The sequence below is a fragment of the Conger conger genome, chromosome 16 (assembly GCF_963514075.1).
Source record: "Conger conger chromosome 16, fConCon1.1, whole genome shotgun sequence".
Taxonomy (NCBI): domain Eukaryota; kingdom Metazoa; phylum Chordata; class Actinopteri; order Anguilliformes; family Congridae; genus Conger; species Conger conger.
This window is the reverse complement of record NC_083775.1, coordinates 18,212,379-18,330,812: the sequence shown is the minus strand read 5'-3', so window position 1 is coordinate 18,330,812 and position 118,434 is coordinate 18,212,379. Positions and strand designations below refer to the sequence as shown.

General features: G+C 44.1%; 3 protein-coding genes across 4 annotated transcripts; all 3 read right to left on the bottom strand.

Annotated features, from left to right (window-relative positions):
• Positions 1-3,366: 3,366 nt before the first annotated feature.
• Positions 3,367-6,041, bottom strand: LOC133115114 (peripheral myelin protein 22-like). Its single transcript, XM_061224854.1, has 4 exons — positions 5,895-6,041; positions 5,618-5,711; positions 4,798-4,938; positions 3,367-4,475 (listed from the first exon to the last, which is right to left on the bottom strand). The coding sequence occupies exons 1-4, from the start codon at positions 5,970-5,972 to the stop codon at positions 4,315-4,317; spliced, it is 474 nt and encodes a 157-aa protein (XP_061080838.1). The 5' UTR covers positions 5,973-6,041; the 3' UTR covers positions 3,367-4,314.
• Positions 6,042-8,002: 1,961 nt separating this feature from the next.
• Positions 8,003-17,969, bottom strand: LOC133114708 (cdc42 effector protein 4-like). The gene is made up of 2 exons (XM_061224287.1): positions 17,666-17,969; positions 8,003-10,504 (listed from the first exon to the last, which is right to left on the bottom strand). Exon 2 carries the CDS (start codon positions 10,342-10,344, stop codon positions 9,190-9,192), a length of 1,155 nt encoding a protein of 384 aa, XP_061080271.1. The 5' UTR covers positions 10,345-10,504; positions 17,666-17,969; the 3' UTR covers positions 8,003-9,189.
• Positions 17,970-22,002: 4,033 nt separating this feature from the next.
• LOC133114467 (protein sidekick-2-like) lies at positions 22,003-98,862 on the bottom strand. Of its 2 annotated transcripts, none has more exons than XM_061223890.1 (45): positions 98,608-98,862; positions 59,919-60,078; positions 58,411-58,517; positions 57,964-58,111; positions 57,740-57,873; positions 56,878-56,989; positions 55,140-55,330; positions 54,851-54,934; positions 53,535-53,729; positions 52,260-52,376; positions 51,998-52,165; positions 51,722-51,824; positions 51,393-51,569; positions 51,013-51,149; positions 50,610-50,757; positions 49,337-49,477; positions 48,917-49,098; positions 46,610-46,725; positions 46,091-46,286; positions 45,607-45,705; positions 44,741-44,932; positions 43,861-43,982; positions 43,502-43,611; positions 42,302-42,452; positions 41,787-42,024; positions 40,979-41,094; positions 39,900-40,089; positions 39,526-39,624; positions 38,724-38,918; positions 37,991-38,192; positions 37,488-37,591; positions 36,702-36,772; positions 36,293-36,428; positions 35,516-35,572; positions 35,076-35,177; positions 34,280-34,395; positions 33,965-34,151; positions 33,398-33,535; positions 33,103-33,264; positions 32,605-32,730; positions 31,860-32,024; positions 31,414-31,554; positions 31,001-31,166; positions 28,049-28,175; positions 22,003-24,090 (listed from the first exon to the last, which is right to left on the bottom strand). In XM_061223890.1, the coding sequence occupies exons 1-45, from the start codon at positions 98,741-98,743 to the stop codon at positions 23,674-23,676; spliced, it is 6,681 nt and encodes a 2,226-aa protein (XP_061079874.1). In that variant the 5' UTR covers positions 98,744-98,862; the 3' UTR covers positions 22,003-23,673. The 2 variants fall into 2 exon arrangements, with proteins under 2 accessions (XP_061079874.1, XP_061079876.1); XM_061223892.1 differs by having other exon boundaries at positions 36,714-36,772.
• Positions 98,863-118,434: the final 19,572 nt, after the last annotated feature.

The following is a 118,434-nucleotide window of genomic DNA, read 5'->3' as shown; positions in this document are numbered from 1 at the left end:
ATCAAAAACGAAAAACAGTTCATTTAATTTCTTCTTGGTTTGAAACATTACAAAATTACGTAGACTTCAAGCTTCAAGTGAGAATATTAATAGAGTTAAATGCCAGCCATTACAATTTACCAGTGTGATTCCGTAGCCAGTCCTATCTGTGGTTGAAAGAAAAACTTAAATGTATACCTGTCTGACACAACTCCCCCGCAGTTTTCAAATGAATTTATTGGCTCGCGGTAGTGAAATGTAGCCTATTCCCACACATTCCCATAGGCTACTGTCGGTAAGCTGTCCCAGGTCTTTACGCAGGGTTCAGCGAAAGTTCTACATCGGCTCTGCGACGCCTGAGAAACCTGTGCGATGCAAATCAGTATAGCTCCAAATAGTGACATGGGTGGTATGCAGTTTCTGTACCAATTTTCCTATAGGCTAAGCAAGGTCTGATGGAGGTAGGAGAGGGGCGTGAACGAAGAGAGGAAAGTTTGCTTAAGAGCGTTCTCTGCTACAGAGGGGGCTGCATCACAGAACAGTTCTGAACATACACAAATCTAGTTTACTGCAACTATCACGAGTAGGCTATTGTTACATTTCATATCATTCCTATTTACATTTCATATTCATCCTATTCTGTGGATGCAATCCAGCTCATTCCAAATGTCTACATTTAAGACAAGAAGTAACCTGAAGCCGTATCGTGGCCCTGCACAGTTTCGCTTTTGAATGGCAGTGACCATGTTTTTCTCCGTACCAGACAGGAAACCTAGAACATGGCAGTTTTTGGTGGATTTACAGTGATTGACTGACTTGAGAAAAAAAGCAATGGCAAACGTAATTGCCAAATGAAACGGCAAAAGTCTTTCGGCTATCGGCAGGCTGATGATAGGCAATAGGGAACATTGCTATCCAAAGGGAACCATCATAAAATTACCGTGGGCTTATGAAATTTGGCATGTTAATTCCTGTAGGTTTTGAAAATGCAAAGTCACGTCGCGCATTACCTTTCCTTTTTTTAATAATAATAATAATAATAATAATAATATTCATAATAATAATAATAATATTATTATTATTATTATATGAATAATAATTATTTTTATTTTATTATTATTAATATTGTTATTTACAAATCCTGTGACTGTAAGAAGCAAAAAATAAGAAACAATTGTTCAAATCAAATTGACTTTGCTTTTTAATCAGAAATTTGTCAGACACGGTACATAGTTACGTAAACAGGAAAATGTTAATTTGTGAAATTGAAGTGTTATGTCATTATGCACACATACGATACTTCAAATTACAATTTATTTTGTGAGTGCCTGTAGTAAGCGCATTTGGAGCACCGTTTCTGTTACATGCCATCCATAACCGTTTGTAAGGTTCTACAAAGAACTAGTACGCATCATTACGGTTAATCAGCACGAGGCGTCGCTAAATCTCCTACCGCTGAGATTCCATGTATTCCCATGGGAGCTGCTCAACGGCGCATGAAGCCAGTTCACAGAGGCTGCCATGTTTGACTTGGCTTTTTGGCAGCAGTGCATCACGCACTTTTTTTTTGGCACCTGAGCAAGCGCACTGAATTAAAAAATATTCCTGTGAAGACATTTTCAGAATTTAAAGGTACTTCTTTTGGGTGTTATTTTGCTCCGGAGGATTAATAAGATAAATAATAATGAAATAATTCCCCCTAGGGCCTTTCAATGCACTTGTCCCTGCTTATGGGTATACACTCTTTTGCACGTTGCTCTGGCCAAATGCCTATAATGTAATGTAATGTAATGTAATAAACTTCAATATCTGCTTGGCACTGGAGTTTGCCATCTTCTGGGGCAACTGCCACACTAGCACACACACACAACAGCAGCAGGTTCCAGAAAAAAGAAAAATTAAACAAAAAGGAAAAATGTGCAATTCCTAATCAAAACATTCTGATTCAAAGGATCTCAACTGTTTAACGGGGTACAGCCCACGCTCCTCAAAATAAGACTTACCTGTAGCCTCTAATGATTTTCTCTTTCATGCAGCCTTGATAAACACATATTACATATACGTAAATTATGTTTAATAAAGTGTGTCTTTCTAATGCCACTTGTTTGCTGAATAATTGCAATTCAGACTGTCCCCTTTAATTTGAAGGCATGTACATCCATATTGAGTGATGCATGTAGGAATCACATCCCTTTAGTTCCATTTTAGGGGACCAAAAGTATTTGGACAGTTGGCTTCTCAGCTAGCATCTGAATAGTCAGGTGTATTCAATCGCTTCCTTAGTGCAGGTATGAGAAAGTTTCAGCATCTAGACTTTGGAGCCTGTTATTGGTCACCCATAAAAAATAATAATGGAAAATACAGGAAAGAAATTGCAAAAAGAAAAATAGCAAAATAACAAAGAGCATCCCGACGGAACACACTAAATACCTGGAGTCACTAAAGTCAAAGTCAGGGTGGGCGAACAGGGTCAGGCACGAGTCATACACTGGGGCAAAAAAAAAAAAAAGGCAAGACAAGTCAAACAAAAATACAGTCAAAAGTCAATAAAGCAATCAATAATCATCAAGTCACACATGCAAGGGTCCGCAGACCTAGTCTACCGAGAACAATACAACAACTGGAAAGGTCTTTTCAAAGAAAAGAACGAATACGAATACAAATGCATACAAACTTGTAATTGTGACTGGAGGTTGTTCATAGGCCAGGACTAATTGTCTTCTGATGAGTCCGTAGAATACATTTTGTCCCACCAGTTTCAGACCTGTGGTCACACCTCTGCAGTGGACAAAACAAAGAAACACAACAGTGTTCCAATACGGAACGAGGCAGGGCTCTGGGGGATATGTTGTGGGGTGAATTATGTAGTCATCAGTACCCCTCAGTTGTCTAAATTTCAGTCATGTGGTCTGCATAGAATAGCTTCCTGCACTTTCCTCGCACTGTTGTGCAATACTGTTGTGCAATATTTACCCTACAGATACACAGTCATCCGTCATTTTCCGAGAAAGTGAGCAGATATCTGCAGTATTTTTATTTACCTCCTCTAGTTTCAGCAAGCTTGTTTCACATTAATCTAGGACCGAGCATAATCTGATCCGAGTGTCCACCCACCCTTTGTCAGCCGTGATCTTCTGCAAATAACTGGGAGTTGCAGTTCTGGCAACCTACCCAATCAGTAATTGGGAAAACATTTCCCTGCATTTGCCAGGCTATGATGTCATTGTAACTATAAGTATGAGGATATGAGGGTTTGGACACAAAGCATAGGCCTAATGCAGCTTCGCAAGAAAGTGTTCCCAAGCAACATGCAATGATTGCATAACATTTGGGTACTTCACAATTTTGGGGACACAATTTTAAATTTGTAAAACAATTCACATGTGGTTATAGTGCAGATTCTCTGCAGCTTTATGAAATTGTATTTTTATACACTTGGGTTTCACCATCTAGAAATTACAGCACTTTATATTACAGCACTTTCTAACATTATACAGGTGGTCATAATGTTTGGGACAACTGTAGGTTTCACATAACTTCCATTCGACATGCCATCAACATGATGTGGTGTAAAGTTGCAGGAATGTTATGATATTACAGAATCAAAAATGGCAGACGTCTCCTAACCAATACATACTGCTTTAAAAGTTAGCAATGGTTATTGCTGGTTTTCATATCCTGGCATATCATGCTCAGTAGAAGGGCAATTATATTTGACAACACATTTTTTGTTCTCCTAAGAATTGGTTTTCAAGGCCAGCTGGGCCTAGTGAGAGTGTTGGGAGAGGTTCAAATGATTTCAAATGTTCATGTCTCCCCCAACTTGTGTTCAATCCGAGTACAGGAGGTTAAAGAATGGTTAAAGCTGCTCAAAAAAGAACAGTCACATGAAAGTGAACTGCACCCTGGCATGTTGATGAGGCAAAATGAAAGTTGCAAGTTAGGATAAAAAAGATTAATATATCACTGTCAAGCCATGATGCTATGTCACATACAAACAAACATGCTTAGGCTTGTTCATATTTGAAGAAAACAACCCTAGCTCCATTTTGCTCTATAGGCCTACACAGGCTAAAACACTGCAAACCTTTCTTCTTTTATGAGAGGCGCAGAAAGCCATGCTATTTCACTACAAATACGACTTTTAAAAAGATACTTCATGTATAGAATGTGTATTTATATGGTTCCAACAAACAAAGTTATAAAAATAATACAATAAAAGGTATGTACAGGCATGTGAAAGGTGCCATTATAAATCCCTTTTTTACCATATGGTGGGCCCAATATACACCTCCACACGAAAGGCTATTTGATTGCACTGGCAGTATACTGGTCTCATTCAACCTTTCTCAAGATCATGTACACCAATCCGCTTAGCAGGGCCAGGGGGAATGCCATCCAGGCCAGTATGTAGGAGAAACCAAACCCCTCCCTCTCCTGGACCCAGTCTGAGCTCTGCACTGTGTAGACTGCAGCTGCACTCATGACCAATAGACCTGTAGATGGAAGGAGAGAGGGAGGGAGAGAGAGTGAAACAAAAGGACAGAAGTGAAGGAGGGAGAGGAGAAATGGAAATGGGTGGTGGGGGAGAGAATTAGAACAAAACAGGGAAATATAGAGGGAATAAGAGAAATGAAGAGAGCCAGTTGGAGAGGGAGAGCCACATTATTTTATGGAGAGAGTAAAGCTAACTCTCTTAAGACAGTGTTACAGTTACAGTTACTCAAGATACATTTACATTTGGAAAATGAGTAAGCATCAGATGCCCGGCATAAAGACTTGATGGCATTGAGTGCAGGGGTCAGTAGTTGGACTCACTGGCAAGTATCTGGAAGATTCCGGTGAGGAAGAAACGGCCACCCTTCTGCAAGGTGAAGAGCTGGCAGAGGAAGAAGAGGAAAGCCAGGACACTGTACAGGACAGAGAGGACCATCAGTCCCTGGACCAGCTGGATCCACACTAAGGAGGAGAAAAGGGGAGGGTGAGAATTGGGGGGGGGGGGGGGGGGGGGATTCAGACATCAAATCAGTCATTTCCAGTGCATAGCGTCGTTGGTCAGAAGTAAAGGTAGAAACCACTTTCATGTCAAGTTAGTCCCTTGTGAGTGGCAGTCCACTAAGCGGGCACACCTCTGATTGGTTAGAATTGAAATCACTAATATGTTGAAACCATTTTGCTCAACAATGGATCAAAACCAAATCCTAGCCTACTTTATTGGACAATGTTAGTGGGCAATATAATAGACTGTAAAATCTCTTCAGTTTGTTACATAAATATGTTCTTCAGCATTTACCTCAGTTTGTTATATAAAATATAAATATTACAAAATACTAGCATCATAGCACAGGGCCTTTAAAATTAACTCATTAAGTACAAAATTGGGCAGTTGAAGTATAAACGTGCCAATTTCTCTACAAGATGGATAACTGATATCTTGATCGGAGCAGCTTTCTTTCAATACTTTGCTTCTAGGCGAGTCTGGGTTAACTGCATGCACAGAGTGCTAGCACGTAGGCATGTACAGACACACACACATGCACATATCTAACAGCACTCCATTACGCAAAATTTGTGCACAAACATTATATTTGGATGTAAAGGGTTCATAAAAGTTGAATGGCCAGTCATGAATACATACCTCCTGTTGGAGTGGGTTTACAGTGATACCCTCCATTGGACGCAAAGCATTTCGACCACAGATCTGAATTGCTGATCTCTCCCACAGTCCAAGCCTGCCTTACCAAACAAAATACTCAGATGATAGGCGACTAAAACATACACACAATCTTGTCTTTACAAAAGCATTACAAATTTCAGTAAATTTTAATCATTGTGTTTACATTTTTCTTTTCGTGGATTTATTAAAAGCATATGCTACGTAGCAGACCACGGTTTGCGTAAATAATTGTACTCACATTAACAGTAGTTGAAACAAAAAGAAGAATCACGACAATAACGTGGACGATAAGTATTGTCAATGTTCGGAGAAGCATTTTAAAGTAGATTTAAAAAGTCCGAAACTATAAAGACGAGTCAGCAACCATGAAGTCACTCCCGTTAGATCAAGGGTGTGTCTTTATTTAAACAGCGGTAGTACTTTATCTCGACAATAGGCGGCACCCTTTATCTGTACAAGGAGAATTGACCAAATTAGTTTTTCCTTTTGGGAGATTCACAAAATAGTTCCCCTTATTATGTGACGGGATGGGGCTCATATTTCTCTTTCGTCATATGTTTATAATAATATAGAATGTAAAGACGAAGATCACATATTTGCGAATATTTTGCCATTATATTGCCAAAAATAGTTAACTCAGAATTATTCTACATACATACCAGTACCTCATAGTGGTGTGGGATGTCGTAGGCTTACAGTTCATTGCATTCCATGTTATTTGATTGCTGCTTTTATCCAAAGCGACTTACAGTTGGTTAGACTTAGCAACCCTGGAGCAACGTGGGGTTAAGGGCCTTGCCCATCTTTTGTGTCTATGACATCGTTGCCCTCATGGGCCACAATTGGGATTTTATCTCCCACTTGATGCTAGTCTTTAAGTAGAGTAGAGGCTGAAGCTCAGAGCCTTACTGATGCCTCGCCAACAGGGACTACCCAGTGGATAGTGCATGTGGTCTCTCAAGCATATGAGGACAAGGATTGCCCATTGCCCTGGTGAAGGGTCATTCCACATGGAGTATTTTCCACATCAGGGGCCATCTTCAACGAGGTCCCACTGGGTGACACGGGCTCCGGTTACCTGGCCATCACCATGCAGGTTCTCCAGATGCTACAAGCTCAAACACTGCTGCTCCACATCCTGCCGGTCTCATCTCCTGGCTTCCCAAGGTGTGTGCCACTTCCTCTGCCTACCAGACCATGTTGGCATGAGTCATCCAGTAATTAGACTGCCTCTGGCAGTCTGGAGGAATGAAATAGAACGCAAGTCACGGACATAACGATGCTTTGATGAATTTGGGATGACTGCCAGAGTTCTGTTACTCTTTTCTACATCATTATATAATATACAGTGATATGTAGGATGCATATGTATTCTTGCTGCATTTGTGGAGCACACAGTGCAGAAACCATCTCAAGGTAAGGGAATTAGTGAATAAAACAAAAGCGGCATACAGATTGCATAAGTCACTTTGTTTTGGGTCACCCTGCCGTCAGTACAGGTGCCCCCTGTGCAGGTATCAGCAACAAGGAGCAGGGTAACACGGCGACTGGCTCCTTGAGGAGAACAGGGAAGAATATATATCAGCTCCAATAAAACTAAGTGAGGGAGGGTGGTTCCTAATTAGCACAGGAGACAAAGATACCTAGACACGCAACTTCTGGAATAGCCAAGAAAAAAGAATTGTATATTATTTCATTTAAATATTTTGCTGTATTAATGCTGTATGTGCACAAAGGTTAAAATAAGAATTACAACAGCAGCATTCCAAAGTACAGAAGTCACCTTTTATTGTTACAGAATTAATGTCTGTTAGACACAAATGGGCATATCTGGGGACAGGTACCGCAGTTCACGTAAGTCATACAGATGGACCCACTGACCTCTTATACATTTATCCATTATACTACCCGGATGCACAAGTAAAAAAAAATGCCTTATCCATAGACCAAAATGGGTATGCAGTGCCTTTTCTAGGCATTAAGAGTTCAATCCTCCCTCCACTGTGTTAGTACACATTGAATGAAAAATGATGGAAGAACTTAAATGCTCTTAAGCACACTTATTTACAAAAGGTCTGGCTGTGGAAACCAACATAAACCATGGTATGGGTCTTGTGACTATGAGTTTGAAAACCCCAGCTTTAACATTTTCTTCTCAAAGAAAGTCCAATACAGCTTCAAAGGCACAAACATTTTAGTGTCCTTATGCATCAGAGTAGAACAATGCCATTTCAGTAGTGGGAAGCATAGTGCCTGGACCCTCAACACCTGGGCCGTGATCCTCACTTCCCTACTCAGGAACTTCTCTTTACAAAGAATACAGAAACCTAAAGGACACAGCTGTGCACCACTCCACACCTGTAGGTGGCGCACATTCCCCAACCACTGCCATTTACACAGTCCATCTGGCTCTTTTCTAATCAGAACAATAACCGTTTCTGCACCTCCAGTTCCTTGATAGCCACAAATACGCCAGTGTCACTGAACCTGGAGTAAATCCACAGCGTTGAGAAAATGATGAAAGTATACTGGCGAGCTTTGGTGTGAAGGTAACCACAGAATGACATCCTGTAGTTTTGGCACACAGAAGCACACCTTCCTCTCTGACAACAAAAAAATAAAAATAAAAAGAAGTATTTGGACTCGCAGCTTTTGTTTATCTGAAACCGCTGGCACACTTCCTCTACTGTCTGACACATATGCAGATCCTGCTGAGGGCCTGCTGTGTTCGCAGGCAATTACAGGCACGGTCCATTCATTTCTATAAAGTGACCACCACCGCAGTCACCTAAGCTCTTCTGTGACTGCCTCAAGTCTGGTTCGGGCAGAGCAGGGTCCCAAAAAACCCACAGTTCTGAAGCAGCAACCCGTACTCCTGAGTGAATGAGACATGAGTGGAACTGTGATGAACCTTTATTACTGCTGTCAATGTACCAGTGAGTATGCAATAATTATTTATTTCTGACGTTATTGTACCAATGTGTATGTAATAACCTTTTATTACTGCTGTTAATGGACCAATGTGTATGTAATTAGACTTTATGACTGCTCTTAATGTACCGATGTGTATGTAATAACCCTTTAATACTGATGTTAATGCACCAATGTGTATTTAATGAGTCTATATGACTACTGTTAATGTACCAATGTGCAGTTAATAACCCTTTATTACTGCTCTCAATGCACTCGTGTATGTAACAAAGAGTCTTTATTCCAACTGTAAGTGTTAACTATCACACATGCCTGCCCTCAATGGAGACATACTGAAATTCTTCAATTCTAAATGTAGCAGAACTGGATCAGAATTCAGACCCAAGGCTTCCATGGTATAAATTAAGAGAAACTCCTGTTCACTTGTGTCTCCAGAAGGAGCAGCTGTTCCTGGAAACGGTACACTGCCAATTAGCAGACTTAGCCTGTTAGCGCTTCTTCTCTTTATCTCTCTTGCACTTATCTCTCTCACACTCCCTCCCTCCCTCTCTCACACTCTCTGTCAGTCTTAGTCATTTATGTTTTTGTTTTTTTTGGTCTTTTTACACTCTGATTTCATCATCTTCCTCCTCCATGAAAGAGAAGCTCTCTTCCTCCCCCCGTGAGGGGCTAAACTCGGTGCAGTCTGTTTCTCCTCCTTGCAGCTGGTTGGGAGGCATCTCCTCCAGGGGGCTGGAAGCTGAGCTGGAAAGGGAGCAGGAGTCCAGCTGGTGGTTCTCTGGGTCTTTGGGCTCGGTCACTGGGGCACAAGGGTGTTTGATGGGGTTCTCCATCGTCTCAGTGATGGGAGGCTGGACAGTGGGCTCCTGTGAGTCTCCTTCTTCCTCCTCCGCCTTCTCCTCTTTCTGCTCCTCCTTCTTGTCCTCCTCCTGGTCTCCCTCATCCTGGGCGTCGAGTGGTGTGGCCGTCCCTCCCTCCTCGCAGTCAAGGTTGTCGCCCTCTTTCTCCATCACGTCCAGGATATCCCCCAGCATGGAGGGCCCCAGGTCCACGCAGAAGGACATGACGGACTCGGTGCGCCTCATGGCCCCAGCCCGAGGGGCCGAGGAGACGGGCAGGTCCGTCAGCTCCCCGAAACTCCGCTCCGCCTGCTCCAGGTCCACGGCCCCATTAACGGGCTTGCCATCCGTCTCAGATGGCTGCTTCATGGGGCTGGAGGAGAGACTTTTATGCAGCCCTCCCCCACCATCCCGCCCTGCCTCCCTGTCCCCATCATTGAGGTGCGGCAGGGACAGGGCGTTCTTCACAAGGGCGGGGGAGCCCGGGAGGGGCGCCAGCGTGTTCGCGCACCGGTCCACTCGCGTGACCGACTGGGAGCGCTTGCTGCTGCGGAAGGTTCTGGACAGCAGGCTCGGTCTGGGGGAGCGGGGCATGCAGTCGCCGGCACGCGGGGGCTCCCCGGAGTGGCTGCTCAGGAAGGACGTGTCTCCAAACGTGTCCCCCCCCCGGCCCACGTGCATGGTGTGGCGGAAGTCCCCCAGCGGGGCGCTGATCATCTCGGTGGTTAGGTCGAGCCGCGAGCGGCGCTTGGACTGGGACGATCCGGACACCAGCTGCTTCAGAATGGGCATCTCGTACGGTCCAAAAATGTCCCCCAAACAAGAAGTGCGAGAGGAGATATGCAGAGCTCCTTTACCCTTTAAAGCTTTTAGACAGGACAGGAAGTGGAAGTTTCTCAGAATGTAAGGGCATCCCATAAAAAAAGAGAAATATTCACTCCTGTTTTAGCTTTTAAAGGCTTCAGAAGGGACAGGAAGTGTCAGCGCGCAAGTTTATCCAGGTCTCTCAGTGTCACGCCCACCACAGTCCTCCGCTACAGTAACCCTGGTGTCTGGTTCCTGCCATCTTCTGGTCAAGCTGAGGAAGAAATAAAGATGAGATTTTGAATTACAAAAGGAAAATTGGACACTGCTGCCACAAATCAGTGTAGTGATGAATGAGGTTCAGTTAGTTAACTATTAGACAGAAACCTGTGCATCATGGTGAAATATTTTTTTCTGTTACTGTGACAACTTGTGGAAGTAAAGTGGGTTGGATAATGCTCCTTATGTAACCAATCAGCAGTAAGATGGGTAATCAGGTTGGTTGGTGACCGTATTGCAAGTCACTTAGGACAATTGACCAGGACGGTGGTGTTAACGACCATATTTTTTCAAATAGTGTCATGTGGAAAAAACTACCAAAAATATAACATTTGATTGCTGTCATTCCCGTTCCAAAGAAAGAAAGTGGAATCATGAAAAGAATTGTTGCCAATAAATCCAGGTAAAAATCACTATGGCAACCAGATGACCGTTCATGACACAGATTCAGAATAAGAAACCTTCTCCCTCAGCACAGCAAACCTGAAGACTGTAGGACTCCCACTGTGTGCTTGTAGGAGTCGTTTGAGGGGGAAATAATGCATGTTCCAGCTGCTGTGAAATTTAAAAAATTACGCAAAAATGACCCATGTTTTAGATGCCTATGTGATTGTGTGTGTAAGAGACATGACCGTAATCCTGTCCCAGGGTTCACCTCTTCTCCCCTGTCTCTCTCGTCCCTCCCCCCGTGGCTGAGTCTGCACTTCCTCTCTCTGGCATCACCTGTTCATGTCGCCATGGCAACCTCAGCTGAAGGCAGTCTTGAGGTTTGTGCACACCGCTTCCTGTCTTAGGCTTAGAGCACAGCGGCACGGCAGACTGACTCAAGCTCCACAGACAGGACTAGAACTACTAGTGCTCCCAGGAACACTGCTAAAGACAGGAACAGGAAAAAGAGAAAAAATAATCCTGGCAAGTTTACAAACTCTAATGAGCTACTAAGAAGTGTTCAGTTTTATCTAGTGGCTGCTTATTTGGAGGTTGAAGGGACCATAAAGTTGTGTTTTTCACTGACACATTAATCAAGTGTCAGACAAGTATCAGACAATCCATCATAGGGCTGAGGGTCATCTGGTAATGTGCCCCTCATCACCCTCTGTTTCCTGCCCCTAATTCCCGCCAAAACATAACACCACCCCCTCCGTGAATTACTACTGAAATAGTTTCCATGGTGAGCATCTGGGCCCCCGTTTCCTGCTGAACAGTATGAGGAAAATGACCCAGACAAACGGCCTTGTGAAAATGTTGTGAATCAAGCCATGTACCCAGTGTCGAGGACCCGGCCCTAGGCCCCCCTGATGAGAGATTGACAGGGGATGGGTTAGGAAGGAATGCATTGTTAACCCCTCGCACACGCCATCGAGGTGGTAGTAAGCACGCCCGTAAGAGGAAAAATATGTGGTTCAGTGATAATGAGCACCAGGCTGCAAAAAAGAACCCTACACAGCTGAAAAATACTAAAGACATGTTTCTGTGAGTTATGCCTCTCATACACATACAAACACATGCACACACACACACACACACACACACACACACATACCGCTGCGGCCCCATGAGAGCAGCTGGAGGGCGGAGCTGTGATGGATGTGATGATGAGGGGGACGTGGGCTGGATCCAACAGGAAGGGCAGGGAGCATATGAGCCACTCTGCCCCCAGACCAGTGGAAACCACCTCCTGCTCTCTCACACGTACACACAAACATAAACACACACACACACACACAAAATGGACACATAAAGGCACATATAAACACACACCCACACATCCTTTACTCACACTGCCCATCAATACTGAAATGCTCACTGAGTTACAAAGTATGATAAAATACTGATGAGGCAAGATTTTTTCATAGTTCCTTACAGGAACAATGTCGAGACATTCATTCTCTCAAAAACTACAGGTTGTCTGAAGTGGGCAAGGAGAAGGTGAGGCTCACATATCAGCAGCCAGTTACATGCTGAGCTGGAGATGTCAGCAGTGTGGTATGACCCACAGCATTCTAGGAAGGGCCACAGATAAAGCTGTAAACAGGGCACTGCCCAAATGTCAAAAGTGCTTGTGGGTTTGTCAGACTCACACAATGAGAAGGCCTGCCAGACACAATGCAGCCAAAAAGACTCTTACTGCCAGGGTTAGGTGAGGGTGAGCCTTTTGTTGCAATTCTTAACCACCTTCTCTAAAATACATTGAAATAGGAATTGCTCAATATCAAATGTTAAAGGAAATATCTGATGGCAAATTTAAGAGGGTAGAATAGGAATTTTTGGGGGTGTCATTCTTTGGATAGAACATTCAACAAGTATTGCACAGTTATTAAGCGGACACGAAAACCAAGCCACCCTGTTTCCTGTCACCCTGTGACGTCTTCTAGTCCTTTTCTCTAAAGCAGGCAACGGTTACAGTTAGGAAAAGGTCTAGGTTTAGATTGAGGATTTGAATCAAGCCAAGCCTTGGGTTGTTTTCCGAGACTAGAATTATACCCACGCATTAGAATTAGGATTATATTAAGGCACAACATTGGTCCGAGGTTAGGATTAGGTTTAGGGCTAAGGTTTAGCATGAGAATTAGGCCTAGGTTGGCTGAGGTTCAAAGTCAAAATTATGGTTGGTAGTTTGGCTGTGAATCTAAGGACAAGATAGCTCTGCCTTTGTAGGCAAGTTTGTTAGTCTACATGCAGACCGTTTCCCCCAGGCCCAGAGCCGAGGGGTATGTCAGATATTAGGCCTTTCCAAAACCTGGCCGGTATCAGCGTTTGGACCATAAAGGAGATCAGACTGAGGCCAGCTGGGCTTTCAAGGAGATACTGAGAGGAATGGCACACTAGACTAGAGCAATCCCAGATGCACAGGTCATACCACACAGCTCAGGTCAGGCAGTGGAAAAAAGCAGATGTCGCTGGGGTACAAACCCAGCTCTCTAACCATTATAAAATCCTGCCAAACCATTTGACTTGTGTCACCAGTACACTACACAGACTCGCATGGTCTCTCATACATATTGTCTTACACAAACCCAAAGACACTGCATGACCATGCACATACATACATGGACATGCACACACACACAAGCACACACTCACGTTGAACCATAACGAAGAGCGCAGAAGCAAAGCTCCTTCTCAGGAATTGGGAGGTTTTACAGCTGCCCTTGGGTGTTCCACAGGGCCCCACTCTTGGACACTTGACCTCTCAAAAATCCCTCCATGTTTTTACAACCAATTTATTATCAAAAGGCCTCTGAGTCAGGAGAAAGACATGCAAGGACCTCCCAAACGGTCTCAGGTCTTGGGCAGGTGTCAACGTTTTCCCAGTGAACACAGAGGAATGTAATTTGTGTTTGTGCCAAATGTTAGAGATGAGGGAAAAAAAAATGTTGGAAATGCAAAAACTACCAACTTAAAAGTGATACCCATTAAAATACCCATTTTGAGTGACAATGTTGTAAAAATCAGCATTTCTCTGAACTCATATCACAGCTTTCAGCTTTTTTGCGTCACGGGTGGACGAACCTGTAATTAGCAAGCCGTCTTCACGCATGTACTTTTAAGCGGTACTGCTGCACTGTGACCATCACGCACAACACTGACTTCACAATGCATACAGTTCAAGGGAGGCAGGACTTCAGCACCTTGCTGCGGGCAGCAAAGACGACCTGATCAGGGCTGAGAGAAACAGAACGGCGGTTGCAGTAACATTGGTAGTAGAAAAGCGGGTTCGGTGTCCGACTGCTCATTGCTGAGAGGTTGTTCAGCTTCATGGTTCCACGTCTCAGAGTTGAGGGGCTTCTCACCATGGCAACATCCTCAGACCGCTCTAAGCTGTGCGGTACTTTATTCCGGATTCAGCATTTTCCATGTCAATGTAACAGACAAACAGATCTCTTAAGAATTTCATAAGAAATTATGACAGCAACCTTCGAGCCCATTGACAGTTCTGATCGAGGCCGTGAACATCCTTCGCCAAGAGCTGCAGGTCTCTCTGTGCTGCACTCCAGCTGGATACTCTGCCAGAACTTGTTCAGTCACGTAAAAAAACAGGTCCTCAGAGCTCTGGCCTACCCTTCCTCTTCAGCCCCCTCGCTGTCCGCAGCGACTGGGGAGATGCAGAGAAAACAAACAGTTTACACTGGAATGTCCTGGAATGTGGGGGTGGTTGGGGTGATGGATGTGCACATGCACACACGCACGCACATGCATCCACACACACACACACACACAGACACATACAGACACACGAGACAATAATGCTGTTGCATTCCTGATCACACAGAGAGGTCAGCACACTAATGCTACACTTTAACTGAATGGGAGAGAGACAGATAAATAAAATACACTTTACTTCATTTCATTATTTATTTTTTTCAGGCCAATTCTTTTTTTCCTGCATTATTATTATTATTATTATTACTATTAAATAGTCACTCACTGTGGACATTACCACACTGTTTACATTGTTGTTGTTAACACAATTTTGTTTCTATACTAGGTTGTTGCTATTCATGCTGTGTGTACGCTTTGGCAATGTAAATTCATATATTCCATGCCAATAAAGCATTTTGACAGAGACTGCTAATGCTAATATCCATGGAACACAGTGAAACAGAGGTCCAGAGACCCAAGGAGACTCCACAGCCACACACAGCATGGGATGCTGTAATTGAGGGTTTCATTTTTGTGATCTATAATAAAGGTCAGGCCTCTCTCCTCTCTTTCACATTCTGCCTCCCTAAAGGCCCAGGGAGAAACCTGCAGGCTCAAGCAATTCTTCAAAATCTACAAAATCAGACAGCAGCTTGATTGGAAACCAGTAAATGCCTGCGATACTAAAACTAGAGTAGTAGCAAGGCTGGTACATTTGGGTGCTGTCGTCTTAACACAAATATAAGAGAAGTCCTGAGACACACACACACACACACAAACACACACACACTCACTCTTATCGGTGACAAAGGAATCTCACAGAAAGTGCAAACTAAAGTTTGCAGGCTGCAGCTAGAGACATACGACAGTGGGTCACACTGTGTCAATCCAATTTCAATATTACATGAAACTCACTGCTGAGCCAGGAAGAGGAGGGAGATGGGGGAAGTCCCACGTCTCTTCTACATGTCTGAGTCCTTTCAGTCAGCCTCAGTGTAAAATGAACTCTTTAATAAAGAAGGGATCAGATCAGTCTCGTCTCATTGCCATTAACCCTGAGGAGTCACCATTTCCCTCACCCTAGGGGCTTCCGAATCAAATGGCCTGGTCAAAGGTCAAAGGTCAATCCCCTGCCTTGAAAGCGAAGATGTAAAATATGACAAAATACTCAGGAGGAAACTCTAAATTCCAGATTATGCGTTTGGAATGCGAGTCACTACAAAATGCGTATGTTTGTGTGTGCATGAGATAAAGATGAGAAGGATTCTGTGTCTGTGAACGTGTTTTCATGTGACTGTTGACAAGCTTGTATGTGTGCATGCCCATGCTGGAATGTAACAATGTGTGTGGCACATCTAAGAATGAGACCGTGTGTGTGTGTGTGTGTGTGTGTGTGTGTGTGTGTTTGTGTGTGTATGAGCAAGAGGTCTTTGCACACATGCCTGTACAGACTGTGCAAACTCTTTGCCTGGACCCTGTTAATGTTCAGCTCAGCAAGCAAGCAAAGAATAAAATGGCACCCCACAATCTTTGTATTTTCCTCAATCCACAGCAGTTTCAGTGCCATCTGTCCTGTGAACAAGGTCAGACACTTCCCCTTTGCATCCAGCTGGCTCTCAAATCACAGTTGAATTAAAGTTCACAGGGTTGCTATTCAAAACTGATCAACAGGCATCACCGGGCAGATTTCCCCTTGACTTTGTTGGTTACAACCTAAGTAGTATTGAAGTATTCCAGACAGCAAAATAACTGCCAAATAACTGCAAAATCTTAGGCAAGAAAAAAAAAGTCTAGTCTAAAACTGACATGGAGGCTGATATAGCTTGCACAAGGCACTTCACAACTCGTGGGCAGGTCAATACCACGCCTTGGGCTTCCTGCATCTGCAGGGATGAATTACACGGAGCTTCTTTCTTCTTCTTTTTTCTTTTACTGAGCATTTGCCTCTGCCTATCCCAAAGGTTAGATTCCACCTCGCTTCAAATGGCTAAAAGCATCCAACAGCAAATAATGGAGACTTCCTATCGAGAACTGTGAGCTACAAATTTGCGCGTTCTGGTGCTCGCTACTTAGACAGACGGTCAGACCAAGAAACTCGAGATGACAGAAGGGGACTCGATACACAGCAAAACACCGACTCCATCGCTATAAGAACAGTGGTAAATTAAAGTCAAAACGAAAACAACGGACCTTGTTTGTGTGTGCGAAGAGCATTGAAAAATCTTTTCCAGTTTTATCAAAAGCATGAAAATCAAAACTGCAACGTCATCATTAGTTAACAACACATGTAAGCAATAGCAATAACGGTTTAAGCAGCAGAAATGTCAGCAGTACACATAATTTACAGCTTTTTCATACCAACTCAATTGAACATGGTTCCACACCTGCTACAGGTGCTGTGTGGGTAGCCTGCAACGGGAGTTAACATAGACACTTCATCACGCCAATGAGAAAATACACTCACATAATCAGTTTTTAAAAAGCTAGCCTAGACGGAAACTTGCTGGAAATTGTGTCGCCATGGCCGCAGTGCATTATTTTGTAAGAACCATGGTGACATTTCCACCGAAAATATGATAAAACTACCGAACACTGATGCCCACTGATGCATCTCTTTTGCTGTCGCGGTATTAACAAAGCACACCCGAGATAGATACGCTACTCATTTTCAATGGAACTATATAGGCTTCGGCTACACAACCAAACAGAACACAGATGCATTCGAGCGTTAAGGACTAGGTTGCGCAAAATAGTTGACACTGATCACAGTTGAATAAAAGTGTTTCATTTTTTTAATGGAGTAGAGCGCTGTGCCACCACGTCCCATGTTCAGACGCAACCTGCAACATATAAACGGCAAAATGCGGAGAAAAATACAATCAGATTCTATTCGTTTCTAAACTTCTGTGAAATGCGCCTAAACAAGAAACAAACAGAACAACGATTTTATGAGATCTGAAATGATCTGTGTGGTGTGCGGTGAAGTCACAACAGCAAGCCATTAATAACTTACTCAGATCTGTTCCTGCCGGTCACGTTCTTCTAAACTTGGTAGATTTAGTCGGCGAGCTGTGATAACGATGAACAATGATTGTGTTCCAGGGAAAGCATTCGAGTTCAACAATCCTTTTGGTAACTTATGTTGGTTCCACCTATTAGCCTATATGGTCCAAACAGTAGAATGGTTTCATAGTGTATCCAACGACTAAGGAGTCCGGTTCTGTGACTTGGAGTTTGACATCACTGTCGGCTACTGTGTTGCAGTACACTGGCGCACTAAGTGCTCCTGTCAACCGGCTCCCCACTAACATCTCTGAGGAACCCTCCTCGCCGGTTAAAGCAACAGAACACATTATTACGGATGGCTCAGTGTTTCAGGAAGATAAGGAACCGGAATACATTTCAAAATACATACGTACAGATTTGGCAGTTTCATATATTTAGAAATGTATTTCTAATGCAATTACCAGACAATGCATTATCACATTATATTATTTTAAATGAATTTAAAAATGCAATGCAAATGCATTTGAATGCATTTCACAATACATTTTACATGCATTTGCTTGACAATTTGAAATACATCTGGGAGACTATTTAGAAATGTGTTAATGGATAAATCAATGTACAGTACATCATACATTTGTATATTATATAAATTATATAATTATATAATTTATTCATTATATAAATACGGCCAGTTTGTACATATTTTGACATGCATTTTAAATGCATTTCTTTTCCGTATGGGAGGTCAAGAACAAGAAAAAGAAATTGCAACAACTCACTGCAGAATGACCTTGACGGATGAATAGTCAACATTGCTGCCCATTAATTCGACAACATCCATGTTACAGCTTACATATATGTTGGAGTATAAATATTTTTCATAAAGTACTGTATCTAAGCACTAGCTATGCCAGGATATTAGGGATCATGCTGAATAATAATAATAATAATAATAATAATAATAATAATAATAATAATAATAAATAAAATAAATTTTAAAAAAATAAAAAAATAAAAAAATAATAATATTATTATTATTAATAATAATGTAGGGCGGCCTGTAGTGTAATGGCTAAGGTGCATGAATGGGGGTTCGAATCCCGGCGTAGCCACAATAAGTTCCACACAGCCGTTGGGCCCTTGAGCAAGGCCCTTAAGCCTGCATTGCTCCAGGGGAGGATTGTATCCCGCTTAGTCTACTCAACTGTACGTCGCTCTGGATCTGCCAAATGCCAATAATGTAATGCAATGTAATAAATACAATGACAATTCCCTCAACTAGGAGCCACGCTGGCGTGTTTAGCCCTATACATGCCGAATGCAAGTAAATTACACAGATAAGGAAATATAAATGTTGAAATGGAAGTTGTGGAACTACCACTATCAGTCAGTGATTAGGAAATTAGGAACTTTCCTCCTCTAGACAGATCCAGATGGAGCAAGATGGATCTTGTACATTACAGATCACTGCTGCCATTCATCAGGAATAGTCGCTCCCATTTAACGCCTCCTGATTAATAGGAGTTTACACCTCATGCTAAATAGCGTATTGAAGGCTGCTAATAAACATTCAAAACCCAAGGCCTTGCAATTTACACTCCCAAAGGCCACTAGCATGTCAAACCATTGAATTCAGATAGGACAGTTAACATGAATAGAAACAGGAAGGTTAGAAGCAACCAGAGGATGAAAGAACAGGTCTGTCAATATCCAGTAGAGTACAGTCTTCCCGAATCTATCCCACGATTTTCTCCCTGTTGCAGTTGAGGAGTTGTCCTGACATATCATTTCCATTTGAAAACTCGCATAGGTAAGCAGGTGCTGGGTCTTGACTTGCATCTTGACCGAAGTGAAAGGGAGACCTATGGCAACAAGGAAAACAAAACAGACCCTCTTTCTGAGTACACACACTCTGACATCATCAGGGCTGAAGATAAAGAGAGGTGACAGTGGGCCATTTTAAATGCTATGTGGCTCACTGCTACCCTCAGGGCACATATCCTTTCTCTGTTTCTCCTGGAGAGACTATAAATCACACGCAATGCCTTTTAATGCTCGAACTAGCCCAAGCACACATCTGGCTTTTCAACCACTATTATAGCAGACTTCCTTTCAGTGAGTGGCAGCCAGTGTCATACATAATGCAGCACCAATTGAACGGTAGGGGACTACACATCCAGAACGTGCACTCCTGTGAGATCAAAACAGCAGTGTTGTGGGGTCGGGCCTAGCATGGAGGGACAAAGGACCAGCGTGAAAGAAGCATGTCTAATCCTGGGTGCTACTTTTTCTTCCTTTTTGGGGGGGTATTTGGCACCCCAAGGTTTGTCCCGAATGGCTGTCTGAACCAGTCTTCACCAATTTCAGGATGCAGTCTTGGCTGTTTTGACCACTGAGCCAATCAGAGAGCAGGAGGGTGTTAATGTAGAACAGAAGGCATAAGCATTGATCTTAACATCATCTCTGCAAACAAATGGCAAAAGAAACATGATCTTTTCAAATGTAAGGTTTTCTGGCCTTGCACTGAGATGGTATACACATGACGACACTTGAATTTCAAATGACAGCTTAAGTCTTTACCCGTTCCACTTTTTTCCTGCTGAAAGTAGTGATATTCATTTAAGGGGCAATCACTTTTTCCACAGGGGTGATATAGGTGTTTGATCACTTTTTTCATGAAATAAATGCAACTATTTAGAAAATGTGTGTTGGGTTTACTCCAGTTATCTTTGTCTACTGTTACATCTTGTCTAGATCACCAAAACCATTCAAGTGTGACAATATGCAATAATAGAGGAAATCAGGAAGGGGCCACATATGTTTTCATGGCTCTACATGTAGCACACGATGGGATGCAGGAAAAGACTGTTAGGATTGTGTACTCTGGCTGTGAGGAATGCTAATTACCCCCCCAGGAACTACCCATTTGGACTATCCCCAGGGCATCGGGGTCGGTATGTAGAGGACTTGGCACACCTCTCCCAGTCTTCGGTGATTCCTCCCCCCAGGCAGGAACGAGAAATACCGTATTTCTGTGGAACTGTCCTGAAAGAACTTTACTGAACTGGCTTTACTGAACCCCGCCCCAACCTCACAGTTCACCCCAAGTTTGGATCCGCCAGCCTTAAGTACTTTGAGGTTAATTTAAGTGGGTACAATCAGCTGCTACTCTGTGTAAAATAAGTGGAGTCAGCGAGAGCTTCAGCTCCCACACTTATGATATACATAGGGCAGCAGACACTCTTAGCCAGATAATTATCTACAGAGTACTTTATGTGGCTAGATTATATTTTCACAGCAGCACCCATAACCTTTGAGTTGTTCCCTAACAATTATGCTACACTGCCGTCCCATTTCAGTTAAAATTTCACCCAGAATTTGTATCACAGTAACAGAAAAGGCAGTACTTGTTATGAAGTGTTTGCCCTGGACTATACAAGTATAAAAAGTCCACTACCAAGGGTAATACTTCAGAGACTAAATCAACAAAAAAAAGCCAGTGGCAATACAAGGAATTCAACCACACTGAAGAGCACCAGGGAGCTAAAAACGCACTCAACCCGAAAACTGAACGTTAGCATGAAAAACACAAATAAAAATCAGATCAACGTTGTAGGAAATTACGTCAGGACTTTTGCAGAATGCAGATTGGTAAAATGGCGCAGATCTCGATTGCGGTTATGAAAACCTTCTTCTTTTTTTTTAAACTGTCTGGCATTTCCTGCGAGCAATACAGGCAGTGCTGCAGTCTTCTGTCACAGGAAACGGCGACACACCACATCAGCACCATGAAGGTTCAGCCTGATAGCATGGCATTCAGCATTAGAGCTTTGGAAAATAAAGGCATTTCTTTTTTAAATGTACCAGGATCCTATTCACTGATTTATAATATCATGTTTACCTTTTAAAAAAAAAAATTGAAATAGGACACTTCCCTATCAGATTCATTATCTGCTGTAAAGGGAAACCTATTTCAAACTCACCTTGTTCTAAACATATTTCAAGTCTCTTACCAGCCTTACATACAGAATCAGTACACCTGCTGGTGACAGAGCACTTAACGGAGAGAAGTACACGCCTCTAATTGGAGACGTAGGAGTCATGCGTTACTGCTTGCTGATTGGACAGCCATATCAGCGACTCAACTGTTGCGCATACCCCGTCTCATTTTAGAGAATGGATATCACCAAACCATCTTTTCAGGCCCAATAGCCAGCTGATATCAAGTGAACCCCCTTCTGTCAGCGCTGGGGGACCTGCGAGTGGAGGATCCCTGCCAGATGCCCCGATAAAACATGTGAAATATTAGCAAATTAAAACAAAAATGCAAATGCAACAATATTCTGATGGAGACTTTATGTTCCAGCCGTCATTCCAAGTTGCATTTCCCATCTGCTATGGAAACACAGAAGAGAAATAAAAGTGGAGTATGCTGCCCATGAGCCTTCACTGCCTCATGCTGATTCTGACACAAAATCCAACTAGATGCAGAAGTGGAACACAAACACTGTCTGTAATAACAAAAAGGAAAAATAAATGGGTTTAAACGTAACAATGAACAGTTAATTTACAGTTTCACATGTAATTGAGGAATAGGCTGATATGGAGGTGGCAAAAATTTAACCATTTCAAATCAGTCAGTAATAAATAATGGAGTAGTAATACATATGTACGCTCTCGCACCGTATATTGCATCTAACTTAATGTTGTTAAATTATCAATCAGTGGCTATTGGTTGCATTAAAACCTGTTTATATGTACTTGTGTGTGCCACTCTGCGTAAGTGAGTGTGCTAAACGCCTAAATGTGATGCAATGGAAAAGTAGTATCAAGCAAACTTAGCAGCACAATCCATCAATATATTTGCGCATTTTTGAAAAATATATTCCTCATTTTGGATAGTTTTCCATTTAACACATACAGCATTTTCATATGGGCCCCTGTCCAAATGGATTAAAGCAAGGGGGACAACAATGGCATTAAAACACTGGTTATTGTGTACTCAGCTGAATAAAAACACTGAAAAGCTCCACTCACACAGTTACAATGGGGGTGATTCACAAAACAGTGATGTTATCTGAACTTTGCCAGCCATAGTTTTGTAAGGGCACTAAATGTAATATGACTGGTTAATGATGCCAAGCTGTTCAATCAAGAGAGAACAATTCCGGGTTTATGTTTCATGAATTACCCTTTGATACTGCATCTCATCTTCACATAGCACTGTTTTCAAAACACTGTTACCATGACTGCACTGTTTACACCTGGTTAAAACATGGACTTCACGCCTAGGGGAAAGGTAGTGGCTGGGTTGGGGTGGGGAAACGGAGTCAAAGACGGAGTCAAGCGAAGGAATCACAACACCAGAGCCGGCTTTTGTCCACCAATGATGTCATCAACAAGAACGAAGCACATACGGCAGTCACCATTCATGCGACGGGCTGGGGTGATGTCACCCTGGTGTGACTGTCAAATTACATCACCGTGGTGTGGCCGGGAGGCGTCCTCATCATTGCGAAATCAAACTGACAGGAGCAGGGAGCATCGCTTCATCCTTATTTTCTGTGGCCTGTAACACTTCTGTCCACTTCTTGTCCACTGATGCCAGTCATTTTTAAATAACTCATCTTTAGAAGAGCGACATTCTTTCCAAGATTCTCAGATTTATCGATTCCCAGACGTACAGCTGACCTAAAGACATCTGGTAAAACTGCAGAAACGTTCAAACTGATGTTCAGAAAACACACACATGCACACGCACTCCTGCACACAAACACATATACACAAGCTTAAAAAGAAGGATCTGTTCACGTTCATGAAAAAATTGTGGAATTGTTATTTTCCATTAAACAGCCCGGTTAGAACGGAAAGAAAAAGCAAAATGGAAAAAGAGAAGAAACCAACAGAGACATTGACAAAACGATTCTAAAATTAAGAGTTGCTATGATTATAATTTTTTTGTTTGCTTTTTGTTTTTTTCCCCCCAACACGCTGCGCTGTAGTGCTTCCGCATCAAACAAAAGAGGAGAATCCGGTGACGGGGGTCTGTGCTCCTGGGCCCAGGCTGGTCGGTGGCCTGTAGGGGGTGTTGTGGTGGCTGGGAGAATTGGGCGACAGCAGGGCCGGGGTGGGAGTCCGGCTGCCTTTAGAGTTGAACAGGGTGCCCTGGGGCGGGGCCTGGGGCTGGGGCTGGGGGGAGCAGTTGGGCTGGGGCGGGGGGAACGGGGGCAGGGGCGGGAGGGGGGGCGGAGAGGAGCGGTGGTCCGCCCGCGCCGAATCGGCCTCGGCTTGGCCATAGGCCTGGGGCCGGGACAGGTTCCTCTGCTGCCGCCTCCAGGAATTGTAGTAGGTGGGGTCGCTGATGTAGTGGTTGACGAAGGAGTGCGTCTTACGCCGCTCCTCCTCCACTTCGTACTCGCTCTCGCTGCCCTGTGATTGGAAGGTGTGGAGGGGGGTGGTGGTGGACACAAAAAACAGTTGTGAGTGAAGTGAAGTTTCCCTCACTTAGACTCATTCCATTCAGGTGGACAGTATGAGGAGCATAAGAGACTCACTCCTCCCCTGATCTAACTATTAACTGTTGGCACCATCCTCAAAAAAAAGGGTATAATATTAGGGCCGTGAAAGAGATCAAATGGCCCCAAATCCACCCAGATCTAATGGCAACTGGCTTCCATGTTCGTGGAGATCGTGGAGCTGTGCAGACTATTGTGGCTCAGACAATAAGGGCTCCAGATGGTCTGCTGATTAATAAACATGCTTCAAGTAACTGGTAATGGCAGCTAGCTGCAGCTCACAATCATAAACTTTGTGATGGGTCCCTGGTTAATGTGAGAGAAACAGGCTTGCCAGACCCTGCTCCTACCAACCAGCAAAAATAGTCAGGGGCATCACCCAATATGCAACAGAGCTCACAGGAGACCACAAGTGTCTCCTACAGGGACATCCATCCATCCATCCATTATCTGAACCCGCTTATCCTGATCAGGGTCGCAGGGGGGCTGGAGCCTATCCCAGCATACATTGGGCGAAAGGCAGGAATACACCCTGGACAGGTCGCCAGTCTATCTCAGGGCACACACACCATTCACTCACACACTCATACCTACGGGCAATTTAGACTCTCCAATCAGCCTAACGTGCATGTCTTTGGACTGTGGGAGGAAACCGGAGTACCCGGAGGAAACCCACGCAGACACGGGGAGAACATGCAAACTCCGCACAGAGAGGCCCCGGCCGACGGGGATTCGAACCCAGGACCTCCTTGCTGTGAGGCGGCAGTGCTACCCACTGCACCATCCGTGCTGCCTCCTACAGGGAGAGTATACACAAAAAAGAAAGGCATGTAAAGACCTTGAACATCCATTAATATAAAAAAAGGATTGTTTGCCGTTTAGCTATTACACAAAAGGTATAATGCAAAGACACACAGTCTTTGTTTTCATTTTCTTAATGTAAATATCTATACCATCTCAATATCCATACATTCTCCCCTACCTGCAACTGCAATATAAATTAAATCCCATATTCATCCTAATGCTTAATGAACAATGAAGCAAAAACTTCATTTACTTCCTAGATTGTCATTAGCTTCTAATGCTGTAAGGTCTTGCATTACAAGGGAGAGTTACCTTCAAGGCAAACTGGCTTGCATCTCGCAGTAATGAGCTTCTCATTAGAACACATTGTGCAAAAAGTTTATTCTTTTTTCCTTAACAACCTGTATTCTGTACGTTTGTACACAGTTTTCATGATACACATTAGCCATAATAATGAGTACAGTGTGTTATGAAAAGAACGGTTAACACTGAAATCAGACAGCCTTTTGTATTCCTGGAATATTAGAAATATGAACCTGTAAATTATGCAATATTTGAAATAGCGATTTAAATTGAACAGAGAACGCTCATCCAAAGATCCTTTTTTTTTGATAGCTGAACCCCCTTCCCCCACAGCTGTACAAAGAAAGCCAGTGCCACCACAGACTCCACTTTCCTCTGTGTTCCCCTGATGCAATCATATACTGTATTTATTTCCCAGAATACGGGAGGAGGCACTTCAGAAATGTGGGGTTTTGATCAGTCAGCCTACATATGTGAAGTCAACGGGTCTACATTAGCCTAGCCAGCAGAGCTCCAAACATCAGCGAAGGATGGTTTTCAGCGACTCATTTCGAGAGACAGTTCCTCCCACTCCCCCGGTCACATGACAGGACGTGGCCCATTTTTACACTAAAACCATGTTTCTTGATTGGGGGGGGGGGGGGGGTTGTTGGGCTATTTTTCACCATTAGTCTCAACATATTGAAGTATAGAAACCACAACGCTTCTGCACTCTTTGGAACTGACTCGTGAGGTTTCACAGCCGTTAGCCATTCAGCTTCAGCTCCACCACAGCACCTGCATTAAACATGGGGCACTCTGAATTTCCACAGTCTGGGTGCTACAGGGAGCTCAGTACACGGCTGTTGAAATAATTTGCACCATGTCAGAGGAGACATTGTTGTTTTCTGGCATTTGCTATTGCAACTCCTCCCCTTTATTATGAAAGTGTCTTTGAGCCAAATCCACAACTAGGTAGCTGTGGCCAACCATTTCCTATCATATGTAACACTGAGAGAAGGTTTCTTAACATTGTGTGAGGTAAATGTTTTGCTAATATTCTTTGAATTGTGTACCCCTTGCAAATATAATATCAGGTACATTGTATTATTATTAACACTACACTGTATACAATTATTAATACTACTACTACTACTACTAAGGGAAGAGACTATGCAATATCCCTGGTCATTCTTTACATCAAAGTGAGGAATAAAATCCTCTTGAACTTTGCTAAAAGCAGTCTGTTTTAGAAAAGGTTATGGGCCGAACAATCATCTGCCATCTATTCAGGATGAACCAAATACAGGACCTCAAATGTAGCAGAGCAGTGGTAAAATAGTGGATCTGGGCTGTCCCATACCTTTATTAAAAATGTAGTAATGTTTTCTCTCAGTTTTGAACGCCCTATTGTTTTTGTGCATTCCTGCTTAATGCTGAAACAATCTTCTTTCAATTAGGGTTGGCAGACCTGCACATGCATTCACCTTCTAGATGCTAAATGCTACGTCGCTGATTCTTTTCACAGCGCAGTCCACCAGCTGAACTCAGACAGACACCGAGCGGTCCTTAACAAGACAAGCTACCCATAAGCCCACCACGATTATGAATGCATTATTTGTAGTTGTTTGATATTGTAACTGTATGGCTTGTCACTGTGCTTAAATGTAGCTGATCTGAATCTGCATTCTTTCTTAAGTAGGTTCAACTCTGCCTGACCCTGGTCGGTTATATTCTATCAAAGACATTCTACACATTCCATCAAAGGAAGCAGCACAATTCCAGAGGTAAACAAGGTCTTGAATATGCGTGTGTGTGTCTGCGCGTGTGTGTGTCTGCGTGTAAATGCAGTTACATTCATTAATTCATTCATTATCCTAATGCAGTTACATGGGTGTAGGAAAGTGTGTATATGTGCTCCTTTGTGCGTGCAAGCAAGCATGCAACCCATTTCCTGAGGAATTTGTCCCCTGTCATTATTCTGCAGTGATGTACCCCCGAGTAGACAGCTACTGCTCAAGTATCCAGCTGTGTAAATATGTAATATGCAAAAATGTCAACAGTAGAAATCACTATGGTTATGGATGTCTGTTGAGAATGTAAATAATCACAGTTTGATGCATCTCGAGCAGACATGTAGCTCACTGAAGCAGTTTATTATTACCAGCAGCACCCGTGACAATCTCCTAATGGTTTCGGGGGCCTAGAATTCACAAGTAGCTGCACTGCATTTTATTTATTTTTAAAAGAAAGAAAAAAAACAGCCAAAAGAATAAAAAAAAATTCAGGAACAGTAAATCAGGGCTCCCTGACAATAGCCAAAGGAAAATAATGACCAGCTTTCATGATGTTTTCTCTGCCATCCATCTCTTTAACAAGCAAACCCAGCCCGTGCACAAGTGACCTTCATAAAACAGCACAACTTACAGATGTCAATAACGGCAGGAAGGACAATGTCCGGAAAGGCCAAGGTGGCATAGTGGAGGGTGTGTGAGGGGGTTTGGGGGTTAGGGGTTTGGACACTCCTGTGACAGATGGGGGGAAGTAAAAAGACGATGATGCCAATAGGGTCATTCAATAAGCGAGAGAGTGAGATAATCATCGTTGACGCCTCTTCAAGTCCAGGAGCCGTCTGTCACATTGATTAAATAGTGCCGGGACAACGCCGCTCCCCCCTCCCCCCCTTGCATTGATGTGAAGGGCACCCTTTCATCTTGAACAGCCATTTTAACGGTCCGTGGTATATCGGTCGTGTTTGTTTTCTTTTTCAGGTCGCGTGGCTGTACCTGTGAATCTGACATCTCAGAGGGCTTCTCAGTCAGGCTGCTGCTGTCTGCTCGGAGGTCGTTGTACTTGGTGCTGACGTCCTCGTCAGAGTAGTGCAGACAGCCAGGGGTAGGCCGAGGGGGGGATCTAGAGGGAGGGAGAGAGAGAGAGAGAGAGAGAGAGAGAGAGAGACATCAATGAGCTGGCAAACAATAAATAACTGGAGAGCAAACACTGGGAACAAAAGAACAGATGTCTTTTCTCTGGGGTGCAGACTAGGACAAGGCGGTTCTTAGGAATCGTGTGCTCTTCAGTATCTGTACCATTATACAATATAGCCAGTGTGCAGCCCCATGTCTCATCACATAGACTTAATACAGGTCATATTTGTGTTTTGTCCTGATGACCTGGTTCTGCTACAGAAAGAACAGGGACAGCATTACAGCTCAGATCCGCTGGCAAAATACTGTCAGATCTAGGCTCTGGAATTTAAGATGAAAAGCACACCACGTGGATATTTAAAAAAAAGTTTTTATCTTAGGGCGAGTACTGCCAACACAACGCATTATCCCAATGTTAATGAAAAATGTAGCTTGACATAAAGCTAAAACTTGGGAAGGAATGAACAAACAGAATACAGGAAATCTTATTAACGTGAGGGAAAAAAATCTAATTCTGTGAGTTACCTGTGGAAACCCTTCGGCTTCAGGAAAAATGAACCAGAAATAAATGCAGAATTATGTCAGTGCAATCTTACAGTCACACAGCAAAGTACAATTCTTAACAATATCTGCCCATAGTTAGCATCCACTGGCCAGTATTGTAAATAAAACTATCATGCTCTTAATCAAAAGACAGCTTCTTTTGTTCCTCTTTTCTGATATCTTTCCCAATTTTTAACTGCCAATTCCTGCTGCTGCATTACCAACCGCCCCTGCACACCTACAGCCAAACCTTTAATTCACTTTCTCATGAGCTAGAACAGCAGACTGTAAATGAATGTACCCAAAGAAATATAAAACATTACATCTGTACATAAGAAAAGCATATTGCTAAATGTGTATATGAAATATACCGCCTGTATATTACTACAGTAGTCTTGACTGAAGTGAATGGACTGTGATAGGCGAACATCACGACTCACGCATCAGCTGAGTAACGCAATACCTGACATATGTAGTATATGCAATCATACACATGAAGAGTCTGGCATGCATCTCTGTGTGAGAGGAACAGCAGAAAGGGAGACTGCGAGGACAACCACTAAATTACAGCGGTTTCTCGAGCAGGGCCCCCGACAGTGGACCCATGACCTGAAGTGACCCCGAGAGAGAAGAGGACAAAGAGCAAAGATGGCATTGGCTCTCCCGTCTTGTCCTTCAGGACTCCTGAGGGAGGATTGAGGGTCTCCAGCACGTTACTGCCCGTCACCACGGCAACATCTTCACCAGATTTCAGGCACCTCGGCTGTGAATGACTGCAATGTGTCTATCAGGGAGGGGAGATGTCTGTTCTCTCTATTGTGCTCAGGCAAAGAAACGCAAGTACACACGCCACAAATTATTATTAAACTGTCCAGAATACACAGCGCAGTCAACAGACCCGAGGAAAGGTTAACACACAGACCCCAAAGGCGAGGATTTCTGTATCTGTGTATTGTGAGATGGGGGATGTGTGGGGGGATGGTTGGGGCCAGTGTTTTGGGGGTGATAAAGTGCCTGTTTAAAAATTGAGAGGAAGCTCAGATGGGAAAGGGGGTTGGAGGACATGCGGGAGAAAGGGGGGCAGGGGGGGGGGGGGGTGCTTAATTTCAAATTGTCTCATTCCCATCTACCAAGCTTCACTATCACAGAGTGGAGAATGAATAATTCAGTGCCGTCCCAGACTGGTCCAAATCCCACCCCCCTCCAGTGAGTGGGGGCCCATCAACACCCATCCCAGCCCACCTCCACGCCCCCAGCCCCCCCACCACCCACCAAACCCCTCCCACTGCAAGAGCTCATTAACAGGATTGCATCTGACCCAGAACACAGCCATTCTAAGTCAGGAAGAGTCAGCCCCTTTGATCCCAAACCAGGCCTCCACAGCCGGGCCCCAGAAATGTAATCAGCCCCCCTCCCTCGAACACACTCCACCCAGTCCCAAATGCCTCTGCCTCAGCTCTGTCCCACAGGAAGCCCACCCGAAAAGCACTGCCCACCTAACGACCCCATTGGAGGGGGGAGGGAGTTTGGGAAGCACACTCTCCAGATCATTGACCTCAGTACAGTGTTTTACTTTGTGGTTCACCTGCCAACACTCACTACGTCAAAGGAACAAGGTTTTTCTGGACCAGAGAGTTTATTACGCCCAGGAAGCACTTTTGGGTATTTATTAGACTTATTAACTTTTGTGTGTTCAGAGATGGTGTTCTGCATACCACTTTTGTAATGTGTGGTTATTTGCGTTACTGTCACCTTCCGGTCAGCTTTGACGGCCATTCTCCTCTGACCTCTCTCATTAACAAGGTGTTTCTGTCTGAACAGACTGTTCATTTATACACTCATACAAGCTGACTGGTTCTCATCTGAAGATATACCACTTTGAACTTGAGAGCCCTTATCAACCTAATTGATCAGACACACCCAAAGGACCCTGTATCCTTCATAGATTCTCTGTAGCAACCAGATGATCAACTCCTTTGTTCCTGCACAGATTCTCTATAGCAGGGCAATCCAATCGTAACGAGAAGGGCAGATACAAGTAAAGCCTTTTTTCTCTCACCCAGCATAAAAACACCTCATCAACTAACAGTCTTCAATCAATACATTGACGAGTTGACAGCAGCCTGTAATCTTACTGCAATTCCAAAAGTATGTACATTTTGGAAGGGAACAGAAGCGGTTCAGCTTCAGTCTCAGTGGAGATTCACCTTCTGACGCAAATAAGAACAATAGAGCGGCCATGACACCTCTCACACACTGAAGTCTTACCTCGTGTAGACTCCGTTCTTGCGGCAGAAGGAGTTCTTGGCAGACAACCGGCGGTTGCTGAGCTCCAGGGCAGGAAAGCGGCCCTCATCCAGGCTGGCCATGGCCCCGTGGGTGAGGGGGACAGCATTGCAGGATGAGGGGTTTGCCGGCCGGAGATAGGAGGACACTGTGGGGGGTTAGATCAGACTGACTTCATAAAGTCTCTCTCCTACTACTTCTGTAAATTTTTGTGCCTCTTCTACTTCCACAGCTACAGAGACTATGGCGTGTTCTACTCCTACTGACATGATTGTTTATCTATTGCTACAGATGGTTCTTCAACTGCTATTGTTCCAACCTAGAGCGACAGCTGCCTTGGCTTCCAAAAACTATATTTACACCACACTCCACACCACTGATGCCCCCTTGCCCACCTGGGTCTGATTTCTTGGTGTACTTCTTGTTCTGTCCACGAATTATGAGAATGAAGACCAGGAGGAGGATAAAGATGAGCCCCACCAATGCAGTCACCACCAAAAATGACCACTCTTCATAGAAGGGAGCCACCCTCTGGGCTGGGGGTGTCAAGGCATTACACACAGTAGTGAGGAAGTGAAATGCAATCTTCACACCACAGAATGCTCAGTTCTGCCAAGTGAAATCATCCAACCATCATTAAGGTTCATTCATTTCTCACTCACTATTTCAAGTTTGGCTTCAATCAGCCATACTTACACAAAAAAAAAAGCAAAAAAAAAAAGCATTATCACAAAGTCTTCAAATGCCCTTTGGACTGGTCAGTAATAATAAGTGTATAGGAGTTATTAAGAGCAAAGGAGAAAAACTAACGTTGGGACCTGAATGTGTAGCTTTAACTAACCAGAGATGGAAGGTGATGGCATACTGGGGGAACCGTAGCCATATTCATTGACTCCAATGACCCGGAAATCATAGCTGACCCCTTCCTTCAGGGTATTCATGTCAAGTCTGTATGATGTCACTTCCTTTGGGATGTTCTTGACAAGGATGTCCCACAGTCCCTCATCTGAGATAGATAGATGGTGAAGGAGAAGCTTACATGAGAAAAAGAGAGAAATCGCACAAATATGCTACTACGATGATCCACTAGGAACACAAACCTAATGAAATAAATATTAGTATTTAATCCACTTCCCATTGACATTCACACCAGTCAAATTCCACTGCACAGATAACAAACACTACCAGTTATTGCAGATTTTTTTATCATGATAAAGAGGACAATTTATTTTGATATTTAAGCATACAGTATAAGCCAGGGTACAATTTAATAAGGGGTGGGTCATGTACTCAGAGTGTTTGGGTACCCCGGGTCCTGGTACTGGTTTCCCCAGTCTGAGACAGATAGTATAGCCCAGGCATGTTAAACTCCAGTCCTGGAGGGCCACAGTGTCGGCTGGTATTTGTGCTTTCCTTTCAATCTGCAGCCAATTAAGGCCTTGAGAACAAGGTGTGTGGACTTGTTAGCCAATGAAAGACTTTGAAATGTATCTCTCGTGCTGAAACACACCAAAAACCAGCAGACACTGCGGCCCTCCAGGACTGGAGTTTGACACCCCTGGTATAGCCCATGCTTTCTGGCTGACCTGAAGGCCTTGCCTCGATGACATAGTGGGTGATGGGGGCCCGTCCGGGATCCCCATTGGACCAGTGGAGGGTGATGGCTGTGCTGGAGCGGGATATGAAGGGCTCCCCTGGAGGGCCAGGGGCTCCTGGGGGAGGAGGGATAAACACCTTATGTCACAACAGTCTAAATACACACCGCACTCAACACCCCACAACAATCACTACAGCACACACACATCATCATCAATATAACCAGGAAGATTGAGCACAAAATAAGTCAGACCTGGCCAAGCTTGGACAAGGGCAATAAGACAATCAGCAGAATCACAAAATAGCTAAACATAAATACTACAACAAACAACAAAAACATAGAAAAAAGAAGAAAATATACAAGATAATAAAGTAGCGGATAAAGGTTGTAAACTAAAGTATGTGCAGCATTCAATGCTACAGGCAGTAGGACAAACAATAGTCATTCAGTCAGGACCTAAATACAGAAAGATGTTTGTGGAGCAGACCTTCTCCAGGCCCTGTGGTGATGTTGGCCTCAACACGGGGTCCGTAGGTAAAGGTTTTGGCCCGGATGCGGAAGTTGTACGTGACTCCTTCCACCAAGTCCTTGATTTTCATCCAGCGTGGGGCACTGCCTTTCACATCAACTGTCACAATCTTACTGACACCTGAAGCGGAACGACCATAGGAGAATGACAATCACACACACATACACACACACACACAAGGTGGCATTCACAAGTTGAACATGAGGACAGATTCAGTGGACAGTCAGCCTTCAGAAACAGCACAAAAGCCTACCATCCACAGGCGTGCATGGCTCATAGATGAGGCGGTACCCCTCGATCATGCCGTTGGGGTGCATGGGCTCCCCCCATGATACGTTGACGGAGGTGGTGGTGAGCTCACGGAAGTGGATGAAGCTGGGAGAGCTGGGTGCTGAAGCAGGGGCAGAACACAGGGGCCGGGGTTCAGAGGCGACTACCCATTACCTAGACTGTGCTATACCTTCCTGTGCTTTCTGGACTGCGCAACACCTAGTGCTAATGGCTGTGGCTAACGGCTAATGGCTGTGCTAAGCTGGACTGTGCTGGAGTGTGCTATACCTTCCTGTGCTTTTCTGGACTGTGCTATACCTTCCTGTGCCTTTCTGGACTGTGCTATACCTTCCTGTGCTTTTCTGGACTGTGCTATACCTTGTTGTGCTAACCAGGACTGTGCTATATCTGGGTGTGCCATGCCATATCTACCCCTTAACTGGACTGTGGTATGCCTGAGTGCTATATCAACCCAGTGTACCCAGTGCTTTATGTCTTTTTAATGGAACTGGCTCCATCCTGTTTGCCTTCCCCGTTCTCCCTGCCCCACCTGCTTGCTGGGTGCGCCCCCTGGTGGGCGGGCTATGGGGCCCATCGCCCGCAGCATTGAAGGCAGCCACACTGATCATGTAGGTGGTGTAGCCGGTAAGATTCTTCAGTTTTGCTCCACTCTCAGGCAGGAAGAGTGTCTGTTGACGCTCCGTCTCATTCTGGAGCTGGAACTCCCAGAAGTATATCTATGGGCAACAGGGAGGGGGGGGGGTGGAGGTCAAAGGGCAAAAAATAGGTAAAGCACTCGGACACCACCCCCCCCCCCCCCCCCCCCACCATTACAACAAAATGGACACCCTCCTCCAAAATTCACCTTATACCCCTGAATGTCCCCATTCTGAGCTTCCAACGGTGGGGGATCCCATGTGACGTCCAGCTGGGTGGCAGTGGCTGATTGGATGGCCACGTTTTGGGGTGGGGCTGTGGGGACTGGAAGAAAGAAAAGGACAAAACGTGCAAAAACGTACAATAATTTTGACATTTTCACAACAAGTTTCTGAATGAAATGAGAAGTGAAGGCAGATAAATAAGTTGATGAAAACATTCTGCTTCCATTCTGGATTGACAGGGAATTAATGTAGGCAACATAAATTACTGCTAAATGGTAAATGGTTGGCATTTATATAGCACCTTTATCCAAAGCGCTGTACAATTGATGCTTCTCATTCACCCATTCATACACACACACCAACGGCGATTGGCTGCCATGCAAGGCACCGACCAGCTCGTCAGGAGCAAATGGGGGTTAGGTGTCTTGCTCAGGGACACTTCGACACAGCCCAGGTGGGGGATCGAACCGGCAACCCTCCGACTGCCAGAAGACTACTCTTACTGCCTGAGCCATGGGGGACTCAGGGAGTAAGTTACTAAATGGTAAGATACATTTCAGATGATTTCCTGTTGGAGAAATTATACTAGTGGATGCTGTGGTAACATTTCTCGGTAAAAGCAATGTATTCATTTGTGCCATCATACATGCAACACTAGACAAAGTGATCAATCTCTTACACAAGGAATTAGAAGAAGACATAATATAGATGGTCTGGTATTTGTAGTCAATTCTATATGACAGAGAGGGATGGGACTACAAAAGGCCAGACAGCCCTCACCTGCCTCCCCCACAAACACTTCCTGGGGTGTGCTGGTTGGTCCCTCTCCCACCGCATTGTAAATGCTCACACGGATCTCATAGCGCTTGTGTTTGCTAAGGTCTGAAGAGTACAAGACAACATTACCCACAGTTCACATTGAGACATCAAAACTGGGGCATGATGTCACATTTGATACAGGACAAAATGGATGAACTCAAGTAACAAGCCACATCATTTCAATTATCAAGTAGTTTAGAGAGGATAGACAGTAGGACTGGCATGTACCGGTTCAAGTTGCAGGTTGTTCAAAGTGACAATAATGAAGCGTCTCAAGGCCTAACATCAAAATGGCAAAATTTCCTAGTGCTAGTGCACAAACTTGAAATCTTCAAGACCATGACATTGAATTAGAACTGAATTAGAATGAGTGAGAAAGAGAGAGGGAGAGAGATACTTACTGTCCAGCTGGTACTGGGTAAGTGAGGTCTGGTTTAGGTTGCGCATGCTGTATGGAGCTGGATGAAGTGGCGTTAGGCCGGGCCAGGTGGGGTCAGGTCAGGAGGCATTGGGGGTTTAAGATGCAGCCATTACAGAGCGAGCAGGGAAGAAGAAAAGGATAATACACTGATGTTAGTGAATTTAGGCACACTGCAGTTGGATGTTAAAGGTGTAGCTAAATTATAAAAATATAAAAAGACAGGGAACCTGGTCAAATATATATTTTTGTGTTCTGCCAAGAGAGTGTGGTGGACAGATAATAGGTGAGTGTTTGCCAGTATTAGGTTGCTTACAGGGGAGTGTTTGGCAGTATTTGGGTGCTTACAGGTGAGTGTTTGGCAGTATTAGGTTGCTTACAGGTGAGTGTTTGGCAGTATTCGGGTGCTTACAGGTGAGTGTTTGGCAGTGTTAGGATGCTTACAGGGGAGTGTTTGGCAGTATTTGGGTGCTTACAGGTGAGTGTTTGGCAGTATTAGGATGCTTACAGGGGAGTGTTTGGCAGTATTTGGGTGCTTACAGGTGAGTGTTTGGCAGTATTTGGGTGCTTACAGGTGAGTGTTTGGCAGTATTCGGGTGCTTACAGGGGAGTGTTTGGCAGTATTAGGGTGCTTACAGATGAGTGTTTGGCAGTGTTAGGATGCTTACAGGGGAGTGTTTGGCAGTATCTGGGTGCTTACAGGTGAGTGTTTGGCAGTGCTAGGGTGCTTATAGGTGAGAGTTTAACAGGGTTTACTTACAGGTGAGCTCGGCCCAGCTGACAGAGGGGCTGCTGATGGTTTGGATGGTGAAACTGTGCGGGCGATCGTAGTGGAGCTCTCGGTAACGCACCCGGAACCCCAACAGAACACCATTTATCCTCTCCTCAGGGGGGGGCTGGGGGGGCAGGAAACCGTCATCAGATAAACTCCTTATGATTGCCTAACCTCTCCCACAGCATGTCCCAATGCTGCATGCTGCTCAATCGTGTTCTTTATTTTTCATCACAGTGCGGATATGAGAATACTTTATCCGATGGATGTGCAAATGTCTTCAGTACACTCAGTTTGAGGCAGGGAGGGGTGGCAATTCTGTCATGAGACCGACCATGCTGGTTTCGATCAGTGAAATTTCCCACAGTCCCACAGGAGTGTCCCTCCCGCCACTTGCCTGCCAGCGTACCAGAACCGATGTCATGGTGTGTGGCGTGACAGAGAGGATTGTGGGAGCTTCATCAGGCACTGAAAGGGGGAAAGAGAGAGGGAGAGACTGAGCCCGTAGCCATGGAAATGCTAATCTATAAATGCATGGTGTCAATCAACCAGGCTGACCACCATTAAGATCACATAATGTCAAAACACACAAAAACACTAGCCGCTGAAAAGTAGGGTAAACATGGTAATTAGCGGAATGTGTGGTGGAATTTTCTAAATCTTTTCATGCCTGTGTTAAGTATGGCAAAAATGGCAGTCATTTTGATTGGTTGAAAAGGTATAAGGTCAAGAGTGTCATATGGTTTTATGGTTGCCATGGCACTCTTGGGACTGAAAAGGCTAAATTTTCCATTAACATATGAAGCAAGATAAGCACTGACAGTCTTCACGCTAAACATAAAAAAATAAAAAACATTTAACACAATGAAGAGGGCTGTTGCTGAAACATCTGTGCATCTCATGCTTACATTCATGTAATATATTTACAGTTAATGAATATTCTAGAGAGTGCTGACTGTTTGCTGTCTTTGTTTTTCAATCACATTATATCTGATTTGTTGGCAAGTCAAAGCATGCACGTCATAAAACACCATTGGCTGCAGTTCAGTTTAGCATAATGCTCAGATTATCTGATTAACTGTAGCAATGGTGCTGATGAGAAGAGGAGGAATGAGCCACAGATGACAGAAACAGATGAGAAGGCCCACACAGGTGAAATGGGGGTCAGGTTAGAGATCTGTACCATCCTGCAGGGTGGTGACGGCCTCACTCTGGTCGCTGTACTCGCTGTCCCCGATGTCGTTGGTGGCCTTCACTCTGAACTGGTATGAAGTGAAGGGCTTGAGTCTGCAGCAGGAGAGGGCCTTGTTAACCATCAAATAACCTTATCGAGGGCTGCTTTGTTTAAAATAACAACCATGACAACCAACGACTCGAGTGAGCTACCATAATCCATTCCATTACATTACATTTCATTAATGGCATTTGGCAGAAGCTCTTATCCAGAGCGACGTTCAGTTGATTAGACTAAGCAGGAGACAATCGCCCATGGAGCAATGCAGGGTTAAGGGCCTTGCTCAAGGGCCCAACGGCTGTGCGGATCTTATTGTGGCTACACTGGGGATCGAACCGCTGCGGGTCCAAGTCATGTACCGTAACCACTATGCTACATCTCCCTCACCCCCCACTCTACACTGATATCTCCTGAACTCCTACCCCACCCTGAGTCAGCCGCAGGCCCCTCACCGGTCCACGATGTAGGAGGTAGACTCGTGGCTGACTGAGGCTGAATGAACTGTCCAGTTGCCGTCCGGCAGCTCTCTGGCCTGGACGGTGTAATGGCGCACCGGCGAGAGGCCGTCGCTGCCCGGTTCCCATGACAACAGCACGCTACGGGCCTGGACTTCCTCCTGCGGCACCAGCGGGCGGCTGGTGGGCTGTGGGCGGGCTGACCGGAGGAAGCACAAAGACCTTTTTAGCTTCTAGAGCTTCATACTCTGAGAACCAGAGCGGTCTTCTGCACCTGTCTGGGGTGGTGGATATTTAATCAAGTTTTGTTTTGCATCATTCCATGACTGCCTATTGATTTAGAGCACCATCAGAAACAGTACTGAACTTTGCTTAGCTTATTAATCACAGACATGAATGATGGCAGAAATCACATGGCGAGAAATTACAAACTGAATAGTATTTATTCGAGATTGGTTTCAGTCTATAGACCACATAGACCTTTTGGTCATCCAGTTTGAGATATAGACCCTGAAATCGAGTCCTGTGCTTCTAACAGTCGAGCGCTGATGTGCTTGAGTAGACATAACCTTTTGTATTCTTGTTTGCTCAGGCTAGTCATTACAATGGGGCAAAGGGCTTCCTACTTCAACTGTAGTTTTGCTTGCATGATTAGTGTTGGTTCTCGAGGTTTGTCCCTTGCGTTCTCTGTTCTTTCCGTGTCATACGTGGGTTGCGCCTGCGTCCTCACCCCTCTTCTGCGTGGTGATCACCAGAGCCTCGGCGGCCTCTCCCCAGCCCTTGTGCGTCTGGGCCGTGACGCGGAACACGTAGACCCGCTCCGGGGCCAGCCCGCTCACCACGTACCGCCGGGCCCTGGGGCTCAGCAGCTCCACCACGGCCGCGTTGCTGTTGGTGGAATTCAGCCGGTACGCGACCTGATAGGCTGGACGACAAGACACGGTTAGGGAAATGCAATGTTATTGGCTGTCACCCGAGAAGCACTTGGTTGGCATAGGTTAAAACCTTCCTCATATTATCAATGGAAATGGATGGGGTATGAGGGTACGAGTGATAACAAAGAAAATCGGCTGGAGAAATCCAGATGGCACAGGGTAGGAGTAATAGCAAAGGAGGAGAGAAAGAGAAGGAGAGATGGTAAGAGGTAGAGCTAAAACAAGGTGGAGAGATACCAAGGTTGCAGGGCATGGAGTAGGAGCATTGTCCTAACATACAGCATGTTCAAATATTGAATCTAAATAAAAAAATAATTTGAGTAGCTTATTTTTTCATGTTAATTTCGCAAACTTGCCCCAAACCCTCCCACGACCCACAGTTTGAGTCCCAGTGGAACAGAGACTACATGGGGTGGAACGTGGAAGAGAGTGTGTTTGGGGTAGAACGTGGAAGAGAGTGTGTTTGGGGTGGAAGAGAGTGTGTTTGGGGTGGAACATGGAAGAGAGTGTGCTTGGGGTGGAAGAGAGTGTGTTTGGGGTGGAAGAGAGTGTGTTTGGGGTGGAACATGGAACAGGGACTGTGGGGTGGGACCTCACCCCGGATGATTCCGTTGGGCTGCGCGGGAGGTTGCCAGGTGAGGCACACAGAGGAGGTCCGTACCTCGGGGAACAGAATCCCCACCGGGGGACCCGGCACTAAGGGGCATAACAGGGATTATCAGTGGAACAGGATACAGCATGTTATATCCCAATAACTTCAGAACTGGTTGCAGTAAGCTAGACAGGTTAGGAATAAATGATACACTGACAAATACATTTTTTTGAGAATGAATTTTTCGGTTTTCCACTCTAGTGAGAAGGGCGCCAGGATGGCAATAAAGAAGATGGCTGACATCGCCGGTGTACTCAGAGTCTTGGCCCAAAGCAGCAGAGGTGCAGCCTCATGGGACTGGGCCAGAATGCAGGCCTACCATCATCCAGGGTCCTCTCCAGGATGGGGGGAGAGCTGGGGAGCCCGTCCCCGATGCGGGTGAAGGCCAGGACCTGGATCTGGTACAGAATGTACTTCCCCAATCCCGTAAGCTGGGCGCTGTGAGTGGCGTTCCCCTCCACTGTCCAGAACTGCAGGGAAGAGTCTGCCTCTCTGTCCTTATACAACACCTGCCAGGGGCGGGGAGGAGGCAGAAAGACAGGGACAGAGATACAGACAGAGGAAGGGAGAAAGAAGAGTGAGATGGAGAAAGAGGGAGAGGAAGAGCGGTCGAGAGTCCAAGCCAGAGATATACAACGTCGTCATCTATGAGTTTCTTACTTTGGTGGCACAAGTTCTCTTGTTATGAAAAGTAAGTATATCTGAACTGATGCAGACAAAGGGGAGAGAGATAAATCAGAAAAGAGAATGTGACAGAGGAGGGAAACCAAGGATGGGGAGGTTCTGTCAGTGAAGAAGGACACACGCTGTGTGTGTGCATGCGTGCGCCTGCGTGTGTGCACTCGCGTGCGAGACCCAGATCTCTGTAACACTGCACTGTGACAATGCCCTTTATAAAAAGCACTATACACTGAACTGAAATTGAATTGAACTGAAACAAGATCAACCACAAGCACAATGCACAGTAGCTAAATTTAATCCGCTTTGCATTAAATATCCACGGAGTTACTATATACTGTTGTGGTTTGTGTTAGCCTCATTATTTGCAGTGGGTTTGTTGTTAAGGTCTCGCAAGTCGCCTTCAACAAAAGCCTCTCTCCACTGAATGCAATGCAATGTACACGAGACACACTAAAGACTGCAAGTTAATGCAGTACGCAGTGAGTTTGGCTCCCTATGGCTCAACTAACTTAAATTTACTGGCAAGCAGCCACCCATCCATTAAGCAAACTACAAGAGTTTATTACAAGTTCATCAGAGAGAAGCTACGATAAAAACCAAGAAGCAAGTTTAAATATTACTGTTGTTTGTTAACACTACGACTATTAAAATGAGGCATGCCACAGTAATATCTCAGGCTGTTGCAGGTAGGTAAAAGGCAGGCTGCTGTATCTGTACCTTGTATCCCAGGATGAGCCCGTTGCGGTCTGGTTCAGGGACCTCGGACCAGCGCACCAGGATGCTGCTGGAGGTGGCCGCAAAGGCGGAGACATTGGTGGGGCCGCAGGAAGGAACTATTGGAGGAGACGGAGGAGTAGCGTTAGAACATTTGTGATGCTTTCGTGTTGCAAAAAATACGCAAGAGAGGGTGAGACAGTTCTGGGGCAAATAGAAAATATCTCCTAAACAAAACTGAAAGATGTGACTGGGGAAGAAGCAATCATTACTACAGTACATCACTACATTACAATCGCTTTGAAGACGGTCGTAACCAGAGCAAACTACACAAGAATACAAAAGTTAGACATGACCGAGGAGGCAGTGTGTAAGTGTGAAGTTAGCTGAACAAACCAGTAATAAGTATTGTAAACAAAAGCAAATATCGCAACACAGCTAAGCTATGTTTTCACAGCGATACTGATAACATCACTATCCCAACTACAGTATTAGTGATCTCAATCGTTATGACCTGAATCAGTTATCCGTTGTCATGCATGTGCATGTGGAAGTGAAAATGCTTGCATATGGACATACGTACATGGTTGTGTGCGTATGTGCGCCATCATACATATGTGCACATTTTGTATGTGCTTTGCATATGTATGCCTGCGTGTGTGTGTGTCTGTGTGTGTGTGTGTGTGTGTGCGCGTGTGCGTGTGTGTGTGTGTGTGTGTGTGTGGGTGTGTGTGCGCGTGTGTGTGTCTGTGTCTGTGTCTGTGCCCTCGCCTGTGTGTGTGTGTGTGTGTGTGTGTGTGTAATGGCTCACCAGACTCTCTGGTCCTTCCCTGGATGGGCTGGCTCCAGGGCCCAGCTCCGATGCCGTTGAGCGCCTGAATGCTGACCTGGTACTGGGTCCACTCCTCCAGGTCCTCAATGGTGAACTCCCTCTCCAGGCGGTCAGGGATGACGTGGTACAGCAGCCTGTCCGGAGGCCTGACCTGGCTGTACTGAACCCGGTACCCCACCAGCTCTGGAGTCCCGTTGTATTCCCACTCCGGGAGAGGCTACCCCACAGAGAACACAACTGAATGCACAACTCTCACATTGTGCGCATACAAACACACACACACATACACACGCAAAGAGACACACAGGCATGCACAGTATATAAACAAACAAATGAACACACACACAAACGCAGACACATACGCGCACACACACACAAACATATGCACCAAAGAATGTACACACACAAGTACAGTATGGCAACAAAAACAACAATTCAGAATTATGCATACACTAAGGGAGACACAAAATGAGAGTTATGCACAAGGTTCGCACCAGCCATCGCAGCCACAGGCTGGTCTCGCTAGCTGTGCGCAAGGTCACGTTGCTGGGGGCGATGTCAGGAGGAGCCTGCAGGGTCTGGATCTTACGGGATGGCTGGCTGGGGGGGCTGGTGTCCACGATGTTCACCTGACGCATTCGAAACCTGGACACAGAGAAACCTCAGATATGGGCACTCGTAGAAGGTATAGAAGTACAGTAGAGGTAAGCTGTAAAATGTAAAGAGTACATGGCATAGGGACCTGTAGAACTAATAAGGCTATAGTATGGGTATGTGTAGAGGTCATAGGGCAGATGTATGGGTATGTGTAGAAGGCAAAGGGCTATAGTACGTGTACTTGGATAAGTAAAAGGGGTTTAGTAGGGACACCTGTACAAGGTATAGAGGTATTGTATGGGAACCTGTAGAAGGCAGAGAGTTATCTCATGGGTACTTCAGGAAGGTGTATAGTGCCTTCCATAATGTTTGGGCAAAGACCCATTATGTTTTGATTTGACACAATTTTAGATTTGGAATCACACAATTAACATGTGGTTATAGTGCACATTCACAGATTTTATTAAAGGGTATTTTCATACATTTTTGTTTCACCATGTAGAAATTACAGTGGTATTTATACATAGGCCCCCCCATTTTAGGGAACCATAACATTTGGGATATGTCTTCACAGGTGTTTTTGCTCGGGTGTGTTTGATTGCCTTAACGCAGGTATAAGGGAGCTCTCAGCACATCATCTTTTCTCTTGTCTTTCGATCACCTTTGGAATCTATTATTGTGGTTTATAAACATGAGGACCAAAATTGTGCCAATGAAAGTCAAAGAAGTCATTATGAGAAATAAAATAACCATTTTATTTTTGTTTCTATGCTGTCATTTCTACATGGCGAAACCAAAATCTATAAAAATGCTCTTTATGAAAATCTGACAATGTGCACTTTAACCACATGTGATTTTTAAAATTTGTATTAGAAATCTCAAATTGTTCAGTACAGAGGCAAATATATAAATGATGGGTCGTCGTCCCAAACATTAGGGAGGGCACTATAGGAGTATTGTACGGGAACCTGACTAAGTTACAGGGTTATGTTATGGGTGCTTCAGATATGCATAAGAGTATCGTATGAGAACCTCTAGGAAGGTATAAGGGTATGGTATGAGTATGTTAGGAAGGTATAGAGGTATCAAAAGGGTACCTATAGAAGGTATAGGGGTTGAGGTCAGGCACCACGAGAGACCGGGCATCAGGTTCATTAGGCAGCTGGTGGACGGTCAGCCACTCCTCGTTCTCTCCCACTACGCCAATCTGACACCACACAGACAGACATGGCACTATTCAGAGTAATGAAGAGGCCACACACTGCATGACCACTTTTTTGTCATTTTGCTTTTTGATAAGCAAACTTTGAGAGCAATCATCGAGCTCTATGCACTATACGCTCCTCATGACTCAACTAAACAGGATTAATTTAAACAAAACAAATACATTCAGTTTATAATCCCTGTGTGCCGAACACAAAATGTTTAGCCATTTATGAGAATCCCATACGCTCACCTGGGCCTCCACTTGCCAGCAGGAGATGGAGGTTTTGCCATCGTAGCCGGGTTTGAACTGCAGGGTGACGGAGCGGGGACTGATGTTGGAGATGGCCATGTTGGTGGGGGGGCCAGGAATCTCTGTGGGGGGAGGGGGTTGGATAAAACAAGGCCTGGATTTACTGCCCAGGGGAAAGAAACGTTCCTAAACCAAGTTGTAAGGAGTGACTGGGGGAGGGGCCTGAATGGTGACTGGAGCTCTGCAGGACCAGCATTGCAGACTGCTGATGTAATGTGATGTCAACAGTACAGTGTTACAGTAGTGCTCCAATAACTGTGATTCAGTAGTGCTGCCATCTGGTGACAGTCAAGTGTACTGCAACATATCAGTCAAAGGCCCCAAGAACTGGCCTCATTGTTCCCTGTTGGGGAAGGGAGACCAAGAAGCCACGACTTTGTTTTTGAAGCCAACCTCCTGTTTTTGTTGAGATGTTGCTCACTAGTGCCAGTGCAGTTGGCTCCAGTATAGGTCTTTCCAACCACCAGCTTCAGTGTAAGTCAATGGTACCAGAACGGTCAAAAAAATTAGTGTCACTTGGACAATATTTGAATATTTTGTGGACCAACAAGGTTTGCATAAATGCCTTGGCACTGCGCATCATTCACCGGGGTCAGTATCTCCGGTGCTAAGTCATGGCTCCGGACAGTGAAGGGCACTGTACCTGGACCCAGCTGGACTTCATGACCATGTCTCCGGTTTCAATTTCTACAAAATGGCTGCAGGAGCACAGCATTTCCACAGTTTCAAAACGCCTTTCGCCTTTTCAAGGAAAGTCCATGGGTGACGTCACAGTCAGTTTGTGCATGTTTTTTCTACAGCCCAAGTGAGAGAGACTGACCTGGGGGGACCCCAGAGGAGATGGTGGAGGAGGACAGCAGGCCCTGGCCTTTGGAGGTCATCCCAGCCACCTGGATGGTGTAGGTGGTGAGGGCAGTCAGGCCGGTGACCCGGTACTCCTGGGTCACATTGGGCAAGTAGTGCGTGACCCGGGTGCTGGTGCGGTTGTACTCTTCCCAGGAGATGCGATACCCTGTAGATGGGAGCAGTCATACACAGGCAGGGCTTTGGAGGGAGCAGAGGGCCGAAGAATGGTTTGTTTGAACATCAGTTCACTATCCAAGCGATTAGACTTCTAAATGGTACAACTTTAAATGACACATTACTTTAAAATAAAAAGTTATCTTGCTTTAAAATGATTTTTTTAACAGTTTCAAAATAATAAAAAAGGGAAAAGGCCCTGTGCAAAGTTTGGGAACCCTGTCAGTTAGCCAGTCGAAACCAAAAATATTTCTTTTTATGAAAGGAATTGTCTGAAAACTATGGTGGCCATTCCAAAACCTTCACCCGTCTTTCCTGGAGGTACTACATGGTTGATTTTGAGGTATGCTCTGTATACAGGAACGTTTACAGGAATCCATGACAAAACAGCCGCTGCTGTTGGATACATTAGAAGGCATGGAGTTACTCCAGAATAAAAAGTTCAGCCCTGGAATAATACTCACCTAACTCATTGAAGTCATCTGAGTAAATCACCTGGGTCTGTGCCCTGAATAAATCCAAAAGGGTTCCAAAACTTTTGCACAGGGCCCTTTTTTTCATAAATCATAAACAGTAAAAAAAGAAATGCACCATTTAAAGTTCAGGTTTGCTTTTGACATTTAAACCAGCGGGGCCTTGCAGCCCACTATATGTGTGTCTGTGTACCTGTGAGAACACCATTCTTGTCTGAAGGCTCTCTCCAGCTCACTTTCAGAGACGTGTCCAGAATCTCTGTGAAGCTCAAATGGCCCACAGCACCAGGAGCTGGAAACACAATAGCCAATCATATGGCATGATCTACCATAGATATTGCCTGCAACAACCTCAGAATGAAGCCCAGATATTCCATTGTCTTTAATACAAGTGACCATGGATATCGCATCAACCAGAAACTGTTATATACAGCCAGCATACATAAATCAATGACTGGTAACACTACACCCCTACATACAGAGAAGAGCCCTTTCACAAAGAATTAAAAAGTTCTTTCCTGCGATGAGACAATGTGCACTGAGACACACTGTGGGAATTATGGACTATTGGACTATTATGGAATAATGGCTATTGAATACCAAGTTCTATTGATAACCACATAGCCAAAACATTCTGAAGCTTTTTAAAAAACCTGTTTTTAAAGAGACGGACTCACTGTCCTCGTGCGTGCGCAGCCGCTGCAGTGGACTGCGTGGTCCGTCGCCGGGCGTGGTGAAGCACAGCACGGAGGTGAAGTACTCCGTGAACTTCCTCAGTCCTGTGAGGGAACCGACGTGGACGCTGTCCTGGAAGTTGGGCCTCACTGTCACCACTTTAACCTCCTCCTCCTGACCTGGTTCCCATGCCAACAGCTAAATGATTAGGGAAGGTAGATTTGAGCCAGGATTTAAGAAAGATGTTTATCCTCAGCTTTATAACCCGTAATTAATACGGATTTCTCAATTTCCACAACTAATAGTTCACATCAAAGACACTTGACCATACAAGGTGGATCACTCACAGATATCTGTGCTCAGTATACAAATTTTAGAAAAATATGCCGATATTCAACAGGACATTCATAAGGAAGTGACACAGGACACAGCATAACAACTTGGGCGCTACTGCAAGATTGCGGAAGTAGAAGACAGTTCTTCATCCCAGCACTAGAGGGCAGTGTGGTGCTGTAGCTCACCTTGTATCCCTGGTTGATGCCATTGACGAACTGGGGGCTGGGGGCGCTCCAGGACATGCGGATGGTGGTGGAGTTGACCACCTCGGCCCGCACGTTGCCAGGAGGGATTGTGGGTACTGTGGCAGTGCGGAAACGGCAAAAAGAGGAGGGAGCCTCAGTCACCAGTTACTGAGCGAGCGCTGCTCCCTGCATACCTCCCTGTGAGGTCATATCAACAGGTCTCTGTATTTTCTAGCTTAGCCTTTATGTTTAGTTTGGGTCAAACTGACCCACTTAAAACCTTTTAGTAAAAGAAGAATTACATTTTTGAAAGATGCACAGAGCAGTCCGTAAGTATTTAAACAGTGACACATTTTGTCGTTTTCACTCTGTACATATGTTTATGTGCACTTGTAGGTTAAAGTGCACTTTCATCGTCAATCTGAGGGATTTTACACCGATATTGGATGAAACCGTGTATAATTTACAGGCTTTTGATACATAGTCCCCCCCAATTTAAGGGAACCAAAAGTCATTTGAAAAATTAGCACAAACTGAAATAACATCATTATATTCAAAATTTCATTGCATGTCCTTTGCAATCAATGACTGACTGAAGTCTACGACACATTGATATCACCGGATGCTGGGTATCTTCCCTGGTGATGCTCTGCCAGACCTGTACTGCAGCCCTCTTCAGCTCCTGCTTGTTCAGGAGACTATTTGCCTTCAGTCTGGTCTTCAGAAAGTGAGATGCATGCTCAATTGGATTGAGTTCAAGTGACTGACTCGGCCAGTCAAGAACATTCTACTTCTTGGCCCAAAAAACTCCTTGGTTGCTTTGGATCATTGCACTGCTGCAGGATTAATAAAATATAATATAACATTTATATACAGTTTTATGGCATTTTGCTGACACTTATCCAAAGTGACTTTTATCCAAGCAGTTTTGATGCTTTGCTCGGATTTGAGCAGACAAGATGTTTCTGTATACTTCGGCATTCATTCTGCCCAAGCCATAACACTATACTTCTCTTGATGGTCAAGTCAAGTCATGTTTATTTATGAAGCACATTTAAAATGACTACTGTCAACCAAAGTGCTGTATAATTTCTAATTACTGTATATCTGTTGGACAATCACAAAGGGATTTTTCTTCACCATTCTGTGGCCTAACATGGTCATTTGCATTGCTGAGCCCACCATTCTGCTCTTGCTTCTTAATGTACCAATCAGAGCAGCCAAATGTCCAATTACTTTTGGTCGCATAAAATTGGGAGGACTGTATTTAAAAACACTGAAATCACTGTTCACCCAATATGGCTGGAAAAATCCTGCACATTAACCAAAACAACAAAAATGTGTCCTTGTCCAAATACTTACGAACTGCACTGTATTTCAGTACCCAAACCAGTGGCTATCATTTTGTATTTCTGTAGTTCATCAACTGTATGTCTTTTTGCCTTAATGGTTTCTTTGAATATCATTAGATAAAGATGAAAATAATTGAATGTCAGTTCAGAACAATAAATATCAACCATCTACTTCATGAAAACCTTGTTTCATTTAAAAATATCGAAGATAAACTTGATTTATGTCCCAAATGCTGTCATTATAGTCGATTTATATAAACACATCTTTATCACACACAAAAATGATGCTTTTAATGGTTAAACGTGACCTAGCAGAGGTAAATGGCAACCATTAACCATATTGTAAATACTATTTGGAATTTAGATAAATATAATATATATGTCAAGTATTTTATGATTGTATTTATTTTAAATCTGAATAATGTTGAGGAAACATTTGAAACAGGTAAACAATTTCACCAGTGCTAACAAGTAAACAGAGCACAAGCGTTATAAAGAAATAAAGAGAAATAAAGGAATGGGTCTACAACGTGGTGTTCCTGAGTTAGACATGCTTACAGTATGTAAGCAATGTCCAACTGGCCAGACTGATGTTTTTTGGATGAGATTCTTAATCTCTTGACTGGGCACAGCAGGTCCTTTGCAGTACTGACTGTGGAAAAATCAGATCATTTTGTACAGACCAAGGTATCAGCAGTTGGGGTGGGAGCTGCTCGGCCGCAGTTCTGACCATTACAGGAGCCACTTGTTTGCAGTACTGTGCACAACAGAAGTTGCTCAATCACAGTACTGACCACAACAGGAGCTGCTCAAAAGCAGTACTGGCCAACAGGAAGCTCTCAGTCACACCACTGACAATGAAAGCAGCCGTACATTACTGGCTACGACAGGAGCAGCTTACTCACAGCAGTGACCGTGAAATGAGCGGGCAGCACTGACCGTTTCCCAGCCTTACCTCCCTGCAGTGTCCACTCGGTCACCTTGTGGCTGAAGGTGCCCAGGCCAGCCCCGTTGTAGGCCGCCACCTCGATCTCGTAGCTGGTCCAGATGATCAGGTCCTCCAGCAGCAGGTTGGTCTGGTCCGGATTAGTGATGTTCCTGAACTGGTATCCTACCGGGAGCCCCGCCAGGCAGTAACTGACAACGGAGAGGAGGAGAGCAGGACAGATAGATGGAGAAGAGGGAGAATAAGAAGGAGAGAGAGGAGGTGAAGGGGAGGTAGAGGAGAGAGAGAACAGGAAGATAGAGGAGAGGAAGGAGAGATGGAGGAGAGGGAGAAAAGGAAGACAGTAGGGTGAGAAAGATATTGATGCATGCAGTTTCAGATTGGACGTGTGTGTGTGGTCTGGTGTGCTGTTGGGGGGAAATCACTCACCGGACGACGTAGCCCTGCAGGGGGCCGTTCTGGTGGGCTTCGGGCGGGGGCTGCCACTGGATCATGATGGACTGGTTAGTGCGCGCACTCGCGATTACAGTCTGAGGGGGGGCACTGGGGGGCTCCTCTGGGAGGGACAGTCTGTAGGGGGAGCGGGAAAGAGGAGTGAGCCACCGTCACACTGCCTGTCTGTCCGTCAATTGGTCGGGGAAGTAAGAGAAACACAGGGGCCAGAACACTCTCGCAAATGCTTCGGATAAAAGTGCTGTATAATTGCCAACCATTTACAATTTAATTTTTAATTTAATGTAATTTTTCTTAGCGCAGTTGTCAGCAATACTAAAATCTGACTCACTGAAGAGAGGAGAGAAGACAGCATTCCCAACATATGTCCCTATGTCACATGTATCCAACCATATTACCCTTGTTAGTTGGCACACACATGAAAATGTCCGCTAAACAGAATAAAATAACGGACAGCTGCAGCCCTGTTCCCGCTCCTCCCCTGGTTCACACCACACGTTGACAATCCTGGAGCTACAGATATCATCAACATGCCTCTCTAAACTGTTGACTATTTTTCGCCTCATTTGGACTTCCTACTTCTCCAGTTAATATGCTACCCAACTGTAACCTGTCAAACCAATTTAATTTGTTATAATGCATTGCTTAACACATTTCTATTATATCTATCAATCATTACAGCTTCCTAGCCATTTCTCATTAGTCAGGTGTATTATAAGTGTATATAAGAAACCTTTCAGTATCTAGTCTTGATTGTTGGCTTTTGATTGCCTTTGGAGTCTGGTATAGGCATTTGTCAACATGAGGATAATAGCTGCACCAATGACAGTCAAGGAAGCAATTATGAGGCTGAGAAATAATAAAGTCAGTTAGAGACAAATGTTCCAAATCAACGGTTTGGAACATCATTAACAAGAATGAGAGCACAGGTGAGCTCAGCAATCACAATGACAAAGCCAAGGAAGACCACTACCACTACATAATCTATAATTATAGTTATAATGAAAAAAACCCTAAACAAGAAGCAGGTGTTGATGGGTTAGTGACTACTCTCCTCAGAAGACTTTACAAACAGATCTACAGAGGCTACACTGCAAGATGCCAACCACTCTTTAGCTGCATAAAAAGGATGGCCAGGTTGAGTCGTACCAAAAAGAGTTCTGGAGTAAGAGCAAAGAACTACGTAGAGACTGCACTGTAAATTAAAGGACAGACAGTAAAACAGCTGTAGTCACTGCTGGTGTCTCACCGGTTGGTCTCCTTGCTGAACGGCCCTTTACCCACATCGTTGACGGCGCAGAGGCGGAACTGGTAGGACCGAGCTGGGATGAGGCCGCTGACCGTCACACTGCTAGCCTCGGGTTCGATGCTGGCTAGGAGCGCGGTCCATGGAGCATCTGGGTGTGATGGACAGGTGGACAGACAGGCAGTACACACAGACATTATTAAATGGCAGGAGGAGGGGTCATTCCAAGCCTTCTCTGCTATATCCTAAACTAAGGACTTCCATGATGCACTTCCCATGTCATTCTCAGGATTCCACCTACCATATTCCTAGACCGTCACATTTTTTCTCATTCGTTCTCAATAGCCCTCTCTGGCTCTCACAGAACAGCACAGTTCCAGAATTCCTCATCCAGGAGCAGACTCACTGTTCTCAGACACTTCTAGGATGTAGCGGATCAGAGGGCTGTTCCCATCGAAAGGCTCCGCCCACGTCAGGTTAATGGCTCTCTTCTCTGACTGGCTGAGCCGGGCCACAGGGTTCTCTGGGGCGTGAGGGAGCTGCCTGTGGGAGAGAGATGGAAGAGGGGAGAAAAAGAGATTGAGAGAGAGGGAAGGAGAGAGAGGCAATGAGACAGAAAGGAAAAGAAAGGTATGGAATGCCAAAAAAGTAGAGGGGGGGCGGCTGGGGATTGGTAGAGGGAGGTTTTGGATAAAAGCGTTCACTGGAGACCCAATCCCAGTGGAATGGCACAGACACTGGCGCGTTGCGCACACACAGGGGCAGAGGAAGCTCGAGGCTGTGAACCTGACTCGGATGTTGGCGCTGTGCGAGTCGTTGCCCCCCACCGAGGTCACCCTGCAGGTGTAGGTCCCGATGTCACCTGACCAGGTCTGAGAGATGTGCAGCGTGCCGTCAGTCTCCAGACGCATCCTGGGAGTGGAGCCCACGTTGAGGACGGCGCCCCCTTTCTCCCACACGTAGCTTAAAGCAGAGGCGCAAGCAAGGTCAAAGACTTGTATAACACTACATTTTATAACAGTGCATACGACTTATCCTCACTACAGTTCACAGGTGACACACACGCACACACAAGCACGCACATGCACTTCTAGGTAGATTAGGCTTTCCCACACCTGACGGTGACACTGGGGTCATGGGTCACTCCGCAGGTCATGACGGCTTTAGTCCCTTTGATGACACTCTGGTTCTGAGGTGGGCTGGTGATGCGGGTTCGAGCTGGATGTCATAGACACGAGAGCGTGCACAAGAGAGAGAGTGAGAGAGTGAATGTGAGAGTGAGAGTGAGAGAGAGAGAGAGAGGTTAAGAGGGGAGAGAGAGGGTGGGGTGTCAACACAGCCTGAACACGGAGGGGGGGAGGTCTACAGGCAGCTGGGGGTCACGGCCTTACCCCACACCACCAGCCGGGCTGTGGCCTCGTCGATGCCGCGGGAGTTGCTGGCCGTGCAGGTGTAGGTGCCGGCGTCCCACATGTGGGAGGGGTTTATGAGCAGGCTGCCGGACTCCAGCAGGGTGAAGCGGGGGAGCTGGACAGAGCCGCTGGCCAGAATCCGCTCGCCTGAGGGGGCAGGGGGAAAGGGGGGGGATTAGGCAGGAGAAAAGCTCAGTAGCCATGGACACGCGTTCAGGGGGCGAAGTCAGGTGCCACTTGCCTTTCTGCCAGGTGATGGCAGGGCGGGGGGCGCCCGTTGTGTCACAGCGGAGGATGACGGACAGCCCATCAATCACCGCACTGTCGGCGGGCCCGGCCGTGATGTGGGGGGCGATGCCTGAGGAGACGCGTCCAACAGGTGAGAGAAACACAAGCAGGGATACACACACATATACACACGCACACACACACGTGCGTAAGCATGGACACACACACACACGCACGCACACACGCAAGCATGGATACACACACACACACGCAAGCATGGACACACACACACACACACATGCAAGCATGGATACACACACATACACACACGCACACACACACACAAGCAAGGATAAACACACAAGCATGGATGCATACAGTACTGTGCAAAAGTCTTAGGCACATAAGCATTCTGTAAAGCAAACATTCTTTCAAAAATAATTAAATCAACATTTAAATCCAAGAAATGTACTATAAATAGCAGCGAACAGTTAAAAACTCAATGAAATCAAACCTTTAAAAATGCATCAATTCTGCATCAACTGTCCAGCAGGTTTTTTATAGAATAGCAGCTGGTAGGTTGTACCAAACATATTGGAGGACTTGTTCAGTCTTTGACTGTCTCACTTGCTTTTAGCTCTCCAGATAATCCCAGAGCCAAGATCAAGTTTTTGTCCGAAAATGGATCTATTACTTAATATGTTACTTTATTTAACAAAATGCTTTCACTGTAACATTTACTTTTTTGGAAATTGAATGTTTGAAAATGTCAAAGTTGCTCTTTTCTATTGACACTAATGCAGAAAATGAAAAAATAAATTGTAAAAGACTTTCTGCCAATTTATATTTAAAAAATCTAGGGTGCACAGTACTGTACATACACACACAAGCATGGATACACACAGACACACATACACACACACACACACACACACACAGACACACAGACAAACAGACACAGGCATGGATACACTCACCCATCTACACACACGCACACATACACACGCACGCACGCATACGTGCACCTATGCACACACAAATTCATGCTTGCACGCACGCACAAACACTCCCACACATGCACATTTTCCTTCTGTTTTTCTCTGCTATGTGATAAAAAATGCATCTGCTAAAAGCATTCCCCAGACCAAATACTAAACTGTCACTGAATTAAGAGGGAGAGAGAGAGAGAGACAGATCAATGGAGAGAGACAATGCAAGGTGGAGAGATGGACCATATGAGACAGACAAAAGAGAGGTAGAGAGGGAGTGACAGGGAAGGTAGGCGTACTGGTCACAGCAATGTAGACGCTGGTCTGGACCTCTCCGGCCAGGTTGCGGGCGAAACACTGGAACATTCCGGTGTCGTCGGGCAGGAGGCCGTTGATATGCAGGCTGCCCCCCACCAGCACCCTGTACCGGGGCGTCCTGACTGGGCTGATTGGCACAGCATCCTTATACCACACTATGTCAGGCTGCGGGACTCCTGCGGGCACAGGCAGGGGAGGGAGAGCAGTACTGTACCCATCCATCCTGCAAACCCACGGATGCATTATACACGCATTTTACATAACCTATACGTACACTATACACCACATACACCATACACACACTGTACAATCACTATACATGCACTTTACATGACCTATACATACACTTCACACCACATACACCATACACACACTGTACAATCACTATACATGCACTTTACATAACCTATACATACTATATACACACACACAACACATACATAAAGCACATACACCAATGACACATTTCTTCAAATTTTAAAGCGATTTTATTTTGATTTTTTTTACAGTTAGTTTCCAAATAAAAAAAGGAAAAAGCTTGGAAACCCTGTCAGTTAGTACTTTGTAACTCCTGCTCGGGCAGCTATAACAGCTTGTAAATGCTTCCTGTAGCCAGCTAAGCATCTTTAAATTGTTCCCCATTCTTCCTGGCAGAAAACCTCTAGCTCAGAAATATTCTTCGGCCTCCTTGAATGTATGGCATGTTTGAGATCTCTCCACAGATTTTCAATAATATTAAGTCTGGGGACTGTGGCTTTGGATCATTGTCTTGCTGGAATACCCAACCTCTCTTCAACCCAACCCTCTTTGGTCAGTCCAAAGCACATTGTTCCAAAAGGCTTCAGGCTTCTTTTTCGTTTTTCTTTTGCATACTTCAGAGGCTTAATTTTGTGTAGAGGTCATTCTTTCTGGAAACTCCATTTTGAGTTCAGCTTTGCTTTCAATCACATACAGATTCATTGAAACAGACATTGAAACCAGGGGGCCCCAAAGTGTAGACACACTATTCACTGATTATACACAAACAATACACCATATATGCACTATACAAACAATATACACACACACTATACACACAATACATTATACACAGAAAACATTCATGCATAGATTATGCACACATACAGACTCACAGACACACAAACACATGCACAATCAGACTCACAGACACACAAACACATGCACAATCAGACTCACAGACACACAAATACATGCACAATTAGACTCACACAGACACAGACACAGACACACAGACACACAGACACACACACACACACACACACACACAGACACAGACCTTTGGCCTGGCAGGGGATATCCACCACCTTCTCCATCTCAGCGGTGATGCGTTTCTCCGGCTCCTTCACAAAATGGGGGGGCTCTGGAGAAGCAGAAGGGATGAACGCATATCAGAGGCTGAAACTATCGCAGTATTTTAAAACGGGGAACAAAAAATATCGCTAGGAATGCTAGGGAATGGGGCGGGGCAGGTGGTGTGGGACAGTGCAGTGAGTGCAGGCACAGGTGACGGAGCAGTGGGGTGAAGGTAAGTTTAAGGGGAGACGCATGGGCAGGTGGGCAGGTACCAAGCACGTGCAGGTAAGCCCCGGCCCTGATGGACGGCACTCTGCTGCTGAGAAGCCCTGCCTCGCACTCATAGAACCCACTGTCCCCGACGGTCGGAGAGACCATGGTCAGCCTGCGGTTAAAGTCGCTCAGACCGCTGCTGACCACAACGCCGTTCTTCCGCCAGACTATACTGAGCTTTGTAAGTGGTCTGAACAGAGAGAGAGAAAGAGAAAGAGAGAGAAAGAGAGAGAGAGGGAGGGAGAGAGAGAGGTTAAGAGGGAAATTAGACAGAAACAGGGAAAAAGGAAGGTCAGTCAAAAGGTGTCACCAAAACACCTCATTCATACCTAACACTCAAATCAAAGTTTCTATCTTATATCCTCGATGTCCTAAGAGATACTCTGTGCTATTTATGGTATTATTTGTAGGGATATATTGCAAGTATTTGCAGTAGCACTACCATTTCCAGCGACAATATTCGCTATTGTCTTCTTTTAGATTGTAAAACGTTTAGCTGCTGTGCATCTGACATTTATATCACGCCTTTGGCAGAAAATCATCCGATTAGACTTACGCAGCGTACTTTTTTTAAAACATACAATCTATTTACACAGCGGGATAGTTGACCGAAGCGGTTCAGGTTAAGCACCTGGCCCAAGGGCACGGCGGCAGCAACTCCCCAACCGGGAATGCAGCACACATTACGCTACACTGCTGCCACGCGCATCAGTGTGCATTGGCCTCTGTCTGCCGCAACCACGCTTTGGGAACACAAACACGCTGCTGTCATCTTTGTGAAACAAGCTGAGGAGACAGAGAGGAGCAAGTCTCTCGCAAGACCGAGCGGCTTCCTTTCCTTCAAGAGGAAAAGAAACACATCAGTTTTATTTCCAGAACATTCCACTTAGAGCCGAGCCTCCTTGACAGACATTTCCCACCGGAAACCAACAAGATGAAGAAGCTAAATATTTGCACATGCATTCGGCATTTATTGACTTGATTTATTTACTTTATACATGGCAAGACTAACAAGAATTAGTCCTTCATGCCCTCTTATGGAAAAAGCTTAAACTCCCAGAAGGTTCAATGATCTAACATTTACATGCATTGATTTGGCAAACACTTTTCTCCAAAGGCCTTGGAACACAATTACGGGAAATGATACCAAGTGAAAATAACCAGGACGAATACAGGCACAAGAGTAACCGGCAACATTGCAAATAAGAAAGCTGATCAGACTCAACCAATGCAGGTGCAAGCATGGTGAAATATGACAAGTGAAATTGAGAAGATATAATGTACTTTATCGAACCCTGTGGGGTAATTTGACCTCTGCATTTGACACATCCGAGTTACTTTGGAGCAGTGGGCAGCTACAGTGCAGCGTCACGGACCAGTAACTCTAGTATGAGGCCAGTGTCTCGGTCAAGGGCAATGGCAGGAGTAGACCTAACCTGACATGCATGTGTTTCGGTGCAGGGGCAAGACGGAGTACCCAAACTCCACTCTGCCAGACGGGACCCAGAACCGCCTTCTTGCGAGGCAACAGTGCCAATCACTGTGCCACTGTGACACCCTAATTGGATATTGAAAATAAAAAATGTTCAATATATTTCAATCAATGTCAAACACCAGAATGGGCTTCCCACACCATGATAATTATCACTAATCTGAGGGAGACTCAAGTCCAGGCAATAGGTGTAAGATGTAACGTAATACGTATACTGTACTGGAGGGGGTGAGGGGGGCACTCACCTGGCATTAGCCACACACTCCATCACAGCCCCTGACGCCCCTATCACCACACTGCTGTTCCTTGGGGGGATGAGGATTTTGGGGGCGATGGGGTCAGCAGGACCCTCCACTTCTGTGAGAGTGAAAAAAGAGAAAGAGGCAGATGGAGTAGTGAGAGACAGCACAGTCATCCTCACCACTGACACACAGAGTTACCAGAGAGCTATAAAGAGGGAGCCTTCTATAGTCATTTACGTGGTGGTACTTGTGGTGGGTCTTACATGGCACTCATTTTACCTTAAGTGTGACATAATGCATAATAATTCTTGCTATAAACTTGCCTTTATAACTCCTTATAGTACATATGACCTATGTGTCTTCATGCTCGTTAATGCATTTTTGCGTAGTTGCCATTTGCCACTGCATTTGTGTATACAAATGTATTTGTGTGAACAGTAACAGGGTATTGCTGCGTGTGTGCGGTATTTGTGTGAACAGTAACAGGGTATTGCTGCGTGTGTGCGGTATTTGTGTGAACAGTAACAGGGTATTGCTGCGTGTGTGCGGTATTTGTGGGAACAGTAACAGGGTATCACTGCGTGTGTTATGCGGTATTTGTGTGAACAGTAACAGGGTATTGCTGCATGTGTGCGGTATTTGTGGGAACAGTAACAGGGTATCGCTGCGTGTGTGCGGTATTTGTGTGAAGAGTAACAGGGTATCGCTGCGTGTGTGCGCTATTTGTGGGAACAGTAACAGGGTATTGCTGCATGTGTGCGGTATTTGTGTGAACAGTAATAAGATATTGTTGCGTGTGTGCGGTATTTGTGTGAACAGTAACAGGGTATCGCTGCGTGTGCGTGTGTGTTATCTTGAGACTCACTGTCCACAGACAGCGTGATGGGCTGGCTGGTTTTATTTTCCCCGTTCCTGTCGTTGACAGCTTGTGCGTAATAGCGTCCGCCGTCAGAAGCCTCAGAGGACAGTATGACCAGCGTGTTGTCCAGGGCGATGGCTCTGGGGCGATGCAAGAGGTCAAAGGTCACCGGAAAACTGGACATTTTGGAATGCCTATACCAAGTGCCTAAAGCACCTAAAGGTCCTTACATTTGACTGCTGGGAGGAATCTTTCGTCCATCCCGGAACCATGTGATCTGCGGCTGGGGGAAGCTGTGCATCCGTGGGGGGGCAATAACTGCCCCCTCACCCTGAGACACGACCTGCGAACGCTCCCCCTCCTCAAACCCCCCCATGTCTGAGAGAGAGAGGGGGAGACAGAGAGAGATTTAATGCATTAATGCATAGTGGCCTGGGTGAGAAAAATACAAAGCTGCACCAGCTAAGGCTACAGAAAGTGATACAGTACAAGTAGAGTGGAGAAAGAAGAGAAACACACTCACCCACCACAGCGCCCTCTCCTGTACTGGAGTGGAAACACACACAACCACAGCCACAGTCACACTTAACTACGGCGCCCTCTGCTGTACTGGAGTGGTAAAGTCCACCATCACAGCCACACCCACAGACAGATACCAGAGCTAGCGCAGTACTAACATGCCACCTGCACTTCTGTGCTTCGCTGCAAGAGGGAGCCTACGCGGTTTCTGACGATACAGCGATAGAAGCCGGCGTGCGATCGCTCCAGGGAGGGAATCAGGTACCTGAGAGGGGGACAAGGCAAGGGAAAGAAATCAAACACCTGCACTTATCCTCTTACAACCCCGCTGGGGTATAATGCCATAATGATTTCACCCAATCTATTTAAATCTTTTAATGACTGCTGTGCTTCACCCCACATTTAACCCATCTCTTACAGCTCGTCTACCACCGATCTCCACCATTTTGTTTCTGGCCTTCCCCAGTTTCCTTTTCCCTGGTGTCCATTTTAAGGCTATGTAGGGTACACTTGCCTGCGGCTCTCTTAGCATGTGACCAAGTCACCTGATTCTCTGGTTCTTAAATTCCATTACTACACCGTGGCAGCCTGTCTTCATATTCACGTCTGTTGCAACGAACCTGAGCAGCGGTTCGTTACCTAGGTGGGGCCTATGCGATACTTTGTGATTTTGACATTAATCATGATTGCATCATTAAAGATGTTCCTTCCCCCCAATATATTTGAGCATACCCACATTTTTTATATCATTATTTTTTCTACCTAAAGTTATTGGTTAAGTTACTTTATATATTTAACATACGCAGAAATACATTTCTCCTTTCTGATGAGCAAATGGCAATTCTGGATTAATGGTCCACTCAGAGAATATGTATGCGCAGTAGCTACTTGCCCATATTCAATTCAAATCACTGCTCCTCAAAAAAGAAGAAAGAGACTATGATTGAAAGGTACATACATAATAAGGAAAGGGTAGATGTAAATTCAGTCTTGATGCATTAAAAAAGAAATTACCTCAAATCACAAAGAGGAAGATAAAGAAGCCCATTCAGGCACAGGATGGAAGAGGGAGATAAAGAAAGAGCGAGTGAGATATAAAGAGATAGAGACCAATGTTTTTACTCACAAGTACTTTTTTATTATACATTAGTGCATCCGCTGAACAAGTGATAGCACAATCAAGCACAATGGAGAAAATAAAGCAGTGGTCTCAAGGTCGTCGGCACGGAGGGCTGCGTGTAGGTTTTAGACCATAAAAATGACACATTTCACAGTACATACATTATGTGCAAACCTGCAACCTAACATAGCAAATAACTGAACCAATTACATAATGAAGATCTGAGGCTGGAATAAAAAACAACATACACACGGCCCTCCATGGCACTGAGTTTGAGACCACTGGGATTAACCACATCAGGCCCATATGGCACAAGCGCAACTCCCGCGAAATCCCGAGTGACCGGACACCATTTTAACCAATCAAAACCACCGCTATACTACCGTATTGAGCACATATTAAAACCACACTAAATTCTCAACCAAAGCCAAAGCCCCTTGGGATTTGGGCAGAGCCACTTGATATTGGGCTTGGTACTGAAAGGGTTAAAGGGACAGGACCAGGTTTGGGCGGGGTCCGGTCCGCACCTGGCAGCGCGCCCCTCACCTGTACTCCAGGGAGAAGCGAGTCAGCTCCGCCCCGTTGCCAATCCACTTGAACTCCAGCGGCCAGCTGCCCTCGGCCATGCAAGTGAGCACCAGCCGGTTCCTCTCCAGGTGCACCTGCGTCCGCACCGGCTCCATCTTGAAGTAGGGGGGCACGTCATCTGTGACAGAGAGGGCCGTTAGATAGCCCCCCTGAGTGGGACAGGAGTACATCCTGGTCGAAACGAGCAAAGAGCCTGATATCCGTTATCTTCCAGGGTAGAGTAAGAGAGGTCAGGTCAGAGAGGAAAATACCCCCTAGTGCTTCCCAGGATGGGTGTGGCACTGTGAACAATCACGCGCACACACAGACGCACGCAGGCACAGTCTGCTGTTCACGTTCCTCTGACCTCACGGAGCGGAACAAGCACCCTCTTAGCACCCCGACAACACAAACTGATAACCATTAGGGAATGGCAACTGGAGCATTTAATGGCTCACGGAATTACTGCGAGAGTACGTCTTGTAAATGGTGTGTGGGCGCATGTGCGTACTGTGTATATGTGAACAAATATGTGTGCGTGTGTGTGTGTGTGTGTGTGTGTGTGTGTGTAAAAAAGACAAGTATGACAGATTATAAGGTACTAATAATTAGCATTTATAATTGCACAAAAACAAACACAAAAAATCATGAGAGGTGCATACAGGTTGGTGTGTTACATGCAACATACATGTGTGGTGGTGTGTTACACATGATGTACGTATGTGGGTGGTGTGTTCCACATGATGTACGTATGTGTGATGGTGTGTTCCACATGATGTACGTATGTGTGGTGGTGTGATGCACATGATGTACGTATGTGGGTGGTGTGTTACACATGATGCACGTATGTGGGTGGTGTGTTACACATGATGTACGTATGTGGGTGGTGTGAACATGAGTGGAGTTGTGAATGGGGTGCGTAAACGGGGCACTTGGAGTGTGAGCTGATGGAATTCATATGAACCCCCCAGGGTGGGTAATTTGGCTGTAGGTTGGCTTTTGGGTAGGCGATAATATGACCCCACAGGGAGAGAGATCCTGGGTCGGGCCATTAAATGTACCATTTTGCCTTAATGGCTGCAATAATAAAATCAATAAAAGTACATGAATAGGCGTCGTAGCTTACCCAACTAATGTAATGAGAAGCTGAACATTCAATTCAGTTGAGCAATGGAGCAAGAGTCCAGCGAACCTCCCCCAAACATGTATAGGTACCCTGTACTAGGCAAAATCATATAAACTCACCCGCAGTCACCAACTCTCACGAAACCCAGAGCTTTCTGATGATTTTATTTCTCAAGTGTTTCATGGATTATTTTTGTAACGTGCATCATGCTAACACATCACTGGGATGCTTACTTTTGTGTGGCCCCTGACCACATGGAACTTTCTGTACTTTTAAACAAATTCAAACAATTAGTTAATCTGATAAATCTCATAAACCCCATATCAAAAACCTCATTACCACTCCCCAAACTAAGCCCAAATCTTTGTCGCCGTGCTGGTGAGGATTTTGGAGTGCCCACTCAGAGAAAATGAGGACAAAAACACTCTGCCAAACACGTGTACTGTTCTCTTGCAGTGAGTTTAAAAGCTTGTTCCGCCCGTGGACATTGTCTCTCTTTATGTGCAATGCAGACCCACTGGTGGCAAGGAGACTTCCATAAAGTCCTGCACTCCGAGGTGCTGGGTAATCAGGAGTATATATTTTTTAAAATCCGATCCGTTGCACTTTACCTACAGTAACCCAAAGAGCTGGAAACAACAACCCGCTTGCAAAAAGGCACTAAAACTATTTTCCTCTGCTCTAGGAGAAGGACAAAAACATTTTACTTCAACTGTAGGAACTGTAAGATATGTTATGTGTAGATTATGGCCTTAGATAGAAGAACAGGATATTATATATTATGTTTCGAACAATGCTGCAGTCCGAACATCAAAGAGTTGTCACTGAAGAGACACCAGAATACAACTGGACAGTTGAAATCTACACTAATTATTTACTTTGTTCCTGTGGCACTGAAGGTGGAATACTCTGGCAAAGTCTGGCTTATCTGTTTCTCTCATTCTCTTTTCTGGTATTTGCAATTCAATGTCTCCAGTTTTGTAAATTCTAAGTACCAAGCTTACATTCAATAAAGAATGTATAATTTAAATTAATTATCCTATTTGTCGGCTTCTTAATTAATGCATTTATTCTTAAGATCCGATATAGAGTTTGTTTTTGACTTCTTGGTTCATTCCACCAGTTTACTGTAGACTGACCTATCCAAGAATTTGGCAATTTAATTGATAATTGTCATTAATTTAAAACACATAAAATATATTGTATATGCAGGTTAAGCGAGAGGTTCCAGCACGCAATAACGCTTGCCTTCAGTATTCAGAGCGCTGAACATCTTAACAAGGTTATTGTTTGTTGCAACCGCTGGATTAAAAAAATAACCTTACAATACTTAATCCTCACTTCCCTGACAGAAAAGACTGACGGAAATATACCTTACAGAAACTGACTGGTGAGTAGACTGGAGGAGACTGTACTCAACCGACATAAAAGACCTGCTTAACACAGGCTGACACCCCCACTTCACCTGCAATCTCTCTTTCTCTCTGAGCTCTTCTCTCCCTCTGGTTTCCCTTCTCTGCCACTGCCCAGCTTACAGCCACCAGGGAAAAGCAGTTATTTCCATATAGGCCACTAATTACATATCAGAGGGTAGATTACACAGAGTGAACACTAAACACAACCAACAGGAGATCTCATTAACCACCAATCACGGTTGGACACACTGATCACATGACGTAGAGAGAGTAAGGAAGAAAGACATCATTGAATTTAGACTGACCGTGCCAACTAATAACAATTTGGCAAAGGGAGATTATGAGTGCTTCCAGGAAAAACACTGTTAGTACCCTTTCATGTTTTGTGGACATATGCCTGTTCTGAAAATGTGGAAATGTGCCACTCACTGTATAAACTGCATGTGTGAAGTGGCATGGCAAGGGCGACAGACATGATGAAAGCTGAAACAGGAAATTACATGTTTGCAGTATTCCCCTAAGCACTCACTGAATGATTGAATGGCGGCTCTGGGTACTGTGGCTCAATGTCACAGGGCAAGAGGGAGAAAGAAGCAACAGAAATTGCTCACAGATGGAAACAAAAGTCAGATAGTCATCAAAATCTTCCTACAACAATCTTTAACGAACCTGCAGTGGCTGAATGGGATAAGCAGATGGACAGATAAACAGATAGACAGGCAGGCAGATAGACAGAGAGAGATGGACAGACAGATACAAAGGGGGGTGGGGGGTGGGGGGGGGGGGTTGGTTCTGTCATCCCACTCAGCATCACCAGCCCCGGACAGTGGCCACAGCCCAGAGCAACAGAGCACGATCAGCAGCCTGATTATTCAATTACTGGGAGCCGGCCGTCATCCATCACCTACGCCAGCTGAAGGCAATCAAAGACCTGGCTGGCTCTCCTACAAAAAGCGTCCCGCTCAACAGTCTCTTCCCACGCCAACAAGGCCAACACTTTTGCTTATATCTTTTCTTTTTCCTCAGGAGACAGACCGTGATCCTGGCACAGTAAACCTACCCCCGTCCCAGAACCCCATCACCTCCACCTTTCCATTCTGCAGTCAATAGAAAGGAAACGTTTCTCTCACACTGATCACCCAAATCCTCAACTGTGAGATTTCGCCACTATCACTAATGGTTCTTTTTCTCAACTTATCTCCACATTGAGGGCATCATTACAGCTACTGTCTCTCTGCCAACATTCAACCCCCTACATGAGATGGTCGAAGAAGATAAAGGGAGGTGAAACACCAAGAGTGCGTCCCAATACTGAAAAAATGCTTCCTCCTTTCCCCCACTCAACTCCGCCCTCCTACTTCCAGGAAGGAGAAGAGTGGAGGAAAGGAGGGAGAGGAGAGCAGTATTGGGACACAGAAAGTGTTTTTACACCTCCACCTGCTCTCTCTGCTCTGGTGCACTATGAAACCGTACCTATGCCAACAAATGTGACAAGTAAGGTGAGGTGTGAATGACCATTACGAACTAAACTTAAACTTGAGTGGAGCTGCCACGGCCTGCCACACGCCAACTCTTATCAACTCGTCGAAAGACCCAGTTCTCTTCATCAAAACTGCATGCTCGGTTCAAGCCACTGAGTCACTTACAGCAAGCAGCTCCACTCAAGCTGATGTTTGCTGTAAGTGGGGGGGAAGGCGGGGGGGGGGGTAGCTCATGAAGTCTTTCATAACACTTAACAAAAGTTTATGGAAAATATGGTGCGTAAAAACGGAGGGAAAACACAGGAAGAACCAATTCTCAAACCGCCACGCGCAGCATAGTTCGTGTTAATTACACAAACTCTGCCATCTGCCGTGATTGTTTACACTTGCCTGGATTGTTAGGGTCTAATTAGTTGACGCGGAAGGGAACAAAAAAATAATACTGAACCACGCGCTCTCAACAAATTGAAACCTGCATTCTAAGTTTGCAGCTCTGTTTTTTCTCTGCAGAGAAAATAAACACCCAGTAATAAGATTTAGCCCGTTAGCGTCTCAAATGAAAACAAGTATGCCATGCACTCCGGCACTGCATTGTACTGTTATTAACTGACTAAAGTTATAAATGGTATATTTGTACACAGAAGGCTGCGTGACATTTCCTTAAAAATGTTCAAGTGGTGCCATATTAACACATTTTGTGTCATTGGCCAATATCCAATCCACATTTCTTGCGCTTGGTTGTTAGTCAAGCTTGAGGATTCAGGCTAAAGGAAGACCCCAGCTGGGCTGAGTGGCCTGTTCTGCTCATCGCCATGTTCTTAACTGCCTTGTTCGTGCAGGGAGGCTTGTACGGTTTATGTTTTTTCACATAACTCATTTATACAGCTGGCTATTTACTGAGGCAATTTATGTTGAGTGCTCTGCTCGAGGGTATGAGCGTACAACTCCTTAATCGCTATCCTGCAGGCATCCTCTCAACTCTGCTTCCTCGACAAATTAGGATTACAGGAAACCAGTTTACCTCAGACTAATTTAGAGTAGTATTACATCGATTTGCACATTCTGAAAACAAAGTGCTATAATAATAATAAAACAAAAAAAACATGAGGTTTTTTTATAACTAATTTCCATCCCCGATTCTGGCATTTTGTATTTCCAGGCCTCACTGAACCGCCCCAGTAAATTCAGGGTACTGCAGGGAAAAGTGCTGTCATCAAAAGACCTTTCTTTCCACCATGTTCATGTTCAGTTCACCATGAGAACTAGGCACCGTGCGAGAGCCAAAGCAAAATCTGCACCGCTCGTTTCATGACTAAGTTTGTATTTCTAATTGCATCAAGGTTCACTGGGACATGGTCATACAGAAGGTGCTAGCCAGCTTGCATTTGCTGCTTTTGTTCTGTAGTGAAAGTCCTGTTTATGTCATGGTGGTTGCACAGTAAAAGGTGTACATTTTCGAGGCCAGTGCTTCCTCTGGAAAGCCTCTGCTGCATTTTGTGAATAATCACAGTCTGTGGGGTCCCCATTCATCGTGGCACATGGCAGCTTGCACCATGCGGCCATCGTGAGCTCGGCCTAGCACGCACAGCTCCAGGCACCTCTCAGATGACTCATTCTCTGGAAACGCATCCTTTTTCTCCCTCTCCTTCATTCCAGTACTCTCGCTTCTTACCCCCTCCTTCGCATCCTGTCAAAGGCTTGTCAAATAGCCGGGCATCGGAGCGGCGAAGAAAAGCAAACTATTAAAAAAACATGCAATTATGCCATACGCGCATCATTTATTTGTTCTGCGAGACCATCAGCAAATGTTTAACGATTCTCGGATCCGCTGGCGGAGTTTTAACGCAACACTTGGAATAAACCAATCAATTTCACAGTGATCTGCGCGAGACAGTGTGGTTCCACCTGCTGTGGCTAACTAAAGAAGCAGAGACTCCATTATAATGGCAACAGATTTTACACACGCACCTTATACCCGGCGGTTTCTCTTGGCGTCGGCACTTCTGTCTGCCTGCCGTTGAAGTGATTCCAACGGATACGTCGATGAAGCTCATAAATATTTATGAAGGGACATGAGCGGAGGATACGGTGGCTATGGCTGCTCTGCACGGTGACAGCACTGGAGGCTCATGTCTCAGACTGGAAACCCCTGCTGTTTGGAAGGCTAGAGGAGTCTGTGGTGACAACCTTTCTACATTACATCCCAATTATGTGGAAAAGAAGCGAATTCACACTTTAAAAACTGCCATTTAACTCTCAACCCTCCAAAAAAAAACAAAAAAACATGAATAAATAATACTATGTCGAAAGAGCACACATTCTACTCGCGTGTGGTGCTACAGGATAATGGAAATTTCGAAACTTCTGCCTGTGGGGCAGACTGCCAATTTCTTCCCAATCGCGGGCATGGTGGATGCAGGTACCAAATTACGGAAGACCACCGGACCTTTTGGGACAGGTGGGATGCCTGTACAGAAGGACAGCTCTGTTCCTTGCAAACTACACAACATTGGGACCAACAGGTACTACCACTCTGCCAACACAAAAACTTCAGAAGAGATCAAAGTGCTATATCACAGGCCAGGCATGAATTTGTTCAATTGCTGTTGATTTTGATCATACTTGAATTTCTGTTAATTTCACAGAAGCCTTAGCACTCTGCTCGGCAGAGTTGCAACTTAATGCAGATACCTTTTTTGACAGTTGAAGTTGTTTGGGACGTGTTAGGTATATTTTTGAAAATTTAGTGAAAATTTACAGTTCAACTTATACAATTACAATAAGTAACAACCAACAAAAAAACCCCAAAGTGTATTCACTTTAAACAAAACCAGAAATTAGGCACGCTTCATTTTCAGTACAACCACACCTCCAACAACACCCTCTTTGCACAATGGCTTTACCACATAGTAATTAACCGCTCAATCAAACCTAATTTAAGCGGACAAAGTTTTTAACATTTTTTTAATTTCTTTATTTAGCGGCCTTTCATGCACAGTGAATCACAGCATATACATACACCTACAACACAAACATAGCACTAAGAAATAAACCATAAATGTCATAAAACTATGGTGTAATTACAATTATTTCATAAACATATAATAAAGATGAAACTGCCTGCATTAGATGAATCATCAAATCTGTCTTGATCTGGCCAAAATAAAAAAGAAAAAGAAAAAAAAACTAATTCAACTCAATACAGTATTTACTCATGAAGTGAGACTTTTTGGAAGTAAAATGATGGTGTGGTTATATAAACTAACCCATATAGACTGTTTCTTGGCCGAATCCACGGACCTGGTAATCTCTAGTGCCATTGCAGGGTCCTCATGACACCAACACAAAAGCAGCCTTTACTCACCTTACTTCAGTGCCTTGGCTGCTATCCATGATTTCCTGCCAGGTCAGCAGGTTGGAAGGTCAATTTCTCAGGAATCTCTCTCCCCAAAACTACCTTGGTGGCAGTCACAATACTGTAGTGTAGTGGTTAAAAAAATCCAGACTAACTCAGGGATTACTAGCGCCAATCTCAGGCTGGCAACTGCCATTATTGCTTTAAGCAATCTACTTAGCCAAAATTACCTCAGTACAATCGTCAAGTATAAATAATAAAAGCAAAAGCTGTGTGAAGTTTCTTTGGATACAGGCATCTGTTAAGAAAATAGTATGTCAACAATGTGACATTCCAACACTTAGCCTCCCCTTGCCTGACATTTACAGAGCACCATGCGTTTGACATCTCCATCTGCTCTCTCTGCTCTGGCCCACTCCAAAAGCACAACCATGCTAACAAATGCGATGAATAAGTGATGAGGGTAGTTGACGCGAACTGCCCCATTCTGTTGTCACTGCATCCAGCTGCGAGCATCTCCTTTGTCTCTGCAGGTAAAGCTCAAAAGATTCCACTAATTTAATCATAAATAAAACTTCGTTTTCAAATGTATGCATTTCATCCACTGTATTTAGGTACGGATAGCAGTCTACATTCCATCATAGGCTGGGACATTGGCTGTGACCCATGTGACTAGCGTCCCATGTAATTGACAACACCTTCTCGGATGCAGCGGTGATAATGGGGGGGGGGGGGGGGTGTTGTAACCCTGATGAAAACTTTACCAGCAACAGATCCACATTGCCACCAGGTATGATAAAGTTCAAGACCAATACCATTCCTAGCACTTTTAAAGCAGTGACCTGGGGACCACTTCGATAGTCTGCTAATAACCTGATCATACTAATCCCCAAATGCCCCCAAATACCACCCAAAGCTGAAAACCATTAGCGACAGGGAAGCTCTGAAGCAATGCTATACTGAGGCGACAAACAAACCGTCTGAACATGACTGACGGTTTTTTTTTGGTTTTTTTTACTTGGCTTGATGACTTCAATAAGTGCACAGATAGTGTTACATTCTATATTAACTTCTCTAAAAATGTATGCAGACTGAGATTGTGCGCAGAGAGAATAAGCCACGGGTCAGTAGAGAAGTTTAAAATGCTGTGTAGACAGAAAATTAGTGACACAAGAACAGGCGCATGCTGCAGACAGAACAGCAGGACAGCAACAGGCCCCAGCCCGGTTCCCACAGCAAACATGCCTCTGTGTTTACGGTTTATGTTTTACTGATCTTTTAATGTATGCAAGCTACCTACCCGTGCCTAAATAAACCCAATGTAAACTGTCTGAATAACTACAGACTTGTTGCCTTGAAATCTGCCATTATGGAGGTATTTGAGTGTCTGGTATGTAAGCAACTGTGAGATATTGTATTCGACTCTCACCTGTTTGCATAGAAGGCCAATCCTACAGCACCTAGAGGCCCCTATCACTAGCATACAGGTATTATTTCTCTGATAAACCTCTACTTCGGGCCCCATCTTTTCCAACACTATTACTGCAGCTTGGTGTCACACAGTCTCCAGGGATTTAAATTTCCTGCAATGCAGAAACAGGTTGTTAAATTTTAAGACTCTAAACCATTAGCTATAAGCATGAGGGCCCACAAGGGTGTGTCTGACTCATTTTCTATATTCAGTCTATGCCAATGATTGCATCTCACACTCCGACTGTGCAATAATGTTTAAGTTTGCCAATGACTTAACATTCGTGGGACTCTGCCCATCCAATGAAGAGACGGCCCACAGAGAAGTCATCTCCGAATTGGGCAAAAGGTATTACTAACATCTTACAGCTTAACATCGCCAGATGTTATCACATTATCACAATAGCAAAAGACAGCTACTACCATTGATCATTAATGGTCAGGAGGTGGAGTGCATGGACAGTTTTGATCACCTCTCTCAAAATGGAGGAAACCTCCATCACCATCATTATGAAAGAAGTCTCTTTTCCAGGACAGCTCTGGAAGTTCAGGATGTCGAGAGAGGGGATGCTTCCGGTTTACAGAGTGGAAATACAATCCGCTCTTCCCTTTTCAAGAACTTTCTGGGACAGCAAAACTGCTGCTCATGAGAAATAGAGAACAGTTGGATAGGATTGTACAAACAGCTTCTACATTCATAAGCACTGAGATCCCCTCTCTCTCACTCATCGACACAACCAAATTCAGCGGAAAGAACAGAAAATATTCAAGGAACCGCCCCAACCAGTAAAAGGTAAAGAGTTATGAGCATAAAAAGCGTAACATAACGCTTTAGAAATACAAAATAGACAGCCTCTAGATATTTACTTAACACCTCACAGGTCCATACCAGCACTTCACGACTTCATGAAGCAGGATTACTTTAACTGCACACCTGCACCTGGAACCCTCCCAAACTTGGAACAGCAAACTCAGTAATCCCGCTTCACGAAATACCTCCCAGTAATGTAGTAGAAGGCATGGTTTGCAGCAGCCTTTTACCAAACGGGAATGTGTAGTACGATTAATATTTGAATGTACCTGGCACTTTACTACTAATGCACCTGACATCTGCAATATTTTCAATTGATCTTTTCTGCTTTAAGCGTGTATGTCTTTATGATGAGTGTGTGCATTTATTCTATGTGCAGGTTCTAAGGGAGGGGGTTGGTCTTATGAAACTAGGATGTCTATCTTTGTATAATTCATGTTCTGTGAACAGAGACATATTCCTAGCAACTGCGAAACTGATTTGGCAATAATGCATTGCATTTAACTAAATCTGTGAGAGATGGAGATGCAACAGTTAATGTTAATAAAACCAAATCATTGGATTAGCAACCCGCAATTTGTTTAGCATGTGTTTGGCTCGGTCTGGTTGCTTAAAAAATTTCAAGCTAAATTTCTGAAAGAAGAAAGAAGATTTTGTTTATAATTTTGTGTCAAAATGTCACATCCATAATGCTGGAATTGCCCACGTATGTATACATGCATGCAAGTACGCATGCATCTGTGAAGAGAGACTTGCACGGTCGCATTGCATAACATGACATAACATAACATAATCACAAGAACAGTCTGTTCAGCCCAGCAATGCTCAGCTTTTCCTATCACTGAAATATTGGCAAGGTTCAATGTTCAACATACGTATGGTAGGCATGCATGGAATCACAAGCAAAACATCAGCGATAAAGCATTTCCTGAAGCAGTTACGGAATGAAGCCTGTTATGACTGCAACACCTTTCAGTGTACATAAGGTAATTCTGCATGAAAGCATTTCACAGCTGCCGAAAGCAGACATACTGACTAACAACCTGAAAAGAGAACGGTGGCCTTGAGTCCACACCCCACATGCAGAGTGACTGACAGTGCTCTGTAAGAGCCTTGTTATACAGGCAGAGTAGCAGGTGAATGAAGACCGTGGCATGTAGTATATTATACTGAAGCCATCACGCAGACGAGACCACCAAACCTTTCCAGCCAGCTTGCCTCCCCCCCATAGCCCCGCCCCTCCTCACAAAACCCCCTGTCCCCCTGTCCTTAACACGTAACCGCACACTCACAAAACCAAGGACTCTCGCCCACCAGTGCCTACTGAATCAATCCACTCGGCAAATACGTAAGATCTCCGATTCCACTATGGACTGGTCTCAGCTCACAAATCAATTCCGTGAATGGGAGAGAAGAAATATGACAAAACTAGTGGTGTCTTAAAGGTATTTTACACTTGACTATTGCCATCCATTCCCAATTTCTTTTTGCGCCAAATGTCCAGAAAGCACCCCAATCCCATCTACTGTAGCAAAAGGATGATGTCATCACCCACCATCCAACACACTCAGACACTGCTGCCACATTGTCTCCACGGTCTCTCCCATCTCTTGCGGAATCAATGATGTGCAATACAACCCTGTTTCACTCCCTGGAGTCACCTCTGCAAAGTAACCTTTTCTAAAGTACCCCGACTGGAACGGAGGATCCCAGGTGTGAGATCTCTCCGCTGTAAATAAAATGTAATCAATGAAAGGAAAAAAGCCAAAACAAATAACACTACCCAGAACACAGGGTATCACCAAAGAATGGCTGTATAGCTGTCCCCCATAACCTGAACCAATAAACAATGTCCTAAAATATATCACATAACAACAAATATCTATTGTTACAGCACACTTCCGGTAGTACAGCACAAGGTTATACATAAAATGGAGGAAACATACTGTAACAACAAAGTAAAGACCACCAAAGCAAAGCTAAAGAAAGAAATAATCACGCAAAAGAGAAGTCAGCTGAAAATGGGGGATTTTGAAGAACATTTCTGGCTACATTTTACATTTACATTTTAGTCATTTGGCAGACGCTTTTAATCCAAAGCGACTTACAAGTGCATAGGTTCTTCCACAAGTCAAAGCATCACATCCATAACTAGGAAAATACATAGGAAGTGCTGTTCTAAACATATAGTCATCATAAGTGCAAATATAGGCATAGGGATATCAGAAAGGGGGGCGGGGGAAATCAGGAGGGAGGACTAAGGCAGAGTTGCAAACAACCTCAAGTTTTCAATACAGGGAAGGGAGAAATTCAGAAACCTGAGATGATTTAAAACTCAGATTACCTTCTAATTTAGCACAACGTTTGTGCTTAACATTCATTTCAAAGCTTGTGCACCTTGCAACAACCCAGAGTTCAGTGAGGAGTGCAGATGAACCTAAAACATTTTCTTAAAAGGAAAAGCATGGGTATGCAACATTACTTACATATGGCAGTGACAGGCAGATCAGGAGAAGGGCAGTCCGGTACATCGCCGCGCAATTTATGTGGGACTGGGACACCCAATGTTCTGGATGAGCCAAGAAGCACCTGGATCCAGCACCATCAGAAGTATTGGGAGGCACAAATTATTTGCAATATGCTTTGTGGCCACTTAGGGGGTCTTTCAGGGGCCTAGAATTCCTGGCTTGTCCCCTGCCTGGATCACAAGCAGCCTGGAGATGCCAATTCTGAAACCTTCCCCAACAGTGCGACCATCTTATCTGTTCTACTGCGAGCAGCTGACTGCGCAGTTCTTGCCCGCCGTTGTTTGTCATTGTTATTCGCTGTTGTAATTCGCTTTGGACGAAAGCCAAATGAAAGAATTGGAATGTAAATGCCGGAAACAGAAACACAGGAGCATCTGCTCGCACTGCTTACCGCCGAAAGCGCAGGTGCGTTCTGGGAGCAGAGCTGCCTTATGCTGCAGCGGTTTAAGTTGTGGGGTTTTTATTAGCTGTGCTGAGCTTTCAGGGCTGAATAAGCATTTACCACTGTCAGCAGCATGCCGAACACAAGCTCTCAGGCCCGTCCAACAGGGACGCTAACAGTACGCAGTATGCAGCAACCAAGTCATGAATTACTTAGCAAATATACACCAGCACTATTTGCACATGCTTAAAATGTGTGTGTCTGTGAGTATGTCTGTCTGTGCGTGTGTCTGTGAGTGTCTTTCTGTGCATGTGTCGGTCTGTGTGGGTGTGGAGTTATTTTTCTAGATTATCAGGTTAAATACTCAAATGGGCACAGCACAGACTGTGGCTGCTCCTGCTCCTGCTTCAGGGTCAAAACATAAGACCAGATCTGGGAAGAGTACATGATTTTTAGATTTTCTGGCACTTATCAAAAGCCGTACTTTCCTCTCAGAGAATGCTAATGCTAAGGACGTAATAACAGGATAATGGCACAGAAGAATGCTAAAGCTAAGAGTGTTATAAAAGGCTAATGGAAAGGAAGAACGCTAATGCTAAGAGTGTTATAAAGGGATAATGGCACAGAAGAATGAAACCTTTCATTGTAGGGAAATGTCAGGAGTCAAACCCACTGGTCAAGGGATGCAACAGCAGCCCACACTGGAATTTTTGCTGGCATTCACAGAAACACAGAGATTCTTTTGGATTAAATTTACCAAACCGATCTAGACGAGTTAGCTCCCCATACCCCATACATTCCTCCACGTTCCTGTCCTGGACAACATCATGTTTTCTGACCCCCATGTTATGACCTTTGACCTCTTATCATGTCAATCATGCGCCATGGAGGGTTGAAAGTAGGCAGGTTTTCATTCCAACCAATCACCACACCAGCTGATTTCACCAATTAGTTCCCTCCTCTCCATTTCAAAGGGTGTTAATTTGTGAAATCAGCTGGTGTTGTGGTAGGAATGAAAACCTGCATACTCTGGGCACTTCCATGTTACATGATTCAGAGGCAGCATGAAATGCTTCCAGGAAAGAAAAAAAAAAGAACATCAGCACTGAAACATGTTGGGTGTTGATAAGACAGCTAAGCAGCAGCAAGGTTGTACAGCATCCATGTGATCATGTGATGTGTTTTTGTCAATCACAAGGAAGCTGCAAGGCCTTGATGTTGATTGGCTATAATATGAAAACATGAAAATAAAAGCAATTCAGCACATGATGGCGATGATAGCTATGGCATTCACAAATTATCTCTGCGGTTTATTGCAAATGGAGTGCAAGCACACACACATCCATACACACATACGGTACTGAGGGTACTGTGCAAAAGTATATATATATATATATATACATATATATATATACATATATATATATATATATATTGGCATATATTCTAAAAGTGAAGTAAAGAAGCAAAAAATGCTGAAAAGTTAATATAAAGAGCAGTAAACTGTTCAAATTAATATTTTGTTGTGACCACCTATTGCCTAAAACTGCATTATTCTCTTAGGTACTGTCCGGCACTGTCCTGCAGTTTCATAAGAAAAACAGCTGGTAGGTTGTTCCAAATATTTGGATAACTTGCCACACTGCTTATGCAGAATTTGACTGTCTCACTTACATTCACTTACAGCTTTTCACAGTACTGTACACACATTTAGCATGCATGCACAGACGTATCACACACGCACGCACGCACGCACGCAAGCACGCACGCACGCACGCACGCACGCACGCACGCACGCACGCACGCACGCACACGCACACACACACACACACACACACACACACACACACACAGGGGCGGAGGTGGCGAGAGGATTTGTATTGCGTCAGGAACATTTCCTGCATGATAAATGTCAGCAAAGCCATTGTGCTGTAGTACAGCTGCCTGCCCTCCAACAGCCTGTTGGTATGATAATCACCCAGATTAAAGCACAAAGATGCTGAGAGGTCGGACGGAAAGTGCCGGAAAAGATGGCATTGGATGTGCAGGAGCACGGAAATGAGAAGGAGGCTCACAGAATCGCTGCGTGTACCCTGCTCTCAGAGGGTTAACGCATCAGCAGCCAGGACAAATCTCCCTCTTGCAAAACATACAATGCCTCCAAAAAGCTGGTTCAGCAGCAGGCTCTGGCCAAACCGCTCGGCGTGATTAATAATAGGCCCATTATCTTGTGCGATAAGATTTCACCGCAAGATAAAAACAGTATTGTTGCAACAGTTTCCAAATGCCGCAGCAGCCTTTAAAACATTCTTTTAATAAAAAAATAAAAAAAACGCTCTGCATAGCCGAAATGGTGGTTATTTCCTTTTCGTAGAAAGGAAACGGATGAAGATCCGTGACAGCTGTACTGCATGTGCGCGTGATGGGTCTTTCTTGCTGAATGCACACTTACACACTCTCTCACGCACCCCAGGGACGCCGGCGTCTCTCTCGCTCTGTCTCTCCGCCTCTCTATTGTGCTCCGCAGCGTCAGGGTCCAAATAAAGAGCGCACGCAACCTACACACCATGCAGCAAGCAAGCCCCTTGTTGCCATTATAATTTTTTTTTATTTGGCGGGACCGCTTGAACAGGATGATTTAAAAGGCTGTCCTGGGGAGATGCATGCAAGCATAATTGCACGGGTAGTGAGAACTAGGGCGTGGGAGCTAAACGGCAAGCGACATACCGGCAGTAAAGCATCATGAAAGAGGTGGGAAGACAAGCAGACCAATCATCTGTGAACATGCGTGAAAGGAAGGAGAACATCATTTCTAAAGGAAAACATAGCACACAACGGGCACACAGAGCGACAAGGCTAAACACTGCATTTGCAAGACGGTAACAACAGCAAAATTACACTGCACCATAACAGTCGTTGCAATAAAGTGGCTCTGAATTGGGAAAGGGGGAAAAGAGCCAGCCTGGTTCAGCTCTACAGTGGGAAAGGGGGAAAAGAGCCAGCCTGGGTCCAGCTCTACAGTGAGAAAGGAGTACAATGAGCCAGCCTGGTTCAGCTCTACAGTGGGAAAGGGGTATAATGAGTCAGCCTGGTTCAGCTCTACAGTGGGAAAGGGGTATAATGAGTCAGCCTGGTTCAGCTCTACAGTGGGAAAGGGGTATAATGAGTCAGCCTGGTTCAGCTCTACAGTGGGAAAGGGGTATAATGAGCCAGCCTGGTTCAGCTCTACAGTGGGAAAGGGGTATAATGAGTCAGCCTGGTTCAGCTCTACAGTGGGAAAGGGGTATAATGAGCCAGCCTGGTTCAGCTCTACAGTGGGAAAGGGGTATAATGAGTCAGCCTGGTTCAGCTCTACAGTGGGAAAGGGGCATTGGGTCATTCTGTGAAACATCACAGAGGTGTGGGGGGGTGACGATTCCAATTTTGCTCAATTTCTTGCAGATTTCCCTTACTGTATATATTCAACAGAGAACATGCAAGACATTAGCCTCATTGGATTTGTTGTTCAAAAGATTGGCACTTAAAAAATGGGAGGTGGCACCCAAAAGGTCACTTGCGAGTAGAAATTGATCTTAGATATGGCATTGTACAATTTTAATAAATTATTTATTTGACTTCCATTTCCTCATGACTGTCTGTTCTTAACCAAAATATCTACCAGTCTTAGAAGTTTAGGAGTCATAGACCTCTAATTGCTGAGTGATGTTTAATATTAAGGACCATTCTAAAAAACAGTGGTGAGATATTCCAGAAATGTTTCTAGAGTGCTGTATGGAGTTCATTAGGTGTTAATGGTGTGTCAAGTTCATCTGCTTGTTCTTTATTAAGTCGAGGCAATTATATGTGATTGAGGAAGGTGCTAATATCTATTGAGTCAGGTTCCTTGTCAGGGGTGTACAATTTGCTGTAAAATTAACAAAATGTGAAATTGTTTTGGTCTTCCCGACCGAGTTCTTTATGACTGGTATAATTGATTTCTCTGTTTTGTTTGAGTTGGTTTGCCAGATATTTCCCTCATTTGTGAATGTGTTCAAAATGATCATATCTGAGTCAGGAATTTATTTATTTATTTATTTATTTATTTATTTATTTATTTTTTGTTAATGATAACATTTTTTTATACCTTAAAAAAATGAAATCAAAGTATTTATTTTTCTCTTTTCACAAGCATAAGAACACCATCCCACGACTTCTTTCTGAAACTGCCAATTGATGTATTCAATTAACAGCTCAATCAAACCGGATTAATTGAATTTGGCTAAAGGTGAAATCGAAGAATGCACACATGCAGAATCGGTCCGGGAAACTTTTTCGCAAAGGCACAATGCCAGCCTGAAATAACCTGAAGTCAGCTGGCAATGACAGCAACCCTGAAGGACAAGTGCACAAACACGATAGGTCACGATAAGGTGTAGAAACACCGCCCACGGTGTCCATACTCTATTACGCCATGTTCTTTTGCCTAGCCAGTGCACTTCATACTGGGTGACATGCATTTTGTGCATTTGTAAAGCTGGGTATTCACAAGCAGGCAGGAGCAGAAAACCCACAACCTGCAGGTCAAGAGATCAATGTACTACATACTACACATAGATATGGACCACTTTGTGTTCATGGTCTGCTGGATTGTATCAATAACAAATGTAGACCCAAGAAACAAGATGAGGTCAGTTAACCCCTGAAGCAGTTGATTGCACAGCCAAGCACTGAGCAATCAAGGAAAACTTCAGACCTTGCAGTCCATCAAGACCAGGGTTGGCTCAAGACAACAGACAAAATCGAGAGAGGAGTTGAATGGCTTGTTATTATCATTAAAAACTTTTGTCTTCTCATAAGAAGGAATAACAGTCGGGGAGAGCAGCATTTTGAGCTCGCCCCGAAGTCTGAGCCAGTCACAGTTTCACTTTCTCCGATCCTGGGCAACGGAAAAACCGACAGCTTGAACTCCATTTGGGTCCTCAACTGTCATCCTCAGTCCGGCCACGGGGGAATATGGAGGCTACGTTCTCCCCCCTCTTCATCGCCTTCCTTCTTTATCTCTCTTCACAGTTTCTTGCATGCCGTCCCATCTCTTCTGCTTCCTGCCTCTCGTTTGCCCATCTCTGTCACTCACGACAAATCTCTTCATTTATCCACCTGCCTTTACCCATCGCTGCCTCGCTCCATTTCACAGTCCCCCCTGTTCTCCTGTCTCAGTCTTCGTCTCAGAGGGCCTGACGGTACTGTTCTGTCCGTGTAGGCAGCGGAAGGACCGGCTCCATTGATCCCCTCGATCTGCTTCCGGCAGAGCCACCGTCCCCGCCTGGTTCTGCCGCCGTTGTGAGTCGGTAGATCCTGTGGACCGGGAGCTTCCCTGTGACCGACTCATGGCCAGCTGCGGTTCCTACTCTGTGGTTCGTGGAACAGGGGTGTTTTCACGAATACTAACCTAAAAAAAGGGCACAAGGAGTAGGCTCTTTCTTTGCATTATGGCAGCCTAAGCAGAGATTCTTCCATTCTTCATTCTTTAGACAAAAAAATGCAAACCAAAACAAAACCCAGTTTCTCTTACCCTCTTAATTCAATCCTTCTCCCTATCCAATTTTGTGGGAAAAAATGTAATGAAGGCAAATACATGCAGCATACAGATGTGAAGGCTTGCATTAGCAGATGGTCTTTATTTTCTTTCAGTAATGCCGACGGCAAACAGACAGTCACTCTATTATGTGCACTGCGATTGACAGAAATGTTGAGTCGAACTGTATGGCAGCCACTACTTTTCAGCACTGCTCTGCTCTGCTCTGCAGTGAGCTGCAATGAATGACACCGCAGCTCATTCAATCCTGAAATAAAACGGAAATTAAGTCACTTATACTCGCCGTCAGAAAAATCAATTACGGAGAAGGAAAGAGTGCGGGAGGCAGGAGTCAGTTGTGTAGCCTTCGCCAAGGAACGCAAAAGGCTTCTTTCATGTCACGAACATAGCCCACTGTAATACAGCCAGATTACATACAGCAAAACCCGGGGGCTAATTGCTTTCCATTTCACAGGTTTATTGATGCAATTATCACCCTTGTTTCTTTTAATTTGCCTCAATAGTTGATATTCTCTGACCACAGACATTCTGTCACAATGAATACTGCATTAAATGAATAAACTGCTCACATTGTAACTGCTGGCCTTCGGGAAAAGAAGCAGATGACTGAACAAGAAATGCGTTCAAAGCATCTCCTAGCAGCAGAGGAGATGGAGACATACAAAATCAATCACACCACCTACAGACACCAGGCACCGCTTCAGTTTGTGTTCAGAACACTGCACCATAACTGCAGGAATTTATTTTTCTTTGGTGCACACACTCAATTTTCCTTTAATTGAACTGACTTCTATTAAACATAATATAAAACATATAAAAGCTTTGAGGTGTAAACACAGAGACAAACGAAACAAACGGCTCTTCTTTAAGCTCACCGAAAGAGCCACAGCAGTGATCACCTCGGGCCCCCCCCTCCTCACCCTCCAGTCTCCGTTCGACAGAACTTTACAGCTTGAACGCCACTTAATTCCAGCAAAATTGTAACTCTGCTCCTCGGGTTAGAGGGGGCACAAATAAAAGACATATGAAAGATGGAAGGTGTGAAATGTAATGAGGTGTGTTTAATTAAATTCCACGCTTGGCGAAGGATTAGAGGCGACGCTGGGAGGAGCGGGGCGTGATCTGATTTCGGAGGCTGGGCATTAATTCAATGCTGATAAGTACAGGGTTCCCCTCTAATTAAAAAGCTGGAAGGGCTCAACGGCTCAAGGGAACTCTGTCCACCACATACACCGGAGGCAAGAGTGTCGTGTGTGTGCGTGTGTGTGTGTGCGAGTGTGTGTGTCTATACTGCTAGGCTATGGAGGGGGTAAGACAGGCTGTCCACCTCCATGAAACTTCCTCCTCTGCAGGTACACAGCTCCTGACTACTGTATACCGATTCAGGCTAATGTGCCTCTCTCTCACACACACACACACACACACACACACACTGTGGGCTCCTTCTCGAATGCTTGGAAACCATTCCCAACAGGCTCTAACTGAGAATACTACTTCACACAATCTGATAAGTACTTGGGTAGGCAGTGACTCTATCTTCTTGTCTTTGGTCTCAGTCTTACCCACAGAGAGAGTAGCCTCTGACCTCCGCAGTACCTGGGTGTAGCCTGAGACACTGCTCAGTAATTACTGTAGCACACAGAGTTAGTAAATTAAGGAGAAATTAATTAAAGATCTTTCTGGACTGCTGTATTTAAAGCACCACTTCTCCCCAGTTTCCTTGAGGTTGCCACAGAATTTACAATCCCTAGGACAGTGGCATCTGCAGAGAGATTGTTTTCAAAACTGAAATTATAACTAGGCTAGCTTACCTTATAAGCACCATGTCGCAAAATACAGGGTTGCCAGTACAGGAGGCTATCGAAAACAGCACAGGGCCCAGGGCTGCAGGCAATTCTCAAGTGGGAGTGGATTAAATTTCTTTATATTTACCTTGATTGTATTGCTTTGCACCCCATTTATGTAGGCTAATAGTCTGACAAAAAATAATAATTTCTATAATAAGGACCAAGAGCAACTGAATCGGCATGCTTTTTCTTTTGTGACTGCGCCAAGCCAGTCTGTCATGTCGTGTTGTGAATTGCAAAATCGCTTACTGTATTATTAAATTTTAGACGTTGAAAAAAACTAACGTCTAAAATGTAACATCAAAAAAACAAACATTTTAGACGTTAGTTTTTTTTGATGCTATAGTGTTGCACCGTTCATTGTTATCATGTGTTATAATAGCTATGGGTTATCGGTCAGAATGCTGCTTTAGGGAAGCTAAGCGACACGGCATGGTAATGTGGTTAACTGACGATGGAGAGTTACGGATTCATATCCCAGTTGGGGCACTGCAGCCATGATCAATGTGGTGCTAGCCATAAGCCTGCTATCATTTATTTTTCCCCAAGACTAAGAATAGCGGCAGTCTGCGTGCAAGGAGACCAATCAGTTCAGCCATTACCAGCTTGCTCACTCTCAGGTCTAGAAATGAAAACCGCAGAATGCTGGGAAGGACTAATGTATGTTCCTGATTTATCTACTGAGTCATGAATTATTCAAGCATTTATTTATCTACTGTATATGTAGAAGACTTGGGAGCAGTAAACAATGTTGCAGTTAGAGAACAACATCTGAAAAACATGCTCAGAATTTCTTTTCCCCTCCCTCTATTTCGCAACCTACCCCAACCTCTCTTTTGCTCGCTCACTCGCTTCTCTCTCACTCCCTTTCTCTCTCTGGGTCTTTGATTCTGTCTGCAGTTCAGGTAGACTGGAAAAAAAAGAAGAAAAAAAAACCCAAAACCATGCTGTGCATGCCACAAAGATGAGAGTAGAAACAAAAAGCAGAGGAAGGGGTGGATATGGGCCATTTGCAGAAAGCGTTTGAGTCACTCTGGGAGCACAGCGTGACACCCCGTGAAAACACAGGGTTCTGCACAGCAACCTGTCAATCAAGTAGTGCTCTAGCAGTCGGGGGAGAGAGCAGAGCTCACCTCGACCGGAACGTGACATCACTGATAAGCTTAACACACCAGTGTGGAATACGGTCTGTACTTTCAACACACTTTTTTTTCCAATAATATTTCAGTTACAGTGTATGTTACCTGATTGATGAAGGGTATTTATTTATATTTAGAGATGTTTCTGATGACCTGCTGGCACTACTAAGTAGGGCATTTGGGGGTTTCAGGTCAAAAGCAAGAAAATGTACTTCAGGTAACTGTAGAGTGTATTTTATGGCTTTAGACCGTGGACCTGAGAATACCCTATAGGCGATTTTCCATTGTAAACCTGGCAGATGGTCAGAAACTTTTATAAATATCTAAAATAACCTTCATCACACACAGAAACTGTCCGTGTCAGTCAAACCCATACCCATAAGACCGAATATCAAGGAACCCCAGAAAGTGAACTATATGTGTGTATATATATATATATATATATATATATATATACATACACACACACACACACACACACACACACACACACACACACACACATATACGCACACACACATATATATACACACACATATACATATTTTCTAACATCATCTGCAAACTTAATACATGTCAATCAGCAGATTTTAAAATTGGGGTGACATTAGCTCTGGAGGAGACCCAGAGGGCAGGCGGAAGGTTGCCGGTTGGATCCCCCGCCCTGGGTGTGTCGAAGTGTCCATGAACAAGACACCAAACCCCCAACTGCTCCCAATGAGCTGATTGGTATCTTGAATGGCAGCCTTTCATGAATGGGTGGCTACATCCATTGTAAAGCGCTTTGGATAAAAGTGCTATATAAATGCAGTCTATTTACCATTCAAAAGTGCGAATACACTATTCCCAAATTGGAATTGCCAACTTTTTCCAGGGTTACCACTATGCAACCTCCAGCCACTGCAGCTGGAGAACACTCACTGCTCTGAATGACTGCACCTGCAGGTCACTCACATTTTATGCCCTACATCCAAAAAGTACAACACAAGCTCCGCTGCTGACTGCAGTAGAGCCATTTTGCTCACTCATGAAAGGCAGTAGTTGCCTAGTGTAGCACGGGGAGGAAGTCTGACCTATTTAAACTGTGCTGTAACCCTGGCGGGAGAAAACGACTTCCTGATTATTAAGGAATAAGCGAGTTACTCAAGCTAAGTACTTCTATACAGTTCAGGAATTGAAAAACCGATGTCAACCTTTCATTTTTAACAAGAAAGAATTATGCTTGCTGGTCTTTCTCTTAAAGCAAGAATAAAAAGTCAGGTTTATGAGAGGCTGTTTAGACTGTACTGTCCTGTTTTTGTGGGGGTGTTTTGGTTTAAAATCTCACTCTAGCCATTTTATAGTTTGTTGTTATTGTTGTTCGTCCAACGGCGAAGACAATTATTTTTCCTTCTTTTTTTCAAACAAGAATTGAAACAAAAAAAGAAGCCCAAAGAAAGTGCAGGGGTGGGGAGGCAGTTGCAATGTCCAGCACCACCTTAGATCCACAATCTCACCTATGGTGACAGAAAGGCTTGACATATAAAGAGTCAGAAAAGGCACCATCCATGAGTAATCATCATCAAATTACAATTCTCCTGCACAATCATAGCACTTCTGAAGCAGTTATGCGTCACGCCTTTCCCCGTGCGCACATTTAAACGTTTTCATTTGGCAATCGGCGTAAAATTAATTAGTGCTGATGGGTATTTCTGGTAGGTCTGACCCTGCCTCACGTCGAGATCCAGAGCTACCCCACTGAGCACCCTGGTGTTCCCTCAAGCTGAGCCCGTTTTACTCCGCTGTCAACTGAACACGGATTTCAGTTTGGCATCTACATATTTAATCTGCTAGGAATACTTGATGAAAGAAAGCCACTGTTGTAGGTGTGTTTGTGCTAACGTAGAGTCAAATTACATTAGCCTTTTAACAAACTTGATATTTGCGGTTAAGCTATACATTTGTTCAATTAAGTAAGACACACGGAATAGTTTATTTAACTTAATGAAGATCATGGTCTGGTGGAATTAAAAATGAGATAAAGATTAACATTTGAAAAAATATTTTGACCCATTTGTTAAAGAAAGTGCATCCCAAAACATCCATATGTGCCAATTACCAGCTGCAAACCATTTCCGTTCACTTCATTTCCATTTACATACACTTTGGTGGATTGGAATAATTCTCCACATGCACCAGTCAGTGGTGTAAAGATTGATTTTTAAGAAAGTCTCACTAAAGTCAGAAAAATAAGAGGGGTCTGGAGCTATCATAAGTAATTCAAGTCTAATGGCTATTGACAGCAGTCCAAAAAGCCACAGAAATGCATTTGAAAAGCAATATTTATTTGCAATCCATCAGACCTTGTCCTGACTGAGCTCAGACACATAGATTGCAATCAAAGTTGTTGACTCCACGGCTCTATGTGATGTCAAATCCTCATCATAATTTAATTAGCAACTCAATCAAAGCTAATTATCAGATTCTTTAAACACAGCTTGAGGGCATAGTAACACGTAGCCTGCATGCCACCAAATCCAGGGTAGGGGAAATGGGATACTGCTGATATTCCCATGGGGTTGGCTCCAACAAATAAATATTTGACTTTTTTGTTTTCAGCATAAGTAGTGTCAGTACAGCAGCCAAAGTTTTGGGCCTAGATATTTAATGACCTGTTCATACCATTTTCAGATGAAGCATCTTGATTAAGAACCTGTTTAGCTGGAAAGGTTAAGGATATAACAGACTTCTTGAAGGCAGAATGCATACTATTTACAGACATAAAAAATCTTTCAGGCATTGAAAATGTCTGCATTTAAATGTCAAATCATTCTTCTAAATTAACAGATATTAGACATGCTCTTCAAAATCTGAGACTCAAGCATAATGTACCAATAAAATTAGGGAAGAAATTACCCAAACGGTAATGTGCAAGGAAATATGCCCTTGGAAGGCCATAAACAGGTTAATCTGATGAGATATAAATGTATAAAGGGATCTTTCCATGGTATTGTACTATATGCCGTAGTTCCATGAGAACCCATGAAACCCATGGAATATGTTTGATTGGACAACCAGGCTTGTGATGGCCAATCTTATTTTTCGCTGTGCATTTGTGTGTGTGTACGCACATGTGCATGTGCGTGTGTGTGCACCTGCTCAAAGAAATACCGTAAATAACTGTTTAACCACAAGAGGTACATTATGGATAGACTGAACATTGCTGATAAAACCTCCAGGTGTAAAAACGTTCGTTTGTGCCAATCTCTCATTTAAGTCCGACTGGAAAGAGACATTTTGTCTTGAACAGACTTGACCAGGAAAGCGTTGACAGCAGGAAGGCTTTTCCGTCGGCATTGATCCGAAGACGCCAATATTTAAGAGCCTCTCCTCTCAGGAGGTCCTATGGTATTTCAGAGAGAAGACATGATTCTGTGGACATCCAGGAAGCAGCGACATGCAGAGAAGCATTTTAACACTCCGCGCTCTGGCCTTGCTAAGGAACGGAGCTCGATAGAAACGCATCGATGAGTCTGGGGGAATCAGAAAGGCCACTTTAGTATTCTCCCTGGATACGCACTGCAGACGCCTCCTCTGACACCTCCTACTCATACTCGTGACAGGAGAGCACGGACTTTACAGGGCGGAGAAACCGTGTTGCTGTCGACTTGCTGCCTGGAATCAGCTGCAGTGCAAGACAAGGCACTGCGAAAGAGCAGGCCATGGAAATAATGTCATGCCTGTGTAACAGTATAATAATATGACTTACCATGATTCTGTGGTGCATCAGGAATTCAATACGGATCATAGACCAATGAGCCGAAGCATTAGGACCACTCGCAGACGAAGTGAATAATGTTGATCTCATAACCAAGGCACATGTCAAGGTATGGGATACATTAAGTGGTAGGCGAACATGTGGCTCTCGTTGTCGACGTGTTGGATGCGGGAAATGGGGGCAGACATCATTATGGCCAGATGACTGGGTCAGAGCATGTCAAAAACGGCGAGGCTTGAAGGGTGCAGTGGTGAGTACCTACCGCCGAAAGGGTGTTGGATGGCCAAGGCGGTACGAGGGCAAAGAAGGCTATCTCGCCTGGTCCGAACTGAAAGAAGGGTTACTGTGGCACAAGTCAAATTTTAATAATGGTTATGGGAGGAATGTGTTACAACACAGTGCATCACACCCTGCTGTGGATGGGGCTGCATAGCTGCAGACCGGTCATAATACCCATACTAACCCCTGTCCACCGCCGAAAGAGCCTACAATGGAGACACAAGCGTTGGAACTGGACCTTGGAGCAATGGAAGTAGGTCGCCTGGTCAGATGAGTCTGTGGACATTACATCAGGTACAGGACAGAGCTGTTTTGGCAGCACATGCAGGACCAACAGCAAATTAGGCAGGTGGTAATAATGTTTTGGCTCATCAGTGTAAAACCGCCTGCACACACACACACACACACAGACTCCCTCTCCCATTTCTTTCACATCCGCCCCTCTCTTTTTGCACAGAATGGCATCGGTAATGCTGTAATGGTCCTGTTGTAGAGTTGGACCAGAGGTTTATATGGTACCTGACACATCCTTCGCTTCCATATAGTTTTACAACCACTACTAAATGTTTCCAAATGTAACTGCCACCATTCCCTGCAAGGTTAAGTGCATGCAATTTGGGCTCAGGTGCCGTTTGAGAGCGTTTTAGGGTTCACCGCACATTACATTTTTTGGCTCGTGAAGATAATTAGAGCGATCTGATTGTGTTCCTACTTTTCTGTCTGTGCTCACATTTAATCTAATTGGGGGGAATGGCCAAAGGCAGTTAACTGCCAAATAACTAACATTAGCGGGGCCCGCGGGGGAGGCGGATATGCGAAAGTTTGGATAAACCGGAGAAAAATTCAAATCAGTGTGGCAACTGATGCAATTGCATTGCGATTATGCAAAATCAAATTGAATTGATTAGACAAACTGTTTTGCTCCCGTTTTCACGGTCTGGTGCGCACATAGTTGATCGTATATGGCATTGAGAGCCTAAGTAGGTAACAAACGCAAAAACGGGTATTCCACCGGCCTGTCAGTCTCCGTTGGAAACGAACATTAACATTAAAATCAGGGCGCTGCATAATCCGGCAGGTGGCTAGTGCAGGAGTCGGTTATGTAGAGATATGACTTTAAACCAGCCCTGTGGTTTGTATCACACTGCAAGCCAGTATTACTGAGCCGGCTAGTCTCCCACATCCAGCAGACCAAGGCCTTACAATAACTGTGGCGAAGGATTTATGCAAAGCCCTTGTCTTTGTGCAGTGCAGAACTCCCCAAGGTTAACGCTCGGGAATAAGTACGGGATGTGCTGGGCTAGGTTGTGCTCGTTTCTCTCCGGCGGAATCGAAACAAGGCTTTAACAGCATACGCCTAATACGCGTGAATATTTCATGTCATATCCATAAAAGGTACACAGGTGTGACATTGCAGGAGATGCGTGGATTGTCACTCATTGCGTCTCATTGCGTGCACGACAGCGCACATGATGAATAACGACGGCTGCAAAATATTTGTTCGAGTTTGAAGCGAATGCCGATTGCTCGTAGTGAGGAGGGCCACAGTGACCGTGATTATTGGAGACGATAAAGGACACATGACACTATACGCGGATGTGCACGTTGAATCATTCTGTAAACGCACCTTCAGGGCCTAATATAAGTGCGGAACCACTCCCCAAAAAAAGTCTGGCCTTCCTTTATCTGGCCCCATTTAGTAGCGACTATAACATTTCATTTTCTCTTTCTTTGGATTTGGATAATGTCATCGTTATAGCAATGTAAAGATTGAATGTTATTACTAGTCTAGTGGTACCTTCATTAGTTACACTAGTTTTGTGTTGTCCTAACTTACATGGGTGTTTTGAGGGACATATGCCCACAGTTAAAAAGGGCAACTGTGGCAATCGTTTTAGAAATTACTGCAGTCAAAAGTAGTTGTCATCTCAGGTTGGGAAGGGGGGGGGGGCATGCCCTCCAACATATGTTGGTGTCTATCAGTGCCAGTTAGGGATTATAAATGAGCATCCGTGTCTTCCTAGTGCTATCACATGTTTGTGTTCCTGAGTACTACCATCTCTCTGGATAAGAAAAGACAGTCACCCGAGCCTACTGCATGTAATGCAATGTCTGTGTCTGGGACCCAAACCCAGGCCCTCCTGTCACACCATACACAGCATTTGGTCCCAGGCAGGAGCAGACGGCTTTGGCACGCACCTCCTGGATTGTCGCCACCACCACCACCAATGTGCGCATGACTTCATTTCACACGCTCGGCTCATCTCTTACCAATCCCATTCATCCCCTGTGGGACATAAAGCCACTGCAATCTCGTTCCACCAGGCCCCGCATTTCAGATACACCGACTTCATTTTGTTTTAAATAAGCTTGTTTTCTCTCCTGGTGTCCAGTTTTAGAGCTGTGTTTTGTTTTTCTCACTCGTACTAGGGCCATTTTCTCCTGCCCTTATACACTCCCAGAAAAAAAAGGTATGAAAAAGTGCCTAAAAAAGGGACAACGCTCACCACAGGAGTGGTACCCTATAGGTACATAAAACTGTACCCTTAGCCATGGGTTTAATAATTCATTTTTTGCTAGTAAAAGCTACTTCTTTGAACACAAAGAACAGTATTGTACCCTTCAGGTTACATTGGGAAATGTGTTCCTTAAAGAACATAAATGTACCTCCGCAGTACTCCGAGTGTATGAGACCCATAGACGCTTTGCTACAGTAGCATGTTATGAGGAGGCTTTCAACATACAATAAGCAGACAGAGAGGATACTGAGGGGGCGCTACAGTTCCACGAGTGGTTGGGGATTGGGTTGGGGTTGGGTGCGGTCCAGAGGGGCAAACCGGGCGCAGGGATAGTGGTCTGACAGTTGTGTCCCATTGGAACTAATCCTCTTAATCCTGGTTTCACCCCAGTCAGCCAATTCCCAAAGGCTGCCGGATTCATACGGGAAAAGTTCTGCCTCTCTTTCTCTCAGTTTCTCTCTTTCTTGCACTCGCTCTCCTTCCCCTTCTTTTTGAAGTCCAACATTTAGTGCTCCCTCTCTCCCAACATGTTCTCCTTTCGTTCTCACACTCACAGTATATCTCTTTAACCCCCCCCCCCCCCCCCCACCCACTCGCCCCTCAGTCAAACATTCACGGCTCCATCTCTGAATCTATCCACATCAATCATTCTCTCTCTCATACATAGTACATAAGAGGGGACAGGACACAGAACAGGTCAGGCTGTGGGGAGAGAAGACATACAGTCATTAGGGGCAGGAGGCAAAAAAGCCCAGAACAATTTTCAGTTTCAGACCTGAATGGTAGAAGCAACACAGCTGGAGCCACCCTTCTTACAAGTGCAACACGAAAGTGTTTGTTAAAATATGCAGGTGAGAATTCAGTCTATGCCACGGCCGAGAAGCAGACGTGAAAAATTGCAGTAGCGAAAAAAAAATGGCACACAGCCAACAGCAAGAATTTCTAATCAAATACACTGCTCTCGGCCTTTTTTCACACGCCAGACGAGTCTTTTAATGAACAAGTTGCTGCAGTTGAGCTCACAGACGCGCTCCATTGTGTTAAACATCAGCGAGCGTGCCGTTCTGTCGACTGTGCGCTAAAAATAGGCTGCACGGTGCTGCCAGATTGCTCTGCTGCAAAGAATGTCAATTGTGGTCGCACACCAAACGGTGTGACGGCAGCCTACACTTCTGGAGCACTGAGATCCCCGGCCCAAGCAGTTGTCCCCATTTTAATCCCTTCTCATCTGGTCACCCTAGATGTGAGAGATTACTGGGAGACAGCCGAAGCACCCACAATCGATACGTAAAACTTCTTCACTGTCACTGGGCACATCTGTTGTGTGTGTGTGTGTGTGTATGTGTTTGTGCGCACTACTGCCCGTGTTAAATTTGTATTTCCTACTCACCCATAGCATCTAATTTCACACCTGCAACCAAGGCAATCCTGTAGATAGAGGTGGCATGGTGTACTAAATCCTTACTCTACTGCTGTACTGACACTGATTAGCGTTAGCACTTACGTGAACATCAGCCCTGTTTTCTGTTGGGATTCTTTCTACGCTCACCTCTCCTCTCCTCTCTGAGAAACCATAGGGCTTGGCAAGGCTTCTGTAAATAATATAATGTAGTATTTCTGAGAACTCACACACCACAGAATGCCACAGCTCCACATGCTATCAATCATCAATGCACAGTTGTTGACTAATTACTAATTACGGCAGGTTGGTTGATTATGGTCGACTGGGAATGGGGTATGTTCAGGCACTGAAAATAATGTTTTCCTTGAAAACCACACTTGTTGCGATAGTGTATTTAATAATAAAAATATTTAACAATCACCATTATGTGATGACACCAGTAGCCAATAATGAAGGGCTAAGAATATGTGAACGCCTAATTACTGGGCATTGAAAGTGCCATGATGGCATTACTGTTCATTTTCTGAAGCAGTTGGCCTGATTGCACTTGTCAGAATATCCTTTGTCAGCATCCCTGATGCAGAATTAACACGGAGGAATTTGCTGGGTGCAAATTACCCTCATTTCTCTCTCTCCCCCTCATGCACACGCAGACACACCAGTGAAAATAGACCTGCAAATCTTCTCACACCAGGGATAACAAAAGGCACTGCATAATTAATGTTGAAGTGAACAATACAAACACCAAAAATACAACTTTTGTGATTTCGACAAGGAAATTACTTTTCCACTGTGATTTCATCTCACTCGATGTGCCAGGAAATGGGTTACTCTGCGCATTGTAGCTAACCATTTCAGACATGACCAGACAATCTGACCGTGGCTGTGTACACAACACCTATAGACAACAGACTGACCAGTCAAGACTGAGGACTGATCTCAATCTGCATTGGCTTTGACTGCATTTCACAATTAAATACAAGCATTTCCCTTGCCAAACACTGTACTAAGTTCGGTTATCAATTCAGTTATCCCCCCCCCCCCACTCAACTACTCCATCTTGGCACCACCACCCCAAACCCCAACACAGGCACGCACAAAAGCAGAAGGAGAAGGATTCGGTATCCTCCTCTCCCCCACACACCTCTCAAAAATGTCACTGGCTGTGATGAGTCTACGAGAAGCGTGTCTGTGTGTGCGTGCGTGCGTGCGTGTGTAGGATTCCAAACTAAAATCCTTCAGCTTTTGTCACATCCACACACCCTACCAGCACCCCCGTCCTCATTCAACCCACAGCCAGACTGATTACTCACTGAGCCACCTCATTACTTTCACTGTCACAGAGCATCGCAGTCCGGGCCTCCACAGCATGGGGCCCAACAGGGCGGGACAGGCCCAGGATGCCACCCCCGAACGTGTCCGACAGGAGGAGGCTAGTGAACTTCAGCACGGTTCCTTTCACCGATAGGAAAGAGCCAGAACAACATCAGACAGAAGCGGGTTCCCCCCGAGACGGACCGGGCAGCCCGATCGAAACCGGTCACGGGAACCAGAGAAACCGACTTCCGCCAGAACGTTTGGCCTCTTCGCCGGCGTCCTCTGAGGAACGACCACACATTCCCCCCCACGCATCTCTGCTTTCTTAAAAATCAGCCCGACTGCTGATGGGAAAGAGTATCATTAAAACCGCAGGAAGTCAGACAATAAGCACAGACTATCAAACTGAACAAACAGATCGCTCATTATTCCTTGTACCCGTGTCTCCGACAGTAAGTGCGGAGTCGGCCATTTTCAGCCGTCACGCTCCACTGAAGTTCCGCTCATCCCCATTCCGCCCCACGCTGTCCCATCTCACGTTCTTACTCTCTGGTGGGCTATCTCTGCAGAGCCAGACACTAGATCCGGGTGAAATTAATGTCTTCATTGGCTCGGTGCCAGAAAGAGGCGGAGTTAAAATCGCTTTGGTTTCTTTTACACTTTGTGCACGTCTGCCAGTGAAAAGAACCTGCTCAATGACCCATGTCTGATCCATTAAAACAACTCTGCCAGCTGATTCATTCTCAGTGAGATTCGGTTTCCAAGAAAAACCTTAATCTCACCAGCTCTCTCTCTCCCTCACTCACCTTCCATCGCTCCCTCTCCCTCTCCTTTATCATGCTGATAAAACACCAGTTGGACATCACCATCCAAAGCACACAGTCGGCTTGTGGCATCTGAAACCTATTTTAAATCATGGCAGCAAAGAAACACCAATTCCCAGTCAATTTGCTTTCACTGTACTTTGGTTTTTTTGGGGGCTTTTTTTTAAGTGGCTCGATTCCATCGATTCGAAATACAAGTTCAAAACAATTTCTGCACCACTGCTGTGGCCAAATTACGTCCTGAAATTGAAAACGATAACCATTTCATGACAAGAAAAGCAAAATGCTCTTTCTGCCTGTTCAGCGGAAATGATAGGGTAATGATAAAAGCCAAATCCATTTCACTCCCTCAACAGACACCACAAACACAAAAGAACATTGGGCAATTAGATACACATTTGTGCTTATTCAAAAAAGAAAATAATGTCTCACCCATCCCCAGAAGCCAACGCTCCTGTCCCTTTTCCCAGAAGTGAAAAGGAAACAGAATCTAGGAGGTTTAAGTGAAAGGTTTCATTTTTATCACTGCTGTATCTCCCACCTCATTATGTCTGGTGGAAAAAGAAATTGCTGAAGAACTTGAGCAGCATTGGAAATGAGGACAGGTACTAGTGGACCTCTAAAATAACTAACAGCAGGCAGCTGCCAGTACTGCTTAAAACACCGTTCTCTCCAACTCCCACAGACGCGGGCGAGGTTAGACGGGGAAAGAAATGTATTCCCATATCAACAAATTATTACAAATTAAGACTCTAGCTACTCCCTCGCCATGTATTTATGTGAGGAAGGAATCCGGTAATGGTCTGAGGGCTCCCATTGGCCGACCAATTTAGGAGCCGGTTGAGAGCTCTGTAGGTTCATCTTCAGAACCACGGCCTCATCAGTGAAACAGCGCTCCCCATGTTATGATGCATCAGGAAGGAACCCCTGCCTCATGCCGTTTAAAAATCAGATAAGATGGAACAAAATGCCCAACAACTGGTAATGAAAGGTCTGAAAAGCAGTGGGACAACAAGACTCAAGGCATCAAACATTTTAGTTGCACTTAAATACATAAACAGTGGGCTCTGGAATTATTGGCATCCTTGATAAATATGCACAGAAAGTGCTGTAAACTAAAAAATACAGTTATTGACATAAGCTTTATTATCCAACATGTGTAAAGTAGCATGCTTTAATAATGATTCAATGGAATCAATTAAAGTCTTTAATTTAATAAAAAATAGGTTCCACAATTAATGGCACCCCTGGTTTAAAGCTTTGTGCAAACACGGCAAAGATGACAGTCATGAGTCTTTGCCTATAATTTATGTTAAGGTTAGAGAAGACATTTGGAGGGATTTCTGACCATCCCTCCATGCAGAACTTTTCAGAATCATTGATATCCTTTTCATACTCCCACTTCAGTTCAGAACACAAGTTTTTGATGGGATTCAAGTCATTGGAGTCATTGTCCTGCTGGACAATCTACAACGACAAAGACTCCACTTCCTAGCAGAGGCAACCAGATTTTCTGCCAAGATTTCCTGGTACTTTGTTGAATTAATTGTGCCATTGATCCTAAAGGAGAAACATGGTCATTGAATGTGACACCGGGTCTTTAGGCAACAGAACAAATGTGCATCATTATTATTATTATTCACTAATTTAAATGTTTTTTTGGGGGGTTTTTCTAAGCCTAAATTACCCACTATAAAAGTTCACCCAAACGATCTGGGCACGGTAATAAGAACTGTCAATTAGCTATGATTGACAGAACGTACTCCCACATTCCACACATTGTTGTTTGTTACCATAGCTACCTCCACGATATGTCCTCATGTTGGGAGACTGAATTTTCACCAGCTAGCCAATTTAGTATATCAACCATACAGTAAATATGCAGTACTTCTTGTATGCATTCCATTTTGCCTCCAAACCCGTTGACTGTGTGTATGGCCAAAACAATCAATTTTGTTCTCATCAGACAATAGCATTCTCTCTCATAATTCCAATGAGGTTTGGCAAACTCAGGACGCTTGGTTTTGTTCATTGTGCTCAGTAAGGGCTGTTATGGTGTCAAAGGGTTTGCTGGTATGGAGATCCCATTTTATGTTGTTTTTTGACACCAAGACACAACCAATCTCTGCCATTCTTAAACTGTGATACCTGGGTTACCTCCCTCACCATCTCCCTTAGCACCAAGTTGTATGATTAACCTTTTGTTCTTTTTTTTTTTTTTTTTTTTACTCATTGCCTGACCCGTGATGGTTCACAGTTCTTTGGCTTTTCCCATGCTGATGGTTGACAAAGGGATTTAGCATTTTGTTACGCATTTATTATACTCCAGTGAAACAGGAAGTGATAATAACATAGTTCCTTTAGACTGAGATTAACTAAATTAAAGTAAAATTGTATTGCCAATTGATTTTATCTACAATATTTGTGGTTTTCAGAAGAAAATTGATTACTAAATAAGACATTGAAACTAGTACATTTATCAAAATAAAAGCATAGTTTTCCTGTATGTTTGAACAAAGTTGTTATGCTCCTGTATCGGTCTGTTAGTTTATTATTGTTATTCTTGTAATTTATTCTTTTTCATATCATATTTATACATTACTATTCATTGCATCCGTCATTCCCCTGTAATGTCTGTGTCTGAATGTTTCTGAGTCAGAGTCACTCCCCTGTCTGCGTGCGGCACTATTCGGGTGGTTTCTGTCATTTCCGGGTTTCAACGATTCCTTCCCAGTCTCGCATTATATTAACACACTTACTGTCTGTCTGACTAATTAACTAATTATTAAAGTCACTAGCTTGGGGTAATTTAGATTTAAGCACTAATTTACTAACGTATCTCCAGTTTCAATTCTGCCCTGTAACTCCGCCTCCCTATTCTATCACTGCTTAGTTTCAGCGAAGTGTTTGCACCTGCTTCTGGCTATCACTACATCTTCTACTCTATGCACATATCCACTCCCTAATCCGGAGCCCTATGTTTTATGTGTTGGTCTATGTGTACCCAGCTCACGTATTAGTTTCCCCCTTGTTATTGTTTTATTGCCCATTCATGTTCCTCACCTGTTGTTTAATTGCTTAGCCCTCCTCACTCCCGTACCCCGCCAAGTATGTCACTTCCCTCCATGTATTTAAACCGCAGTCTCTGGTAGAACCCTTGTCAGAACGTTGATCATCTTCTCAGTGGCGATTCATAGTAAGCCTGTTTTGTATGACATTCCAGAGACACACCTTTGCCCGACTTTGAGTTTCCCATGGCCCCTTTGTTTTGTCACTTTCTGAGTTTTGGTTCTGATAATCGTTTTTGTATTTTTTTGACTTCCCACTTGCCTTATCCTATTGTGCCGCTGCACTTCTGCTTTTTGGATTTTGACCTTAGACTGTTTATTTACTACGCTTTTGGCTACCCGGTTTTGGAACTGTTTTGTATTGGATCTACTGGCTTTGACTACCGGACTGAATAAACCACGCTTCTGATTATCCCTTGGTCTGCGCTTGGGTTTCTGACCGAACGTTACAAAAGTATATACCATTATCCATGTTGTTTATTATACGCACCTTTTTTTCTCCATTTTTATTAAATAGGTCATTTCGGACTCCTAATGGCCGAGAGAGGAATTGCAGCAACAAACACCCTCAAACCACAACAATGTTTATCCCTCCCCCTTCTCTGTGAATGCGCCGATGTTGAAGCCCCCCCACTTGCTCCAGGTTTCGGAAAGCTGACCGTGACAAATGGTGACAGAGCCTGCCGTCTTTTCACAGTGTTCTAGTCAGAAAATGTTTGCCAAGTAGGTGACTAGATGCTGACTTTATTGTGCTACACAACACTATATGTTTGTCTTTTTGAAGTTTTAGCTTTTGCTAACCAGCTATATTATGAGCAAGCAAGTTATTTGGCTATGTAACTAGCTGGCTATATAACCAGCTAGTTATATAGCCAGCTAGTTACATAGCCAAATTTCTACTTGAAACAATGCAACTGTAACTTACAGTTTGAGACAGATATAGGTTTAGCTAAACACGCCCTGAGATTTGTCGCTACACACCCAACACATAGGTCTCCTTTTCTTTGGTTTATCCACAGGAGATGGAGAATCTATGGATCGCTTGCTGGTAGAGTCCGCCACTGTTGATATGCAAGGTTTATGCTCATGCAGGTTTCAGAATAAGCCCTCCCATGCCATTGGCTGTGGTAATTAGAACCAATTTTCAACCAATAAGCTTGAATTATTGTACAGCTGCACAATGTTTTGGTAAGTGTTGGTCTGTCAACTGTATATTTTGAAACTGTATATTTTGAGGACTATAAACAAAGGCAGAGGGTGAGTCAATATGTCAGTGAGCCTTTTTCAATGATAGGAATGGATTTGTAACAAAGTTAACACAAAGATTTTAGCTTTAAGGGTGCCAATAATTCTGGAGCACACTGGACATGCCCTTACTTGCACACGTAATGCATGTACACAGGGAGACAAATGCACAGAGATACATGGAGATGCGCGCACGCGCGCACACACACACACACACACACACACACACACACACACACACACACAGATTCCAGAAGCCTCATGACATCCTTTGCCTCTCGTCAACACCACATTCTCCTGCACTTCTGCCCTCATTCAATCCAGAGACAGTGATTTTACCATAGCAAGAATAACAAAGCCAAGAACTGCACTGGAGGTGCACAGCTCCCTCTCTCTCCTCATCTCCCTGTCCATCCATCTTCCTTGTTCCCTACTCACACTCTTTCCCTGGGCTTCGCTCCCTCACTCACCCCATCTTTCCACCTCTTTCTGCGGACATTATTGCGGCAACAAATCATATCTTTTTCTGGAGTACCTCTCTCTGACAGTCACAGGGTTTACACATAATTCAGCTGGGGCCAATCCACTGCGCTGGCAGGGATACGATTTATACAGCATGTCAGTGTGTTTGTGTGCCTCCTCTCTACTGTTTGCATCTTCAAAAACAGCCAAGAGAGAGGCTGAGATGGAAGACTTCGCTCTGTACTGTGATGTCAGTTTTCTGCCAAGCTAGTGGCCAGTGTTGCCAGACACCTATGGTTTTATCCGCCCCAACATCATCTTCAAAGCATCCCATCTCCAACCAACTCCCACAGAAATTAAACTATTATATGTGGGGTGTCTCGGTGGCGCAGCCTGTAGAGCACTGACCACATGCTCATGGCGAGCCGCGATGTCGGCGGTTCGAATCTGACCGTCTGACATTTGTCGCATGTCTTTCCCTCTCTCTCGCTCCCATTCTTCCTGTCTCTCTATACTATACTGTCCAATAAAGCTGAAAAAGGCCTAAAAAAATAAAAAATATTATATGTGAATACTTTCCCTGTACTTTCCTCAATCTACCACTGACTTACATATTCATGTGGGGTTCTCTTTCCTTCTTCTTATTAATATGTTTAATTGATCCGTACATTTTGGGGGGGGGGGGAGTCCCCAAATTTGGCAACCACACTCATGACACTGACTAAGCATCAAATTACTGAGTATGAGGAAGAGGGTCAGTTGCCTGTATTCCTCGAGGAAAAGTCCTAAAACCCCATTTCAAAATGCTGAAAGGGAGATGGAGCTCAGCCCTGTAGCTTCCCCGAAGCATGTAGTCTCCGGTGGCAACCATGCGGAGGGGGTTGAAAGGTGCTGTCCAGTTAATGCTTCTTCCACCTTACCCTGAGGGCCAACAATGACCCTGCACCACCCTGCCATCCATAATTCATTCAGCACATTTATCGAGGCAAGTGCGACTCACAAATTGGTAAGTAAAACATTTTTAACAGTGCTGAAAAGGAAGAACCCACACTCCCAGAACAAAAAAAAACTAAAAACATTTAGACACTTTCCAGGTCCATTTAAATCCCACTGAGGTCAAAGATATGACATTGTGAAATATAGTTGGGAATGATGAATGATTTGTGGAATTTCATAACGAAGCTATTCCTGATAGGATATTACTGGGGCATTGTCATGCAACCTGCATTCACTGCGACCGAGACAGTTAGTCAATACAGCCCGGGACATTAAATCACTTGCATGGTGTATGGTGACCTCTCATCTCTTCTCAGAACATCTGCCTGGCATTTAGCAACAGTGCTTGGCCACAGAACATTCCAGATTGCAGCGATACAACCCCCTTTCAGAAGTCCGGTGAAAATCAGTTTTGTGTGTGTGTGCTCGTTTTGTGAGCGAGCGAGAGAGAGAGAGAGATGGAAAGACGGATCACCGGTGGGGAGGGCACTCCGAGTGAGTACGGAGCTGTGTGTGTGTGTTTAAAGACTGCTGGAGCTCAAACATTTTCATCTTGACATACTTTGATCAGTATACCCCGTGGAAAGCAAAAGAAAATGTAAAAAATAAATAAATAAATAAAAAATAAAAAATTATCAGCTCAACAAGCCCAAGTCTCTCTCACTCAATAATACTGAGTCACAGCTATTTTACCAGGGGCGTGCACTGATAAACAACCATTTCAGACCATAGACACGCTCCCCGATTTAAGTGCTGTTGCGTCCAAGCTTGAGGTTAAAACTCTGGTTAAGGTCACATTAGTATGGGGCACTATCAGTTCCTCAGCATCGACAACCCCCAGGCCAACCTTATGGCTTTCTGTTTTGCCCAACGATACACCGCAGTCAGTCGGTGCTGGCTTGGTTAGTGCAAGACACCAGTTAGTGCATGACCTGTTGTATCATTTATAATATGCATTACATATTGCTTGCTACAAATCTATTAAATGAAATGAAAACATTTTCCAGGTACCTCAGCGAGCATTAAATATTATTGCAGCTTTTCATAAGGTTGTATTGCGTGAAGTTGTTCTGATATGTTGTTTTTGTTAGCTCACCCACTTTAGAGTAAAAATAAATAATGTATATAATAAATAAATAAATAAATAAATAAATAACTCACAGTTATGTTGTATATTGTAGCCTACACTATATTTTGCGCAAAAACGTGTTCGGACCATACTGTCACTTTAACAAAGACATTTTGGCTACTGAACCAAATGTACCTTTGATTGTAACCACCGTGTTGGACCGCAATGAACAATTGAATGAACCATAACCATGAACCATATCGTAATCTTGTGAAGTTACACTACTGTTACAGATCATATATACTCAATCCGCTGTGCCAGACAGAATCAAAGATGGGCATCCTCTAAAGCCGGCTGCGCTTTCTGGTTACACAGGAAAGGTAAATACAGCAGACAGCACCAACACCCTATACAGAGACAAATTATTGCTGAGTATTGGACGGAGATGTAAACTGTATTTTTGCTTAATCTAACGTCATTTGAACAAGACCGGAGCAGGGCTGCTCAGGGGCAGCGTAATGGAAGACCAGCATTGGTTATACTGAGAGGCAAGTGCGATGCACATTTGTAGTTAAAACTGATAATACAAACGATACCTTACCTTGAGCCTCAGTGTTGTAGGAAATCAAAGAAGCAAACAGAATCCAACATCGGAGCCACTTCACAGTTGCCGAATCTGGAAACATTTCCGGCAGCTGGACAACACCGATTGACCACGTTCTGCGCACTGAATACATGCCGCTTGGTAATCCCAGAACTCTTGTAGTGCTTGTATACGCGTGCTTCTGCGTGTGTGTGCTTGTGCGTGTGCTTGCAGACGGGAAGCTTGTGCGTGAACAGTGGTTTCACTTGTGCGTGGACAGTGAGCGCTAAAGCAGATCTGAAAATCTGGATCCCGAACGAGCAGCACGAACCCTGCCTGCAGCAAATGGGAGGCGGGGTCTCGAGCAATTTTTGCAGCCGATTGTGTTCTTTCAGGTGTGGCTGTGAGACACGTGCGTTTATTGAAATTAGCATAGATATGTACCATTTGTAGACATTTGACAGTGAATAAATCAGTTTAGTTGGAGACAGGAAAACCAATTTATTAGGTGAATAATTAGACTGTTTGCATTTAAAAACATATGCATTATGGCTGGTTATAAAACCTGGATTGGCACATTAGCAATATTGTAGAGGTAGGAATGTTTCGAATACATTCCTGTCCTAGTTATTATAAGGTATTATATCCCTCAGCGCCCGTTGTCATAACAGGCCAACAACAAAATATTTTGAGGTTTCTTTTTTTTTGAAAATCCAATTATTAACAAGGTACGGCAGGTAAATGTGTCTATACACGTGGAACTATTACTCTTACCATCTTCCTTATATGCAATCCCTTATACGCATATATTTTTACGCTATATTTTAAGTATAATCTTTGTTATTCTCCATTATCATTTCATTTTACTGTTACACACATTGTGGGTTCTTCCTAACTAATGACAAATGTAGATTTGTAGAATTATGCGATATTTCTTTAATCTCATAATTGCCAAACACGTTTAAAATAGTCCACTTTTGCAGGGTTCGAGCCAGTACGCGCACAGGTAGTTACCAGCACAGCATGGGATGCCACCGCGCGGTGGAACGCAGTAAATCACGGCACGCGCATGCAAATGAGCAACAGCAACAACTTGCGACTAAATTTGGCTAACCACGCCTGTTTACAAGTTTACTTAATTTATTTAGGATACACATTTTAGCCACTGTTATAATACATCGACACAGGTTAGATATAATTTGTGCACAGCGTCAGATGTTTTATCAAGATATTAATACATTTTTAACTGGCGTGCAGTTCATGAACGATTAAGATATTACAGCGCGAACATTTATATATATTTTTTACATAAAATACGTTATTATGCACTTACATTAGAAGCAATACATGAACAAACCAAAACTACAGTACGTCCCATAGCCACTGTGCCACAGAACTTCAAATCACCATTTAGACACATGCAATTGAGTGCATTCATTTTGGAAAATATAGTCCCATAATAAGATCATTACCCAGGGGATGAGTTGTGTACTTTCAAAAATTATATACAAATTAGGCCTATACATGACAAAGCATATTTTCCCCGTGGAGATCTATGGAAATATGGTATGGATATACTCAAATTTGGCCCTGGTTTTCTTCTAGGTGTAGTAATGAACTGTGGCTGATTGGCCAGACTGTCTTCCCATCTGACTCCCAGGTAAAGAGAGTAAGAGAGAGAGAGAGAGAGAGAGAGAGAGAGAGAGAGAGTGCGTATGTGTACGTGTACGTGTGTGTGTGTGTGTTCACATGCTGCAGCCCGGATCACTGTGTGGCAGTGGCGAATGCTCCACACTGCCACTCTGATACTCAAATCTGGCTATGGAGGACAGTAGTTCTTGTGATTTTCTCTGATGCTTGATAGATAATTGTTTGACTGATGCCACTGAATGGGCAAAGATATAACACCCGGTGTCCCAGGTTTAAATCAGACATTTGAAGAATTAAATTAAATTTTATTTGTATAGCGCTTTTCACAGCAGACTGTCCCAAAGAGGCTTTACTAAGTGACAGAAGGGAAGAAAAAATACCAGCCCCAAGCGTCCACAGAGCATATGAGGTAAACAACTCCCTAGTGGAGCGAAAAACCCTCAAACAGTGGAGAGAAAAAACTCCCCGATGGGAAGAAATCTCAGGAGGAATCCGGCCATAGGGGGATGGCTATCCTCCGCTGGCCTATAGGTTGAGATGGTAACAGTTCAACAAGCAGGTAAACTAGAAAGTCCACATGGATGGATGTAAAGTATGCGGTTCAGAGGGGAGGGGGATGAATCTGTAGCTCCAGGATGTGTGGAATGTGGACCAGGAGAAGCAGGGCTGCAACAGTCCACAACCTCAGAGCGGGGGTTCGGTTGGAGTGGTCCATGAGCTCAGAGCGGGGGTTCGGTTGGAGTGGTCCATGAGCTCAGAGCGGGGGTTCGGTTGGAGTGGTCCACAACCTCAGAGCGGGGGTTCGGTTGGAGTGGTCCATGAGCTCAGAGGGGTAAGGGGCAGATGCCACAGGAAAAAGAAACAAAGCAGGATGTTAGGCACTTGTAAAATGTATCAGTACCTAGATTAAGATGTTCTCACACACAGAACACCTGTGCCACACATACTTCCCTGGTGATAAAGGTTGTAACTAACCCCACTGGCACCATTGATGCATGCTTAGTGCCACCATCTAAATAACCATTACCCTTATCTGGCAAAATCTCCAGAAATATACGCTACTTACATGTAGAATGCCACCCCTCCAAGTTACAACTGATAATAAATTATAACTGATTGTAAAGGTGCATTTTTGACTGAAATATTGAGACTGACTCCCTTATACATTTTGGAAGGGTGTTTGGAACAGTAGTGGGGCTCAGTATGAGAACGCTCTACCCCCTGTCAGATATTTTTGGGATGACCAGGTGTCTTGAGAATTGTGGCTTCATTTGGTAAAAGCAGGTTAGTTGTGTATAGGACTCTACTCTACACTGTACTTTGCTCCACACTGCTTCCCGGACCACCGATACAAAGTGCTGCTCTGATCAGCGATCCACACTGCTACTTTTCAGACTGATCCGCTCTGCTGTCATAGCTGTGAATGAAATCCCTTGGTTCTCTGCCCAGAGTTGCCTATTCTCACCTCTTATTATGTATCTGTTAGCCATGAGATTGCTCTTCGCTCTTATTCACATGCTGAGTACTGCAGAAAATTGTAAATTAAGTCTTTCCAATCCCCTCAAGCTACACCAGCCAGCGTCGTTTTCTGAATCCAAAGTGGTGTGATGGGGAGACGGGGCAAGGAACAGCTTTCATGCCGAGGAGAGACGCGGGGGAAAGAGGGAGAGGGAGGGCTGGAGCGAGATGTTTCTGACTGTCTGATCAAAGTGCAGCATCTCCTCGTTCGAGCCAAAACTTTAAAACAAGGAGATACTTGGTTCTGCAAGCATGTCGTCTAAAAGCAGTTTGGAGCTCTGCTTTTAACTGCTCCGATGTGGCTTCACAAGCACTCCATTCTGGATCTGTGGGTGGTAGCAACTGCTATCAGCAGGCCATGGAGAGCTTTTAAACATTCGCCTTAGATCTTCATCTTTTTTCTTTAGTGTCTCCAGCACTCTTTCTCGTATAAGGCAGACAAGTGATCTGTGTACATCGTGTGCTTTCTGTACTGAAGAAAAAGTTTGATAGTTATAGGTCTGATAATACATTCATGCCTAGTAGACTAAGTTTTAATCAAAATGTTCCTAAACTGTTAGTTGAACTCAGTGAAGTGAATCTGATTTGTATGGATATAGTTCAATTATAAAACTCGACTTGTCTTTGAGAACTGTGGAATAATAACAATTCCATGGTCTGAAAGTTTTGAGTTTTTGAACAAAGTTTTTCAAAAAAAGCCTTCTGGTGCCAACCCAAATCATTCTCAAATTGGCAGTTGCCTGTTTTTTCCCCCCATTTCTCATAGACACGGTTTAGTTCAGGGAAATTAAGGATTATCTTTTCTATCCCCTCCTGATGTGTGTTATGAAACCCACAGGGGAAGGGGGACATTTTTTCTACTTTTTATTTTGCATTACTGGAGATGAATGCCGACCAAGGGAAAGTTTTATGAGATTGAAGATTTGCAGGTTTATTTTAAAGGGGGAGGTTAGGACTTGATTGTGACACATCCACTGGCGGGACTCTAATGTGATGGAGCTGCATAATTGTGGTTTGGCAGCAGTGTGCAGCTATTTCATGGTCTGCTTTAAGCCTATTGTCATAACCCCGGAGGGTTGGAGGGATTCGTATCTGCCACACAGAGCGTGAAAAGCAAAGGACGAGGGTGATAGAGGACCAGCAGAACGGCCGTACCGCTGTCTATTAATCCTGTCCTCCTTCCTCATTTTTGATCTGACAGCAGAACAAATGGCCATAAACCTCCCATAAAAGACTGAATAGAGCGTGTTATTTTAGAGCAGATTGCATGTGGTGTGATAGACCCACTTGAATGATTGGAATTGTCATTTTCATCCCGAGCAGCCCCTGTCCTTCATTTCCCTTACATCATTAGGAAAGGACCTGATCCTTCAGATATGAGGCTCGGCATACAGCACATTTTCCCCAGTTACTTTAGAGTGGCAGGCAGCTGTAATGGGCACACTGCACTGGGTGGACTCTCCTCTTTGAATGCTTTTAGCTGGAAAACATTTCTCTCTTTTTCTTTCCCTCTATTTCTTTCTCTCTCTCTTTCTCCTTACACACACATGCCTATTGACACTGGCACACATGCATGCATACTCACAAATGGGTGAAACATGTGCAAATGCAGTCTCTGTGGTCATAGCAAACTTTTTATTCCGGTCCTTTTTTTTGGAAAGCCTGACATATAAATGATCGACCTGTGGATCCACCTCTCCCCATCTGCCACATCTGTAACTGACGTGCCTTTGAACTGACATTTGAAAGAGTGAGGACATTCCATTTGCCAAATTCATGTCTTCTCAAATTCCTCACCTTAATTTCTTTTTCTTGCCTCTTTTAGTTGCCTCTCCCGATAGCTAGGAGTACATGTTGGATACATAAAGTATGTACTCTGTGAGAGTTGAATTAACACTGGACATTTTTCTGTGCAGGTGTTTTGCTAAGAGCTGCAGATTTCACGGCTACAAGGACAGCGTGTCTCACTGAGGGTCAAATCCGCTAAAATCCTGCACTGCTTTGCTGTCTTGAATGCTAAACTTTAAATGTGTGGAAATGAGTGGAAATATACTGTAGATCAGTATCTTTCAATGCATGCTGGTTTCGGCTTGTCGGAGGGTTTATCGATCAGAATCACAATGCCCTGCCATTTCAGCCACACAAAACGGAGGGGAAACAGTCTGACATGCAATGCATAATTCATTAATTCAGCAGCAGAGTAATTCCACTTTCAAATAATTCCCTTGCCCAGCTCATCCAAATTCCTTGTCCTTGATCGTGGCTTCAGAACCCTGTTTCTAGAATTCATCGTTCAATTTGGGCCTTTTCAGGGAAATGCTTCTGACTGATATCCGGCCACCCATGGAATCGCTGTTCCTCCTGTAATTATTCTGCTGAAACGTAACATTATCTGCCAATAATGCGCGCCTGCTTTCGCCCGGTCAATCAGATCGGGCGTTATGAAAGGAGTGGGTTTTGGAGATTCTGCTGTCTGGTATAACATATTCAAAATCATTGTCAGGTTGAGCTTTTCCTTTCCCCATGAGAACACACGCTCTTACCATATCTCTGCTCCTAAATGGCCCTCTGACAGCTAATTATCCCTGGCCAGTATTGTGCTCATTTCACTGAGGCAAAGGTATTCTAATTAGTTTCCCTTTCGTTTAGCTAATGTCTCGTTCTTGCGCCTTATTGTTCCCCTTGTTCGTTCTTCTTTCTGTGTGCATGTGTTGTGTGTGCATGCGCGATAGTGTGTTTTCCTATGTGTGTGTCCCCGTGTGTGTGCATACTTGTATGTGTGGCTACATGTGCATGTATGTTTGTGTATCTGTGTCTTGGTGTCTGTATTTGTGTCTGTGTGTGTGCATGTATGTTTGTGTATCTGTGTCTCAGTGTCTGTATTTGTGTCTGTGTGTGTGCATGTATGTTTGTGTATCTGTGTCTCGGTGTCTGTATTTGTGTCTGTGTGCATGTATGTTTGTGTATCTGTGTCTCGTTGTCTGTATTTGTGTCTGTGTGTGTGCACGTGTGTTTTTGTATGAGTATGTGTTTCTGTGTTCATGTGGGTACAGCTGTTTTATTGAGCAGATGCGGTTCTCAAGCTTACTGTTTTTATATTTTATTTGCGATCACACTTAAACCTAAAAAATCTCTGAATAAATTATTCTCAGGGACATGACACATTATGTTCACACATTTTTCAATTCTGCTTACACCTTCCATTCATGTTTGTTTCTTGTTTCTCTGTGAACATGTAGAGCTAGAAAGATAGACAATGATATGCATGGGCAGCATTCAGTCAGCTGCATAATTTCAAAAGGTTATGGTTTATGCTTTCCATCTCAGCTACATAAATTATGAAAGAAATGGCTCATATTTGCAGAGAGACATGTGTGGCATGTCACTTTTAAATTTTAATTGCTAATTGGCTCACAGATTGTAGCAAGCGTGTTTTGAGACTGACACAATCAGAGGATTGTTAGATCTGAAGCAATGATAATGATGCTCATTTTCATAATGCTTCCCGTTCAATGTTCTTTCAAACAGAACAGCACTGAAAGAAGTCCCACCATTTTGCAGCGCTTTTTGCCATCAAATGATTTTGTAAAATGGCATGAACATTGGGGAGTAGGCTGCATTCAGCTGAGGATGATTAATCTTCATTTTCCATTCATTTGTTTCAGAGGAACTCAGCAGGTTTTTTTTACCATTGCCAATTTACAACAGAAAACATTTTTTGTTTGCTCTAGCAAGTGCTAACCGCCATGTGCAAAATAAATGAAAAAACCCCAAAACAAATGTTTGTTAGATCTAACTAGATGCAAGTCTTGCATTAAAAGCCTTACTGACAATCCCTGACACAGACTCAACACATGTAACCAGCCCCTTAGTTCAGGTGACTGTTGTTTTGAGAATTTGTATGCTACATTCTGTTATCTGTAATTTAAAATAAAACTTATTTGCACAAGGCTGTTGTTGCCCTGTCTACAACTGTTTTTCCTAAACCAGAACCAACAATTAAGAGCTTGAATATCAAGTATTATTTCCAAGAAAAAAGAAACAATGATTTCACTGCTCTGACTCAACCCTCTCCCCGTATATAGATGTACCCATTTTAATTAGCTGCTGGCTTCTTCACAATATACAGTATGTGCTTACAGTCTATAGTTTTTGCAGCTTAAAGTTTGTTTACTAATGAACAGTTTGATTTAAAAATGCACCAGCACAGTTCCGACTGTTTCCCTGTGGCAGTTATGTGACATTTTAATGAAGTGTTGTGTAAGAGCTGAAGTGCTTAAAATAGAAATTGTTTTTATTGTGTGAGTGAAGTGTGTGTGTGTGTGTGTGTGTGTGTACACATGTGCGTGCATGCATGCATGTGACTGTAACAGAACTGATAGTCTGTTGCTAAATAATATCACCATACAAGACTTTGTACTATACCTTGTTGGACAGAAACCCTGTTCACAGGATTCCATAGCTGGATGCAATTCGGTGTGGCTTGTGTAAAAATTGTATCTTTGGTCCCACCCACTCTATCTGTGTCACCACCCATTGTATATTTTTCTCTGTCCCCTCTTCTTTCCTTGCCTTTAACCTCTTTCTCCACTTCACTGTTAGTGGAAGACCAACTCTACTCTACTAGAACATTTTTGGCTTCATCCAGACCATATAATGGTGTATTCACCCTTCATTAGGGGTTGGTTGAATGGAGATTAGACTGGTCAGAGTCAGGAACAGTTTTGGTTTATCTTATTGAAAGCCCATAGCTGCATGTCTATTTGTTTTGTTGTTTTGTTACTTTGTTCGTGTGAGTCTAGGTGTTTATTCATTTTCATAATTGTTCACTACCGGCACTGTAAAATGCCCTCACCTTTAATTGCATGTCTTGGGGAAAATACATCACCATGGAACTTCATTCCTTTGTCTGGCTACTACTGTCATCCCACCCCAGAGAGTGTATTATTATCTGCATCTGATGTATTAGTTGTCCCACCCGGTAGAACTAAACAATGATGATGAGTTGGAGGCAGAGGGAGAGAAGGTGAAATGGAAAGAGTGAGAGAGAGAGCTTGAGGGACAGAGAGAGAAAAAGAGGGAAAAAGAGGAAAGCAGCGGAAGAGCGCCATGGATGTGTGAACCCTGTAGGCTGCACTAGTGAAGCCCCTGCAGGTTCTCCTCTTATCTACTCCCCTGTTTACTCTCCTCTCCTCCCATACCTGGCTCATATATCATATCAGGACTGGGCCCAACCCTCGGAGATAAGGATCAGGTGGGATAGTAACACATCTGCAACTTCATTATTGGGGTTATGTTTGCTGGACCCACAGGGACCTGGCTACAATCCTGTTTTCTATTCTCGAGCGACTGACATACCTTGTTAAAACGGGCATGTGCGAGATGGCTTACACAGCATACACCATGTAGGGTTCTGGTTACAGCAGATTGTCTGTAAGTCGTCTTACACTTCAAGTCCGTGCTGGCTAGCTAGAAGAAAGTAAGCAATACACCTGTAAAGATTGCAATAAAAAACATCAGTGTCTGAGTTAAAATTATAAAGAGGCATTTTAATTTGAACCCTGCAAGTACGACACAATGCTTCCCTTTATGAATAGCTGGTAGTTTTTCCAGTAGCCCATAGGTAGCTCAGTTAACAGATACAGGTGAAGTATTTGCTAGATATTGAGTTTTCTTTTGCAAACTTTAGCTAGCTAGCTTTGTTATTACGTTTTTATTTGAGAAATAATTTAATATAATGTCAGCTAATCGTTATCTTCACTAGTTTATTACTTTGGATTCCATGTTACCTGAGTAACTATAACTTTCTCAGTTAAACTGGGTACCGTTAGCTTATTAGGTTTGGCAGTAGGCAGATACCTAGGCCAGCTAATGTTAGCGACCTCTGCACATCTAAAAAACAAAAATGCTGTTGTAACATTACCAATTAATATTATGTGCATTTTATATTGAATGTTACTGCTGGTTGATCAGGATGTTACAAGGCAGTGCAGGTTCTGATTGGATCAAATCGTTGGTAACATGAGACTGCGAAAAAGCGAAGCAATTTCTTATCAGTGAATTCAATTAATTAATCATTAATTTAATAATCTCAAAATCAACATATTTTATATATACATCTTACATCTTGTTACCTTTCCTGACTTTGCTTCCTGGCCGTAGTTAGGACAGCTTCAGGGAAGTTTCTGCTGAACTTCAGGTTCAGAACATGGTGATGGCTAGCTGAATTCTGAGGTAACTCCACAAATGAAATGTCCATTAATTCCGCAGCATTAAGTAAGTGACGAGTGAAGAGATTCTTTCCCTGCCTTCTCTCCAGTCCCTGTCTCATTTGCTAGCGCTCTCTACAGTCTTTGACCTCTCTCTGTGCCTGCATCTCTCCCTCTGTTTCCACCCACTTTGTCTCTGCCCCCACACACTGTCACTTTGTCTCCACCCCCTATCTCTGTGTCCCCACCCACTATCTCGGTGTCCCCACCCATTGTATCTTTTCCTCTGTCTCCTCTTCTTTCCTTGCCCTTAACTTGACTGTTAGAGGAAGAGTCCCTAGAGGAAGAGCAAGTCTATTCCACATTTGTCTTTCGCCTCGCTCTCTCTCCTTTTCATGTTTAACCAAACTGTCCTCCATATCATCCTCAGTCTTGAGTTAATAATGATAAAATATTATTGCCACGCACAGGCTCTGTGCATAAGTGAGGAACTGCAGCACTCAGGTCTGTGAGTGAATTCATTACACGCAGAGCTCCCAGGAGGCACACACTAGCGTCTTTCAGAAACTCACAGGCAGTTAAGGATGAAAAATCACCCCCTTCAGGGCCTCGTAAAAACCACCCACCCCTGCTCCTCATAACTTCGTCCTCTCCTTCCATCAGCCTCCATTCCCCCCGAGATTTTAGGGGAGCATATCTGAGGGGCCTGTAAACCCACAAACAGCTAAACATCCTTTTTGTGCTGGGAAGTGCAGTTTATCCGGTAAAATATAGAACAGAAACCTAAGGAATTTAGAAGGCAGAGGTAATATTTCAGAGGAAGCTGTAAGGCAACTGTTGATCATGATGAAACCGAGTGGGGGGGGGTGGGGGGGGGGGGGTGGGGGTTGTGTAGCTGAATGATCCAGTTTCCTTGTGTTGGCCTGAACCTTCACATATGATGACAAAAAAGTTTAAAAGGTCTTGTGCTGCTTCTTTGGTATGGCACAAAGACACTTAGATAATGATGAAAGACACATTTATTTCGGAAGTTCTTACAAGACTGGTGGGTACAATAGATAGACAAGAAGAGGCTCATCAGCCCTGCACACTCTATTGGCGTAGTGGATTCACAGGGTACATTATTATGCGACAATGTGTGATGTGTAACAGTGTAATGGTATGGTGCAGTAGCAGGGTGGTCTACCATGGTACGGCTACATGAGGCATTAGCATGGCACATTAGCATGTGCACTAGTATGTTGCCAGAGCTTGCATATTAGCATGCCAGCTGCTATTGATAGCACACTGCTGTTGACATCCTGTCTGTGTGAGGCAGCCACAGATATTTGCAATGGAAATTAGCTTCTGAAAGCTTGTAATTAGAGGGACAGGGGACAAACCCACAGCCTGATAACACTTCGATGTATCGCGCAATCAGGCCAGTTTGCTCATCTGTGGCAGAGTCTTTCCGCCCAACTCTCTTTTCCATTACACATTTGATTATTTGTTTTTCAGTTCCTTACGCGTTTAGCCTTTCGGTCTCCTGTTGCACATTCAGTTAATGTGTTATCCACGTCATCACATTCTCCCAGGAGCAGTGAACAGGGTGATAATGTGCTGATTTTATATGCAGGACCCGAAGACCGGAGGTTAAATTGTTGGATCATCAAAAACACAAGCCAGCACTGGGTTTTTCAGGGTTGGGAAAGTAGTCAGGGAGAGTGATAGACCACTGAGACATCCAGGTGGAATGGTGGTGCTGTGGAAGAACCAGAGAAGGGAGAGCATGTGGAGGGCTCACATTCTAATCAGAGTACTATGACATCATTGCTGACATCACACAATATGATGTATACAGAAGTGAAACAAAATTTTTAAAGGCGGGTAGTGAAATGATGAGGAAATGCAGAGGCCTATGGCTCTGGGGGGAGAAATGTGATCCACTGCATGGAAGGATAATTTTTGGAGGGAAACTGAAAATTTGACAGACATTTGATCGACATACCGTACACCTACTGGTAAACCTAAATTCAAATAATTTAGGATGGAAATAAGCTTTGGTCTGAAAATACATAAGTAGCCTAATACAATTTTATTATTTATTGATTTATAATGGAATACATGAGCATTCTATTAGGTATTTATTAGACTTTTTTTATTTATTTAGTCTTCTGCTGCTGTAACCTATCCACTTAGAGGTTTGACACATTGTGTGTTCAGAGAAGCTCTTCTGCATACCACTGTTGTAATGTGTAGTTATTTGCATTACTGTCACCTTCCTGTCAGCTTCGACCAGTCTGGCCCTTCTCCTCTGACCTCTCTCATTAACAACACATTTCTTCCCACAGAACTGCTGCTCACTGGATGTTTTTTTTGCTTAGTTTTTTCTCATTGCTCTCTGCAAATTCTGGAGACTGTTGTCCGTGAAAATCCCAGGAGATCAGAGGTACTCAAACCACCCTGTCTGGCACCAACAATCATTCCACAGTCCAAGTCAGTTAGATCACATTTATTCTCCATTCTGGCATTTGGTCTGAAAAACAGCAGAACCACTTGACCACATCTGCATGCTTTTATGCAGTCAGTTGCTGCCACATGATTGGCTGATTAAATATTTGCATTAACAAGCTGAGGTACAGGTATACCTAATAAAGTGATCGCTGAGTGTATACTTCAAGATGTGTCTTATGGTTGTGAAGAATTGGAGCCTTGGCCATGACTCAACACTGCTGCATCCACAACACACAGAGAGGGAGGGGGGTAGAGGAGCAGAAAGAGGAGCTATTAATCCATCAGACTTCTCAGCAGGCCTAAACAAGGGAATTAGCTTCTGTAACTTAAATCCAAATTCATCATTAACATCCTCTTGGTAAAACGCCCCTGGGAGACCAGCTCTCCAAATAAAGTCAACTGTAAAGCAAACTTTTTCTCACTCTTTTGCTCTCTATCTCTCTCTTTCTCACTCTCTCACTCCTTAATTTCTTCATTTTCCTCCTCTCATACCCCCATTATCCCAAGTAAAATAAAAATCCCCCTGTGTGGAAGACTGCATTCTGAGCTCTGATCTGTGTACTGCTGTTCTCCTCCAAGCCATATTTTATTTAGAATTAATCGTGTAGTCACCCCTAAGGATGCCAGAACGACACTGTAATTTGGGCTGCAGTTACAATGCTTTGGCGTGGGAAAGAAAGAATAAAATTGATGGAGTGAATTTTAAAGAGAATGCCTGGGCACTTTTGCTTTGATGTAAAAATGAGTCTTTTTTTCCCTGCGCTTTGATTCGTGACTCAGACAAGGATTAAAAAACTATTTAATAATGAGACTAAAATTTGCATGGACAGGCATAGGTAGGTGGGCATAGGCACATCATTGCAGTGGCCTCCCCTCTATTTTACACATTCGTGATGTCAGCCTATGAACATGCTTTTTATTCAGATGTGATTTATAAACGTACGACATGTTAATGAAGGCGTTGTACATCCTCTGTCAGGGCTGTTAAGTGCGCTCAGCTCTAGCTCTAGACTTGATTTATAAAGATGTTGCATGTTAACGAAGGCACTGTACATGCATCATGAGGTCTTTTAAATGTGCTTGCTTCAGGCATGATTTATGAAGCTGTTACAGCATGTTAATGAAGCCATTGTACATGCTTCATCAGGGCTTTTAAATGTGCTTTGCTTTAGACATAATTTATGTAGCTGTATGTCGGTGAAGGTGATATACATGCTTTCTAATGGCTTTTAAATATGCATCGATGAGAAACCATTTTAAATTTGTTCCGATGACATGTATAAAGATGTTACAACATGTTGATGAAGGAGATGTAGGTGATGTACCATTTCTTACAGCAGTGGTATAGTATGGGTCAATGAATTATCACCCTGCATTCTCTGATCTTTCCTCTTTCACACTCTCAATGTTCCACTCAAACTCACATTCACACTCTCACTCTTATTTTCACTCTCACAATGACACTCTCACAATCGCAATCTTACACTCACACTGCCACTCACACTGAGACTAACACTGTCACACTAACACACTCACATTCTCATGTTCACACTCTCACACTGAATTGTACACACTCACTCTTACTCTCACTCTCACACATAATTCAACTTCAACTTGGATTAAAATTCAAAACACGTTGCAAGTATAGCAAATTGAAATAGTTTAGCCTACAGTGATGGATAAAACGCACATTTTATACACGCAGCCATGAAATTAAATGAAGGAATAGAAAATAAAAACCCACACAGAAACAAATGGGCCTTACTTTTTGTGTTTACTGGTTTCAGATCCATGTGGTGTGTATGCGGTCACCCTCCAACCAAGCTCCATATGAGCTCAGAAGCACAGTAAAAGGTGCTTAGTGTAATAGACATGGAGATATTTTGTTTGAGGGGATGAAATTTCCCTCCACCATTCTGCCTCACTCCAAGGCAAATGAGGGGTGCCAGATTCAGCTCCCTCCTTGGGGATAGATACAGGTTTTCTCCTCATGTACCTCCTCCTCTCCTGGTGGGAAGAAGAAATGGTCGTGTACCTTCACTTCGTGAGCGGCGAAGTAAAGATGATCCCTTTGTGTGCCTGCTCCTCTCTGGGGGAGAAGTAGAGATGTTCCCTTCGTGTGTGTGAACAAGGGGAAAACGGATATGTTCCTCCGAGTCTCCCTGGAGCTCCTCTCGCAGACAGACATGAAGCGGGGGTGTGTGGGGGAGGCGCAGACAGGGAGGTGGCTGAGTCATCTCTCTTACCTCCCCTGCGCCACCTCATCCCACCCCACCACCACCCCACCCCGCTTTGTTGCTTCGTTCTTTGTGCAAAGTTTAGAACTTCACATGAAAGTGATGGCTTTCATGATGAAGAGAGATTTTATTTTTGTTGGCTCCTTTTCTTTAGCTTAAGTTGACATTGTGAGAATATGGCTTAATGTGCACGTCTGCCCTTGCGCTCTGGGGGAAAATAAAAATTGAATAGCGTGGCAAGAATAAGCCTTCTCTCCTGCTCTGGATCAAAGAATGAAACGAATCAGCGGATAAAATGCATGAATGTATGCAACCCTGGAGCTCCTGACATTTCTCCTTTGTTTCAGTCATTGATCTTAGATTGCTTTTCCTACGCCTACCGTCAGCACAGTGTTGGTGTGTGAGATTTTAAAACCGTGTTTTTTTACGGAGAAGCGATTTAAATTATTTACAGAACCTTTTTGGGGTGTTTTTCCCCTCATTGGTCAGCACACAGTCCTTGTCTGGTGGCATCCCGGGCGATTAGCTTGGGAGGGCTCGGTGCTGACGCTGCTGATGTTAAAAGTGCGTGGATGGATTGCTGTTCGCCATCTTCAAGCACGACCGCACGTGTTTAATGAGAGTCCACAAGCTAAACAGAAACGTTTACACAGGCGTGTGAAAATATACGCCAGCGCCCTCCTCTGACTCTTCTCGCCGTACGAAGCGGTTGCTCTTCGTCGTTCTCTGGGGCAGCTCATCAGCCATGCAGAGTTTGACAGTTCAGCCGCCTTCGATGAGCAGTCTGACAGCAGTGGTAGGGCTGAGCCTTCTGCCAGGGGGATTTGCAGAAAGATGGCGAAACGCATACTCCGTCTCTCCCGTCAGGCCACCAAAAACAATTTATTCAGGCTGGTTTTGAAGGATGTTGTCAAGGAAAAGTTTTGGGCCAAAGTCGAGCATCCTCTCAGAAATAAAGTGACAGTGGAGGTACATTTATGTTCCAAATGTACCCTGCAAGTATAGTAATATTCGCTTTGGGTATAAATGAGTACTTTTTCCAAGCAAAAAAAGGTACAAATTGATGAAATATTCCTGGCTAGGGGTACAAGTTTATACAACTATAGGTAATGCGTCAGTGACAAGCATTTGTACTTTTATTTCTGAGAGTGCAGAAGTGAAACAGGACACTTTGGAGTTTGTGACTTATACTTATGACCTGAGCAGAGCGTTCTTTTGCTGAAGGCTGTTGGAAACATCCTTGAGGGATAGCCAGTGCAGAGTGATGAGAGGAGATTCCAAAAACCTTGATCCACTGTGAGATAACACAAGGCAGGACTTCCTGTTCCTTGTAAAGCAAGTTCCCATAGGGTGTGTCCCCACAGATCCAATGAAGTAACCAGATGCTCAGTTCCTGCCTTCCACTCATTTGTGCTTCCTACCTGTCAGGCTGATGGACAGACAAGAGGGTGAAGTGAAAATAGCAGGCTTTTATTCAGGTCGACAAAAAATGGTCAAGTACGGCAAAACAGGGCAATGCAGGAATTTCCAGAGTTCGTAGTAATGTCCAGGCAATGGGTCATAACCAAGAAAACAGGGGTACAGGGAATCAGGCAGGTGGACGTCAAGGGACACGCAGAGGTTGGAGCTGGGAATCCAGAACACTGGGGCAGGAGAACAGGGCAAAGAACACAGAGACAAACAGGACAGGGAAGCAGAGGCTAGAGCAACAGGGAAGAAACAGGTAACAAAACAAACTAGCAAAGAAAGACAGACACAGGCAGGCTCAGGAGCAACACTGACGAAAGATAACGAGAAACGAGTGTGTGGAAGGCGGAGACACGTAATGGGGAGAAAGAGAAATCAAGGACCAGAGCAAGAGCATGGAAGCACATGGGGGGCACAGACATGACACTAGCAGTAATTAGTCACGGCCCTTCATCAACATTCATAAGATGCATCCATTTTGAATGCATTTTTGTTTTTACTTGGCTTGGTTGGTTTTTTGGAACCTATGAAATACTCTCAAAAATTGCAAACCCTGCCATTTGGTTCTCTTGGTTTGCTCAATTGTGACAGGCAAGATCAATCAATCACAGAAAATTATTTGAGTCCAAAGGTTGAATGTATATGAATGGATATGTCTGGTTGGTATATGGAATCTGTGCCATCCCATTATGTTCATGTTGATTCATGCACCTTACAGCACACATGGAATTTGGACTGGGCCAGTGTCAACCAAGGGTGGAAACCTCATGAGGCCATGCAAATGTCCCATAGGACCACTGAGGGGAGAAGGGATACAGTTTGCAGGGTATGCTTGCAACAGCGACCCCTCTGGTCAGTCATATATCTGTGATTTGCCTGCCCCTCCAAGAAGCCTCCCTCGCACAGTTCTCCGGAACAAATACCATAGAAGCTTAGCTACAGTTGAATAATTACATTTGGCATTTAGCAGATGCTCTTATCCTGCAAGGACTTACACAGCATTCATTCTTTGTGCATACAGTCCATTTATACTGCTAAATATACGAAAGTAATTCAGGTTAAGTGCCTTGCTCAAGGGTACAATGAAAAATCTAATGGAAATGTAATCCACAAGCTTTGAATTGCAAACCCAGCTCCCTAACCTTTGTACTACAGTGCTGTTTTTTGCAGTCTGACACATTGCAATGTCAATCATGCATATGGGAGAATTTCTGTTTAACATTGTGTTTGTGTGTGTCCTGAATCGAAGACAACAATGAGGGGCCTCTTGTGTGGGAAATTCTGAAATTGAGGTGAAAAGGCAGATAAATGTTTTTTAAAAAGCATAGAAAGGCAGGTCTGACATATTTCTGGCCCTTTGATTAATTAGTCTGTTAGAACGATATCATGCATTATCTACACCGATCATGCATAGAGTCAGTTGAGTAATGGACCGTTGACTAATAGTCTCTCCCAAGAAGGATATGGGCATCCGATTTAAATTTGTAGGGACATGCAGGCCTCACATAAGAAGGCTGAGATGTCTCTTTGATATTGATAAATCTATGGGCAGTCGCTGTTTCTGTGGAGCGGCAGTTTGCGTTTATGGCTGTGATGTGACTGGAAACAGTCTCTCCTCTCCGTTCCTCTGATCTACGCTCCACGGCAGGCTGAGCAGGAATGGGCTGGCGTGGCGCGGTGCGGTGAAGCCCGTCCCGTGATTATCGTAACTGTCAGCCGAGATTAATAATGGCGAGATGAGAGAGGCGCAGTCGAGCGCGAAGCTGCCACTCCATCCGCTCGCGCGCAGGTGGAGGGGTCTCTCTGAAGGACCTCGCGCCCCTGCGTCACGGCGGCTGGGCTCCGATGAGGGTCTCTCCACCCTTCCCCGTCGCCTGTGCCTGTGCGGGTTTGCCGCAGTCAGTTGTCTGAATGCTTAAGGAGTTTATGGACTGCCGTGGTGCATATACTATACAGAATGCTCTTATGTGTTGATATATGTCTTGCATTTGAATGGAACATGAAAATACAGACTGCTTGAGTGGGGGCTAGGGTTAAGTACTATTCACCACTGTGTGTGAGTGTGTATGTGTGTATGTGCATGTGTGTATGCCTGTTCTTGCGGATAGCTGTGTGTGTGTTTATGTGTGTGTGTATGTGTATGTGTTTCTTTTCAATCTGTTTGGGGGGTATGTATGTATAGAGTGTGGGTGACTATGCCAGTGTGTGCCAGAATGTGTGGGCATGTATTAGTACCCCTTACACACCCCAGAATCCTCCTCAGTGAAACTCAGCTGACAGACATGAACACCCCTTTGCTCTTGAGCACGGTGCTCAAGGAAGGATGGCCGAATCACCAGCATCCCTGCCGATGGGCACTGAACGTTAGGGTTACAGTGTAGGCACAGGCCAGTGCCGTATCGCAGAGTGGCCCGGCCATCCTCACCGGCCACAGGTGCTGTAAATCTCCCCCCAGCTTCTGCAGCCTAGCCACAGGGCCTGCAGTGCGGCCCTTTCTATCAGCACGCCCCAAAGCGGGGCTGTTCAGTCTTGCCGCTACAGGGCCCCTGGCCTTGACCTGCAAGCCTGGCTGAGCGAAGGCTGCTTATTCATTCATGTGCACGAATCATCGTTTCCAACGTCGCTGACAGTAACAGACAACAAATCAATCATCTCTCAGTCTCAATGTTTCGGGCAAGCCCCAAAGCAGTTTGTGTTATCTGTTATTCTGAACTCATTTAGACCAGATATTTCTGAACAATGTCAAATGCAGTCTGCAGATCACTTCTGCAGCATAATATGTGTGTACTTAGTACTGTATTAGTTACAGAGGTGGCAATGTTGCCATTATAGATAGTGAACCCATCATCATAAGTACCACTATGATGACAGCAAGTGGATTATATGTGAAAGAATGTAATCTGTGTTTGTCACTCTGTAATCGTTTGCTCAATGCATAAATGTACATTGAGAAGGGCGCTTCTTGAGTATAAAAGCAGTTGTAGGCAGTTGTTGGGTTGCCAGTTCAATTCCCTGCCCTGGGTGCGTCGAAGTGTCCCTGAGCAGGACACCTGACCCCAACGAGCTGGTTGGTGCCTTGCATGGCAGCCCTTCACCTTTGGTGTGTGTGCGTGTGTGTGTGTGTGTGTGTGTATGAATGGGTGACTGAAAAGCATTAATTCTAAAGCGCTTTGGATAAAAGCACTATATAAATGCCGTCCATTTACCTTTTACGGATAACAAATTACTGCTCTCTTGCCATTAAATCCATAAATCCCATGAATCAACAAACATTTCTATGAAAGCCAACTCCTCAAACAGACCCACATACATATACTAGCAGTGTATAATTACAAAGTCAGGACTATTTGAATAATTGCAGATTTCCTGCTCATTAAAATATTTCACACAATGCAGCGCGATGTACAGAAATATACTGTTAAACAAAACAGTTGGCATCCTATAGTTATGTCTGCATCACCCACAGCTATGTGTTTCCCACAGTACAGACTAAACCGGTGAGCAATGGCAGTTCAGTTGGTGTGATTCATTTCCCCCCGGGCAACTGTCAGGATCTAGACCTTAATTATCTATTTCTGTCTCCTAATCTGGCTTTTAAATCATGGATCTGCTCAGCTATGTCTCCATGCCTTCCATGTGATAAGAATGTTCTTGCAGGTGAAGGCAACTTCACCTGGAAGAATGACACAAAATCCACAGCAATACGTTTATTGAGCAGAGCCCCGATTCCAGTAAATTCCACAGTTACGTGTTATTGACATTTCCACTTGTTTTTTTAAGCCTGTTCGCTTTAACCCGGTGATATGTTGAGAAGAAAAGGACACCTTTTATCGTTATCTGTTAAATAGGTTCCCAAATTTCTTTAGGTCTACAGGGATTTCTTTAGGTCTACAGGGACAGACAGCCCTTCTCTGAAAAATAATAAATCCTGCAATTCTAGGCCATACGGTTTTAAGACTGATTTATCACATTAAATTATCACCTTTCATTGGAGCTCTAATAGGACAAATATTAATTAATTAATTCATTCATTCTTTTGCCATTCTGAGTAGACCCATAGGCCATCACAAAATGCTATTTTATTTTCAATTTGTAGAAACAAGTTTTGCATTGGTTTATGTAAACCAAAGAGGCCCCCCATGAGTCATCAGCTGTTAATTTTCAAATGTATTTATTATAAATATAAAAACATATACAGTCTTAAAGACATGATTAAAGTGGTATTTTAGTGGCATGATTATTTCCTCATGTTTTATTCTCTGCTGAGCAGA

What these genes read in the sequence shown, in the direction of transcription:
- LOC133114708 (XM_061224287.1), bottom strand. Translation starts at nt 10,344, where the DNA reads ATGGGATGCCCTTACATTCTGAGAAACTTCCACTTCCTGTCCTGTCTA.
- LOC133114467 (XM_061223890.1), bottom strand. Translation starts at nt 98,743, where the DNA reads ATGTATTCAGTGCGCAGAACGTGGTCAATCGGTGTTGTCCAGCTGCCG. An exon ending in GCTGGCAAGTGGAGGCCCAG is followed by an intron (nt 43,612 to 43,860) that starts GTGAGCGTATGG and finishes GTGTGGTGTCAG; the next exon opens with ATTGGCGTAGTGGGAGAGAA. An exon ending in AGTGTTTGTGGGGGAGGCAG is followed by an intron (nt 34,396 to 35,075) that starts GTGAGGGCTGTC and finishes TCTTTCTTCCAG; the next exon opens with TCCCCACAGCCCCACCCCAA.
- LOC133115114 (XM_061224854.1), bottom strand. Translation starts at nt 5,972, where the DNA reads ATGCTTCTCCGAACATTGACAATACTTATCGTCCACGTTATTGTCGTG. An exon ending in TTGTTTCAACTACTGTTAAT is followed by an intron (nt 5,712 to 5,894) that starts GTGAGTACAATT and finishes TTGGTAAGGCAG; the next exon opens with GCTTGGACTGTGGGAGAGAT. An exon ending in TAAACCCACTCCAACAGGAG is followed by an intron (nt 4,939 to 5,617) that starts GTATGTATTCAT and finishes TCTCCTCCTTAG; the next exon opens with TGTGGATCCAGCTGGTCCAG.